Source organism: Myiozetetes cayanensis, unplaced genomic scaffold (genome assembly GCF_022539395.1).
Source record: "Myiozetetes cayanensis isolate MyiCay16 unplaced genomic scaffold, myiCay2020 scf1, whole genome shotgun sequence".
Classification (NCBI taxonomy): domain Eukaryota; kingdom Metazoa; phylum Chordata; class Aves; order Passeriformes; family Tyrannidae; genus Myiozetetes; species Myiozetetes cayanensis.
In genome coordinates this window covers 118,831,798-118,954,167 of record NW_026086604.1, presented here as the reverse complement: position 1 = coordinate 118,954,167, position 122,370 = coordinate 118,831,798, and the positions used below count along the sequence as shown (strand labels likewise).

The 122,370-nt window shown below is 39.2% G+C and overlaps 4 protein-coding genes and 1 long non-coding RNA gene across 8 annotated transcripts; 3 read left to right on the top strand and 2 right to left on the bottom strand.

Annotated features, from left to right (window-relative positions):
• Positions 1-752: 752 nt before the first annotated feature.
• Positions 753-26,143, bottom strand: TRA2A (transformer 2 alpha homolog). 2 transcript variants are annotated; one of them, XM_050329591.1, is made up of 8 exons: positions 25,883-26,143; positions 16,825-16,958; positions 15,282-15,447; positions 11,635-11,823; positions 3,290-3,405; positions 2,662-2,769; positions 1,897-1,964; positions 753-1,731 (listed from the first exon to the last, which is right to left on the bottom strand). In XM_050329591.1, the coding sequence occupies exons 1-8, from the start codon at positions 25,916-25,918 to the stop codon at positions 1,721-1,723; spliced, it is 828 nt and encodes a 275-aa protein (XP_050185548.1). In that variant the 5' UTR covers positions 25,919-26,143; the 3' UTR covers positions 753-1,720. The 2 variants fall into 2 exon arrangements, with proteins under 2 accessions (XP_050185548.1, XP_050185556.1); XM_050329599.1 differs by having other exon boundaries at positions 16,825-17,549; positions 25,883-26,053.
• Positions 26,144-29,722: 3,579 nt separating this feature from the next.
• Positions 29,723-32,820, bottom strand: LOC126647473 (uncharacterized). The gene is made up of 2 exons (XR_007630614.1): positions 30,055-32,820; positions 29,723-30,021 (listed from the first exon to the last, which is right to left on the bottom strand). It is a non-coding gene; the product is annotated as an uncharacterized LOC126647473 (long non-coding RNA).
• Positions 32,821-33,245: 425 nt separating this feature from the next.
• CCDC126 (coiled-coil domain containing 126) lies at positions 33,246-47,559 on the top strand. 3 transcript variants are annotated; one of them, XM_050329633.1, is made up of 4 exons: positions 33,246-33,500; positions 44,154-44,287; positions 44,915-45,318; positions 45,966-47,559. In XM_050329633.1, the coding sequence occupies exons 3-4, from the start codon at positions 45,081-45,083 to the stop codon at positions 46,145-46,147; spliced, it is 420 nt and encodes a 139-aa protein (XP_050185590.1). In that variant the 5' UTR covers positions 33,246-33,500; positions 44,154-44,287; positions 44,915-45,080; the 3' UTR covers positions 46,148-47,559. The 3 variants fall into 3 exon arrangements, with proteins under 3 accessions (XP_050185590.1, XP_050185599.1, XP_050185581.1); XM_050329642.1 differs by lacking the exon at positions 33,246-33,500 and adding an exon at positions 42,706-42,858; XM_050329624.1 differs by lacking the exon at positions 33,246-33,500 and adding an exon at positions 42,917-43,593.
• A 6,377-nt stretch (positions 47,560-53,936) lies between these two features.
• On the top strand, positions 53,937-63,194 carry FAM221A (family with sequence similarity 221 member A). The gene is made up of 7 exons (XM_050329580.1): positions 53,937-54,099; positions 55,633-55,806; positions 56,269-56,459; positions 58,565-58,771; positions 59,587-59,697; positions 60,404-60,492; positions 62,206-63,194. Exons 1-7 carry the CDS (start codon positions 54,044-54,046, stop codon positions 62,266-62,268), a joined length of 891 nt encoding a protein of 296 aa, XP_050185537.1. The 5' UTR covers positions 53,937-54,043; the 3' UTR covers positions 62,269-63,194.
• Positions 63,195-66,863: 3,669 nt separating this feature from the next.
• On the top strand, positions 66,864-100,092 carry STK31 (serine/threonine kinase 31; the record flags this gene model as incomplete). Its single annotated transcript, XM_050334047.1, is given in 22 exon segments — positions 66,864-66,916; positions 68,290-68,389; positions 68,749-68,801; positions 69,337-69,373; positions 69,375-69,449; positions 70,906-71,053; positions 71,056-71,099; positions 72,975-73,142; positions 74,280-74,283; positions 75,118-75,224; positions 76,057-76,215; positions 84,639-84,729; positions 84,732-84,760; positions 87,991-88,046; positions 88,048-88,080; positions 88,082-88,163; positions 91,333-91,379; positions 92,032-92,148; positions 92,616-92,748; positions 96,045-96,140; positions 99,908-99,956; positions 99,959-100,092. Coding segments are annotated over 22 exon segments (1,815 nt in total), but the record flags the coding sequence as incomplete, so codon positions are not given.
• Positions 100,093-122,370: the final 22,278 nt, after the last annotated feature.

Below are 122,370 nucleotides of genomic sequence, written 5' to 3'. Positions count from 1 at the left end.
TCTTGTGGATGGGTGTCACACCGGCTAACCATGTTTTGAAAGAACAAAACCAAAATGAAATATATCAACAGTTCTGTATCTTGAGATATCGACACTTTGGTTTACAGAGAACATTTTTAACATTTCCTAATTTGTTTGGATCACAAATAAATACCAGTAAAATCATTAGAGCTGGAAGATTTAACTTCAGTGTTTCTGATATTTAAGTTTAGAACTCTTTTTGTCATCCATTTCTCCTGGTATATTCTATCAAGCTTTTAAAATAGCTGGATGTGTGCTAGCATGTTTCTTTTAATTACTTGTTATTAGTTCCTGGCATTGACACTCAGGAATAAATTAACATAATTATATTTCACACACTTAAACTCTTAAAATCTTGACCAACTCTTTTGGGACATTCCCTGACAGTCAGGATGAAATTTTGCCATGAGGGTTCTGTGGTCCTGTTCCTTTTGCTGTGCCAACAGACATTCAACCAGCCACTTGCCAGAAATCTAAACAAAGTCAATAGTGTTTCTCTCCTTCAACCACCTCTGCACAACTCCAGCAAGTGTCAAGGATGGCACAGGAGAAAGCTGGACAACCCACTCTGCTTAGCCATGCCATATAACCGCAACCTGATTCTCAGGGAAGACAAAACTCCTGAGATGACAGATAAACGCTGACTTTATTATCCATACAGCAGTATCAAGTCTTGTTTAACCTATATTCCAAGGTGACAAAATGCAGAACAAAAGACAAGAAACCATATATCAGTGGACTTAACTTTTACTGGGGAGGAAAAAAGGTTTACATGTAGTTGTAGGTTTTTCCATCCATATTTTCAAAACTCCAAAATGGACTCAAAACAAAACTTTATCAATCATTATTACAATACCAAAAAGTCAGTAATATTTTTTTAATGAACAGCAAATTATACAACTAATTGCTATGTTCAATAAATATTTTTTCTCCTGCACCAATTAAGGGGAAATATCCAACCAAGTACAGTGAAAACCCCAGGATTTTAACAGTTTTAACTTCATTTGTTATCCACTGTGTAGCAATCCAGAAACTTTTTTCTATAAAACAAAGCCTTAATTTTTAAGTGTACAAGGATCTATTCTCCCAGTCAGTCAAGTACCAAATTTTTCTCTAGCTCAAATAGTCTACTCTCAAAGCAACTACCCGACCAAAAAAAAAAAAAAAAAAAAAATTTCCTCTGGTTCATGACTATCTAAGCAAATTTCTCATTACAGAAAAGGCTCAAAGTCATTACTTGTTTATCAAAGTAATAGGTAAACATTTTAACAGAAAGATTAACAAGTTACTTGGAAATGCAGGTTTATGTTAAAGTATCCGAGTGTGTATAATACATGACATGCATGCTTTAAAAATATCAATGCTCTCTTCTGATTAGTCAGGAGTCCAACTGTTTTAAAAACTAAATAGGAATGACTTCCAAAATGTATCAGCACTTTGGGTTCTCTATTTCATTTCGCTCAAGATGTTTTACTACACAAAAACTACAACAATTACAATATTTAAGAGTATTACAATAAGGAGGGATGGAAAATAGAAATACTTCAACTGAAAATATGTATATTCTAAATGAACCAAAGACTTGTGAAAGAGCTGGAAAGAGGACAAGAAAGGGAGGATGGAAGGGAAAGCAGTAGGAAGCTAAAGATCTGAACTTTGTATTTAAAAATCAAGTCCTCAACTGGAACTCTTCTGACCTTCAGTAACGCCCTGGAAAAAACAAAAGATGACAATTACTATACACTTAATGGTACACACATCAGGCTTACTGTGCCCAGCTTTTTAGGCTTCACATTCAGAATTTCCATTGATCAATTCATATAACAACAGTGTTTATGACAGCCAGATTCTATTTATTCACTTGCATTTACTTACTTGGACTATAGGAACGGGATCTTGATCGTGATCGGTATCGACTATAGTAAGGCGATGGTGATCGTCTCCTTTAAAGGAAATTAAAAAAGAAACCAAACAACATCCATTATGAAAGAAGCCTTATTCACATCACTTCTACAGAACAGAACCATTTCCTTAGCACTGAAAGACTTGGCTTGTGTGAATGATTTCTGCTTTATTTGGCTGTGGCTTACAGTTATTTAACAAATGCTTTTATATTTCTCTATTTGAAGTATTTAAAACTGTAAGATATTCCCAGACAAAGAATTTAATAAATTCTCACTAGCCTTGCAAACACATGAAGTGCTTTTCCAGATGCCTACAATTCCTGTTGAACAACATTCCCTGAAACCAGATAACTTTCAAGACAGCAAGACGGTTATGAAATGTCAAGCATTAAAAATCCCATCTACAAATAATCCCTTTTTAAACAGCAGCGTGTATCAGCTGTTCCTGGTTCTATAAACAGCATGGAAAAATGAGTTCCCTTTCTATCTGTCCACTTGATTCATGGAGTACATGCTCAACCTCCTTCAGGTAGCAAAATCAGCCCCCCTGCCCAACTGAATAACCAAATTACTTAAAGACTGAAGAGGATGACTGCCTTAATCCCACAAAACCCAAAGGAATGAGGCTCTAACACCTTACAGGTATGTATGCAGAACATTGCTACATTTTTCTGTCATCTAACTTTTCAGTTTTCCCAACAAATCCTCTGTTCCTACAGAAATAAAGGTTAAGTACCTGTATCTGTAGTCATATTCTTCATATCTGTCATATCCTCTGTCATAGCCCCTATCATAATATGAGTCCCGGCGACGACCAGCTCCACCGCCACCACCTCCTCCACTGCTATTAGGGAAAAGGCAAAAAAACTCCCTTTAGATATCTACTCTTCATCTTGATTTAAATTATTTAAAAGCTTTTTTAAAGTGATCTTGTAGCCAATCAGATACTTAACACTATTGTCATGAAACAATATACAAATTAAACATTTAAATAAAAACACCTTAAAAACAAACAAACAAAAAACCAAACAAAACCACAAAAAAATCCAACCATGAGGAATTTAAGTCTAATTCCCATCAAAATCAAAGGAAAATGGCAATCTAATATTTCAGTAGGCTCAGGGTGCATTAACTGATCATGCTGCATATTATTTTTATAAAAAAACCTGAAGGACTTTGTTTTAAAAGATACAATAAATCACAGTAGGATTTAACAGTGTATGCGAACCACAGTAACACATTCTTTGTATTAGTAACTTTGTGATAAAATCGAACTGGCAAAACTCTAAATTTTTTTAAAAAGTATCTGTATCTCTATTTCATCAACCAGATTCCAGCATTCAGTTTAAATCCATCAAACTTACTGTGTTGGCCTGCCCATGTAGATGCCTGGGGTGGGTGTATGTGCTCTCTTGGTGATCGAGTAATCCACCCGAATCCTCCTGCCATCCAGCTCCATTCCATTTGCATGCTCCATCGCCTACAGGAGAGACAAGCAACAGGGACGTGAAATCTGCAACCTACTGGTAAATATGGAAGGCTACGTACAAACACATTATTTTCTATCAGAAAAACAAGCCCTGAACTTGTTTTGTTTAGACTGGTTACTAGTGCCCCACTGTGGCGGATGCCTTATCTCTTGTCCCCTGGCCTGTTTGCCGGCCGTGTTACAGGACCGCACTGGGGTGCTGGACTAACGTGACACTCAATCCCTTCTTAAGAGAGCACAGTGCTAACTACTAACACAGTCACTTTCCCTAGACTTTGTCTCTACCCATCAGGAAGGTAAACTGAAAGTCAAAACAGCTTTTTTCTAAAAACTGCACTTTTCCTACCGCCGCCTCTGACCCAGAGGGGACGGGTGGATTCAAAAGCTGTGCGTAACAGTGGCTTCCTGTAGGGTGCATATGGCCGGATTACTGCTAGTCGGCTGCCATTTCATGCTCTCCCAGCCTCCTGCCATCTCCCTTACAAGGACCTACTTCAGCAGAGCTTAGTAAAATGGCGGGTTCAGCCTACATGGATACCTAATTACAACCTTCCTCCCCACTCCCTCTCACAATAGCAGCTCGCTAAAGCGATACACAGAAGGGTCTGCGCTAGAGAAGCCTGTGCCTTCAGACCCGCCCGCAGCCCCTGCACACACTCACTCCTGGGTGTTCTGGCCTGATTCTCCACTCTTTGAGAGTCAATACAATGGCCTTTCACAAACTCAAATCATGAAAATAAGTTTTTCAGAGGAGCACAGCATACTTTTGAGAATTATATTTACGCAACAGTAACTTAAAGCACCAAGCCCCCCAAACCCTACAACAATTAATTTAACCGTTAATGCTGGACTTAGAAGGATTTTTAAAAATTTGCTTTTCAAATTTTAGTCGTTTTTATTAGCTGCTCCAGGATCTCTGAAATACTAGTACACACCACTTACTTCTTGATGCTAACCATAGCATTTAGTCCAATACATATTATTTTCACTTCTCATGTGTGGAAAAGAGACTCTGTTACAATTTTGAGTTAAAGAACATGACTACTTTGCTATTTTGTATCTGAAAAAAAACAACACCCAACCTCAAAATATGAAGGTATCTCTAAACAGAGCTGTTTTTTCTTTTTTTTTTTTTAATGAAGTAACTCTTCAGAAATTTAATTATGTGTCACTTTAACAAGAACCTTACTGAACTTATATACAAGTTATGGAGGGGATAAAAAAACCTGACACCCACATGATTTAACTGATGTACCCAAACTGGAAGTGACTTAAGCACCACTAATCTATTTAACTACACTGAGTTTGTATTTTAATAATACTGTTTGTATCTATACTATATCGCCACCTAGTGAGTTCTGTTCCATACAATACTACAACTACATTTAGCCAACTGCAAGGCACAGCAAAGAGTATTTCAAGTCTTTTAACATAGACTCAGGTGTGTTTGGTGATTAAAACATGCTCCTCAGCTTTACCTGCCTAGCCTCGACACGAATTTTATTAGAAGTCCCATTCCACAAGGATGAACTAAACTAAAATAAATCTATGTACACATCCTAAGAAAGTCTGCATGTACAAATAAAAAATGAAGGCTGCAAACACCTGGCTGAAAAATTAACTCCATGATGAAAAGCATCCTTCTGGAAATGCAGCAATACACAAGCTAACTTGTAAGAAATTTTCTGGTCACAGAATTTTTTAAGTCCAATGAACAACTTGCAAAATAATAAGCTTAGCTAACAAGAAGCCACCTCAAATACAGAACATCTGGCATATGTCTTATTTAGTGAAACCAACAAACACCTCTCCAAGAGGAAGATTTCTTTGACAGAGGAAGCAGTACAGGGAAGAGCAACATACCAGCAAGGAAGATGAAGAGTTAATTTTGAGAGTTGATTGTTTGTTTTAGAATTACCAGGAAACACCTTACATTTCAATGGATGAAGATTAGTCCATAGTTAGCAGTCTGCATGGAACTCCCAAAACGCTGGTCATAATGTCTCTTGTCCTACCCAATATTAAAACTTTAATTTTCTCAGGGTTCAGCAGCTGTCAGGACTAACTGCCAACTAAAAATATTAAAATAAACAAAATCTTTGATATACAAACATAACAAAGCCTTTTACAGTTCTGACTGCATTCCACAAACGCAGAAAAGCCAAAACCTACAATAAGCCATTATAAATCCAACAATAATGAATAGTATGGATCACTCACATTCAGTCATCAGCAAAAGGAAATTCCTTCCAAAGATGTTGCCAAATTTTCTGTAGCACTCCTAAAGTGCATATCTCAGGTATTTGACACAAAGTACTTAAGCTGACATTATTAGGTAAGGACTGCTGCAATGTGACCAAAAGCCCTATCTGAATAGCTGGGTTCAGGTAAGTGATACAACAGTATTTATTCTGTAAGAAGGCTGTAAAAATATATCGATGATTTTAATTACTGGCATTTCTGTGCTTTACAGGAAGTAAGAGTTTACATTAATATTTTGGATTTTACAGTTTTATTTCGTGTCTATTCAAAAGAAGTTTTAGTTTGCTTTTCTTGCTGTTTGTGGATATGCATGACTGCCCTGTTGAGAACATGGAAGTGTCAAAGGAGAAAAACTGCACGCTCTCCCTAACAATACAGAAGACATTCTCAAATACTATTTAAGACCATCAAGTGAAACTTTTTAAAAAGAAAAATCAAATTATAGTGGGGTTTAAGGCACACAATACCCTCTTAGGAATCTTTAACTGTCAACAATCCATTTTTATTAGAACCTGGATTCCTTTCCAATCTGAATGTTGTTAAAAATACTCGCATGGCTTTTGCAAGAGCATTCCTATAAACATGCACTATTAGTTCTGGTAGCAAATTTTATGAAAAAAAATTATTTTGTAGGCCAGAATACGCATCTATATGTTTGCCGTCAGAAAACAGAGAATTAGTATTGGGAATGACACAGGTAATAATTCAATCTTAGACTGTAGTTTCAAACATTTACACTTTTAAACTTTCAGCAGACTATCCATAATAACAAAACTTATTATCTGTAAGGTGTTAGTTTGACAAAATGAGCAGTTCCCAAACTACAGCATCACGGTCTCTTGTGGCTCAAAACAGTTAGAAAGAAAGCATTACCAATGATTTCAATTTTGTTTGATACTTTAATTATAGTCTGTGATGTTATCTAAAGGCATTAGCATTCACATCAAGTAAAGTAAGTTTGTAAACACTTAAGTATATGCATGAACTTACACAGGTGACTAGTATTAGTTAAACAATCAAGAATCCACCAAAAAAAATATAATCTTTCAGTCTGGATAATGCCACAAAGAGCAGCTTGGACATAGAAACAACAGGGGGAAATTTCTGCAACCTGTACCTGTGGTCAGTGGGGGAAGGGAGGAAAAAGGGAGAAGGGAAGGAGAGAACCCAACTTGGCAGAGCTGATGTCACAGTCACTTTACACTACACATGGGGAGTTCAAAATAAAATTTCTATCATACAGAGGATCATGGAATCTTCATTTCAACTGAGTTTAACTACTCTGAATTACTTCAATAACTTGACATCACTACAAAGTTCGCAACATACAGACTGAATACACTTCAACAGTCAAACAAGCAAAGCAATTCATGCTGTGACGTATTTTGAAAGTATTTTCACAATTTAAAATAACTATACAAGATACTGTCCTTTTCTTTTTTCCTGTGGGTTTGGGGGTTTCCTGTTTGTTTCATAGTTTTTGTTGTTGGTGGTTTGTTTTTGTTTGTTTTGTTTACTGGAAGTCCTTTCTTTACTATTTTAATACCACTGATAAAAACAGAATCTCCTCTATATCACAGGTACAGAAAGGGATGAAAGACTCGACAGACTAGGTTTTCCCCCCAGTATACCGAACACTAGTTCAGGTCTGGATTTAACAAGGACAACTGAAAGGAAATTCTGAGGGGGGAAAAATCTCATGGGATGAAAAAAATAAGGAAACCTCAGCTTTTTACACTTGCTGCAAACTGCCAAGCTGAATTCGAGTGTCCATTTCAACTTTGAAGAACAGCCCATTTACATTCTCAAGTCTGAGATCCAGAACTCTAACTTTTTGATTCCAAACATTTGAGACCTTCTCGTGTTCTTTTCTGGTTTATCACGGGTCCTTTTTGATACCACAAACAACACTTACTGTATTTCTTTAACAAACTGTGGGAGTTTTGTTCAATAATGATGGTTTTCAGCTGGTCTGCTTCCACCACAGATTAAATGTTTTGCAAATCAAAGTGATAAACCCTGTTATTATTCTGGTCTTTGGCAACTGAATTATGTTAATAGTTTGTCTTGATTGCTAATGAACACTACTTCAGAAAGCAGTTCTGAAACATGGTCAACACTGAGGAACACATAACCAGCACCAGAAATCAGAACAGCTGCTGTAGCTGATGCTTCTCAGATGAGTTCCTCCTACAGACAGTACATTCACTGTAGCCTCAGTTTAAACAACTAACACTTCTTATTCTGAGTTAGTGAAGAGTTGGTTAGCAGCATATGGAATCTCTGGTAACTGTAGTAAGAATCATGTCCCTAGAACAGCCAGCACTTTTCACTCACAATCTTCTCAACTTACTGTTAACCCTGACACAATACAATCCCCCCCCGTAACTTTTATTTTTTTCTCATCCTATACATAGAATTTTGTGATCCTCTAACACAGGAAGAAAATCCTAACGTGATGGGCAGGTGAATATCCTCTATACTACAGTGAAAATACTGCAAACCAACATTACAACGCTGGCTCCATGCCAGCATTGCCAATACTGAGAACTACGTAATAAAGATTTTGAGAAGTAAGTCTTCTGCAAATTATTTACAGATCTTGCCCTTTGCACAACTTTGCACACACAGTTCTGAAGACCTGGTAGTAAGAGTGGACAATGTAAGTAAGATGCTGCAGCACCCAAGGCAAAAAAGCATACCAAATAGTACTTATATATTTTTCAAAAAAGTAAAACGTAACTTCATAAAAAATGAAATCCACTACACCCAAAACAGAGAATAACCCTTTTCCTAAAAAAAAAGAGCTAGCTAATAACATAAGTTTTTCAAATAGGGTTTGAACAAGCTCACAGGCAAGAACATTGGCACAGCAAAAACTCAGGTTTTCTAGACAACCATCAGACATCCATCAGATGTTTTATAGACATCTATCAGTCCTCAACACTTCTTGTCTGCTATCACACTTTGAACTAAGGGCAGTGTCTGCAAGCACCTTCAGAACCTAACAATCCAGTCACGTGCTATCTTGCAAACACCAGACCATTGCAACAAGAGACATTCCATGGAAAAAGAACCTTCTGTCTCATCAATAAAGTTTCATCTCAACCTCAGCAGAGCTTCAAACAGAAGAGAAGAGATTCAACAAGAAATCTCCTGGATTGGGCACACGCATTGAAAACATCTTTCCCCATTCTGTTAAAGTGGAATGACTAAGGCTAATGCGATACTCTGAGAGCTGCTCTATCTAGGAGTTATCTAAAACTGAGCCTCTGCTCCTCTGTATAATCAAGATGATCATAAATCGCTAACAACAAGGCTGCTATGGTGTTGTAATCTGAAGTTCTGAAATTTTAAAAGAGTTACAGTAAAAATAAATTTTAAAACTGCCCCTTTTGTGTTTTTAGGACACTGTGAAGTATCCATTTAAGAAATGCTATTTTAACATCGTCTTTGGATTTTCAACACATAGAGCTAGGCAACAACTCAAAAAGTTTTTACTACCATATGGAACTACAAACTGTACCACCTGGTTTCAGAATCTTGACCCACAGCAACATTTTAACCACTTCAATAACTGATCCCGTCTGTAAAAGTAACCAGGAATGACAAAGATCCTGAGGGATTTCAGCTGCAACAGAATCCATGTATAATTGACACTGACCTATCTTAAAACAAATTACGGAAGTTTAAATGTAACTATAGACAAGTAATTTGGTGCCAAATTTTAGTATTACCAGTGCTTCAGAGCATGTCTGCTGAGAGGCTTCCCTGTGTTAGCTCTCCTAAAGGACAATAGTGAAGATTATGAAAAATCCCAATTTCGCTGTAAAGGTCTGCTCTCATTAATCCATGTATCTTTAAAAGGGTTGGAATTTAGTTTGACATCTCATCCCTTTATTATGATATTTAGGGTGTTGGGGAATTTGGTTTGGGTTTTGTTATTGTTTTTGGTTGGTTAGATTTTTCTAATTATTATTTTTAAGACAAAGTTATTTACTCAAAACAAAAGTAATTCAAGTGTCATTGCCTTTATGCATACTCAGCTTTTCAGACTTGATCTATCTTCCATACAGAGAACTGCTTCATGTTCTTCAGAGTTCTACTACAGGGGCTGTCACAGAGTTTCACACCTGTAACAACCTTACATCTATATATCTGCTCTTTTTCTACACCAGCTGCCACTTACTGCCATCTTCAAATCTGTCCTCAAGGTCCATGAAATAAGTCAAATAAACAAGTTTTTCTGCTGTCCTTTTGCCAAAGTATTTCAGTTATCTGAGCTCCAAATGTTGGGAGACTTTGCATCTTTTCCCCCTCTTCAGTAGGCACTAGACCACTGGGGAAAAAATTTGGTTTAATTACATTCCAAACTATTTCAGTTTCTGCTTAAGGTGCTAATCTTTTTCTGTACTTCTGAATTCAAATAACATCCCATGTTTTTTTTTCTTTGCATTCCAGTTTTGTAGCATCTGCCAAAACAGCTTTATACTGAACAAATTACTTCATGCTATTTACACGGAACATTTTAAGAAATGCATGGTGTCATGCATGACCATTGCCCGTGGCAACCAGGAAAAAAACCTACTTCTAAAGATGTATGAAGCTGTACAACTGACAAGACTGGCACACAAATCTGACAAGAAATACTCTGCAAGTATTTTGGACTTTAAATAGTCTACAAAACAGTCACTTTTTAAAAATCCCACCGAACTCACAAAGCAAAGAAATAACAGGCTAGAAGTTAGAATTGAGTAGGCCATTAAAGATGGATGGAGATATACAGCTATCCAACCCTATTAACCTCTCTCTTAACCTTCCAAGTGAAAGTGTCAAAATACAGAAGGGACACTAAAGTTTTGTGTCCTTTTACTCACCCCCATAACCTGCAACAACCACACATATATACATCTACATCTACTCTTCCTATAAACTGATTTTCAGTTGGATCATACCAGAAATCAAAGGCAAGAACTGAGTATACTTCAATCAATTCACATAACATGCTTTTTTTTTCATTAAAATAACATCAACTAGCATCAGTGTTCTCATTTTTCAGCTCCTGATAGAAGGTTCCACAGCTGTCATGCTCCCTCCCTCCCTGTGATGCTAAGTGATTTATTAGAGTCCTATTAAACTTATCGAATAGAAACAGAATCAAACAGTAAATCTGAAACATCTGCCCAAGCCTATTAATCCATAAACAAGATGAAGTCTGTGACTCAGTTTGCCTGAAAGAAAGAGATAATCCCCCAATGCAGGCTTAGACACTTTTTTTTTTAGGGTATGTCTTTACTTTTAATAGCAATTTTATCTACAAATTTCAGTAAATGTGGTAAGGTTCACAGTCTCATCACAGGGGTGAAAAATGTACTACTTATTGCAGCGAGTCAAAATATATAGGCTGTTGTTCTTATTCTTTGATTCCTTCCTTAGAGATCCATTATACTAACAACTCAGTGTAATTGTAAATAGCCATCTGTACAACCAGCAAAGACATTGACTGTAGCACATTTCAAGACAAACCCCATTATTTTTCAAATGCACGATGACATGCTTTTAGAGAAGAAAATGCAAAGAGAATCTCCAGAATTGATACAGAAGACTACTTTCAAAAGTTAACTTTCAAAATGTTTCAAAAATACTGCAGATACAGAAGTTTCACAAAGATTTATTTTCATTTTAAAGTTGCAGACTAAAATCAAAATCCAATGTTCACTGAAGATTCAATTCAACCAGTTCCTACTTAAAATCTGCCCAAACATCAGAATACTGAACTAAAATGCTTGATTTGTTTATAAGTGTCACGTTGCTTGAACAAAGTATTTTAAATTAATCTCACTATGAGAACCTGCTAGTGAATACACCCTCAAAAACGTGGGGCTTTTTTAAATGAAGAATTCATGATGACAATGCATAAAGAGCACACCTGTAAAAAGTAATGAAACATCAATGTACCTCTTTAGAATCGTCAATTCTCTCAAAATAAACAAAAGCAAATCCTCTTGATCGTCCAGTCCGTTGATCATAAACCACATTGACACCAGTCAAAGGTCCGTAACGGGAGAAGACTTCACGCAAATCTCTCTCAGTGGTATACAAACTGAGACCAAACACTCCAAGACAGGTATTGGGATCTGGATTAGCCTGGTAAGACAAATGTTCAACTCCAATTAAATTTATATTCAAAAAGTTATATATACTCATATAAAAATTTACCAATTATAAAAAAATATTCTGAAGAAAACTAAACATACATTATTACAAAGCTTAACACGTGGTTGTAGGATATTTTCAAAAAGGCAATTACTTTCAACGGTTTTTATTTCAGAAAAAAGACCCAGGCAAACTCGTCTTGTTGGTGAAAAACTCAGTTCATAACAATTAAGCATTCTAATTACAGAGAAGCTATAGAATAACAAGAACCCATTTTATTAGTATTTCATACTCAAAACTGCCAACAGGTTGCAGATACAACATACAAATCTGTGCTAAGAACAGGTCTGCCAGCCTGAACTCCCACCTTCAGCCTTTCTGCATGGTCATCCCTGGTACTAAAGAGTGCCCACTGCCTTCCAGCTGCACACACTAAATGCACTTGAGTTCCTAAGAACAGACAACTGAATTATAATTTAGCTTCTACCAAAACTTCCTCCCCCTCAACATTTCCTATCCAACTACACTGAAAGTCAATATTTACATTTGAAAGTTTATTTTCCCACTTATAAACTGGATGGAAGTCACCTGGTTCTTTCATCTAGAGAAAAACTCTAATCCAAAAGAATGCATCCTTTTCTAGAGCAAAACTCAACTCTTTAACGTGATGTGGGATACTTAAAATTTATTTCATTTCTACTAAAAAAAGTCAAATATATAATTGTACAAGGTAAATTTTCTCCTTTATGTTTCTCTACATACAGAAGTTAAAGTTTCTCTACATGTCACAGAGTTCATCTAATGCCAATTCCACCATAAGATTACTTTAATCAAAATTAAGCACTTTTTTCACTTAAGCTTCTGGCACCTATAACACTAGATGCAGCAATTTAAAACAATAGCAACAAGCACAGGGATTTCATGTTTCTGCCAAAATAACAGCTGGAAGTTGACACACCTGAAATCTGTATTTCAGTTTCAAATTTTCAAAGCCACCAATGCACAGTAATTTATGCCCCAGAGCTTGCCTTTCAGCCTGATTCAAAGAGTAACAGGTTTAGATCTTCTACCATGTTCTTTTCAGCGCTTTTGTTCAGGAATCTATTGTGAAAATAAGATGCCCAAGCTACTCATGTATTTGAAGTTCCTTTCTTTCCATTTGTCAAAGTACAAACTTATGTTTAAGACGTGAATACTCTGCAATTCCTTATTATAGTTGAAGAGCACACCAAAACCTGGCAGTTTGTAATTTGGAAGTTTTAATTATACAGGTTTGGATAGACTGAAACACGGAATAAAAATATATCTGATAACTCAGTTGCATTGGCAGCTATACTGATTTTTTTACTGAACTCTTGGGAGTCTAATGAAATCTGTCTTTTAAATCATTGTTTGAGGAATTCTCTCCACACAGTCCATACCTTTTGCCCCTTTTTTTAACAGCTCCCTTTCCCTTAAACTCAACCTATTACCTTTTCTGAGACAAGAGAAGTACTGAGATCAGTCTGTACAGCCTAAGCTACAACTGATGGCTACATCACCACCGGAAGGACTAAACTGACTGTGGAGGACTAAAAGGCAGCTTTTGTATTAGCTTTTTGTACTGCCTCCCATCAACACAGTACACAAGCTCCCTCTCTACAAGATCAGAAGAAAATTGCTATCAATTTTCCTGGCATCTTTAGGACCTTGCTATTTAGGGGATTCCAAATCTGACTGACCTGAGTTTCATTTTGACACTACTAGAACTAGTCCTTAGAATTAATGTGAAATTCACTGTGAAAACAATTTTAGTGTTCCACAAAGTCATTTCCAAGGCAGAAAGACTTCTTCACAGAGCAAAACATCCTAGTATTTCCTAAAGTAGTAAAGCAGATTCTTCTACCTTTCACCAGAAGAACTGCTAACCCATTTGAAGTTCAGTTACTTCTGCCAATTTTTAAAGACATTAACGTAATATTTACTACGTTGTGATTAGAGGCTGGCAACACTCCACAAAAAGCTTAACTATGAATGCAACTTTACAACAGCTTAAGCCACTTGTATGTTAACACTGGTGGAGTCTTGCCCTTTTCCACACGCTTTTGCCTTCTCCCTCACATTGGTATCACCTGCTCCTGGCGATACGCTTCCTATGGGTAAGCCTGCAAAGAAACTATATGCTTTTTGACAAAATGAATAAAAAATCTGGAGACCAAATCAGATTAAAACTAAAAGGATCAGAAAAGTACCACTGCCCTCAACAAGGAAAACACTGAGCTGTGTTTCACAGCACTCATTTAGAACAGCCTGAAGTAATGGGAAACCAGAAACTACAGATTAGACAAGAAACTGCTGAAGTGGAGGGCTGTGAAGAAGATTAGGGGACTGGAGCACCTCTTATAAAGAAAGGCTCAGAGAGTTGGGCCTGTTTAGCCTGGAGATGACTGAGAGGGGATCTTAACACATACAAATATCTCAAGGGCAGGTGTCACAAAGACAGGGTCAGACTCTTTTCAGTGGTGCCCAGCAACGGGACAAGGGGCAACGGCCACAAACCGAAACATGGGAAGTTCCACCTGAATATGAAGAAAAATTTCTTTGAGGGTGACTGAGTACTAGATCATGCTGACCAGAGAGGCTGCAGAGTCTCCTAATCTGGAGACAGTCAAAACCCACTCAAATGTGATTCTGTGCAACCTGCTCTAGGTAAATCTGCTTTAGCAGATGGGTCAGACAAGATGATTTCCAGAGGACCTCCCCAAGCCCAACCATTCTGTGATTACAAAGGATGCTGGGAGAAATTTCTCCACAATGACATAAGATCAGTATCTTAAATTTTGGTTCCTCCAGCACACAGAGACACTTCTCATTTATATTTTGAGAAGCTTACTCTCTGTTTTCATAAATGTAAATTTTTCTAGTTTTTTAAGATTTATATATTACCTAATAGCACAGGTTAAATACTTCAAGTTAAACCAAATTAAATAATCAGAGGTATAAAATCACAAGCAACTTTCAACATAATATGCTTTATGCTATAAGCAAATAAACACTTTGGAATTTCCTTCTTTGGATCCTCTAGTCAATCTTATCTAGTCAATACTTTCAGGTTGCAAGCACACACAGAGAAGGTCTTATTTTTGTGAGGGGTATATGTACTTGGAACTGTAAGTAAAAAAAGTCAGAAGGGTTCAATTTCTAGAGTTGACGGAAGCAGATGTCACTATATCTGTACATACTGACTTGCAACGGAATGTTTTCCAACAAATTTCTACAACTTCCCTGCCAGTCACAGGCCCAAGAAGTAAGTGCCTAGCTGTAAGGACAGAGACTGTTCCACACATACCCTCCACTACCACCCAATTCCCAGATCCTCCAGTGACAAGCCAGCAGGTCAAACTCAGCCTGCAGGTAACCTCGATAAGCAGCAATTGTTTTGATACTCAGCCTTGATGAACATGACATACTCTGCTGCCAGTGTGCCTTCTCCTGTTGGACATAGGAGAATGACTACGGCTCCTTCGACGACGGTACTCTGGAGTGTATGATCTGCTTCGAGAACGTCTCCTATGGGAATGAGAATGGGATCTGGAACGAGTGTAACGTCTGTGCGAGTGTCTTCTGGACCTGGATCTTCAACAAAAAGAAAGCCTTTAGTTAGGTCACATGCACATAATGTGTTGAACTATAAGCCTTACATTTCCTAGACAAAAATCTGTCTTTAAGAGGTTCTCTACAATTGAAATCATTAAGCTTCTTCTACCTTGCACAGACCTCTAACAATCTGCTTGGTAGCACCATTTTTAACTCTGTCAGAGTACTTCTGGCATACACTAAGAATTATATTTTGGGCATTTCAAAGTTTAAAATTTTATCAGCTTGGCTGCTTATGTAACTAATATTTGCATAATGATACAGAAGCCAGATATGCCACATTGTAAAGTACTGTTTTGACTGAAAAACAAAGATCTGGCAGTGCTATAGTGCCACAATATCTACAAATGAAGTTCACCTAGGCATCAAAATTACTCTAGACCAAGAAATCCTAAACACTTGTTTAACTCCTCAAGCATTTCTTTGCACACATCTTGCCAACAATAAGCTTTTAAACAGGTAGTTATCTGACTAAACACTGCAATAACAGGAACTATAACATTAGCCTGAACTGGGAATTCAGAGCACAGCAAGTCTTTTTCAGCTGCCCTGGTGTGAAGCATATAAAGAAGATGTGTTACCGATCTCTCCCAAAAACTGGGGAGGAGGAACAACAACACTACGCAATTCCTCTTCCCCTTGCAGAGTTACAAATGCTGTTTTCTGGTTTCTCTCTTCGTTGATGAGAGAAAGATATATCTCTTCTGTTCCACAAAAGTTCTGTCACAACTGAGAGCTATAAAGCTTTACCTCTACACACACAGACTTGGAGTAGAAAAGGGCAGAGAAATCACTGAAAAATGAATTTAATTCTTAGAACTCTCATAAATCAAGAACCTTTTCACAACCAATTTAAGATGTAGTTTTTGATTATGTTTTTAAAGCCTTCAATGAAGGAATGTCAAGAACATCCCCAACAAGTGTTTTCCAGTATTTCCAGCAGAGAGTCTACTCTTTTGTTATCTAATTCTGACTACCTTTGCTACAGTTTCTCACTGAACTTCTTTTTTCCCCTAAAAGAAAGGTCCACACAAGAATTCCCCCACAAAAGATTATGGGGGGAGGCGGCACGACCTTTACAGAATTGAGATGTAATCCCTTCTGAATTAAGATGCAACCCCCTCTCTCTTTTGGAAGAGACAAATCTACAAATTTTAGTTCCTTCTACTTACAGCATTTTCTCTGTTCATACCCATGAAATCTTTCCCCAACTTCATCCATCTAAGAGCAGCACAAACATGCAAATTAACATAAACCCAGAAGCTTTATAATATTTACAACTGGGGAAAAGAAATCTCAATCTACCAAAAGAACACCAGTAACACTGACTGGACACAAATAATTTTCTGGACATACCTTGATTTTGATCTTGACCTCGAATGCGATTCAGAATGTTTGGAAGCCCTCGATGGACTGCGAGATCCTGACCTGCTCTCCGATTTTACACGAGCAGGACTCCCAGCTGGAGATTTTGACTGGGAGCGAGACTCCTAACAAAAAAGACAGTATTAAAAATGGTATTGGTTGCATAAATGCCTAACTCCTAACATTTTAAGTACAGTAATTCTATTATATTGATTGCTCCTGAAAAACAAATGGTTAGGCAATACCCTCCAAAACAAATTTCATTTTGCTAACCCACTGTTAATATTGTATTCTTTCCTCAAATAGGTCCCTGCTTGAACCAGATCACCAATTCTCTATTAACTAAGTAATCATGCAAATTCATCTACAACTTGATCATACAGACACTGGAACATAAACCATACATTTACTTAACCTAGGACCCATTCATTCTTCCAGATTCTTTTAATTCTACTTCACTCTTGCTTTCTACTTTTCTTCATTCTTCATTGAGTTTTTCATTTTTCATACTTCGTGTATTCTTCCCCAATTCAAACAATTCATTATAGCCTTAAAAAAATATTCAAGTGCTTCTATCTGACCAATCTTCTGTTCAATTTTTTCCCCCATTCAATTTTAATTTTCTGATCTTTAATACTTTTCATTAGCCTTCTTTTATCTTGATTTATCTTCCACATTCTTGGAAAAAACTCTTCAATTTCTTCACGAACATTAACCTTAATGGAAAAAGAACATTTAGTATATTTAAGCACGTGGGGATTATAAAACTCTGCTGGAGTTCAGATGTTATCTATCAAATTGAAAAGCCAGCAGGTAAAGTGCAAGAAACTATTTTATAAAACAACTTTTTTAAAAAAATATCTTTAAAACTGTATAAGTGTCTACGTTCTAACAATGAGCTTACTGAGTTCTCAGTGTTTTACTGTATTTGCAAAGCTACCCTCCTCCCCTCAGATTTTTTTGGTAAGATACATAGATACACTAAAAACTAATTAGCACAAATATACTGAAGTATTGATATCATTGATTCCCCCCCCTAAAATAATAGTTATGTACTTCTCAATATTGAATATCCCAAATTTTACTCCTACAGATTACTAAGACACTATCAGTTCAACAGAATGGCCCAAGATTTCCAGTCAAAACCTATCTATGTAAATACTTACTTGCATAATAAATGCACATAGGTATAAGCAACATAAATTATTATTCTTCCTACTTTTTCTTCCTCATTGTTATCCTGTTTTCCTTACATAATCCATATAAACTAAGATGCAGAATAATATAATTAAAGCAATCCAATAAAAGTAAAGACAGGAGGTTTTTTTTCTTGCATGGTTAAGGCACACAAGAGAAAAACTAGGAAAACAAGCAAACAAAGAGCAGGTTAGGATTTCCTCACATTTTATAGTGCACAGCATCTCTACAGAGCTTAGCTACAAAATCCCCTACAGAATAGTATGCTATATATAAAAATCTGTAAATTCACAAAAGCGTGCAAAATGCTTAATGAAAAAACGCATAGCAAGTTCCCCTCCCATAGGTCTTACATTTCATGTTTATCTGCATTATTTCTCATCCTGCCTGTCCTCACAGTGTTTTTCTCAATTTATTTCTTACTCTACCTATGTCCAGATTTGCATTTTCTTTTGCAGTTCAAATTCTTCAGAACTTTGGACTGAAATTCTTTTCAAAGGATGCTGTCCTCATATTTCAAGACAATAAATCCACCAGAAATGGAACCTGAGAGACTCCCTAGTAACAAGTATTACAGCCACACTACCATTCCCTTTGACCTCAATGAAAAGGACAAGACACACACGGAGAATGTCACCTATTGGGATGACAGGCCTGCCAAACTTCAACAGTCAAGGCCAAATTCAGTGTTTGCCTGTGACAGGTGGACCATATAATCAGGTCTGCATAACAGTTATTAAGATGCCTTATTAAGATGGCTATCTGTGAAGCTAATTACATTACTTTCTCTGAAAAAACTATGTACCTGCACTGAAATATTACAAAATTTTATTTAGTATTTTTACATTTGAAAGCCACTGTTCACGATAATTTTGTTTTAGAACCAGTAACACGATTTTTCATCATCTCTCCTCTGTTTTTGCCTTCTTCAATGTTTAGCAACTTCCTAAATTCTTTCCTTTATACCTCATCCCTTGCAACAACTGCCAACTTCTCCGGGAATTATTTCTACTTCCCTCCCTAGTAAAAGTGATCAGCAATATAGAAAACCATTCAAAGTGACATCGTATTTACAAAATACCCTTTAATAAAAAGCCTCCTCAGATGCCCCTTCTTCATGAGGATATTGCACTGTCCATACTTTTTACATTTGAAAGATCAATTCTTGAACAAGAACTCTGGAAGCCTGAACAAAAGCAACCCATTGGCCCCCACCTCATTCCCCAGACACTGCACAGCCTAGAAGGGTTGGGAGGTGCTAAAAATACTACATAATGTGAAAGTCAGCTTAGTGTTCTTAACTAATCAACTGAAGCACCTGAGAATTACCATCTACAGAGTTTTTTTTACTATCAGTTATGTCAGAAAATCTGTATTAAACTGCCAAAACCAAATATTACATAATTTCATGTAGGTCAAGTCCTTTTGGAATTAAGACCCTTAGGGGCTGCACTAAGATACAACTTCAAAACTGGAGTGACAGAAGCAACAGCCTAAATTCCTACATATTTCAAGCTTCCTCAACCAAATAACTGTAGATGTAAATTGCAGCTGAAATAACCTGATAGCAGTTGCACACTGTGCCTGTCATTGGCAAGCAATTACATCTCATCTTCTGATGTAACATAGATCACCTAGTTATACCTCCTACAAAGCTTCAAAAGGAGACAAAGGGAATCACAGTAACCTGCAAGAGTTTAAGGACTTAAGGATGATGCTGAAAAAGTACCTAATAAGATTTATATCAGAAAGACTACAAGCAGGGATTAAGAGATTCAGAGTTCCAAGGAGTTTCAAAGGAAGATTTTAAAGAATTTTCTTCCTCTACTTCCTACTATAATGAAACAATTAGCAAGCTGTATCTTAACCTATACCAATCCAACTGTTCTTCATGAACAATTTATATCCACTCTGCAATATGAATGACAAAAATATTTAACATTTATCTTAAACATGAGAAAACAGACGCCTCTCCTATCCAAAGCACTTAAATCTCTCAATTCTGTACTAGTCCTTAATCAACCTATACATCTGGATCTTAGCTCCATCATTACCACAGAAACTAAATACTGCACTCTGGATCCTCAGCACTTTCTTATCTTTCTGCTCTGAAGATCCTCAGTCATTTAAGGGTCAGATGACTGACTGGCCACTGTCATCACATCAAATTATCTAGATCTTCTGTCACTACTGCTTGCAAGAAAAGAAGCAATAGTTAACTTTGTAATATCTGTCAGATCAGACTTCCCTTTCAAAACAAATGCTACATCCCCCCCAACCCAAAAGCCAACCACACAAAACCCAAAAAGCCCTAACAAAACAAAAAAACCAATCTCTCACCTAAACTAATAACTACAGAAAAAAATCCAAATCAGTTGAAACAGGGTGCTTCTTCAGAATCAGATAAACACCAAGAAATGGGACTAATCATTCACCAAGAATTGAAACTTGGAGCCAAAGAAGTTATTGTAGACAAACAAAAAAATCAAAGGTCTACAGCTTCAGTTACTGATAAGATGAGCAGCCAGAAGCATTTAAAGAGAGCACTGAAGAGGTATTGTTACTCCTTGCTACCTCCTCTCTTCCCAGAAATAATAACAAATGAAGTGGTAAGGATCTCTCCCCATTACCTCATGATCACATAAAACCAGTCACTGAAGAACTATCAACAACTTTAGATGATCCACCTGAGCAAGACATCAGCCATGTCCATGTACTTCATCCACACTGGTACAGCTGTTTAACTGTAATGTTCTGTCTAATGTAAGTTCTGTCTATCACTTACCTTCCTTGCATCCTTCAAAATAAATCCTACTTTCCAATATAATTACTATTTTAAAAGCATTTACAACACTTTCACACAGAGTAGAATTGCAGAAGTCTTTCAGTATTCTTTCAATTTTCACTTACCAAATATGACAAAGACCATGGGGAGGAGTGGAGGGGGAACACAACAAAAACCCAAAATAACAGCCTGCTCCTGTCCCCCATGAAAAACCCCAAGCAAACAAACAAAACCCCCCCGAAAAACTAAAACCTATTCTTTTACACTACTCTTGTGTCCTGAACCTCTCTCATGCCTTACCTCAACTCACACCTCATCATTTCAGAGCATGACTGAGAAGTATCAACATTCAGTGCAAGATGCTAAATAAAAAGAACAAAATAAGTTTAAACTAGAATTTTTCCAACAAAGCATGGAAAATTAAATGGAAAGAAAAAAAATCATGAAATCACACAGAAATTTCAGATGAAATTCATTTGGCCCTCTTAAGAGGAAATACACAGGGGGTGAAAAAAGGACAGAACAACAAGCAGTCTAGTAATACCACTAAGCCAGTAGAATGATAGTTCAGACTTTCCAAAAATCTCACTAAAAAATCCTACCGAAACTAAAAAAAGCCCACAAATGAAGTCAATCTCTAAAAGGACAGAAAAATATTAGAAAAAAAGAAACAGGAATTTAGCAGCAGCCTACATTCCCTAGATCAAACTGTCAAGTTAGTGACATCTCACTTATGAGAAAGGACAAGATGGCATTTTAAACAGTTTTGACAGCCATCTAACAACTTTCCCTGAAATTTAAAAGAGAAGTTAAATCATTTTTGCTTCGTACTATGTCCTGTTACTCTATAATAAAAACAAAACTGATCCCTTAAGTAGCTATTCTTCTATAAATATTGTAACAGTATACACAATAAACTTCTGTATAAAAAGCAACTCATAAGTTGTGCTACCTTGAAGACATGTATATTTTAAAAGTTATCAACATAAGTAAACTTTATGCATTTCTCAATGTTCCCTTTATGAAAAGTGTGAGGGGGAAAAAATTCAGCAATAAACTTTTTGAAATTACAAGTTGGTCTTATCACTGAGGCTGGAAAATACACCTCTTCAGGGAGGCTTCTGTAGTCACTCCTTTACCACACATGGAAGATGGTAAAAATAATTTGTTTTCAAAAAGAGCAGTCTTCCCAGCTGACATGGTCCAGAATAACCTAGAATTTATTAAGCTTGATTAAAACAAAAAAAAAAATTAAAAGAAAAATAAAACCCTGACTTTCAGAAAAACTCTCGTTTCCCACACTGGTCATTGGACACCACAGGGTGATCACAGCACTCTCCAAGTGAACACAGAACCCCTGAGCATAAGCACACATTGTGCCCGTGTTTCAAAAGGTATGGAAAGCAATACGCCTTCCTTTGCACAGAGGTGGCAGACTGCCACTTCAGGAGAGGTGGAATACAACAGTTAAACAAGCCCGATCCCTGTATCGGGGTTTTTTTGTTTGTTTGTTTGTTTGTTTTTGGTGCTCAAAGTTGATCAGTTAGGCAATTCCACAAGTAGTTAAGTATTTTGCATACAAGCTTCATGAAGAAATATAAGGCACTTTCACAGCTAAACTAACCCAAAAGCTGCTCGCACACCTATGGATTATGCATACTTCCTTCAACAAGATGGCTGACAGGCAGAATCATACTTTTCTTGGAGCGCTTTATTAGATTTTACTATTTAGCTCACTAACATTCTGCACAGAGCAGGGAGCCATCTCATTAGAAGGAAGGAAGAGAACCAATACAGAGTTATAAAATGGGAGTTCTACATTTGTTCTGATTAAAAAGTATTATCTATTTAGACAAACATACTGGTAGAAAACTACTAAACCTTTAAGATTACAGAAGTCAAGCATTATCAGAAGCTAAAAAAAACCCCCTATATTCAAGTTTCATGTGGAGCTACTTAAATGCAGATTTGTTTAGACTCCCTCTTGTTCACTGCTCTGGGAAACATCTTAAGTTGTACCACAGAACAAACACTGAATAAACAACATCCTATCTAAAATAATTACAAATATGAAAGGAAATAAGAGTTGCCTGCCACTTGACAACAACAAAAGAAAAAAAAAAAAAGTGTCATTTGTCTAACCTCCTCACCAAAAGCATTCAATGGTGATAAAATACTTTAACTTTTCCAAAACCAAGTAACTGGATAAGAAGCACAACTTAAAATCTTTTTTTAGTCTTAATGTCCATAAACTTAGCTCTAGCACACTCACTATATTTTTAATTCTTCTGTCAATTTCTTTCCATTAAATCACCATGCTTGAGGAGGGGGATTTCTTCTGTTCAACCAGCCAAATTCTTAATAGAGAACTTGTTTAAGTTGAAACAAAATGATACAAAAACAGAGTAGATGTTAATATGAGCACATTTGATTAACATTTGCTTAAAAAAAGAATTCAATAAAGAAATGAGTGAGCTCGAGAAGGATAAAAAGCTCTACAACGATTCTACCCAATACTTTAGAAATGAAAGTTCTTAAATAGTGCAAATTAAGCAATTTCATTGACAAGTTACTTCCATAATTATTCACAATTTCCTGTTCAGATAGTAACATTACGATTTTAAAATAATAAATTAGAGGCAAAGCACTGTATCTTAATGCTGACAAAATAAGCTTTTAAAAAAACTCCTGATCATACTCAACTTTCTTTGAAGTGTTTTGGGACAATATGCACCTACACAGGTAAAACATAAAAGGGCATAAAATAAATTTAAAAAGCTCCCTTACTCCTTTGGCATTTAGTTTTTTAAAAGTACATCACACTAGCCAGTACTTAAGTGTAAGAGGGGGTGGAAGAACTGAAAGGGTACTTAGAACTCTTATTTTGCCAATTTCCAGGAAAACGGGTTCTTTACAAACTTTTTTCGGGTTTCTGCAGTTCTTTCTCCCAGTGAAATTTATTTGCTTTAATCTCAGTTTCCCGTACCTGCATGGAACAAACTGAAGCACCAGGATAGTCAGTGCATGATAGAGTCCTATCCAAATGGGAACAGTAGACTAAACACTACAGCCTCAAAGTTGCACATGGCTAATTTTATGCCTGTGGACACTTTCAGTGGAAATGAAATTTAAAACGTTACTCTGAGATGAAATTTCTTATTTCAAGTATTTTAGTAGCATTACAACAAAAAAGTATTACTGAAGGAAAAAAAAAATGCTTACAAAGCTACTTCAGTAGAAGCACAACTCCCCCAAACTACAAACTATCCAAGTACTTGCCATTATGTTCAATTATAATAAATACCAATAGACAAGACACTGGCACATGCCAGACCAACTGAAAAATCTCAGTGTTATGGAGCAAAAAGAGAAGTTTTCCAAATGAAGACTTGACACAGTCAGCAGCTCTTTCCAACAGATAAATTTTCCACCACAAAAAAAAATTCCACCCTCCCCCCCCAAAAAAAACCCCCACCCTAATAAACAGCAGTCACAGAAACTGCTACATAGGACTTCTCAAACTTTGAGAACTCTGAAAACATTATTTTACGTCTACCTTTGGCAGGAGGCAGTGTGCAAAGATACTGAAAGCACAAAGCTGGAACAAACAACAGATCCAACAAGGAACCCAAAATAAATGTTCTGGATATTAACCTAATATAATTATTTCCTAACAATAACCCCCAACGGGAATACAGACAAGAAAATAAGTCTTAAAAATATAAATATTGAATGCAAAATGGGAGAGTGAAGTAATAATAAAAACAAACCAACCCCCCAAACAAACAAACAACAACAAAAACAACAACAAACCCCAAACAACTCCCCCAGTCAAGCATAGCCGTTGCTCAACTTTCTGAGACTCAGTTGTTTCCCCCCTTCAGAGATCAGTTTATTTACCTGAACAGATCTTAGCTATACAGGCCCTTTCGTCCAAGCAATCAACATAAGAACAGGGTTCACCTCACCCGAAGAAGCAGTAGCATTCATTGCACGCCCATCTAAAGAACTTTCACCCTAAGGATTTTTTTTTTTAATCTAACACCACAAAACCGGCAACAATTCTCATGTAAAAATAATTATTGGAATGTGACATTATTCTTCTAAAATTTCACTGCTTGTTTCTCCAGACAGTAACTACATATAACTGAAAAGCTACTGTCATTGATTCATCAGAAAGAGTCACCAAGAGGATGCCCGGGTGTTCCTCTAAAGAATCAAAACACACACACACAAAAAATCTCTGCAAATTTCTTTGAAAAAGTATATGGTGATGGAGGAGGACTGAGCACACGTTTCATTCCCGTTTCAAGCACTTTCTAATTCCTGCTTGCCTCGATCATGCCCAAGAAAACCCCTCAAAACCACTGAAAAAAGAATGGACCTGTCACATGTGTACATGAAAACCCGCAGCCATCGGAGGAAAAAGACACAGGCCTAACGAGGTTACAAAGCCACAGCAGCTCCTGCGAAGCCCTTCAGCTGTGCGATCGATGAGTTTCACTGCTTTAACAGCGACGGCCGGACCTCCCCGATGACCGGAGGTGGCCCGGCCCGGGGCCGCTCCTGCAGCCAGGAGGAGCAGCGCACCTCGCACAAAGGGACGCGGGGTCCCTCCTCTTTCGGGCGGGAGGAGGCCTCGGCTGCCCGGCCGCGGCCCGGGAAGCGGGGACGGGCAGGGCAGCGACCTGAGGGCCCGGCGGGCGACAGGGCGGCCGGAGATCGCGGGAGGGAAACAGCAGAGCGGGCAGAAACCCCGGGGGTACAGCAGCGTCGTTCTTACAGAAACAACCTGCGCTGGCGGGCGGGGGCTGACCCGCAGCACCGGGGCCCGCACCCCAGCGAGGCGAAGGGACAAGGCAGCGTTTCGGAGAAACGCGGGAAGCGAAGGGGAACGCGGGCCGTCGCCCACGGCCCAGGCGAACCTCTGGTGCCTGAAGGAGCCATTTTAGAGCCAAGCTGCGCTGCCCCCATCCCTGCCGGGCCGGAGGACGCCGAGCGCCCCCACCCCCCGCCCCCGGGCCCGGCTCCCCCCTCAGCACGGCCCGCGCAGGGGCGGCCACTCACCCTCCCCTCGAAGTTGTTCTCCTCCACGTCGCTCATGTCGGCAGAATCCTGGCCACGGGGCTGGGGCGAACAGGGGGACGCTAGTCCCGATTAGCAGCAGCAGCAGCACCTACGGCCGCTGTTATCGCCGCCGTCACCGCTATTGCCGCTATTACCGCCACCGCCTCCCGCCCGCGCCTCCCGCACCGCCGCAAAATGGCGCCGCCGCGGCCGCTCCGGCTGCGCCCGGCACCGCGCGCGGGGCGGGGCCGCGCCCGCCCCTCACAAAGGCGGGGAGCGCGCTGCGGGGGGACCCGCCGCGCATGCGCGAGCCTGCCGCCGCGGGAGCGCGCCCGCACGCTGCCCTCACCACTTTACCCCCCCCCCCGCCCCTCTTCCCAGCCCCGCTTGGGGAGCGGGTGTTGCTGCGAAATGGGGAACGCCTGAAAAAGCTTTTCCTAAGGAAGGATGTTCTTTGCTGTTTAATTTTGGTGTGCTTTCAAGCCTAATCGACATCAAAGGGGATGTAATCCGTGAAACAGGTAGGCAGCTAACAAGCGAACTCTTTAAGTGGTGTCCACGTGTTGGAAAGCTAAATTACCTGTCGGTGGAATTGCGTTGTTAAGGCTTAGGGCTCGACGCGTTTGAATGATCTCAGGGGAGGTTAACAAAACCGAAGAGAAGGAGGCCCACTGATAGTGAACCCAAAGAATGTAGAATTTACGGGCTATAGGGGCATTGGACAGAACTCCCAGGGTAAGAAAGAAACTAATGAAGACAACTCAGCAACTGTGCTGATTTCACCTCTGACTGGGTATAAGGTAATTCCAGCAGGGGAAGATCGTGACCACCGACTCACAGACCCCTGACCCCCGAAACCCACTGACCCAAAAGAAGAGAAAGACAAAACATGTGAGCTAGTTAGCACGAGAAGTGAGAGATCATTAACCAACATAAGATAGAATATTAGTTAAAAAGAGAGCTAGGTAACTTGTAGCCAGTGAACATTGATGCCTTCACTTGCTAAAATGTATAAATAGGGAAAAGTTTCGGTAGTCATGCTGGCTTTGTGGATTTGCCACCAAGCACCACTTTCTGTGCAGAACTGTAAATGCATCTAATACCTCAACTCTGTGGGTTGGTTTCTTGCACACCAGGTAAAAGAACCTGTTTGGGACCACATGGGGACTGCCCCGCACCCCTCCCACGTAAAGGTCACCTCCTCTTTTGTAGAGGTGCTGCTACTGCATGCTGTGAGAATACTCAGCCTTGCTCCTTGTCTCCTTATCTTTGCTCACTTCTCACAGGACATTCTTTGCGGTTCTACTCTTGCACTGCAGGCAAGAACATTACTGTGAGAGTGTTTATGAAGGCATGTGAATGCGTTTGAGTCTGCGTTATCAGGGGTTTTTTAAGTTATGGCAAGTGAATATTTACTATGCAAGGCTGGAGGACTGATTTTGTTGTACACATGTGGAGGTGAAGTCATGTGATCCCATCTTGAGTGTTTCTAGGAAACAAAGGCCTAGATTTTCACTTGCAATCTTGAAAACTGCCTTTTAAGCACTATTTTACTGAAGGGTTTATCCTTTCTGCTCAGTCACCTCTGAGAGGTTTCTCTGTTATTAAATCCTGTGCGGTTTTGGTGCTTCCTCCTCCAGCGTACACCAATAATTACGGCAGCTTGTACCTTGCAGGAACTGAGACTGACTGGTAGTTCCTTTGGTCAGAAAATTTCCAAAGATGATAAAACAGCTAAACTTGCTCTGTCAGCGCTGGAAACCCAGGTGAAGATGCATGGTCAGCAGCTGCAGATTGCTCTTCCCAGACTCTTGCTAGTAGTGATAGCAGAAAGGTGAGCCACTGTTCCTGCCCTAGCTCTGCATCTTTCCTATGCTTCTTCAGGGGCAGGAGCTTCCCTTTGTGGTTGAGAAGCTGTTCTGTGCAAATTCCTGTGCTGACTGAGGCTGGTTATCTTCAGTTCACCACCATTTGTACCCAAAAGGGGTGAGCAGCCTACCTGTATGCTCATGAGAATATTTCCAAAAAGTAATGAGGCACTCAGAGGGTGATTCAAAGGCAGGAGGTGGTTCCCTGGAAATCAAACACCTTTGCTACATGAAGCTCACTCCTCTATGGCTATAGACAATGGCACTGTTTACAGCACTGGTTGCTTCTCCAGCCTGTGGCACTGGGTTTCCAACAGGTGCTGTGTTCAGTAGAGGCCACATTAACACTGGTAACCAGTGGCCAACACAGCTCAAGGTTCTAACAAGCCTTGGCAGGCACTCTTCTTTACAGAAATGGCTAATATTTCTTCCTTCCTTGACCATAAATGATATTGATAATTTCTTGCTTCTATTGCAAATGGAAGGCTAGAACTGTACCTGCCAGCTCTTCCTCTTTTTCCTTGGTGACTCAGAAGCAGATGATCAATTAAAGAGTAAATCAGCTCTCAATGGTGAAGAAGGCAGTATGGGGGTGTACTAGTTACAGGGCCTGGGACCAGTTTATCACTATATGGGTATAACCAAAACTCTGTATTCTACAACCCTGTCTGTCATTTCTGATGGACTGTTAATAAATGGATTGTTTGCAGCAGCTGCCTAGGGCACAAGCTGGGTGTTAAAGAAACCCTTTGAGGCAGGGGAGCGTTCTTTTGTTTTCACACTGATTACTCAGCTGTGATGACTCCCCTCCGGAAAGGCATTAACACCTTCATACCCAGCCTGAGGGGACATCTCTGCTAATGGGCAACAACGCACTGGCATAATAGGCAGCTGCAACGACCTAGACCATCAAAGATTCCAAAAATATCCCACGACTCACAGAGCTAAATAACCCATTGTGAAACTCCCCTCCCTGGGGGAGGTACTGGGCGTTCCCACCTGAAATGGAGCATATATAAAACTTTGGGGTTTAGGACTTCTGGTACCACTTGTGATCCAGAGGAGAACCGGAACTTCAAAAGGACTGTGACTGCCACTCTTGACAAGACTGTGATCATCACTCAGGTCAACAGGGTTTCCTTTCCTTTTACTTTGCACCCATTGGGGGCCACGTGGTGCTCAGCACAGAGGCTAATGAACACCATCCTACTCTTGTCCCAGGGTACTGGGTTATGCATCTGTCTTTGGAGGGGTTGAACCCAGGGTTTGTTTTTTTCTGTATCATTATATTTATTGTAATCTTTTTAGTAAATTGTAACTCTGACTTATAATCTCTCTTGAGTTGGGTTCATTTTTCCCACTGGTTTACTTTTAAACCAGCATACCTCCTTGTAACTGAGGTTTGCAAAATACTTAATTTTGGCTAAAAATTTCTTTCATGTCACTTACTTCAAAAGTTTCAGTCAGCTCCTCAGCCAGCTCTTATTTAATTACAATTAAATTGTAATTTTCATTCCTAGGATGCTGACCTGAATTTTAGCCTTTGCTGATGTCTCACTTTTCAAAAGACATTCTGAATCCATGTCATAATCTGTCTTTTACACCAACTCTATTCCATTCAGCTCCAGTAGATAGATTTGTTCATCTCCCTTTTCAAGTGTAACTTTATTAGTAAAGTATTTATTCTACTCCAAAAACACTTACTGTTCTGGCATTATCTGATTCTGATCCTGTCTGATGTTGCCTATATTCTAACTCCAGGAACAGAAGGGAATAAGTATGAAAGTCATGCTTAAATTCTGAGATGAAAATGCTAATCAATCTTCTACCATAGGATGGATCACTGGAAAAGCAGAATATGAAGGAATGCACTGAAAATACATAGTGCTCCCACTAAAAACAAACAAACAAACACAAAACAACCATGCAGGGGACGGATGGAAAGGTCAGGAGAATATAGGACAGGAAGATAGGACAGGAAGATACTTTTTATTAACCTATACATGTGTAAGATCTAATTACAGTACACATTGTGATTCCAGTTACTGAGAGTTAGGCTAGTACTAATGCAGGCATTCAAGATGTTTGCATTATTCCAGCAGAATTTTTTTGTTCCTGTCATCCTAAAATGTTCTGGCAATATAAAGTAAAAATGACAGTTACTGATACAAATACCTATTTTTAAAAATTCTAATTAAGCTTATATTTTACATTGAAAACTACAAGCTGTCTTCACAATTTTTTCCATAAGCCTTCTGCCTTTATTGTTCCCTACAATAACTTCACCATAGTTTCCTGGAGTACAGAGACAATAATTATTTGATATTACATTTCAGATATCACTACTTATTACTCAGTAAGACTGCAAAGTTGATCTGCATCTTTGGGAGCCTCTCTACTAAATAGGAGATGGTTTAAACACAGAAGACAGCTAGAGATGACCTAAAGGATACACTAACATGACATAACTACAGTTACTTCAGGCATACCTTTATGGAGGTTTTTCAAGCAATATTAATACTGTTGTAATATACTGCTAGCTTTAATGCAGTAGTGAGTATACAGTATTCAAAGTTTGGGGAAAAAATGCATTTTAAGGGGAAAGATAGGCCCAGATCAAGCCCATTCCCTAAAATGAAAGGGTATAAACAACTAGGAAGGGATCAGGAAGAGGGAAAAATAGGATTGGCAGTAAGGCATGTATAAGGTTGCATATATTCCTATCTGCATATACAGATTAGAGGATTAATTGGTTAAGTAAGAAGGCAGAAGGTACACTAATCACAGAGCATACTGATTAGTGTGCTGTTCACTAGCCATTACCATTCAGCAGTTTAAACATATATTATGAGAGGAAATTCTTAATACATATTTAAAAAGGACAGAGCGATAGCTATGCAAATTAATGTCAGAAGAACAGTCTACAGAAAATGAATGGCATGAGAGGAATGAAATAATATTGCAGCTTCCACCTATTTTTTTTTTTTTTTAATTGTGAAAAATAATACAGAACACTGCAATATATCAAGTTTTCACTACTGCAGTCCTGGGCTCTTATCTGTCCCTTGAAATGGTGCCAAGAATATTTTTACCCACAAATATAAGGACCATACAAACACTGTTAAGTTTTGATTTTCATACGTCACTAAGGAGAAACACAGTGCTCGATATTGTTTTGTCGTACAGTTTTTAACGCACAGATAAGGGGAAAAAGTATCACGTGATATTGTGAGATGCATGTTCGTGAAAGAGGACCAGATACATGAGGCCTTTAGGCAATAGGAATGAAGACTGTTATTAATAGTTGAGAGTTCCTGTCCACAGAGGGTATATTAATAGTGGAGACAGTTTTCGTAATATAATTTTATGACCTTCACAAGGAAATTTTCCTGTTATTACACTATTGACAGGTTTCCCTTTCTCTCCCTAGTAAAATCTAAATACCATGTAAATTATATTTGCAAAGATATTACAGCTGTTCACTGCGCATCTGTGAATATACAGGATTAATCACTGAGCAAACAATATAGTAATAAATGGTGGTAAATAGCTGCAGTGTATTTGTAATGTGAAGTCCATTTCAGACCATCTGGTTTTGATTTTTGTTAATAGGAAATCTTCTTGAGAAAATACCTGCAGAGACTGATGAAGTGATTCTGCTTTAGAAAATGCTTCTAGCAACAATATTGTTGGTGCTGCACGATATATAGTCAAACTGTTCACTCAGAAGCTTACTTATCAAATAATTTAGTTTTTATTCTTTTTGTTTGTCCTCACTTAACATTGTACAATTTGGAAAAATACTTTTGTCTGTGGGATGGATTGCATAATCAAGCAAATATATAATTCCTTTAATGTAGCCTATTCTGAATTCTCTGTGGGAATACAGCCTTCTATTCAGTTCCATGATTGCCTAATTTTCTCAAATTTGAATTAATTCTAAGGTGAACACCAATGTTTTCCAGACAAACAAGAAAAAAAACAACAACAACCAACTTTAGCAAAACACGTTTCCCAAGATTCTGAAATAAGTTACTACGAGCTGGTTGATGTAAGAAAAATTTTATATGCAACTGATTCACCAGCTGACATGGTACTACCTGCCAACAGTTTTGTCTGTTTATTCAGGTCTGGGCTACTGACCACTCTGATGTATTGATATCCCTTCTTCTAGAACAGCAACAGATTTAAAGGCTGATTTTTCCTCCATCTAACCTGTGAAGAACATAAAGGTTGGAAACCGAGGAAAAGCCAGGTAGCCCCTGATGCCCACTGGAAGAGAGGGAAGGCTGCAGAGGGAAAGTGCAGGTGTTGGGGTACTGGTGGGGAGGTGGAGCGTGGAGCGGAGGTGAGATCAGCAAAGTGCTGGGACAACATGGGCTGTAACTGTGTTTATTTTACAGGGGATGCAAAACTGCAAACAGAACTTTCACCTACACGTGCCTGTAACATCTATACCTTGTCTGGGTAGGGACAATCCTAAGTGATTCATCCTAGGGTGAACAACAGATACTCCTGAATGCTATCAACTCTGCAGCTGTTTAATGTGACCTTGTATTCTTTGCTGTGCCCTTATGTTCACCTTTGCTTAACTGATACCAGCTTCCTTTAAGCACCACCTTGCAGGAAGAGCCTGAGGTAACTCACTGGCGCAGTCACGCACCCACAATGGATTTTATTTATGCAAATATTGTGGTGGGAGTTTATAGACCACCCCAGATGCAAACAGTCACAGAATCACAGAATAGTTAGGGTTGGAAGTGACCTCAGGAGTTCATCTAGTCCAACACCCCTGCCAAGGCAGGGGCAGCTGGAGCAGGTGATGCAGGAATGCATCCAGGTCTAGGTTTAGAATGTCTCCAGAGAGAGAGGCTCCATGACCTCTCTGTGTGGTTTGTTCCAATGCCACCCTCAATGTAAAGAAGTTGTTCCTCACATTGAGGTGAAACTTCTCATGTTTTAGATTATGGCCATTGCTCCTTGTCCTGTCACAGGGCACTGGAAAGAGTCCGGCAACATCCCCCTGGCACCTGCCTTTGAGATATTTATATGCATTAACGAGATCCCCTCTCAGTCTTCTCTAGACTAAACAGGCCCAGCTGCTACAGCCTCTCCTCCTAAGCCAGACGCCGGTCCAGCCCGCGCCGCTGCGAGTTGCAGCACCCTGGCGCACGGACGAGGGCAAATTCCCGGCACCATCCCGAGGGAGGGCGCCCGTTCCCGAGGCGGCCGCGCTGCCCCCTCACGCCGCCAGGGGGCGGCAGCGGCCCCGCGCGGCGGGCGCGGGGGACGGGGCAGGGGGCGGAGCTTCGCGCGGCGCGGCGCGGGCGGAAGCGGCGCGTGCGGGCGCGGAGGTATCGCGGTGCGGCCGCGGGGGGCGCTGCGCCGGGAGCGGGGCCGGGAGCCGGGACACGGACCGGGACAGCAGCGGGACAGCCGAGCCTGGGGACGGGCAGGGGGGCTGGCGGCGGTGCGGGAGGGCGGCGGCGGAGGAGGCCCGGCAGTCCGTGTGTGCCCGGGGAAAGGAGGGTGGCTTCAGATCGGTGCGTGAGCAGGATGGCGCAGCGCGGCTGCGGCTGCCGGGCGCGCCCGCACCGCGCCTGAGCGCCCGCGCCGCGCCGCCCCTCCTCCGGGAGCTGCCCTGCTGTGGGGCAGGTTTGTCCTCCTCCTGGCTACCTTCCCGCCGCGGGTCGGTCCCAGCGCCGGTGTTGCGGTGTCCCTGCGGGCCCCGGCGGCGGGGCTCGGGAGCGGTGAGTTGTGCGGTGATCCGGGCATCCCTCCGGCCGGAGAGCCGCGTCCCAGGGCTGTGATGCAGTGTCCTTGGAGGGGGAGGAAGTGGTGGAGGAAACACGGGTTGCCTGGTTTCCTTCACCGTTTGCAGTGGTCTTCCCGTCCTAAACTGTGACTGCAGTGACTCTGCAAGATCTCGTACAGTAAGGACACAACTTCTAAAGAGGCAGAGCTTGATTACAGTGATGAGGTGGAACTTGGGGAAAAATAATACTTAATTCGTGTTTAAGCAAAGGCAGTATCCTTAATAATGTTAGGTTATGTGATCTTCGGGCAATAACAAGTCTGCATACAAACAACGGGTAAACGTTTCACTGAAATTGGTCTCTTCGGTACTACCAAATAAATAGGAAGAAGCAGTATTGAAGGAAAGCTGCAAGGTTTGAAACACTCAGTTTTAGGAGATTATAACATATGAAACTTCCTGACAGCAAGAGTTGTGGGATGCTTCCTGCTTACAATATAATAAAATTGCTTTTCAGTGTAACATCTGATGATGTTTTAACTGCACTTTAAATTTTACCATTAAGTATATTTTTGTAAATGTTTATAACGTACTATTACGTCTGCCTTATTTCTGTACTCTGTTCATCATTCATTATTAATAAACTTTCTTTACAGTTCCCTAACCTAACATGGTAGCATTCTGTAAATCCTCTTTTATGTGTCTTGTCATCTAAAAGATACTGACAGCTAGAGTGCGGTGTAATTTCTGTGTTTGTGTGCCACAAAACAAGCAGAGAGAATTTTTGTTCTGTGCTGTGACGTGGAATTTCCTTAGAGCAGTTCAGATAGGGTTAACCAGATCTTTTTTGTTGCTGTTGTTTTGGGATTTTTTGTTTGTTATTTTGCCTCCTGGGTTGGCTCATTGGTGTGTGTGAGGGTGTTTTTTCCCTGTGAAAAGTGAGCTTTGTAGGAATTGTGTCTTTTTTAAAGAGCCTTCAGAATATGGATGTGCTGAACATCATAGTTAAGCATGCATGTGATTTGTTCCAATTGTAATGTGGAGTTTATTTTGGAGCACATGTAATGAATTGCTGTTTCACTCTGGTGAGAATACCAAAGAAAGGAGACAATACAAAGATGATATTAGATTGTGAATAGCATCTTGCTCTAGTGTCACAAGTGGAGTGATTGCAGTTTTATACCAAATATGGAAATTTATTGTTATCTTTGTTCCCGGTCTTGCTGGAGATGCCCGTGTGTATAAAGCCGAAATGATTCTGGCCTCTTTTTGTTATTTTATATGTTAAAATATATAGCTGTTTAATAATTCACTTCAGGTACTTGAGAGCTCCAGAGAATTAAACAATTGTGCTGGAATTCCTTTGTTCTAGCAAATATATCTTTTTCCTAAAGCTTTGACAATTGGAAATAAAGCTACTTCCTTTTTTTAAAAAAACCCAACCTTTTGTATTCTCTACTTTTAGAGACTCCTTTTGCCTGTTATCTCCTTGAAGGAGGCATTGGTGTTAGCTAATCCCATACTGTGGTTTAGCTGTGGGATTGGATGTCATTTAACTGCTAAAAGTAAGATATTTCCCCTGGAGTTCATGATGACTTGTACGTTTTCCAAGAATAGTAAAAGGCACTTAGTTCTTGCATCTTGCCCAGACTGTAAGTAGGATAAATGCATGCTGTCAGCTTAAATTGTCAGCTGTGTAGTCAACCATATCTGAAGACTAGTAAGTGTCAAAAATAGCTGTTTTCCAGTAGCTGTCAAAAATCTGTGAGGCTCAGTCATTCAAGTGAATGTGTTTTGTCCTCGTACAAGTTTACTGCTAAAATGTACTTTATATGGTACTTGCTATTTGACAACTTCTTTCACCTGTAATTGAAACCTGTGCCATTAAATGGGCAGGGTTTCCTCAACTGAACATTATTAATAGTCTCATATTTTCTTTTGTGATTGTCAACTTTACAAAAAAATATGTATATTAGCATTTGCCTATGTAGTTTAAAAGATTAATTTTGGATTGCTCAGAACTGAATCAGTACTTTGCCTACATAAAACAGGTCCTGGACTAGAGGCCTAGACAAGAGGACTTAAAAGTTATTCCACTGAAATTGGTTTCTTCACCAATATTGAAGAAATAAGAGGCTACCATGAGATAAATAATCCAGTTAAATTTTTGGGTACCTTCTACTTAGTTTTAAGAACAGAATAATTTGCAGTACACACCAATGTAGTGTTATGGTTAACTAATGTCTGTCAAAACCCTATGCTAAGATGAACTGACAAGTCAATCTAGAAATAATAAAAGATGTAAAAGAAAAGGATTTATCTGTCTTTAACATTTCCTCCAGTGTTAATTTTTCTAAAATCTTCAACTGGATCAGTCTCCTGGGAAGGAGTGTGAATCCAAAGCCTTGTCTGTTTTGCAGTTTTGCCATAGAAACATAATTTTGATAGACAAATCCATACACAATTTGAATTCTACAGGTTTCTTGAAAGAAAACTAGGCAAGGTAAATTATTCTCTCACCTGTGATAAAAGTATTTTTTTGTTGCCGTTCTACAGGAATTGTGTTTGTGTGGATGCTTCACTGTGTGTCCATGTATGAGCAGTGGCAGTCACTCCCCCACTGCAGCTGTCACTTTGTTAGTTGTCTCCCCCTTTCCCTTCCCCTCCCCTCTTAGTTCTCTTTAATGACACCCGCCTTCCTTTTAGGTCTCTTTAGAATGCTCAGTGAAAATCACTCTCTTATCTGTAGCCTACATTCATCATCCTGCAGGCTTGGCTCTCTGTAAAACTAGTTAAAATTAGCTAAACATTATCATCTCAGAAGGAAGTTAAGAAGTCCCAGGGGCTTTGGAAAGAGTGATAAAAAGACAGCTGTGAAATTTCACAACGGAGTGGAGGTACTAGTTAGGAGTTTGCAGGGGAGGACTTGTCATAGCCTAATGTTCAACTGCAATTAAAAAATTGTGACAATTTTACTGGGAAATGAGAGACCAAGAAGGTGCCTTATGCTCTGTCATAACTGACTCTTAGTAGTGAGGGTCCTACTGTGACCTGAAAGGCAGCAATATAGCATAAAGAGAAAATAAAGTGTCCTGGGGGAAAAGAAGCTGAAATATCTTTTTGCTTTTGCCCCCAAGAAGCTAATGCAGAGATATAGACACATTTTGGGGCCCAGATGGACCCAGTGGGAGGAAGGGAACTTCAGCAAATATAACATACTGTCTCTATTGATATCTGCTTGCCTTAATTTTCTTCACAAACCTTGCCAAGTCATTTCCCCTCTCAAAATCTTGAATCTTGGCTGACTGCCCACAGGCAAGGAACAAAGAATTTCTGTTTTTAAATGGTTGGTTTATTTTAAAAGCATGCATTGACAGTAGTAGGCAAAAGAAAGGAGGGAGGAGCTGATACTCTAAGAAACCAAAAAGTACTTGAGCAGACTCCTTAGACATAATGCAAAATAAACCCAATGCAAATAGGACAACATGAATTCAAAATAGAAAAAGTCACCAGTATTTCTAAAATACTGACATACAAAAGGTAATCTACTGTTTCGGCTCTCAGACAATTTTATACCAGAGCCACTGTTAGCTTGTTGTGTGGGTTTTCAAGTCTAAAGCAATATGTTTTTGCTTTTAACTTGAAGTTCATCTACAAAACAAATTGTGTGCTGTTCTTAGAAGCCTGTAGGAGGTAAAACTGTTTCTGGTTTCAGATATGTCTGAGGTTGTCCCAGCAGCCCGTCAGTAGCAACACTATGTGTCTGCTTGGTGAGCTGTGACTTTTGTTGGCTGCATTGAGAGACAGGGACTTCCTGGAGCACACGAGGAGATTTTCTTATTTCTTTGTTGCAGCACTGTCAAATAGGTATTCTTGCTAGTTACCCATTTTTGCTATTCCCTTAAACCTCCCATCTCCTGTGATTTCGTTTGGAACATCCATTAAAGGTATTCCCCAAAAGACAACAATAAGGCAAAAGGATAAATTTTACTTTTTATCAGTTTTCCCTGGTAGTTGCAAGTCTGTGGCATGCAGAAGCAGGGAATGAAGAAACACACGCTGTTGGAGAAGGTATAAAGATAGATGTCCTGGAAAAGACACAAAGGCAGACTCCTTTGGCAGCACACTCCAAAAGTGGTACAGAACTGCTAAAACCTGCAGCCCAGCAACCATCACAGTGATAAGGCAGCCCTTTTTTTTATTCCGGAAATGTGCCTTTGTACCTACTCTTACTGTGTAGTGCTGATTCTTCCTCTTGAGCCTAGCAGGTACTAATATAAATTGTCTCTTCTATCAACTGTTCTGTGATGCAGTCTGGAAAGACCCTCAAGTTTCGGCAGCACACAGGAACAGCATTTTGCTGGGCTCTGTTGTGTCAGGCATTGCTGAGGTTTCGTCAGGAGAGTATCCTCTTTTCCCTCTCTGCTTTGACATTTTTCTGTTGACCAAGTTTTACATCAACAAATAATAGGAGTACTTAACATGCTGAGTGAGAGCTGATTTTGTCAAAAGACAGCTCAAACATGTTTCACTTGTCTGGGGACAGGCATTGCTGTTAATTGTTTCTTCTTGCTCTTTTGTGGTGCAATACAGCTCAGTGAACCTCAGTGATTAATGAACCTGGGCAGTGTTGGTCTGCAAAAGTCTCCAGTACGGATGTGCCAGTTCAGGACAGTGGTTTTAATGGCATCCTCTCTAGAACTAATGTGCCCTTAAAAATATGAGGAATGTGATTCTTCCTTGTGCACCAATTTTAAATATGAATGACGTAGGTACAATGATTTATTAAATGATGTTTGTGCTATGTGTGGGAACAGAGAACTGTAGTTTCTGTGTATTACCAGGAATCAGGGTGTTGTTTTACAATAAACACTTAAGTTGAGAACCTGTTTGTCAGCTGCACTTCATGCAGATTTTTCTTCTACTGCCGAACCAACAGCCGTCTAACACTGCAAATCACCAGAAAGGAAACATCATTTTTGGCATTCCAAAAAGTCTCAACACATAAGCTCCTGGGCTTCTAGGTGCTTATTTCCTTGTTCCAGTCTTCTGGGATTAATTGGCCAGTAAATACATTCTATGCTTTTTTTGTGTGTGTAAGTCTTCTTTAGACTTCCCATTCTTCTTTAGACTTCTTTAGACTTCCCATTTTCATTGCTGCACAGGAACTCTGCTGTTAGTTTTCCAAATAACATGGAACCAACCTGTCTGCTCTCAGAATGGTCAGTGCGATTGTTACCAGTCAACTGAGTGATGCTCAAAATTTTCTGTTGGAAAATCAGGCAACAAAATACTTTGGAGTTCCCAGAGGTTAATGGGCCAGCGCAAGCACACTCTCAGTATATGCAAAAAAAAAAAAAAAAAAAAGTAGAATAGAATTTGGTTATTGGCGGCAAGAACACGGATCCATCATGACAACCAATATGATTAAGCAATGAATTGTTTATTAAGACACACAGCACACATTTTATACATTTTTGTACCATCGACGGTGCAGGGTTAAAGTCTGGGAATTGGATAACTCAGTCTGTCCACGAGTCCGTGTCTCATGTTCATTGGACAAGATGCAGGTTCGATGTTTTTGCACCTGGATACCACCTCCCACCGTAGGTTCTCATAACATGGAATAGTTGTTGATTGTAAACTAATTCTATTCTCATGGGAAGTCTGTTCAAGCTAACTATAAACTAATTCCATTCTCATGGGAAGTTAGCCTAAGTTTACAACTGCCAACTGTAAACCAAGTGTTCTTCCCATGGGAAGCCTGAGGCTTCTGTCACAGCTGGTAATATGGGTTGTTCACCAGGCCTCCATTTTCCTGCAAATACTCCACATTTGGTAGAACTAAGGAATTTTTTTTCTAGTGTTCTGTAATGCCCTGTGATTTTTGTCTTCCTGGAATGTTCATTGGCGGTGAGGTATCATCCTATCTATTTACAGCACAGCTTATTGTTTACTGATACAGTACCCTTTCTGTACCCAGGGATGTTTATTACCATGAATTTAATAGTAATTTCTTGCATAAATGTAATTTTAGTATGTTAATTTTAAATCATTATTAATTTCATAAATGTTTTGTGTTCCCATTGAGATTTTAATAAATTCTAATTTTGTACTGTACAATTATTTTATAGTAATTATTAATGTCAGCTTTTATTTGTACTGTCCTAATTTCTGTCTGCTGCTTGTTCTATTACAAGATTTTTTTCCTCTTCCTCTGTAGTTGGATGCACTCTCCTACAACTGACTTTTTTTTTTTTTTAAATCTCTATCTTGATAAATCACGTCTTGTGTTTATACAGTTAATAATAATAACTGGTCGCAAAGCCAGACTTGCTCTTGAATTCACAGTGTCATGTTGTTGTTCATGATAATTTGGCAGTGAGGAACAGATAAATATTATGGTACTAAGTAATACACTGAGTAAAATTCGCATTTTTCAAGCCTACTTTCTTAGTATATTAGTTCATTAGAGACCTGTCTAGGTCTCCAGAGTATCACTGAAGAACTATTGCCTCGGTAGTTGGCATTCTATCTTTCAAAATATGTAACCAAAGAGGTGACTTTTTTGGACTGGATGCTAACAATAATACTTTCACTGCATTTTTCTCGGCTTTATCCTTAAAAGTATTTTTGATCTTTGAATGAAGTGAGATTTTCAGGCTTCAGTTTTCTGGATTCTTTACATCGTGTTGACTCTGTTTTGTTAGTTTTTTTGCTAAAGCTGCTTATTCATAACAACCAAAAATACCTGTTGTACCAACTGCTTTCTTTTTCTCTTACAAATAATTTTCTTCATCTGCCCTGTACATTTTTCAAAACTAGAAAGTACACACCATCGCTGCAGGATAGGTTGAAATTTACCCTGCTGAGTTGTTTAGGGAGACTGGAGTTTCTCAGATTATAAAAATGATGACTAAAGAAAGACCAAACTAGCAGAACTGACAGTGCTGTAAGGTGTGTTGTAACCTTTTAAGGATTTGGGTATGCCTTGTTTTCCTGATAACCTGAAATTGTTTCAGAGGACATATGAGGCATTCCTTTGCCTTACAGTCTATTCATTTCTGTGTGGTACATTAATATATTCCCTGGGTCTTTCTGGAAATAAGTAAAGCAGAATCTGAGGAAGACTTTGCAACAAAATTCAAGGAGGATGTTTTGTAAGTATGGACTGGTTCCTGTGGAGAAGAGTCAGCATTCAAACTGAAGTCTGATGCTACTGTTTAGTTAAGTAGCATCTAGTAGGTACTAGAATGTTGCTTTATTATGGAACATATAATAGATTTTTCCATTGCTTTTTCTTTTGCCTTTGTTCATTTTATTTCATGCACTCTGTAATATAATTTGTATATGACTGATATTGAAATACAGCTCACAGGATAGAGCGATTTTATTTTGGAGGGAATGAGTGCCTTACTTCATTGCTTTCATTGCTAGTATTGTGATACCAGTGGACAAAGTTGAATCCACATTGGTAGGTTTTGGCAATACATTTCTGAGACAACTAACTGTGGCAACAGTGAAGAAAACCAGACTCTTTATATGTGTGTGAAAGGCAAACTTAGTGTCAAATCGTCATTCAGAAATTGGTGTTAACTCCAGGTTCTAATGGTGCCTCTGGCCTGGGTTTGTAGTTTTCAGAATAATTTAGATATGCATGCTGATTTTAAAGAACTTTGGAAAATTGCCACTTTAATCCGTCACTTCAGGCTGCTTATTGAAAGGATTATCTGAAAGATATTCTCTTCTTCATGGATTTTTGGATTGCCATTTTGCTTGCACAGTCAGCTCAGAGGTTTTGTTTGATTTGGGTTTGTTTGTTTGAATTTTTTGTTTTGTTTTGGGTTTGTTAGTTTGGGGTCTTGTTTCTTTTCTTTCCCTCCTCAGATTTTCAAATTTTGTCCTGGTTGTACTCCTTTATCGTCATAGTTGTCTTCCTTTTGTCTCAGTCTCCATGGTTAGGGATGGTAGGAATTCCAACAAGGCGTAGCTCTGAGGCACCCTTTTTCGCTGTTGCTCTCTGCAGTCCTTTGACTGCCTTTGCCATAAAAGCCGCTCAGCTGTGGTTGGGAGAGTAGTGAGCCTGTGTTCCTATCTGGGATAAGTCAGTGCGAAGAAGGAAGTCTCGACTTCCCTTTTCCCCTGCTCAAGGAGTGGTGGTTAAGAAGGATTTGAGAGAACGAGGGAGAAGAAAGATGACAAGAGGCAATGTTTCTTCTTACATGTGTGCTGTTATCTCATGGGATACTACCTCTGAACTACTGAAAACAGAGGTCCATTCTGAGGACAGGGTTTGTTTTAAACTGTAATGTTCAGGTAGAAAAGTGCTGACCCTTCAGGGCAACAAGAAGTAAAAGAATATTCCAGTCCATTCGTCTTACTTGTTGTGCTCTTTTCTTCCTAATATGTACACCTGCTGCTCCAATACTCTTTTTTTTTTCCTACTTTGAAATCATGTGGGTATAAGCTTACTTTTATTTTTTTGTTGCTTCATACTGTGTAATCTTGTAAGGGTTGTGCATGGAGTGTGTTAGGGGTCACTAGAAGTGTGTGCTTCAGGGGGAAAGAGAAGACCAGATCTCACAGAACTTCGAAATTACAGTGGGATTCATTATGGGGGAACGGCCTTTAAAAATGCTTAGGAAAAGTACAGATGCCTTCATTTTGGTACACCTTGCTCCCAGTTCCTTTGCCCAGGGTCAGTATTTGGGTATTATGCCATTTTCCCAGCAGGTTGAGTCCTTGATTTCCGTTGATTTCAGTAGTTTTTGTGCACTGTGAATCAAATACACAAGGCAAAGGCCCAACCTGCAATTACTGCTGCTTCTTGGCAGGAGTTTATTCAATCTGTTCCTCTTGGCTAGACCTCTTATCCTGGCTTTGTGGTCTTATTTACGTTGTGGTGGCAGAATTATTTCCACTCCAAAGCGCTGTAGTGATATTGTCTAAATGCTTCAGGACGAGATATGGCTAGGGATCTGTGGAGAGCTGAACTTAATTTAAATTTTGCAAGAACTATGTTATTTTCAGTCTTTATTACTATTATTATTATTTTGATTAATAGAATTCTTGGAATGAGAGTGGAAACTTGTGTTCTCTTCTTGGGAAATACTGTTTAGTCTTCTGAGCCATCATGTGAATGCCCTACTCCTGGACCTCATATGTAAATATTTTCCATCATATTTGATACTGTAGATTATGTAGATGCATAATGATGTGGGTGCAGTTTATGCTTTAAAGTCTGAGTGCAGAGCCATGGATTTGGCAGAGAGCTAGGGAAAAGTGCGTGTTTAGGGAGGATCTGTTTCAGGAAATCTTAAACCACACAATTCCAAATATTCATGCTGTAGAATGTAAGTTTTATTGTTTTCTCTCTTATTTTTTTGTACTTAAGACAAATTTTTCTCTTAAAACTGTTTTTTGGGGGATAAGCATGTTCCTTGGAGAAAGTACATCCCACTGAATTTACAGTGGGAATTCAAATCATTGTTTGTTGGCTGTCTGTCCATGTGCATGGTCGTATCCCACAGTGGAGGTGAAGTGAGCTATTCCTCATTCAGTGATTTATGATTGTCACTTGCACTAGTGCACCCAACAGTAAAAGTAAGGGTTTATATACTGTCACTTCCTATAGGGCATTTTACACGCAGGAGCTTGTTACTTTACAGCAGCTTTGGTGTCAAAGTCCTAATGTTGCCCCTGCCTGGGGTTAATAATTTTCAGAATAGTTCAGATACACATGTTGATTTTAGAGCACTTCAAAAATTTGCCACTTGAATCAGGCACGTTGGTCTGCCTGTTGAGAGGATTATCCGAATAGTGAAGGTGAGGGGTAAGCGACAAGCCCTGCTGGCAGTGACACTTGTGTTTGCAGCAGACCGTGGTGTGTTGGCATAAGGCTGCTTGAATGAGTCAGTGGAGGAGATGAAAAATGCTTTGGAGGCGGAGCTGTTTAGAGGAGAGCTCAGCAGCATGAGGAGTTCAGTCTCAATATTCTGATAAAAACAGAGACCTAAGTACCACTATAGAAAGTGTGGTGAGGAGCTCTATTCAATGTGTAACTTCAGTCTAAAAAGTGCTCATGACAGGTAATACATAGGGGAAGAACAGGGAGTAACAGGGAAAAACATAACTATTATGTAAAATGAGTAGCCTTATCCAGACTATGTTAAATGGTAGAAACTGTCATTCAAGAAAGTATTAAATAATTGGAGTCGTTTCAGAGATGGGTAAAAAATGAGAAAGGTATATGCATGTAAAGAGACTGAAAAGGTGGGATGTGTTTGAGGAGTAAAAATTAAGAAGAGAACGGTGCATATGTAAATACATGTGCATGTACATATATGATGAATCTGGACCATCTGCTGTCACTGTCTTATAACAGAAGAAGAGAGAAATATTGAGTGAGATTCTTACCAAGTTTTCTTTTAAAACTGTGTTGTAGTCAGTTACTGGGCATTTAAATGTATGCATTTATAGTAAAATGGAAATGAATTCTCTGTTCTTCCCTAACAATTGCTTCAAGTTAGGTTTAAAAATGTATTTTAAACACATGTGGCTTGAATCCCTCAACTTCAACCACTCCACGAGAAAATGAAGGTCTGTTCACTTTGTTTTGTTTAAATCTTTTTTTTTTCCCCTGTTGCAGAGCTCCCTGAAGATGTGTGGCTCATACTGCTTCAAACTGTCTGGACATTTGTTGTTCAACTGCTGAAGCTTTCCTACCACTTATTTCTCTCTTGAAGTCTTAAATCTATTGAGGGATCAGATTTGGCTGCTATGGTAAGACATTTTTTCAAGTTGTAGTAAAATGCTAAATGTGGGTGCAATATGCCAGTTTATTTTGGTTTTATTTCTTTGTTCAGTAGCAAAACACCAAAACAAACAAAAACTCTTAATGGTGTACAAAACCAGAAGAGGAGACTTTGAACTAACTAACCAGCCAAGAAATTTTATGCTACGTGTTTTCTTTTTAATCTTGCCCTGGGCTTTTAAGTGAAAAATAAGAATCATGTGAATCATTCTACAAGATCTTTTTCTTGTGTGTAGATGTATGTATATAACTCATCAAAATGTTGTCTATGAATGCTTTACAAGTCTCTTCTAGATACTGCATTTTGTGTAAAACACGTATGTGGGTTTAACGGTAGTTTAAATTACAGTATTTAAAATACTTAAGGTGATTCATAGAAGTTTTAATTTTTGGAGAATAAAAACTGGTAAAAATAGGAGAAGGAAACACTGTAAATAACAGGTGAGATAGAAAGATGATTGAACCTCTAAGTAGATAAAAATCCACAATTGTTTGCTAGATGATGATATAGTACTCTATTTAGGAACTGATACTTGTTCTTGATCTCAACAACTGCAGCAATTTTGAATAACCAGGTGATACTTTACAAATTTCAGGAATCAAGACCAACTAAAACATGAGGAGATGTATTCGAGATGATCCAGCCAGAAGATTTTTCACTTCATGGAAATCTTATTTTTGTTTAATATGTAATATAATTTGACAAAGCCAAATTCAGTTACTTTTCTTGAAATTAAGACACGCCTGTGGCCTTCATCAGAAATGTTTCTAACATTTTCAAGAAAAAATATGTCCCAGAAACTGAGTATGTTTTTACTAGTTTTTGGAATCATCTGGGGTTTGATGTTGCTACGCTACACTTTTCAGTATCCAAGACGCCAAAGCAGTGCTGAGTTGCGTGGACAGATATTAGATCTCAGCAGAAGATATGTCAAAGCACTGGCAGAAGAAAATAAAAATTTAATGAATGGTGGCGGTGGAGCATCTATGGCAGGATACGGTAAGAGGAAAAAAGCTATACTAGTTATCTGAATATCTTCTTTTTTAAATGAAAGCTGTAAAGTTACATTTTTTCTCTTTCAAAGTAGTACACACTGCTCTTAAATAGAAAAAAATCTTGTTTTTCAATCAGCAAACGCATAAATGGATAGATTCATCCTCCTCCCCCACTTTGTAGCTTAAATAATAAGGGATAAGATACCGTGTCATGCAGTTTTTCTATGGGCTAGATCTGTTATTTAGGGAAAACTATTAAATACCTTTTTATGTTGGAAAGTATTTAAATATATTATGTTGTTGTCTAAGGCTAAGAGGTGTTATAGCTGTGTGTTCTAGTACTGTTGGCTGAATGAATTTTGAAATACTGCCTCTGAACAGTCACTTCTAATGCTCCAACCAGTGATTTTGTTCTTACACTCAAATATTTAATTGGCTGCTTCACAGTTCCCTATTATGGTGGTATAAAGTAACAAAGAAATGGTATTAAAGAAAAATCAAGCAGCTATACTTGTATATCAATTTGCATTCCTTTCCAAAGCATACAGTAGGGAGGATAGCAAGTCTTAAGATGTGAATATGTTGAAATAGCAGTTCTTTTCCACACATAGTAAGTAACAGTCTCTATTTTGTTTTTTCCATTATCTTCAGCTGATCTTAAGAGAACAATTGCTGTTCTTCTGGATGACATCTTACAACGCCTGGTGAAATTGGAAAACAAGGTCGATTACATTGTTGTGAATGGCTCAGCAACAAATACCACTAATGGAACTAGCCATCAGGCACCAGTAACTTCAAATAAACGTGTAAAACCAGCCAGCAACATTAGATAGCAAACAGGGCCGCTTTGCGTTGCTACATCTGCAACGGGTAATATTTAAGATAAGCTTTTTATATCTGGCTAAGGCAAAGCAGTAGTTGACTCTAAAAGAAGCATAAACTATTCTATTATACAATGTGCTGGATCTGTGTAGGCCTAACATATGTGCTTAGGTTCTCAAAGCATTGTTTCATTGCCTTTGAGCAGTACTTCTGAAGTGATCTTTGTTGTCTTTAAAGATATTTTGATATCATGATTTGATGTAGTATGCCATTGGATAATAAAACTATGTGGAAAGCAATGGGGAACTTATAGGTAGGTTTATAAATATATTTATTTAAGTATGAATATAACATATCTTTTGGATAGGTGAGAAGCGTTGTAGCTTATTAATTTTTTGTGATCTGCATTTAAACCGAGGTAACTGAAGAAAATGCGTTGTTAAGCAGATATTAGAAAATGTGTATACTTAAAATATTTTGTTACTTAATTACTAAACAATGTTAAATTGAGGATAGCATTGGTGGTAATATTTTAAAATTGTGACCCAAAGAATGTCTTTATTTGCACTATCTGTCAGAATAGTTAAAGCGAATTTACTGTATATTTAAGAAAAGTAATTATAATAGGAGAATATTCTAGGTAGTAACACTGTCCAGGTTTATCTTTGTGCCAGAGTAAGGGCAGTTAGATTGTCAAAAGCAAATCATAATCTGTGATATCTTAGATCATTGTTTCTTACAAAGATATTTAAGTGTATGTATTTTGTAATTGCAGATGAAATTATTTAAGTGACGGAAATAAGTTTCGGATATGCAAATACAGTTTATTTTTATTCATTGCTGTTTGTTTTAACAATTTAATACCTTGCAATTTGTGATGAGTATAGCACACAATCTCCCTGAATTGCTTTCTTGATCAGAAGGAAAATCAGTGAAGGGAAACAAGGCATCTCTGCATTTAACAGAGTTGTATATACTAAGGTTGTCTAGTCACAGAGTATTTGAGAGGTAAGGTGATATTTGCCTTATGTCCAAGTCTTACAGCAAAGTGAAATGCATGCAGCATGGATGCACTGTATTTCAAAATGTTCCTGAAGTCATATTTAAGTGCCAATGAACCTGTTTTTTAAAATGTAGTGAATGTTTGGTGGGGACAGAGGATGTGTTCAGGGACTTTTGCCAGAAGTGTCCTGTGAGTGGGGTTTTGGGGGTGGGTAAAACCAGAAGTGCTGGATGATATACCATCCAAAGTTATGTGTTTTTTCTTTTCTTCTGTTTCCGTGCTGATATTCTTGATGGTTATAAAAGAAAATACACTTGCAACCTTCATTAGTATCCAGAGGATTTTTTTGGTCACAGTGTGTGTAAACGTGTACTCACTTCAATGCAGAAAGAGAAATAAATTTTTAATTGTACTTGTAAATGTTCCTGTTGTTCTTTTTTTATTATTATTATTTTTGCTACATGTGCTCTATCTGTTTCTGGATTGGAAAGCTGTGCGTCTCTGATAGTAGCCTATCTGGTATTCTTCCTTCCCAGTCACTGAGTTCTTCTGCTCTTTAAATTCTAATGCGCTGAAACTTTCCTCAGGTTAGAGCTGCAGGAAGAAAGAATTGAAAAAAAAATAACTAGTTTCCATCTGTAATGGTTAAGACTTTGCTCTTTAACCTAGGAGTAAAGAAGATAGGTGCTTAACTTCTTTTGAGTGTGCAATTCTCTAATGACAATGTGAAGATAAGTTTTTATATCTATCTGTCTGTCTCTATCTATCTATCTGTCTATCTCTGATTTTATTTCCCAGATACTTGACTAGTACCAACCAGAACCTTGTTCTTGTGTGCGTATACAAAACTGACTTTTTTTTCTTGTAAGGGTACATGAAACAAAGTTATTGAGGATTGTTAAATGAGCATAAAAAAACTTGCAAGGTGAGTATTTATCACTGTGTGCACAGGCAGGTTATTTTATGCAGGGATTTTGGAGACTGATATATGCAGTCATGGTAATTTATGGTGCCATTAGCAAATAGTTGATTTTTTTTCAGGTTTCAGTAGCACAATGGCTCATGGGAATTAGCTTGTACTTGACAAATACATAGAGAAAACTGTGAACTACCTCTGTTCTATGGCACAGAAGTTCCATTCGTGAATATAGTTGAAAGAACTGTTTGCCAAGGAGCGAGTTAAAAATGGTCTAGTAGCATCCTACTTCTCGTTTTGCCTGAAACCAGCATTATTAGGGGTTGATACAGCATTACATCACTGTCCATGATATATCTCGCCCCTCTTTTTGTGCCTAGTCTTGTTGTGTGCTGTATCAGCCATGCCATGCCTCTGACTTGAGTTCTCCCTTCACCAGCTACCTAGCACACTTCCATGGCTTCTGTGCTCCAGCAGTGCAGAGGACAGAAGCTGAGCTTTATCCTTTTTTTGCTCAGATGACAACACTTTTCAGAATAGGAAAACCAGGAAAAGAAAGGCAAGGAAGGGATAAAGGGGGCAGGTCTCGACTGCCTTTCCTATTAACAACAGTAGCAAGAATACATCTGCATGTTCTGGCCTGCAGCCTCCTTTGTAGGACATGTGAGAGGTGTGGCAGCCTTGTAGTGACAGGAGGTTGTGTAGAGAACCTGAGGGCTTGGGTGAAAAAGAAGCAAGAGAAAGCCTACAACGTACCCCAGGTCCAAAATTCTTGATAGTTTCACAGGATTTGGTTGTGTTGCCAAATGTATGTAATTTGTTTTTCCTGAGAAATATTTAAGTAGTGTTTCTGCTGTGCTGCAGTTTTAATGATGCAGCTGTGCATTTCCCATTTCAGACAACATCACAATCCCCACCAAAGTGACCTGCTTCAATTTTTTGTAATACGGAATCTTCTTAAAGCTGGTTGGTTCTTAGGCTGGATTGGGTTTGGTGGGGTTTTTTTTCCCCCTTTTCTTTGGAGGGCAGGGGACATATAACACCTTATATAAAGAACTGCTGATTTGAAGGGACGGGGAAGTGTTTTGGCCTTGAAATCTTTCGGTAAATTATGATTTTAAATTTTCCCAGCTGTAATTTGCCTCCTGAGTGTTTATCAGCTGATTTCACCAGGTAATTGTCAGTACTTCTGTGCCTGTGAATTATTGCTTAACATAGGTAGCAAAAAATGTTCAAGATCCACTCCCAAACAAAAGTTCTAATGAAGAAAAATGGAAAGAAAAGAGTATATATTGATTGCTGTCTAAACAGACAGTTCTTTTTGTTGCTTTCTTCATCTAAATAAATAATTTTGGAATTTCACCATATAAACTGTAACATAATTAGGATGTCCAAGCATTGTCTAACAATTATTTGGGAACAAGAAGTTTATTTAGAAAAATGATTACATAAAATTTAACATTACAGTTTATCGTGTTTTCTTAAAATCCTTTTAACTCCTAAAAACACTCAAATTCATTGAATAAACTAAATGTCTTGAACATTCTTACTTAATTGGTGTAGTATTTTTAAAGGTGATGTAGAGTCTCATTTGATATCTTTAACAATTAATCCAAAGATTACCCTCCTTACCTGATGCCCTTTCATGAGTTCGTACTTTACAAAACAAAGCAGTCTGCTATCTGTGGGGTTCAATTTAACGTATCTGATAGTGTGCTGCCTTCAAAGGCAAGAGTGAAATGGGAGACTTCCCTTTAGAGTAGCTAAATAAGTGAATTAGGCTTTTTTTATATTTTTCATGTGGAAAAGATGTTTACTGAATTGGTACTTCACTAACCTCAGTTTGTCAGGAATGATGCACATAGGCATTTGTATCTGTTTGAAAATAATCATTTAGGTTATTAAAATTAAGACCAAGTTAAAAAAAAACGTTATGTTCATAGAATCACCTCTCTTAAACACTGATGGCATCACATGCTGCTGAATTATCTTATCTCTAAGTGATCTTAATTACTACAAATTTCCCAACTATGTTTGTCAATACCTCCAGCAAAAACCTTTCATTATTAATTGGCCTGTACTTGTACATGAGCTTCCATATTCCCTGTGACATTCATCAACTTATTCTGTCTGTAGATGTCTAATCATGTTCTGTTTTTCTCATAGTGAAACTGAAGAGAAACATGCTGTCATTTTTAAATACTGTAAATTAGGATTAATAATACAAAACCTAATTTTTATTTTAGCATAACGTATGGTCATGGTTAGAAGTTTATAAAAGTAAGTACAGCTTTGATTTGCCTTCAAGTATATCAGAATATTGGTTACAAATATGGATGGAGGGAACAATTTAATGGAAATTGTTTATGTTATTCTTTTTGCCACTTTAATTCTCATTTCCAGAAGAGTTGATTAGATAGTCATTGACCAGATCCATAGAAACAGAATGACTTACTACTACTTCAAAATAATGACTTGAGGTCCAAAATATTAAAACAGTTTTTTTCTAAATTATTTATTCTTGCATTAATAAAGTGGCTATCTTCAATTTGCATAGGTATTTCACTGAGAATATTTTTAAGCACTTGTCAAACTTGTAAGGATTTCAAAAAATTTAAAGGGTCACACATTTTATTGTTAACAGAGGGTGTTGAGAGAGACTGTCAACACCCCATGCAGCATTAAGCTGTTGCCTTTGCTGTGTAGGCAGTACCTTAGGTCTCACAGAACTGTACTATAAGTAAGTGTCCATATGTTCAACCCACTTTGATGTGTTCAGAGATCTTGGGCCAGCAGCATCCATATGCTACATCACAACCACAGGAGGTAAAACATGCCATCTGGATTCCTGTTCTTTTTACTTACCTTGTGTCATGGCTTCTTCATGGGAGCAGAAAGCCTTTTTTTTTTTCTTCCTTGCTACTCAAAATTATTTGGTAGTTTAGCATGAAAAATCTGGTTTGACTCAGTCTTTAATGAATTGTATTTTGGATGTCTATTAACAATCTCTTAGAAGAGATGAGAGATGGGAGAGGCTTTTCTGAGTCCAAAATGTACTCCTATACTCATGCTATGACAGTAAAACAGTGAGTGTTTGAAATACCTTTATTAGCAAAGAACTCCATTTCTCAATGACAAAGTCTTTCACCTTTCATACCTGTTCCCAAGTAAGTCTATGGATCCAGATATTTGATTCAAGCAGATCTTGAGTGGGGTCTCTCAAATGGTAGGTAGGTAGTAAGACCTGGATGCTAATAAGCTGAACACTGTCTGTATTGCATAAAAAACTTGCTGTGATCAAATCCAGAAATAAATCTTCAATTTCTGTGAAAGGAGGTAGTTCACAGGACAGATGCCTCACCAAAAAATGACTTATTTCCTGCTCTGGATAAGTTCTCACTGACTGTTCACAGGTAATCTGATGCTAAAGTGCAATACAGACTAACATTTGGAGCCCTCACTGGAAGCTGCCTTACTCAGAAACCTGGCTCTGCTCTCCAAACCCAAACTATATTTCAGAGCACTGTTTTTAACAAAGATCTTGCACAGATGAGGCACATCAACCCATGCCATAGGAGCTCTGCTCATTCTGTGTGAACCAAGCTTGCCAGAGCTCTTTCCACCCCTTCCCCCCTTTATTGGCAATGCTGGGATCTTTGGCACCAGCAAAATGTGCATACAGATAAGGTATCTCAAAGATCTTCAGTTTTGTGCAGGTCCTGTGCAGCAGTGTGTTACTTTTTATGTTAAAACTCCCTGTCTGCAGAGCTTCTTGTCCTGCCTTCAAGGTCCCCTTTCCCCCATTTGTTTCTTTCTCAAAGTTATGGTCAGAGGAGGAATTTTCCCTGGAGAAATAATCCTGATTTTTTTTGGTGGGATTTTATTTTCCTCTATTAGCTTACTTGAAGATACATTGACTGCAGTGAGGACTTGCTCCCATATAATTTCTGCCTTTAAAAGTGCTCAGATCGCAGTGTGACAGAAAGTGTGTGTTGCTTTGCAGTGCTGTCTCCTCTGCTGAAATTTCTTATACATGTGGCATAGCCACAGGACAAATGCCCAGACCATATGCCCTGTCACCTTATTTGGATACTGCTGGACACCCGAGAGTGTCCCTGTTGTTTCATCTCTCTCTGGGGGATGTTTTGGCAAAACACTGCCATCGTCCTGGTGACATTCCTCTTCACCTTCTGCTTCATTGCTTGTGGCTCGTCCAGTTCAAAACAATCTGGAGACTTCCCTGAATTGCTCTACCTTTTTATTGCCAGGCAAGTGTCATTGTATGGAATGGAAAAAGCCTCTTCTTGTGGGTCTCAATTTGACAGTCTGAGGGTTTGCGGCTCGTGCTAGCAGGCAGACCACAATTTAAATACCAATAAAGCTCAGATAAAGAAAACATATTACATCTTTTCCTCATATATTTGGTCACTTTGTGGCCAGGGTGTTTGTAGCAAGGCGAAGCAGTAATTTACACGGATAGAGCAGTACCTGAAAGAGCAGTCTGTGGTGTATTCACTACAGCCCTCAAACACATCAGAGGAGTTGCTCCAATGTGGTGGCATTGCTTGTGCCACATGGAGAGGAAGTGGGAATTGGAAGTTGCCTAGATCTAAAAACCATCTTTGGTTAGCAGAGTTTCCCAAAATTAGCCTCCTGTTGTCTTGAACTATGAAAAAAATACACATTTTGCAATGGAACATATATTTATTTTATAATGGAAGAGTGACGGGGAATCAGTGACCAACCCAAAATACCTGTCACCTGCTCACCAGGAATGTGGTGGTCTAAATAGCAGCAGCAGCTGAGGACAACGCGAGTGCAGAGCAGGTGCCGTGAGGGCTTGCATGGACACAATGTGCTGCATGGCTGGTGGCACCCGTGATTGTAGATGCCTTTCTGAGGCACCTCAGGTGCACGGATCTGCACACACACATCTGTGGATATGCATGTACCTGTGCCCCGGCACTGCCACTCAGGGAGGGTGTCCATCCGGAGAGGTGTGGGGGATGACTGCCATTCCTGGGGGCTGTGTGCACCATGTATATATATAGCCTGTCCTTGATATCAAACCCCTCAAGATTTGAACTGCTCAAGATTTGAATCAAACTTTGCAATTTTTTGTTTGTTTGTTTGTTTGTTAATCAGTAGCTGTAGCTAGACAGTTATGATTAAGCAATTGCATTGTGAATGTTGTATGTTTGGTGAATCTTTTGTTTTAAGGAAAAGAGAAGACAATCCCAAGATGAATGGGTCGTCTGGACAAGAGCCACCAGTAGTGAAGTCAGCAGAACTGAGCAGTAATTCCAGGAAAGGTAATTCTGCCAGTGGGCGATCGTGACCACCTACTCAAAACAGACCCCAGATTGAAATGGAGAGAACTGCACCTGCAGACTAATTCTCATGAGAAGCGAGAGATGTAATTAGCAAATAGGGTTTTGAGTGTTAATAGACAAGTTATGTAACTTGTAACCAATGCGTGCTGATGCCCTTGTTGAAGTGTATAAACAGTGTAAAGTCTTGATGACCGGTGAGCCTTTTGGGGGTTACCGCCTAGCTCCCTCCGTTGCGCAAGCGGGCTCGCCGTGCCCGTGTAGGCGGCGCACACCCCGCACTTCCACGCACGTTTCTCAGCAACCGGTGCGGTGCGTGCTGCGGGCGACCCGCCTGCCCTGCCCTCCCGCCTGCCCCCTGGCCTGCCTCCCGCCTGCCCTGCCCTCCTGCCTGCCCCCCGGCCTGCCCTGCCCTCCCGCCTGCCCCTCGGCCTGCCTCCCGCCTGCCCTGCCCTCCCGCCTGCCCTCCCGCCTGCATCCCACCTGCCTCCCGCTTGCCCTCCCGCCTGCCCTGCCCTCCCGCCTGCCCTGCCCTCCCGCCTGCCCTCCCGCCTGCCCTCCCGCCTGTCCTGCCCTCCCGCCTGCCCTCCCGCCTGCCGCGCTCCGTGCGCGGGCGGCGCCCGGCGCTCCCGGCGCCCTGACGGCGGCTGGGCCGGTCATGGAGCGGCTGCAGGTGGAGCCGGAGGCCCTGGAAGAGTACGCGGAGTACCGGCGGTGAGGGCACAGGGGCGGCGCGGTGGGGGTCGCTGGGGCGGGTGCCGGCGGCAGCGGTGCCGCATCCCCCGTGTCCGGCCCGCGGCCCGGGATTCCTCCCGAAGAGATGCTCGCGCTCGCCTCCCGCCCTCCTGAATCCGCTGCTTCGGGTTCTGTGGCGGCTGCGTTGGGTCACATCCACCGCCCGCCGTTCAGTGTCGCAGCCGGAGGTGCCGTGGGTGGTGTGCCTTGGTGCGGGCATAGCGTAAACCTTGTATCAGCAGCGAAGGAACGCGTCGTTCATCGCATCCAGGCCCTCCCGGCAGCGTGTCTGTGTGATGTGCTGTGAGAGGCCATATGGGATAGCAGGGAGGTTGGAACTACGTGATCTTTTATGTCCCTTCCACTCAAGCCATTCTGTGCTAATCTGACAGCTGTATTGCTCTTTCAGAAAACACGGACTTCCGTGCATCATGAGTTCTAGTTTTGCACTCTATAAACCCCTCATACTACTTTGCGTGTCTTTGCTAATCTCGTCAGCACTCCTCTCGAAAGGCTGAGCAAAAATAAACGTGAACACAGTCATTGTGCTGAAATGCAATCTCAGCTTAGGAAAACCTTCAGTAAAACACGAGAGGAAGGCACAGTAGTATTTCTTATATAAGACATAGAGTGATTCAGTGGGCGTTGGCAGGGTTGATGTGCAAATCTCAGCAATATGTTGGCACATTATTCTGGTGCTGTACAGTACTGGCAATGCACAAATCCACAGAATATTTGACACATTCAGTGTGTTTTAGCGCACCCAACAAATAATAACTGAAATATTTACAGACATTAATAAACTAACTTCCAGCATAAGTAAGTGTTGCAATTAAGTCTTAAGTGTATTTTACAGGTTTTGCTTACAGTCATCAATTGTTTCTATAAATGCAGAATGTGGAGCCAGATATTCAATGACCTTGAATTTGAACATAGTGATAGCTTAAGCAAGTGGGCCTGTCTGAGTTGTGGGATACAGCTACAGAAACTATCATAGCCTTCTTGCAAGTTGTCTTCTAACTTGGATGTGTTGTTTGTTACTTTGATGGCAGTTTTGTTTTCCTTCTTGCAGTTACTCTGAAATTAGATTAGATCACTTGATACAAACAAGTCTGCAGTACAGTTAGGTGTAAATGGGTGAAGTGACTTACCAGAGATCATTCAAGAAGTCTGAGGCAGAGCTGGCTGGTTACATGACCCTTGATACTCATTGCTTTTTCTGCCATATGAAAAGGAGTGCTTTGCAGTTGCCTTTATTTTTTCCTTTTGTCTTACAAAACTGTTTTTCAGTCTGTCAGAGCAATTTTTTCAAAAGAGCATTATTCACAAAATTTCTCTAAAGATCAGTTATAGTTCTGTTAAATGTATATCACTAGAACAGTATTATGAAACACAAGATTTTCTTTTGCATTTACAGCAAAAGTACTGTTATATGTTATTTGAAAAATATCTGGAGAAATCTACTTTTATTGTCTTCATATCCTTATGGTTCTTTTTATAACATGTTTACAGAATTGTAGGTGATGATGATGGAGGAAAACTCTTTACTCCTGAGGAATATGAGGAGTACAAAAGAAAAGTACTACCCATTAGGTTACAGAACAGGTTGTATGTGAGCTGGAGATCACCAACTGGCATGGACTGTAAGCTTGTGGGACCAGAGACGCTGTGCTTTTGTACACACCGGTAGGTAGCTTTTCTTTTTTCATAGCACTGTATTTTTAAAAATAAGGAAAATGTGAAGTATTTCCAGATGCATTACAGTACCATATAAGCAATTTAATTTAAGGCCTGAGGGTTGAGAAAATAAGGTTTTAGATAGTAAGAACTGTTCTTAAGTCTAAATCTCAATAAATTTTTGAGACCAAAATGGATTTACAGTCTTCAATAAATTCAGCTTTAAGGCATGAGTTATTGTAGATTGTATTGATTCTCATACTGGTGTCAAAATGAAACATAAAGATCTGTGATATTTATGTAATAAATAGTTGTAAAAGCAGTTGATATTGTGCATTTCATTAAAAACCAACAGTAATATAATTAAGGATACTTAAAAACCAAATTTGTGAAGTAAATTATAAGCCTCTCAGTTACTTTCCTGATAAATACTAACAAAGTTATGAAAGCTATTATTTTTACCCATTTTAGGTATAAACAACACAAAACGGACTATGAAGTACTTCCGAAAGAGCGTCCTATTTGTGTGCCTTGTAGAGTGAGAGGTTGTCCGTGCCAGTCCTACCACTATGTCCCTCTGAATGGCACACAGCCCATCCGTTGTAGATGCAAACACTTTGCTGATCAGCACAGTGCAGCACCTGGATTTCCATGTAACTCTTGTAAGTTACGGATGGGTTGCAGCATTTTTTGCTAGGGAACTCATCAGGAACAGCGAGTTAGGGATCTGTATTCGTTCCTGGGTATGAGGTATAGCTGTACTTGTCGCTGATGTGTATTGTGATCCTCAAAGAAGGATGAGAAGCGGGAAGGAAGACATCACTTTTTGCAGGAGGGTTTAGAACAAGGAGCTTGGTTTCCCCAAGTCCTGTGAAGGAGCGTAAGTTTCCAAATGGTTCGGTTAGGTGCTTATGGAGACAGATGCCTGAAGTCAGGCAGTGTGAAAGCACCGCACTTGCAGTTTGTCACTTCCACCTGCACACACATGACTTTTCTACCTGAACTTTGTAGTTTGAGGGAGAGAAGGGTTGATCTCCATTCCTCTGTTGCCTAGTTGAATATAATGTTAATGAACCTTTTCTCAACTCCTTAGGAAGTAGCGCTGTGTTCCCAAATAATACTGTTGTTAGTGCTCTAACAAAGCAGTCCCTGAGCATAGAGATTGTGGGTCCAGAAATGCAAATGGGAATGGAGTTTCAAGGAAGAGCTTTGAGAAGGGATTAAGAGGAAGCTTTTTGCTTCAGTTGTTTGAGGTTAATGTTATGAAACAGCAGTAGTTATTAACCACATAAAATAAATAATGCACAAAGATGTTCTAGTTTGAAACCTCAAATTATGTAAGCCGAAGATTTTTTTGCTAGAGTTTTGTTGTTAAATTTCTTTCATAAAATGTCTCTATTTTGTACAGAAAAAAACTGTAAACAGCTTTTACTGTTTGGGAATCATATCCCACAGAACAAACCATAAAATACTTATATGACAGCCTTTCAAAACTTTAAGTAATGCGAGAATCTTAAATGTGCAATTGGACAATTCAGACTGAATCCATAGAACACAGTGTTTTCAATAATAATTTATATTATGCACTTTTTTTAGTGTTTCTCAAAAATACTGGACACTTCTGAGAGATTCACAGATGTCACAGAGAAGTACCAAGATTTGCTTCTGTTTTGGACTTATGTTGTTTTAATGTAATGGCATTAGTCTAGTTCAGTGTTGATCAATCCAGTGTGATAGATAAATTACAATTGAAAATACTGCTGTTGCACTTTATGTGTCATATACACTGCATTCTGTGTCCAAACACAGAATACAGAGCTCTGGTACCAAGGAGTGCACAAAGTTATATGAAAAAGCCTTTAACATTCTCAAGAATATGATCCTTGAGCCTATTATGCAAGACTTAAAAAAATCTTTCTTGGTGCTCTACAAAACGAACTGTGAGTTGGAAGCAGACTAATTTGTATAATGAAATATTTGCAAAGTCAGTTCCTCAATTTCTTGATCACATTGTTGCTGCAGTGGGGCTTTGATGACAGTTTTATCCCCGAGTTTAGGGCAGATAGGTCACTTCACTCCAGTCCGTTTCTGAATATCACATGACATTTGTATAACTATTTCAGTTACATCCTATGACTATATAAGGTTAAAAACCCCTGTGAAAGTCAGTCTAACAGTACTTTTGTGTAGAACCCATTTTGCTGTTACCACAGCCTCTGTTTACTACTGAGATACTTTTGCTAATTTAAAACGACATTTAAATTGAGATTTATATAATAAATTGTGATGTGAAGTTTTTTTGGCCATTCAACACTGTCATGTGCCGTACAACTTTGAAGGCAATACTGCCAAAATGCTGCCAGGTTGTCATCTTTACCTAGTGTCAGAATTTCTTATCCTTTTGTTCTTTGTCAGTGGATAGAGGGGAGTGTTGTTAATGGCAATGGACACAAGTTGCAACATAGGAAATATAGTTAGATATCAGAAAAGAAATGTCTGATCCAGCATTGGTCCAGGCTGCTCAGAGAGGTGGAATCACCATCCTCAGAGGTACTTGAAACTTGACTGAATGAGACCTTGTGACTGGATGGGCTCTATGATCTAATCTCCACAGTCATCCTTTATGTTTATACGATTTTTTGATATAGCTGGATGCTTTTGTAGTGAAGGAACTCTATTTTTTTACAAGGATCAGTTTAGGGAAATCATGTTGTCAGCAATGAGGTATAAATTCCGTTATCATCTCACTCCTTTATCTTTTTATTAGGTTCCAAGTGTTCAGGCTTTCATAGTTGCTTTACGTGTGCATGTGGTCAGCCAGCGTACGCTCATGAAACGGTTGTGGAAACCAAAGAGGAGCGCTTAGCCCAAGGAAAGCCTGTGGGGCAGGATGTTCCTTATGCTGCTATGGGAGGACTGACTGGTTTCAGTTCACTAGCAGAAGGCTACATGAGACTCGATGACAGTGGAATAGGTAAGTGTGGCTGACCTGAGGTGAAGTTTTAGTTCTCCGCCTACGTAGTTTTGAAAAGTACTAAATCAAAATAGATTTTCAAAGTTTGAAGGCAAACTGGATCAATAGGAGTACGAAGGCAGACAGATTTTTTTTTTCCAGCAGTGTTTTGGTGTGACGAGATCACTGTGACCATGTTGTCCAACCTCCTGTAGTGAATTGATAAATTAACTCTTTAAATACCAGTTCTGGTGTTCAGCCCAGTTTCTTTTGGTTGAAATGCAGCATATCTTTTAGAAAGAACTGTAGCTTCTCTTTTTCTCTTAATACTTCCACATTATATTTATGTTAATCCTTTAGCCTAAATGTGCCCAGGAATTTCTTGGTTATATATTTACAGCATTTTTGTTTTCAAACTCAAAGGTTAATAGCTGTTCAGCCTAAAAAACCAGAGGTAATTCATAAAACAGACATGTTAGTCTTGGTACTTCTGGTATTCTGTGGTTTTGTGCCATTTAATAATGGACACATTTTGTCCTGAAATACCGTTTTATCTATAATTGTCATATATTCATTGTTTCTTTTTAAAATTCTGATCTGGTTTCCTGGGTTTGTCAGAAGTTTAGAAACTATGGTATTGCCATAGTAACTAAAGAAACAAAGCTTTCCATTTCTTTCTAAGCCAGCCTTATAATGCTTTTGTTAACTCAAGTTTATGAGGACTGCACTGAGAATTGTAGATATGAATCTGTAGCTTTGTTTTGACCCCGTCATGTATGTCAGAAATCTATCTCATGAAGTTAATTATTGTTTCCATTTGACTTTTTTTCTAACAGGTGCCCCTTCTGCTGAACTTTTAGAAGCTCCCATTACCAGCATGGATCATCCATTTCTAAAAGCATTTCAGGGGCCTTCTAGTTCCACTCAAACCATCTCACAGAGAGCAGGTGATGTATAAGTAGGATAATACTGTTATACAAAAAGAATATAATATAAAATTAAATTATTTTATTAATTAATTGAAGTATGGTTTGGGCTAAAATAAAAGTTAAACATTGAATATTGAAGCCTTGTTATGTGAAAAGTTAGTACAACATTCATGTATTTGAAATGCTTAGAATAACTGTTTTCTTAATGCTTGTTATTTTTGCTCATGATGTAGTTTTTACCTTAAATGATTTTCTCCTAGGATTTGTTATCTTCCTCATTAATGGTGTCACGTATTCATTGGGTCAGTTTTTAAAATTTTTAATTCCTACTAGAAGCTCATCACATCTGAACGGGTTTCACATATTCAGCATAATCCTGTGAAACTGCCTTCTGCCAGAAAGTCTTTTCTAGATGGAGTTATAGATCAGTTGTGCCTACTTTATGTGCTTTGTTTAGTATAAAAATTTAGCAATTACTATAACTGTTGAACTTCTCCAAGACAGTTTATAATAGCTGCTAGCCTAGATTAAAGAGGTTTCTGTTTGATCCCAACTGATGTGTTTTGTACTTGCCTGTAAAGATGAGTTCTCATTAAACATGTATTTTGCCAAATGTAAAACATAACTAATGGAATAACAAATATCCTTAATGAAAGAGTTATATTTTTTGTTGTTGTTTTTTTTGTTTGTTTGGGGGTTTGTTTTGTTTTGTTTTGTTTTTCAGGTAGTTCAAGTGCTACAGGGCAAATTTCTTATGGAAAACCTTCAGAAGAAGATGACATGGCTTACTTTGAAAAACGTTATCAAGAACGGGCAAGTTACTACATTTGTTGCCTAATTTAAATACACTTTCACAAGAGGATGTCGAAAAAAGATACATGTGTGATTTAAGTAGCATATGAATGTGTTCTATAGTTCCTTCTCTTGTTCCTGTAAGCACTAGCTTCTTAACATAATGTTTTAAATACAGTTAAGACCTATTACAGGATTTCAGAGGTCAGTCATGTGGGATGCCATTTACCTTAACTGGGCAGATTTTAATTGAATTAACCCTCCATTACAGAAAACCAAAATATTTTACTATGTGACAAAAAGAAACAACAGAGCAGACTCACAGAAAGTCCCCTGTGACATTTAGGACGGTGTGTTTGTTATGTCATTTATAAAATTCATGGTGTTTTTGTTTTTAACGAATGTCTGAATAAGTTAGGCTAAATCTGGTCTGTCTTTCTTAGATGATCTGTGTCACTCCCTTAGAGGTGTCTCTTCCACCCCAGTGACTATCTTAAATTTAAATTCCTGGTGGTATAGATTGCTTACATGCTTAAATACCTATTCTTTCCCCACATTAGCTCCTTAACTCCGCCATCTCAGCTGAAGTGTGTATTGACTGTTTATGAATTCTTTTGTAAGGCGGTGTTGTGTAATGAACTTTTAAAATCGAAAGCTGTTATGCTTGGTGCTTGCAACAAGGTGTTTGTTAAGGAGAAAGCTGTTCTAGCTTTGTGAAATGTTAAATAGTTTTCCTTATTTTGGAAATCATCACAAAATATGGTCAAAAGTATTATAATAATTAATAGAAAACATGTTACTATCAAATCCAAATTCCTCCTCCCCAATTTTATTGTATTTGCAAAAGGTAGTAGGAATTTCAGCTACAAACTTCAAGCCTCCAAATAAGGAAAAATGTTTTAAAATCAGCTCCTGTGTAGACCAACAGGATTGCTTAGCAGTGAGTTCATTTGTAGGGACATCCAGATGAGGAATGAGGCTTGACTTCCTTTCGACGTTATTTTATGAGGGGGAAAAAGCATGTTAATTTATTTTTTTCTTGCATTTTTGTTAGCAGTGTGATATCTACTATCAGATGCAAAAGTCCATGCATTCTTTTTATGTAATTACTCTAAATATAATTTCATTCACTAATATAACAATACTTGAGAACAACAGATATATTAGTTTGGATTAATAGTCTTACTACAAAACGGCAGAGTTAAATGTATATGTGTTGTTGAATCATACCATGCTGTAGGAGCCTACTGTGTAGAAAAAATCTCACGAGAGGAAGTCGTGAGCTTGTGGGTCAGTGAGGAGACACCGAGATGGAGGTTTAGCGTCTATCTCTGCACCATTCCTTTGTGACTTTGTGCATGCTGTTTCATCTAACTGTATCTGTTAGACACCTGTAATAAAGCTGCTTTACCTTTCACTGACACAAAGACAAACCCATGAACATTTGTGAGGCACACTGGCCTTGAGGGATACGTAAATACCTAGATTGCCATTATCAGAAATAAGGCAGCCCTGGTTTGAGTTGGGGAGGAACAGGAGAGCTATGAAAGTGCTCCTTTGTCCTATGGTGGAAACATAAGCAATGCTAGGTTGGGCTAATAATGCTCTGTAGCTCTCTTCACTGCATGTATCACTCCAGTAAATTTGTGGCTGCATGTAGCAATTTAATATTGCATTGTTAGCTGACTTGCAAATTAGTTCTTTGACCACTGTTGATGTTTTTTCTTGTTACAGCTGAAAATGGAGAAAGCTGCTAAACGGAGAGGGAAAAGCCCAGTGCCATCAAAGAAGCCATGAGATTAATAAATAAATAAATATTTATTATTTGGCACACTGCTCAGCATTGCATTGAGTATTTTTCTCTGTGCCTACCTGCATACTTGTGTTTATTGATTTATTTATTCTGTTTTGTTATTTTGCTGAACTTAATTTTTAATTTTCTTGTTATAATAAAATTGGTTTTTTAATCAATGTGTTTCTAATCTCCAGAACTGTTACACAGATATTTCTTTGAGAACGGAAAATCATATTTAGAGAGTTGCAGAACTGTTATTTAAGGTCTGAGAGAATAATCATGTATTTAAATATTAGGTTGTCAAAGGACAAAGAAAATATATGTTTTACTCTTAGACTTTTATAACTTATTTTCTTTATTTGTAGAGCCCTTTGAATTCATCTTGTTCACGGAGTTTTACTTGTTAAGATTTGTTTTGTTAATACTGACATTTTAATATGTCCTTTAAATTTTTTTCCCTTTCTGTTGGTTTCATTGCCTTTACATAAAATTCAAACATACCCTTCTTCTCTCACATTTCTCTAGGCTCTGTTCTTGCCATCATATAAATATTTTTTTACATGTGGTGTTCTGTACACTTGTAAATCCATTTCCACACTTATGAGCTACTTGAAGGGATCTTGCTTGTATACTTTATCCCAGATTTCTCTGGTGGTACCATTCTCCCAGTTCTGCTTGTCTGTTACTGTCCATAACAACTATTACACTAAACTTCTGAAAACCTTAAGTGTAAATGGATCTGTTATTTATTGCGTGTAAATAAATAACTGTATAGTGTTTGATACAAACTTATTTATCCAGCAGAATCATCATGTCTAATCCAACACAGACTGAGGAGATGTGCTTTTGTATTCTTTGTCCATATGCACAGCTGCGGCAGCCTATGTTGTATTAAAGGTAGTGGACAGGAAAATACAAAATTTGGTGACTTGGTGTGATGGTTTAATTCTGTGAAGCGACACAGCAAGAATTGGTACAGAATAACTGGCAGAGGGTGCAGCTTAGGAGATAAAAGCAGAGCCTGAGCTAACTTATTCTCCTTTGAAAACAGAGTGATGTAAGTCAATCTGTCCTTAAAAATACTTGAAGATGTCTCTTGGACTGGAGACTGTACATATGGTATGTATGTACTGAGACTTTACAACAAGAACTGGGAGAAGCTTGCAAAGCTTTATTTCCCATCGGACAAAAAACCTCTATGTGCCTGACTGGCAAAGGAAAAGAGGTGAGTTTGAAGGCATTTAGTGCAGGACAACTTGGGTTTTTTTCAGGTGTCAGCTGTGGTAGGGAAGGAGAGTTCTTAGGAGTGCATGTAGGTCATACAGTGAGTGATGGAGACAGCTGGAATCTGAGTGAGATGGGAGTGGAAGGCTCAGTTGCTGAAATTCAAAGATTTAGGAGGGTCATTTGCCTTAATTGCTACCTATACAGCTGTTACTGCAGATGTGGATTGGACAGGCTAATCTGTTACTTTAGTTTAAATGCATAATACATCAAAGAGTCTAATTAATTATAAAAGTTATGAAAGTACCTTTTCTGTTAAATTTTATACAGGTACATGCTACTTTATCCTAATAAGTGAAAATACTAATTTGAGCTCCCTCTTCTGGCCCTGGCAGGCAATCTGTTCTACATATCCTCTGCTTGGCCTTGTGAGTAAATGGAGATTTCACAATGGAATCACAATGGAAAAAACCCAAATATAAATAACACTGGTTAAAAAAAAAAAAAAAAAGGTAACTGAAAATACAGAAAAAAAATTTCAGTTTTGAGAGAGATTATCACAAACTTAATAGCAGAAGTTTATTCTAGTTTTGTATATATCCCCGTGACTATACCCACTAGGGAATGCAGTTCTGGAAATGTTTGTGTGTGTTTCAGGGATGAGCTTTCTCACAGAGAAATATTTTTAAAGGTAGAAGTTTTAATAGTTGCAATAAATTTGTATTTTGCATTCGCTTTTATACTGATAAGTCTTAGGAAATAATGTATTGTGCTTTTTTGCCATTATAAGTTGAAAATATTTGTCAGTTTTAAATGTTAGCTCTGCCAAATTCAGTCCTACTAAGCTGTATTTTTATCATCATGAACTAGTTTTGTTAAAATAATTTTAAAAAATTTTTTTCTGTGCTTAAATTTATTTAATATTTGCACTTAAATCATATGATAACATTCTTACATTTATTTTATGGTATTAGTTGTTGGAAAACATGTTGGATCATAAAAATATCAACTGCATTTAAATATTGCTTAGGAGTTCTGACCACTTTTCACTCATGTTGATGATGTCCAAGGAACTCAGTTTCCTTACTATAGGGCATACTTTCAGCTTCTTGGTATTCACATAATACTTTTTTTTCTGGAATTTTATTTATATCTATACATGAAAAACCAAGCACAATATATCTCAATACTGCTGGCTGTGAAAAATAAACACGGATGTCATGTCTTAAGTGAAAATTGAATTTATCCTAAAAAAATAAATGTGTAGGATCAAAACTACAACCTCTAGTTCTGTTGAAAAATCTCTTCATACACCTATTACAAAATTATTTTTTTTAATAATATAAAAGCAGAGACCAAATGCTAGTGTGTTTGCCATTAACAGTTGTCATTAAATAAAGAGCTCATTTTAACTGGTACTTGTTGATGGTTTGTTTTCCCGAGAGCAGCCATGAACTTTGAACAAAGTGTCATAGAACAGATAAGTTACAATTCGTGTGTATGATTTATTGGTGGGTTTATATCAGTCTTTCAGCTAGACACATTAACGCTTTCTGACCCTGATCCAAGGAATCAGGCGTGAGGGAAAGGGTTTGTTGTCACACACACGAGTGCTCTAAAGTGTTAAAGCCTAATTGTATAGGTCTTGGGCAAAGCTTAAGCATGTCTCATTTTTAAAATAGCTGGCACTCAAATCAATATTTTGTCATTATTATCACACTCCTAGAGTGTAGAATAGCATTTTTTCACTAGTTTTAGTCATCCTGTGAAGAGGCTTAGATGTACCTTGGCTATTTGTGAGAGTGGACACGGGTCAGTGATCCTAAGTGGAGGGCAAGGATCTCATTCCCATCTTGTGTGTTTCTGATGCTAAATATAAACCATGTCTGTCTGTCTCAGGTTTGGGAGGAAGGGGAATGTGACGTGTGAATTCACAACCAGTAACAGCACCCGTGCAGATTTACTTTGTCAAGCTATCAGTGTCTTTACAGCATGTGTGTATTAAACGATTGGTGGTCTTGTGGCTGTATGTCCCTGGAGCCTCTCTCTAGAAGTGGTCTGTAGCCATGTGACCTAAGAAAAAAAGAGACAACTTTGCGGGTAGTGATAGTATTTTTTCTTAGCACAAAAGTAGTTGAAAACAAAACCGAAGTTTTTCCAGTCTAAAAGACCTTGCACAGGTGTACCTGTTGTCGGGTGTTTTTTGGGTAACTAAATATACTACTTTTGCCTGGAAGCCTACTCTTTTTTTATTTAGCATTTGTCTTCTCCTGGAGTGAATCATTCCTTGCTTCACACTGGTTTTACATTCACTGTCTGGCATAGCTGGGCACTAATCCCACGGGTTCTTTCCTCTCTAGGGAAGGTCCCAGTCTCAACCATAACATGTTGCCTACGAAAATCTGTGTCATGGGCAGAATGGGAGCTTCAAACAATGTTTATTAAAGAAGCCTTCCTGCTGAGTCACAAGGTACAGCAAGGACCACTTGCTTTCTGAACTCCTGCTCAGGAGTCTAGTTGGGTCTGGATCCAATCTTAGCCCCAGACTTGCTCAACGTTCTATGTCTAAACAATCATACAGATGTAACTGAACTTTTGTACAACTTTATCCTGCAGAATTAAGGATGGCAAACCAGATACATTTATATATATAAAAAATATTTATTATGATAAGGATTAGACTAATATATCCTAATCAGAATTATTTAGTATATAGAAGCTGTAACTACTAGGATAGTACAGTGCAGTATTTTGAAGCAATATTGAATCAGTTATATTACAGCTAGCAAAGACAATTATTAAGTAGAGATTGATGCTATTCACCCATACCAACAACTGTGGGGAAATCTCATTTGCTCAGCCTCACTCAAGGGAGTAATCTCCACATGCACTTCAAAAAGGGATATGTTAGAAGACCCTGCTATTAGAAAGTGGGACTGGGCTTGACTGTCAGTCAGTGAGTGATTGAATGTCAGTAAGATGTCTCCAGGACAGCTGTATCAGCTCAGCGTAAGTTCTCAATAGTATCACCTGTTTGTTCCTTTATCAGGCACTTTATCAGCTCTGCCACACCTCATCTTCAGAATGTTTAACTTTGCGGATGATGAATCAGACTCATCAACAGATTTCAGAATCCTTTGTCACAAATAGAGACACTGAGTATGACAAAGGTGAAGTGGGGTGTTTTTTGAAACAAACAAGTACACAATCCTATGCTTGAGGAAAATGTATTTTTTTCTTTCCCTCAATATCACAGAATTACAGAATAGTTTGTGTTTGAAGGGCTCTTAAAGATTATCTAGTTCTAAACCCCCGTCATGAGCAAGGACACTTTTCACTAGACTGTGTTGCTCAAAGCCCCATCCAACCTGGCCTTGAACATGTTGTGGGCTGCCATGTTGAAGAAGCTGTAACATTTTGGGTGCAGGTTAATTCAGAAAACTATTTGATTTTAGTTGAGATGTTTAATCTTATCTCCTCCCCCTCAGCAAGTTTCTGTATAAGTGAGAATAATCGATAGCATTTGATGTTGGAAAAAGAAAAATAATTTAATTTAGATTTCAGAATTGCAAGTATTATTATTCCCTTTTAAAGGGAAGTTTTAAACAGTTATTCTTTTCTGAAGCGTCAAAAAGAATTTTCATCCAGTGAACGCATGATGACTGAGAATATGTTGGACAAATAAGTTTGTAGCTACACTTTCTTGAATACTTGGTAGTTCAAAAAAAAAAAATGACTAAAATACTTGCTATTGACTAACAAATGCTGTAGGAGGCAGTTGGAATCTTGATGAGGGTGGATCTCCTACCCAAAAAGTGTCAATTTTTGTGTAGATGGGGAGAGCGAGAAAAACTAAAAAACCCCAAACAATTAATAGTTTTCTTCGATGGGAGAGTGCAGCAGGGAGAGGGGAAAATCCAGAAGGAGTTCCACAGCTTACCTTTCCTGTTTGGTCTGCAGGCTAATCGGTGTGTGCATATTGGTCAACATCCATGTAGCTTTGAGCCAGTTGGTGGAGGTAATGCTCCTTGTCATGTTCCAAGTAGGAATTTGGGAAGAGGGACCAAACTTTACTCATTCTGTTTATGGAATAGCTTTTTCTAATAAAGGGGTTTTTATATGTAATAGTCATACTTAATTCTCCTCCTGGCGTTCTGAAACTCAGTTGCAGTGTTTTTTTAATATTGTAAGGTACAAAAGCTAGGAGTGTGCTTCTATGGTTAACTAAATGTTTGGTTGCACGAGTGTTTTCTTTCCATCTCTGAGCTCTGGATGCTTTCTTTTGAGTTATGAGTAGAATGGTGTCTATTGAAAGCCATGTTACTGGAATTGACCTAGTTTTACAGTGTTTCAGGTAAGTTGTAAGTGGAAGAACTCTTCTCCTCTCAGCCAAACCAAAACCCAAGTCTGCATGTAAAGAGAACGCGGGGTATGGAAGAGCTGTTGTCTCCTTTTATTAAGGAGCGAAAGAAAACAGAAACCACATGAATACTAACATTTGTGAGGATTGGTAAGTAAGATCTGCAGACAGCTAGCTGGTAATTAAACTGTTAAAATTGTTCTTTGCAAACTATTTCTCTGGGGTACATTACCTGCCCAGATCTGTTTCATTAATTCTTGGAAGAAATTGAGAGCAGGCTTGCAAGTGTACCTAAAATCATGAAGACTGAAAGATTAAGGTGGGGCATTACTTGTCTCAACAGCTGTGTGACTGTTTTGATTTAATTTTTGGCTGTTATAAGCCATCAAGTATCTATTAAAAATGACAGTTAATAACTTTTACGCTCTCTCCACACTTTGAATGTCAGTAGATGTAATGACCTCTTGAAAATATGTTGTGTGCTGACTGAAGCTTGTCCTTGGATTAATGCAGTTTTTGGCAAACCTGATTTTAGTAAGGTAAGTAGTTTTTGTATAGGTGAAGAGCTTGTTGTTTTGTTTTTTTTTTTCCCCACCTGGATATAAAAGCTTTAATTCTATTCAACCACTGTTTAAGGTATTTTCTTTATCTTTGATTATGCTGTGGGCTCTATTCGCTACGTTCTTTTTAAGAACTATTGGCTCTCCTAAAGAAAACACTTATTTTGTGTGAGCAAGTTTTGCTGGGCTTCACACTTCAGTAAAATTATAGAAACACTGTTCTTTTTTTTTTTTTAAACACTCATTAAATACTACAATAAGGTAATATACAGAATGCTGAATTGTGTTTCTTTGTCCACTGTACATTATGCTTTTTCTTTCACAATGCTTTATTTCAGAGAAGTCGTTCTTTACTCCATCTCAAGAAGAGTGAAAGATCTTTTAAAAATCTGTAATGTTGAATGTACTGGATAAAGTACTCTTGAGAAGATAACCAGGACATATTTAGTAGCAGTTCTATGACAGACATCCAAAGGGTAATGACAGGTTTTGGGTCTGATGGAAATTACCTCAGAGAGTTGCTCATCAGCATTATGAGACTGATACAGAGGGCCAGTAGTTCCTATTTAAAATGGTCATTTCTAGACAGGCTGTTTGGCATGGAAACATTAGATTACATATCTGGCCATAAAAAGCCTTTAGAGAAAATAATTGCCAGCAGAGATCTGTTTTGTTACTTAAGGTTTTGTCACTAAGCTTTTAGGCAGGTGCCAGCGTAAGAGATTTCTCTAACTCAGTTCCTTTCTCTGAAGTGTATTTTGGCTCAGTACAGAAGATTCTGATCTCTTCAGCATGCTTATATTCTAGTAGTTGTCAGTGCACATTCCTGTAGGAGGTTTTCATAACCTCTGCTGATTTATATTTTATCTTATTATGCAGTGTCAGGTGTTGTGCACTGACTGTGGAAAACCTTAAATTCCAAATAGACTGAACACAGTTAAAATTCCACCAAACTTGCAATGTTTGCAGTGTTGGTGAGAAGTACAGACTCTGGGCACTGCAGAGACCAGCTGATCAGAACTTAAACATGTGTGACCAGGTGAGTAACAGATTTTATTTTATTTAGATTACTTGACCTGAAGCAGATGCTGCCAAATACCAGCAGAGTGTTCCCAGGAGGAGTCCTCTGTTTAACTGTGAAGGTAGGGCATGCTGGGAAGGACTGTCTGATCTGTTGCTGTGAACCTACTCTAGAAATTAAATGGTTTTGTCAAAAATGGTTCAGATTGTGCTGGGGAGGTGATTTTTAGAGTGCGCTTTTGCCATCTTCAGAGCCTCAAGTCTATTTTTGTCTGACCCAAGCTCTCTTTCTGGTACTAAGGAAACAAAGTACCTCTGTTTCTTTCCCTTCAGAGGAAAAGCACACCTCCCTTGGTCACAGAACCTGTGATAAATTCACTTACATCTGTGAGCTGCTTGAATGCCTGGGTACTATGCAAACTTTTGGTCAAGAGAAAAAATAGCAGGTGGGAGTAGGAACCCTGTTGTGCCTGGCCAGCACTGAACATGCAAGTCTCAGGAGACGATGGCAACAGGACTGGTAAGTTTTACTAGTGGTGGTCTCATTTTCTGGGACACCTTTAACAGTCATAGCCTGCCACTTCAAGGATTGTCACTGGCGCTGCCTGTGCTTCACTAGCCAGTGGCTTGGGAGCAGATGTTGCCGGAGGAGGAGGAAGCAGGAAGCATCTGTCCAGCTTGCCTCATCTATCATAGAGATTCCAAGAACCCTTGTGCATGGCCTCATCCCCGTGGTCCTATTGACATTACTAAATGTGATTTCTTAAGACAGATAAAAATCTCTGTTGTGAATTCCTTGAGGTTTTTTTTTCTTTTTTCTTTTTCTTTTTTTTTTTTTTTTTAATAGTAGTTCTTATTGTTCGAGCTAAAGCTTTATTTGCTTGCTCTGTGTAGCTTTCCTGACTCTACAACTTCCATTCTTAATTTTTAACAAAACCATCTGGTTTTCAGAAGTGGTGGGGAAATAAGAAGAAAACCCTGTCAATAAAAGGTAACTTTCTTGCAGATGTCTTGCAAAGAGCTTGAATACATTCCCCAGTCTTTCAAAAGTGTTTGTCTTTGGTGAAACTGGTGTCTACCAATTATGGCATTTCCCAATTTCTGCATGAATAGTTTGATTAAAGCAGATTTATAAAAGAACTGGATAACCCAGTTGCCAACTTCTATTGAGAGTCGATGGGACTTTGGACTTCTGTCAGTTATGATACAGAATTCTTCAAGGCTGAACATTGAGGGAGAGCTGTTGATGTTGAAGTCCAGTCTGATGTTGACAGTGATTAGGTCAGGTACAGTTGTAGTTATACAGATAATAACATTTTTTCAGAATAAATGTGTTGAACATAAGATTTACCTGTGCAGCTATTTGAGTTTTGTTTTTAAAGATGCCACCTTTTGCTCAGAAGACAAATGGTGGATTTCAGCTTAAGGTTTTCAGAGTGTCCAGTATACAACTTCATGATATCTTTATTTTAGAGGGGAAGAAGTTTTTGAGCAGCCCAGTTTTTGAAAAAGAAATAAAAATATATCACAAAGCCAAGCATAAAGATGGTACCATTTTTGCCCAGGCAGAATACAAAAAAATAGGTACTGGAGAAGAGGTGGTCAAGGCAGGGCTTGCTAAAAATACACATCTCCAGGAAACACTAAAGATGAGGGGGAAAAAATAGCTGTCACACAAAACTAACATTGAAAGGTAAAAGTTTCAGTTCTACAGTGGGTAAACAGGTCTGATCAAACACTGTACAGCACCCCAAGAGGACACCCTGACTGAGGAGCTACCAGCTCAGGGAATCAGAATTTTACTGGAAATCATACATTTGGCCCAAAGCAAGCCAGTGGAATGTCATAGGGCACCTGGTGTGAATGATCTGATTAGCTCAGTTTCTCGGATGGTGGTATATCAGAAGATGGAAGTGGATGTCTAAAATACAAATTTAAATTCTTCTCTTTTCAGCATCAGGCAGTACTGGTACTCGATGGAAAGGAAATACATGTGTGTACATGTGCATGCTATGGTGGTGGGAATTAGGACATTATTCTGTAGAAAACTATGCATTAATAGTATTGTTGGTTGGAGAGCTTGCTCTTCCTTGTTTGATTTTGAGAGACAGACAGTTCTGATGTATCTTAATGCAAGATTTTGAAAAGAAGGAAGGCATAGCAGCTTGTAAGCAGAAGAAAAGGTGCCAGAAAGCTTAGCTGAAAGTGAAGGTTGCAGGACACTGCAGGCATCTAAGCAGATTTTGCAGTGATAGCCAATGCAGGGCTGCTTGTTTTAGTATCTGTGTAATTTCCATAGGCTTGTCCTTGAGCCTTTTTGGAGCTATCCCCTCCTTATTTATCTCTATTAAAAACTCACTGGAGAAATATATGGATTGTAAAAGTACATTTACCTAGCAGGACAGACATATTACGGTGATTTATTTGTGTGGGAATGTAAGAATGTGTGCTTATAAGAAATAAAGCCAGCAATCACAGTTTGAAGTAAGCTTTAGGGGATAACGGTTTGTCTGCAACTTGTAATTACATTGACAAGAGGTGGTGGTAAGTTGGCAGATACAGTTGTTGTCAGAAATCTTTTTAAAGAGACTTGTCCCGCAGTTGCTAGGATTGCCATGGCAACGGGCTGCTGAGGAAAATGTTTGTGGGTGGGAAAAATGTTACTTGGCATACAGAAAGTTGAGGTGGTGTAAGAAGTATAATGTTCTCCCAAAAAACTTCTTTAGAATTTGCCAAGTGTTCCATAATATGATCTTCTTGAACATTTTAAAGAATCACCTGAGGGCATGCCCTCCCACATGCCATCACAGTATCAAAGCCTGTTTTTCAGTTAGATCATTTAGGCAGGTCTGTGTTGTTAACATATACTAGCATGAACTGAAGCATTCTTCAAAATATTCCAACTTCATAGTAAAATGCCTCGTCCTGAATTATATTGATACCCTGATCTGCCCTGTTTTTTGAGCTACAGATATGCTGTGAATCTGATTTTAAAAAAGGAAGAGGGCTTTTTTTCATTTTGGCACACAGTGTTGAGGCACGTTTGTGTATAAAGTTGTCCTGACTGGCCTGAGCGGGAGCCAGTCAGGAGATTCTCTATTCCATTTCTGTATATTTTGTACATCACAGGCATTTTTGGGGTGGTATGCCTCAGAAGGAAACAAGCTGGGATGTAACCAAAGCCGTGCAGGTGAGGATGGAGTTGATGTGTGATCTAGTGGAGCTTTGGTGGTGTACAGTACTGTCACAATACTCAGAGACAGATGGCTTTACATCACTCTTCTTTGTTACAAAAACGCCTTTTAGGGTATAGATCCCAACATTAACCCTAAAGTGCTTTGGCTTATTTATTGGATAGGAGATCTGAGTTACAATGGACTTTGACTTTTGTGGGTTTGTATTGTAAGTGCGTATTGTAAGTGTGTTGTTAAATGCTTTTTGGATGGAAAAGACTTTTCAGTTAGTGATGGGGAAAACATACAAAGGGCTGTTTGCAAATTATGTGATTTAAAAAAATTAATTCCTCTTAATTAATTTTTAAAAGGAAAATATTCTAGCTTCCACCTCAGTGCCAGACAACAGCTTGGGACAAATAAAATCAGATCAGAAGCTGTCTGAAGAGAAACAAACTCTCAGAAGGAGGAATATAAATCTCTTGCAGAGGCAGAAGGAACTAGAACTGAAGGTTCAAGAGCTGAAATGTGAACTTCAGGTACATGGAAACGTAAAGTAGATACTTCTCATTGCGAGTGTTTCTGACAATGCTTCTGTCTTATGGTTTCATCATACTGCAGTTCAGCTCTGAACTGTTCTTTGGAATAGAGAAGGATTAAACTGGTTGAGTGAAGGCTGTGTTGCCCTGGTGCAGGGAGATGCTGGCAATAGGTGTTAGCACAGGTTTTTCAGTCCAGGTTAGACCTGAGCTCCCCTTGGTCTATATGCTGGCTTGCCACCACACTTGATGAAACTCCTGGTTTGTATGAAGGTTTTCAGGTTAATCACTTGGTGATTAAAATCATGCTTTGTGTGTAAGGGTGTGATCTTTGCCTTTCTTTTTGCTTTGTTTTTTCCTCACTTAGAGGGAAAAACAGTTTTTTCTGTCTTGGGCTGAAAATTTATAAGCATCACAGAGTCATAACAGATGTGGAATTTTAGAACTGCATAAAAATGTGTATTTCCTTAATTGCTGCTTAATAGAAAGGATGCTTTTGTTTCTCTCCAGGGGAGATTCCTAGCATTATAAGAGAAGCAAAATACTTAGTTACTGATAGGCTTGAGAAGGCTGTGAATGGTGATAAACGGCAGAAGTATGAAGAGATTGTGTGAAAAAATTCATGTTTGCATGAATTCGGAAAAACGTTGTTCAAATTCTTATCCCTACAGATATGGAAGGAAAATCCGCCATTTTGTAAATCCTTTTGACATCCCCAAACCCCAAACTTGCACCCAGCTGTTTCTTTTTCTTGCAGACTAAAACTAGTCATAACCAGCTTTGTTACTTGGTTAACTTTTCCTAGAACATCAATTTTCTACATAACTTGTCATTGCACAGATTCTGCATCCACTGAAGATATGATGTTTGTTTCTATGCAAACTAAATTAATAAGCAACAGAATACATGATTGCAGCTAAGAAAAGCCATTTAAATGCAAGAAAATCCTAGAAGCATTTCTTACATATAGTACGATGATTTTTAAAAAACACTCTGTTTCCTACAAATTTTAATTTCTATTTTGTGCTGATTGCAAGTAAACTATTTTAAAAGAAAAGGTTGTGGATATTCTTTTAAGTGAGACAATATTTCCTCCCTGCTAAAAACACTATGGTAGGCAATGATTTATTTGAGAAGGGTGGTGTGTGGTGGTGGTGGCTTTGAGGGGTACTTCAAAAAACACCCTGCCCTCATAAGACTTTGAATGCATATCTGGAAATACAAAACTATTTATATCTCTATATGTTTTTGGTTTGTTCATTTGTTGGCATTTCTGTTCATTTTGTTTTGGTTTTTTTTTTTTTTTTAATATCATGTAAATGAGTCCAAAAGGCTAAAAACATTTACAGTCTGCATTTCATTACCTAAACTGGAGTTTATAAAAGCATCTCTGTGGAATCAGAGCAGGAGTTTTCAAATTTAGGTTGCCCCTGGAGGAATGTAGTCTGATGTGGTGCTTGCGCTTCTTTTGGGGTCAAGAATATTCCTTATTTTTTCTTAAGGATACTCCTTGTAGGAAGGTCAGGCTGGTTGTAAGTAAAATGAAGGTTTTCCTGCACTATTTAGAGTTGTGGCTGTGATGGGAGTGAGGAGTTTAAAGAGTCTCTGGACTTGATTTCCCTGAATTAATGAGTAGGCATTTTTCCAGAAGGGAAGCAAAAAATTCCATGTTGTCTGAAGACTTGCTAGTAAATATGGAGTAATTGAAGAAATCCACTACTGAAACTAGAGGAAGGAAATTAACTATTAAGCTCTATGAAGCTAATAATAAAATTATTCTCATCAGTTTGTATGCCTTTCTAGGCTTTTTGTTAGTGTTTTGAGGAGGGCCAACTCTGTGTATGTTTATCTCTAGTTTTCAAAAGTCTAAATTGTGGTCTGCGTGTTGGTAGCCTTGGCTGACTGTTGTGACTTTTGATCTATCTTTCCCTCACTTTGCTGAAACACTGCTTCAAAAATGATAAATAATTCATAGAGAAGGAATCATCTAAGAAAACGGAAAGCTTTGAACAACGTACTTACATTGGAATGAAAAAAAGAAGTTTGGCTGCTGGGGTGAAGGCACTGAAAAAAGTTAGGTATGTATTTTTTTTCCTAAAACAATACTATTAATCATTGCCTTGCTTATCTCTTGAAGCCATGCATGCTTTTTTGTTTCCCAAAAGTTTTGTTTTCTTAATTTTCTAAGAAAAATGCAGTATTCTATGCAGAGGGGAGTATTTTCCAAAGGTAAGGCTGAAACCTGGGTGTTTTAGGAGCTAACACTGGAATTTGCATGATCTGTTTCTCAGTGTTTATCAGATAACTTTGATTCACTTCTACCCTTTTACCATCACTGTAGCAAGAAGAGTTTTCAATTCCGTCTTCCAGGAGATTGCTAATTAGTAAATTGTTAGAAGTGACTGGGTAGTCAGAGCTCCTTGGGTATCTCTATTGCTACCCAATGGCTTTGGGTAGCCCAAATTACCTTTCTACTTTTAAAGAAGTGACAAAAGTGCAATGGGAAGAAGACTTGAAACAGACTTGAAATAGCAGTGACCATCATCTCCTTTGAGAAGGAATGTGTGAATTGGTACACGTGTTTGTGGAAGATGAGTTAAAAAAATATACCAAGGGAGGAAATAGAACCAAAGGAAAATTAGGAGCAGGAGGGAATTCTCATGTAGAGTCTTGTCAATACTGAGGTATAATGAAGGTATTCTTGATCCTTCCTCGAAAAAAGAATAAAATAAAAAAAAAATTAAGAGCTGAATGAGACAAATAGTGTTACTTTTTGAAAGAAACTAGGCTATTAACATGACAAGTGGTATCTCAAAATCTATATGTTCAAGGGGTCAGAATAATGTTAACTTTTAAACTGCCTGAGTTGAGAAAAAAAATCCTGGTAAAATGTTGTTTCTTCCTTATAACTTAGGCATATAAAAAGAACAGTCATTTTGGGGAGCAGCTCTCACAAGCCATAAAAATGGTTGCAGATGTTTCTCTCACTGTTCTGTGTTCCTTGGAAAAGTTGTAGAAGGTTTGGATAGAATATGACTTGGCTTAAAAGAGGATTCGATTATGCAGAAATGTGGTAGGTTGAAATTATTTTTTTCTCAGAAGCTATCATTTGGCAGCTACTGACAGAGTATTTTAGTTTTGTAAGTGTAGCTGGACAGCATGAGCACAGCACAGAAACATTTCTCCTTTGCTAGATGACATTGAAGGCTTTGCTACATTTGCCACAACTGATGTACTTGTGGCAGGTTTTTTTTGTTTTTGCTATGTGTGTATTAAACATAGACTTTCTGACACCCTTGATTTTACAAAGAAATATACGGAAATCAGAACATGGTAGCTTAGTGGGTTCTGTGCTGTAATAGAAAGCACTTCGGCTCTGCAGCTGCGTTGCCTGTCTTCAAATGAAACCTCCTGTTGTAGCAGCATGTCACTACTTGGTGTGTGCTTCCCTCCTGTGGAGAGCACAGGGGGAGCGGTGTGGAGATGCGGTGCTATAGGAAGATGGATTTGTGCAGGGGAAAGCTGCCATCTAGTGCAACTTCTCTGGAGCCACAGATCTGAAGGAGCCTGCGTGGGTGTGCAGGCTTGGCTGTGTTGATAAGGACGGGTATGTGCTGCTTTTGGGAACGGGAAGTGTCCTCGGTCTGTGGCAGGATTTGTGGTAAGGCAGGGAAGGGATGGTAGTCGTGCATCTAGGAGAATGTGTTGTGGCTATTTTCAGGTATAACTTAAACCGTTTTAAACGTGTTTGCTTACGAAGCTTTGTTGTGTTATACTGAATTTAGCAGCTTGTGAAATGGAATAGGAAACACTGAGCCATGAGGGGAACCAAAGTAAGTTCTGGTTTTGTTGCTTGTGCATGGAAAACATCTAGAGCATGGCATACATTTGATTCCTGTTGGTGAAAAGAAATTCCTTTGTTTGCTAAAACACAGGTCAAATGTTTAAACTTGACCACATTGAGATAAGTGTGAATAAGCAGATGAAATTTTAATGTTGCATCCTGTATAGGGGAGTAGCGTTAGAAGAACAGCCAGGTTGTGAGTTACCCAGGAGGCAGGGCTGCTCAGGGACCCCCTTGCACAAGCTTTCCTTGTACAAATTCCTCGTGTAATGATTCCACGTGAGATAGTAGCAGTTTCAGTTTTCTGGAGATTACATGAGACTGTAGGAAGAGATACATTTCCAGAAGAATTTGTAATGGGAAGTTAGAACTCGTTTCACTAGGACAGCTTTCTGCCTAAGGTGGTGGCTCTTTCTCAAAGGCAGTTTCAATGCTCCCCCTCCTCCCTCCTGCACAACAAGAGAAGTTCTCAGCCTTGCTCTCTGGTATGCAGAGAGATAACATGTTTGTAGACGCCTACATGGCCTCCTTGGGCCAGAGAGAGAGTGAGGGAAGAGAGAGAGAAGATACAAAAAGCCTTGGAGGATGAGGGGCTTTGCCTTTTGATCTAGAGCCTGATGTGTGCACGATTTTTAAAAAGTCGTCCTTGCATGTGAAATAAACCTCTTTATTTTAATCCTTCCACTGCCTTGGCATTCTTGGGAAGAATACCTGTGTATCCTTACAGGATGATTGAGCTCAGTGGGGTCCATAAGTCCTTTTGAACAACAGCCCATAAGTAAAGCAAAGGCATCTTAGAACTTGTTTTCAGCCCATTGGCCAGTTTTGCTTTGACTCAGTTGAGATGGAGATTGAGGAAAAGAAAACTTTTAATGTGGACCAAAGTTAGGATGGATGCAGATTCTGTGGTGTGACTACATAGTCTCAAAGGTATTTATTTAATAGAGGAGATGATTTCTTTGGTGCCATTCTGGTGACAGAGTGTGTATGAGGTATTTTGGGCTTGTGGTTTTGTTTTGGTTTTGTGTTTCCAACGCCAGCAAGCAGCATTCTTCCATGACAAACATAATGAAAAACTGTTTCATTCTTGAAGACTATTTGAGTGATGGACCAATTTCTTGGAATATGTTTGACGATCTGGACATTGTTACCCATTTCATTTGTGAATGGCTAACAATGAAGTCATGTCTGCATGATGAGCTGTAGTGTGTTACACTGCCAAAATACTCAAAATACTGCTGAAAGGAGCTTACAGCACTTTACTGCTTCTGGTAGCTCCACAAGTATTTGTGTAGCCCTCTTGTTTTGTGTGATCAATGCGTGGCCTCACGTGTGGCTTAAAAACTATTTTTGTTCAGAAATCAACCCCCTCCACACCCCTCCAGGCTCCTCCACCCATTCTGATATTATTCCTGGTTGCCTAAGAGAAGATGCAAAGGAATGGTGGCATGAAATCTTATAACTTTCCAAGAACATGCTGCTGTAAAAAAAAATTCCTGCTGTCTGAAGTGGGGAAGTTGTCATAGCAGTGTCACAAATATTTTAAGTCAGGAAAATTAAAGAAGACAGGACTTCTGCAGGATGTCAGGTATCCCCCAGAGTGCCCAAGTGCTGCATGAGGTATGCAAGTGGGAATGTTTGGAAGTGTGGAGCTCTTGGAAGAATTAATGTAGTTTTCAAGATTAATAAGTAGCAGCTGGAAGCAGGACATCTTAAGGGTCTTGTGGAGTTTGTTTTAAGTATTTTGAAGTCTTTGGCAAGTGAAGGATACAGAACAAGAGTTTTGTTGGCATCATGCTAGTCTTGCAATGCCACACAAATTACAGAATCACAGAATATGCCGAGTTAGAAAGCACCCACAAGGATCACCGAGTCCAACCCTCAGCCCTGCACAGGAGCATCCCCAAGAGTCACACCACATGCCTGAAAGTATCGACCGAATGCTTCTTGAACTCTGTCAGGCTTGGTGCTGTGACCACTTTCCTGAGGAGCCTGTTCCAGCACCAACCATGCTCTGGATGAAGAATCTGTTGCTAATATCCAACCTAAATGTGCCCTGACACAACTTCAGGCCATTCCCTCAGGTCCTGTCAGTGCTCACCACAGAGAAGAGATCAGAGCCTGCACCACCTCTTCCACTCACAAAGAAGTTTTAAACTGCAATGAGGTCTCCCCTGAGTCTCCTCTTCCCCAAGCTGAACAGACCAAGTACCCTTAGCTGCTCTTCATATGGCTTCCCTTCAAGGCCCTTCACCATCTTCATTGCCCTTCTTTGGATGCTGTCTAAGAGCTAAATATCTTTCTTATATTGCAGTGAAAAAACCTGCCACAATATTCAAGGTAAGGCCCCATCAGTGCAGAGCAGACTGGGGCAATCCCTCTCCTTGATCGGCTGGCGATGCTTTGTCTGATCCCCCCATGACACGGTTGGCCCTCCTGGCTGCCAGGGCACTGCTGACTCAGATTCAACTTGCTGTTGACCAGGACTCTCAGGTCCCTTTCCATAGCACTGCTTTCCAACATCTAATTTCCCAATCTGTACATACATCTGGGGTTGGCCCATCCCAGGAGCAGAATCTGGCACTTTCCCTTGATGAACTTCATATGTTGGTAATTGCCCAGTCCTCTAATTTGTTGAGGTCTCTCTGCAGGGCCTCCCTGCCTTTGAGGGAGTCAACAGCTCCTCCCAGTTTTGTGCCATCTGCAAACTTGCTTAATATTCCTTCCAGTCCTGCTTCCAAGTAATTTATGAAGATGTTAAAGAGCACAGGGCCAAGGATGGAGCCCTGTGGAACCCCACTAGTGACAGGTCACCAGTCCTGTTGCCAGACCCCATTCACTGTTACCCTCTGTGCTCGACCCATGAGCCAAGTGCTCACCCACCACATGGTGTGTGCTGGACAGTTTGTTTGGAAGGATCCTGTCAGAGGCTGTATCAAAAGCTTTATGAAATCCAAAAAGATGACATCAACTGGCTTCCCCTGATCAACTAGGTGGGTTACCTTGTCATAAAAGGAAATCAGGTTTGATAAGCAGGACTTTCCTCTCATGAAGCTGTGCTGGCTGTGACCGATGACTCTGTTGTCTTTCAGGTGTTTTTCAATGCCTCCCAGAAAAATCTTCTCCGTAGCTTGAATTGAGATTGACAGGCCTGTGGTTTCCGCAGTCCTCCTTCTTGAATAGTGGGACCTTTGCCAACTTCTTGTCATCTGGGACCTCTCCAGATTCCCAAGACTGCTCAAAAATCATTGAGAGAGGTTTTGCAATGACATCAGTTAGCTCTTTGAGGATTCTTGGATGAATCCCATCAGACCTCATAGATTTGTAGGGATCCAGCTGGAACTGCAGATCCCACAAAATCTCAGGTTCGACTGGGAACTGATAATTCTCACAGTCATGGTCCTCCAGCTGAGGGCATTGACATTTCCTTGGTCCATCATCTCTGTTGAAGGCAGAAGCAAAGAATGTGTTAAACACCTCTACCTTTGTCTGTCCCTGTTTGTGAGGTGACCATCCTCATCCTGTAATGGGCTGATGATATTTCTATGCTGCCTATTGCCATTAATGTGTTTGAAAAAACTCTTTGTATTGTCCCCACATTTCTGGCAGCTTCAACTCCAGCTGAGCTTTGGCCACACAAATTTTCTCCCTACAGTGGCAATCAGCATCTCTGAACTCCTCCTGTGTCACTTGACCTTGCTTACAACTGGGCATACACCTTCTTTTTTGCGTTATTTACGAGGAAAGATTCCTGTTCAGCCAAGCTGACCTTCTGCATTGTCTGCTGGATTTCTGACATTTGGGAATTGCCTGCCCTTAAGAGTTCATGTTTGACCGGCACTGATGGGCGCCAGCACCTGCACAAACATTTGCACAGGGGACCTTACTTACCAATTCCCTGAGCAGCCTGGAGTCTGCTTTCTTCATATCCAGAGCTGAGGTGTTGCTGGAACTTTTCCTCCTGTCAACAGAGATTTTAAAGTTGATGGCTTCATGGTTGCTGTGGCCAAGATGTCCACCAATCTCCACTTCTCTCGTGAGATCCACTCTGATGACAAGCTGCAGATCAAGGAAAGCATCTCTCCAAGTTGGCTCCCTTATGACCTAAAGTTGTCATCCAGGTTTTTAGGAATCTACTGGCCCAGTTTGTACCAGCTGTGTGATGCTCTCAGTTAATTTCTGGCAAACTGAAGTCCCCTGTAAGGACAAGGGCAGTTGACCTGGAAGTTTCCCTTAGTCCTTAGTTCTTCAAAGAATAATTTATCAGCACCATAATCCTGGCTGAGAGGTCTATAGCAGACTTCCACGATGACATCCACATTATTTGTTTGCCCCTTGATTATTACCCAGAGGCTGTCAACTGTACCAGTGCCAACTGTGAGCTCCATACATTCTAACCCTTCTATTATATACAGTGCCCCCCTCCACCTCTCCTGTCCTGCCTGTCCCTACAATGCGCAGTGTAGTGACTTAATTTTTTATTTTGCTGAGAGTAATTTTGATTTTTAAGGATCTATTTTCTCTACTGTACCATGCCACAGAGTCTTGGCTACTGTGTTTTCAAATACAAGAAATGTCCCAGATGCACACAGTAAATGGTGTGCTTGTTAGCCTGCCTGTCATACCTGCTTAATTTATACTGACTGTAGGTTGGCTAGCAGACATTTTTCATAGTGCAACTAAGAGTGATGATGTCACTGACTTAATTTCCTGCTCAGTTAAAATGTGTAAATCCAGTGTACAGGAAGTCCAGTGAACCCAAACAGATGGATGAAATAGCTGGATTTTAAACTAAAGCAAACTGTTTAATTCTGCTCAATCTGTCAACCTAGCTGTCAAAATTGCCTTTACAAAGTTAAATCTTGCTGTTCAGTTGCCTAAGCAATGTGCTCCTCCTTTAACTTCCCTGAAATGCTGTGTCCTCTCTCACTGTCACAAGGCTCATTTGGAAGTGAACATCTTATCTTGGTTTGGGGAAATGTAATACATCTCAAACAGCCATCCTGGGTGTGAGTAAACACAATAAAGTTTGAGTGCAGAGTAAGTGGCATTATTTCAGTTTTCATTGTCTGTGCATTTGTAGTTGGTTTATGCTGGTTTAACTGTGTCTCTCCTAGATACTGTCCCAAAAATGAAGATGGGCGACTGGAACATTTTTTCTTTATAAGGTATTTATGGAAATGCTTAAAATACATTCCAAACTAATAATAGAATTTTATGTAAATTCTGTGTCCAAAGAGGAATGTAGTGGTGATGATCACTTTACCAGCTCTCCTACCGAAATATTACGGAAAGGATTGCATCTTTACAGATGAAAAAACAGGGGTAATTAGAAGTTCCCCTGACTGCAGCGTAAGTAAGTACTCATAGTGATAGGGTGTAATATACAAGCTGACTTCTCAGACACTGTAGTTAGTGTTGCATGGATGTGTCGTTTAATTTGTGATGTCAATTTTGAAACTTACTGGAGACTGTAGTGTACATATTCATCTTTTTCTTTTTTGCTGGGAAACATGAAAAATAATCATGCTAATGTATAAAAAAGGGGAACTCTTCATTGCTCATTAAAAAAAAAGTAGAGGTTGCTGGGGTAATTTGAACAATTTAAGGATGGATGTTGATGCCAGACCTACCTTTAGCTATTCCATATACTGCAAAGTAGTAACTTACACTAAAGGGAGCCAAAAACTGCTGTTGTGGACTTTCATTAGCATTGCTATATTTACAAGAAACAAGACGGTGAGCCAGACTGGAAGTTGGTATTACCAAGTCTGATGGTTGGTTGTGTGGTGTTGTTTGTGCAGTTGTTTGTGTGGTGGGTTTTGTTGTTGTGTTTTTTTTTTTTTAATGAACTAAATTTTTAATTTGAGAAGCCTTTAGTCTGTTTTAAAGGAATTTAATTGTAATGTTTGCTACTGTGAAGAGCTTGCATCGTTGTAAAGCAGACTATTAAAAAATACTGCTCGTGTACTTAATGCTCTGTGAAGTTATCTAATGGGCATTATCTAAGCCAAGAAGTGTCCCATGTACACAGGTTGGAAGGAGATTTGTCCTGTGGCTCCTGAGCCATCTGTTGAGCTCCTTGATTGTCATTTAGTCGTGTGTAGACTGTTAGATTTTCTCTAGTGCTTTAACTGGTATTAACTGGAGTTTGGTTGCCTGGTTGAATCTTCTGCTACATTAAGTCTCAATTGCTCCAGTTTTTGAAGTAATATTCTGTAGAAGTCTTGGAAAGTGTTCTTTATGACGAGGGGTCATTATTTTTTATGCAGCATGTTACAGAATTGGTTTACAAACTACCTCTTGCCTTTTGCAGGAAAAACAGCAGGAATTCTCCAGCGATGCCCAAAAGTGCAAGAGTGCCTATTAAATCTTTTCTATTGTTGTTGTTTCATGTTTTTAAGTGCTAAAGCAATACATTCTGTTCACCCTCTGTAGTACAATTAAATCTACTGATTTTTATTATCCAGCCTAATAATGCGTGGCTGAATTACAGCAACTGTTCAATTGCTAATCTGTTCTTAAAGCAGTGTGTGCTACAACTTGGGGGTTTATTTTCAGTTGGAGCTTCTCCATCTTTCAATTTCCAGCCACTGGATCTCATTCTGCCCTCGTCTGTTACAGGTAAAAGATCTCTAGTCTATGGTGGATACTTAAAAATTGCTGATTAAGTCCATTTCTAAGATTTCACTAAGTAAACTGAATTTAAGACCACATTTGAACCTGTGTTTGTGTATACATATTGATATTACAGATACATACATATTACAGATACATTTATATGATATATTTCTCCACACCAGACTTTCCAAAGTTTTTAAGCAGCATGTGTGTGATAGGGAAGATAACACACATCAGGACACCATGTTATAGCTATTTCAATGATTTTATTTTTTTTTAATTTATTTTTGGAAATGGATGTAGAAGGAAATAGCAAACCTTTACAGCAGGTTCATAAAGCTGGAGCTTGGTCTTCCATGTTCCTGTGTGTTTTCATATTTCTATGGGCATGTTGAGTTAAATCACTGTGAAAAGAATATTGCAACAAGCTTCCAAGTATGAATTTTTAATTTCTTTCACCCATTTCAAAAGGTTTGGTTTTGATAAGTCTGATAGGTACCTTGTCTGTTAGGAACATGGGATTCCTCTCCTATTAACATACTTAATCCTGCCAGTCATTCAAGGGAAGCTCTGGGGTTTTTTCTAGAAAATTTTCTTTAGTTTAATAATCTTTCTGCAGATAATCAGTAGGGAATTCACAGGTCACCTGCCTTTCCTACTAAAAGGCAAGGATTTTTTTCATTCTAGAGCATTCTTTTCCAGTATGAAATCATTTGCAGTCTGACGCTGTGGATGTAATTTTGGATGTATGGAAGTGTGGATAATCCAAATTCTAATTTCTGTAATTCAATCAAAAACTACAGGACAACCAGGACATTTTACATTTTCAGTGGCAGTTAAGATTCCCACTGTTATCAACAGTCATGCAGGAACTATTTCTTTAGTTGTCTGATCATGTAGTCATATCTTTACACTGTGAAAAGTGCTGTATTTGTGCCAGGTAGTCATACCATACGAGTGGAAGTTAAAAAAATTAGCTTTTTCACTCATTTTTGGGTGAGAGTTGCTGACTTGCTTTTCTTTCTGCATAGGATGAAAGAGATGAATTGATTATTGAGCAAGACGAGGTGCAGCAGAACTTGTATTCAGCAGTGAAAGAATTAATTTTGGAAGTGGATCAACTGCCCCCTCTGAGCCTTCAAGAGTGTTTCAGGTAAGGAGATTGCTCTGATCAGTAGAGATTCTGAAACACCGAGAACCTGTGGAGGGTGTTTGTTCAGTGTTAAACATTTTATAGTTGGATACTTTGACAGCAGCAGATGAAGTTTTAGGTAAAACTTCCAAGGTAAGTTGTTCATCTGACTCCTGTAATACTTAATTTACTTGTGATCTTGGTCTCCTAGATGTTATGTTTCTAGAGGGAAATTATTATCTAGATCCTGGATTTAGGAAACAGCTTTTGCTTTATGGTACTGTGTTTGGTGATTAACAAGACTTCACAGAGCACAGAATATTTAGTAGAAGATGGCTGTTAATGAGAGAAGCTACAATTAAAACATCAATGCAGTTATCCTGTAAATTGTGGTAGTGTGTTGTGTGATTGGATTATATGCTTTCCTACCAAGAGTCTCTTTCTCTTTCAGACAACCCAAAACCACAAAGTAAGGACGTAGATAGAGAAATAGGCTCTGTAGAGGCAGTAAGGACTTTTGAAGAGGACTTTGCCAACAGAGATGTTACTGGACTTTGTTATTAGAAATAATTTATTTTCTTCTTTTTAACATCAGAAATATTACTTGCCTTAATTTTGACTGTGCAAATGTGTGGGGAGAGGCAAAAAAGATTGTTGGTATTTGGGCAGCTTGTCTGCATGAGTTCCAGAGATTTATTCATCCACACATATATGAGATTGAATTCTTATGAATAATCGCCAAGATTGCACTCTGCACATAAGTTTGTATAAGGCTGGAGCAGCATTCATAAATTGAAGCATTTAAATTTTCATGGAATTACTCAATTTCCAATGGAATTAGTTTTCAATGCCATTAAAAAATGTTTCATACTCTTTTCTTTTTTTTTTTTTTTTTTAATAGCCTGATGTACAGATTGGTATCTAACTGGAAAAAGTTAGTGCATAGGTAGCATTTCATACCTTTTTATCACTGGAGACACTGTGAGAGTCCTGCTCCTTCAGATAGAAGAAAGTTATGGTGTGTTATTTATACGTTTTTTTCTGTTTTGTGATTGGTTTGGGGATATTTGTGTGAGTGTTTAAAGGCTATGCTGTGTGAATCCACTAGGTGGTAGGCATCAAGCATCTTCTGCATAATTGTACAGAAGTGAAGTTTTAAGAGTGTTTTGAAAATGTTTGAAGGGGTACTGAAATGTTGAGCTTTAGCTTAACTGTGTTGATGGTCCTCTCTTATGTTAGGAGCTGGAAGACCAAAATAGTTTTCCCATGTAGGGAAAGTGAAATAAGTGTTTACCAAATATTAGTGAGAACCTTGTTTGCAATTTTATAGAGCTGAAGTGGTCATGCTGTGCTGTCCTAGAGAAAGGAGTATTTTTCCAGTGTCTCTCAGAGGAGAATTTTGGGAGCTAATGCCCCTCTCACTGAGGCTGTGCATTGCAAACTCTCTTCTTCTTCAGACATCTCTTCTGAATTGTGTTTTATACCTTCTGGTGAGAATTGTTGTTGGCCAGTTCAAACAGCTTCAGCCACAGCTGGGTTCAGCTGTCTAGGACTGAAATAACTGGTTGATAAGTTCCATGCTTTCCAAGTGACAATACTGCATTGCTTGAGAGGAAAGCCGAGAGCGTGGATATACGCAGAAATCACCCTAAAGCAAACTGGGGTGTGAGCTGAACAGCTGTTATCTATCTGAAAGCAAGTTTCCTTTGCCTCATGGATAGCGTGTAGTAGCTTGTTCTGCTCCCTTTGAATCACCATGCTTAGAAATAGTGGCTGGGACAAGTGCACGTAGGCCACTGAGACCTCTTCATATGGCAGTTTGTTGTCCTTCTGGAAACTGCTTCTGTATCCCTATGCTGATGAAGTTCCTAGTGTTTTACAGAAATGTGTTTATGGTATGAAAAATAAATGGGGTGAAATAGGACCTAACTTATAGGATTCTTTCCTTGAAGACAGCCCGATGGAATACATGCAGATACTGTCCTGGTGAGACTAGTGCTATGATTTTTGTAAACAGAGTGTGATATTGGATATGAAATGTTAGTGAGCACTTTTCTCTGCTCTATTACCCACTTTTGCTTGCTGTTAAATTGGTTGATTTTTTTTCCTCCTTGCTTCAGACTGTTCCATTTGAACCCGGCTTTTACCTTGCTGTGCCATTTTTCTGTCTGTGTGTATCCTGGTGTACTGAATCCCATCTACTCAGAAAAATGCGAGAAAATCCTGTTGTGCACTTGAATGATTTCAATAGCCTCCATAAATTTAGCACAGACCTTTTCCTGGTATTTGCTTGTAGAAAAGCAGATTTGTACAAAGCTCATGTCACTTGGCTCAGTTGAAAATTGCTGTTTAAACAGTCTATTATACTGAATGAATGTTGTTCATTGTAGTAGCTATTGTTATGAAAGTGGTTGTGTAATTTTTATAAAATGCTGTTCAGTGGAGGGTTGGGGTTTTTTTGTTTTGTTTTGGGGTATTTTTGATTGCTGTATTTAGTTAATTATAACGTGAGGAAATTCTTATTCTTTTGGCCCCAGTCTGAATTTTTGCTATAGTGTGTCTATAGTGCCAGGGTTGGTTGCAGGATAGTCATGTGTAGTCCTACAAAATTGGTTAAAGTCACTTCCTGACCTTCTCAGTACCTGCAGCCCTCAGCAAGGGGAGGCCACTGCTGCCCCTTTCCAGCCTGTGCTGTCAGTCGTTTTTTTTTGGTGTTCCATTTGGTTGCTCAAGGGTCTAAAAGGCTCCTGACAGTGACTTTAAATTCAGAAGCATTCCTTGGCTGCTCACCTTGTTTCTTAGTAAAAATTCACTTTGTTTTCTGAAGCTGAGCAGCTCTATAAGGAGCATTATAAATTGAACCCCATTTTGTTCTTTATCCTGATGAGTGTGACTTTAAAGTCCACAGCGAAGAAGTAACTAGAATATAAATGACTTCTTATGAGCTGTTAAGCTTTTTATAGTGCCTTTTTCAAGAAAAAAAAAATCAAACTTAATGATCTCTGTGTGAGATCCTTTTCTGCATTGCATTTTCTGGTAGACATACTGGCACTTGATCTCAAAGGAAAGTGGAATGTAAAATATACTTCACTGGATATAGAAAGAGACCTTCATAGTAAAAATAATTTTATACCAGCAGATAGTGCTAATTTTTTTTGTATGGTAAATATCTTGATTTTTGTAGGTAATACGTGGTCACAGAATTCACCTTGTTTGTAAAACTGTTCCTGCTGGATTTACTTGACATACAGAAGCTGACAGCTTCTCTGGAGATGATGTATGGTCAAGAATCTGAAGTGTATGACTCAAGAGGTATTTCAACAGTTCTTTGAGTGGAAGAGTGTTAAATAAATTTAATTGCATCAGAAATAATATGGACACAACTCTGCAAATTCTTGCTGACCGGTTCAGTGACATCTTTAAGGTACCATGAACAGTCAATCTTTCTTGTTGGTGAAAATGATGAAGTATGACACTGTCTAACTGAGGTAGTGAGGAGCAGGCAGTAGGGATAACTCCTTATGGTAGGGAGATGGTGCACATGAACAGTGGCTCTAAACGAAAGTGCCTCAATACAGAGGGAAAGGTAATGCACTGAGGAATAAAATGTTGCTTTACCTTTACTCTTGGTGTGGTGAGCTGGAGTTTATACAAAAGATGTCCTTTAGAAGAAAGTAAAGACGTCAATACTTTCATGGAAGTATAACTTTGGGTGTGCTTTTCTATCTGTTCACTGTATGACTGAAATGCTTTAATTAGTCCTTTCAGGAGGCCTTTGCACAGAAAGACTTCAGATTTTAAAAGGTTCTAGTTCATAAATGCTGCTGAAGGTGGAGATGAGAGATTGGCTGCAAAGAAACAGCCAGTCTGACTGGATGCGATGTAGGTACATAATAATAATGGCCAGTCTTCGCGAGCGAAGATCCAGGGAAGGTCTTTACACCTTCCAGCCTGCGCATTGGATTTTTTAGGTGAGACACAGTGTGCGCGGAACTGAGCCCACCCTTTAATCCTAAGGTTCATCTGCCGGGGCCAAGCGAGCTTGGACGGTGGCAGTGAGGTCCTCAGGACGTAGGTGGGTTGCCTTTAAGGGCTAACGAGCTCCATCTGCCCGGGAGTGTAGGATGTAGGTACAGCCTGCTGACAAATATGCAATAGATTTTTTTTTTCCTCATTAAAATGTTGAGTCTGGAGAATTTGTGCAAACAAGTTGTCTACTGTTCTGCAATACCAGTCTGATGCTCTGTATCTCTCACTCTGAGTTGTAGGAGGTTTGGAGCATTGAAGCTGGGTGTGGGTTATTTCTCATAAAAGGAGATGGGTGGTGCCACGGTGCCAGTGAATCACTATCCATTGAGTTCTGCTTATAAAGAAAATACAAAGCAGGAAAGTAACTGTGACTTTCCTGTCTCTATGCTTGATATCTATGTTTTTGCTCAGTTTAGGACTCTTAATCTTCCTGGAAGGACTGTCAGCTTCTCTCTCTCCATTCTTGCAGGCTCAGCTTCTCTGATCTCTTTGTCATGCTTGCATGTAAATGTTCTCAGTTTGTGTCAACATAACCTTCCTGACCACATGAATTGTACGTAATGCACAAGGGTTGTGCCCTTTCGTAGTGAGTAAGTTTTCTGCTCTTTGATTTCATTGTACCCAGAGCATTTACTGTGGCCAGATGCTGTTATGAGTATCAGTGTTCTTTGACCAGATGATAAATGATGTTCAGCAGCAGCGTAGACTTAGTGCATGTCACGTGGAATAGCATGTTAATGAATATAATTACTTACAGATGTTTATAATCATGTCAACTATTAGAGGGGGCAAACAAACCTGCAGGTGGGTTTCTGTGATTGCTATTTGGTACGCATGAAAGCGGCTCAAGTTTGTTAGTACAGCGATGAACTTTGGTTTACCTATTTCAAATCTGAACTTTTCTGCAAACACTTCAGAGGTAGAGGAAATGTACAGACTTTTGGTATGGGTTGGTAAAGCACTGGTAGATAGGCCAAGAAAGAAATTTTCATTTATCCTTCTTAATCACTTTGACTTTTGATATGCAATTTTTCTGTTGCAATTTAAGTTCTACCTCCTTTAAAAAAGAAATAAGTGAGCAATCATGTAAAGGAAATATTTCTTTGAAGTGTTTCCCTTCTCTTTATTTTAAATAGATACTCATTTTCCTCTCTTTCTGAATCCAAATTGATCTACTGTAGCATCTGTGAGAATATATACAATAGGAAATGGGTCAATGACAGAAAAGGAAATTTTCAGAGCCTGTAGGACTCCAGTATACAACTCCAGGCTTTTGGGAGCAACATTGTTTGAACCTGAACTGTTAAAGTGTTTGTTTGTTTGTTTGGTTGTTTTAGCTCCATTAAGATTAAAAAAATAAAATCCTTTCATAGGATTTAGTGGAATACACAAGCTTGATGGGTAAATAAACCAGGTGGGATTTGCAGGTTTTTGTTATGACTGGTATCTTGCATGTTAAATACAGGACCATATTTTTAATTCTGCTTGCCAGTGTAATATCTCTTCTTCTGCAGATATGAGCAGCAAAACTTTGCTAAATATAACAGTCAGTGTAATTATAAGCTGATCTTACTGATTTTTCTCTGACACCTTCTGCACCTTATATCTTGAAGCAAAGTTATTTCTACTTTTATGAAAGCACTTATGGTTTCCTGGTGAAATCTTTAACCTTATTTCACACTTGATAAACTGTGAAATAGATCCCAGGATGTGTCTTTATCTCAGGCTGTACCATATAGGAATGGAAATCTCATGTACCACTGTGTGGGCAGCACATGTTGATTTTTTTGACAAGAAACTCAATGGGAGGATTTGGATTCTTCTTCTTTGGTTTCAATTCTGATAAAAAGCAAAATGAGATTAGGAAAATAAAACCCAGTCAAGGCAAGAACCAACTTTATTTCTGCCTAGTGAATCTTAACTCTGTTAGTTCTAGAAATTGTTATATTACTCAAGCATGAGGTGAGGTCTGACACAAGTCCTGATTAGATTTCCAGTAGTGCTAACTCTTTGCATTTCTTACTTGGTTTTGCTGTCTGCTTGCTACCTTCTTATTTTCAGTTGGAAGGCTGATTGTTTCTTTCTGCTCTTTGAAGTGTTGTAACCTGATGTTAGAAGCATTTTCTGATTTAGAGGAAGTGGTTGGTAGTGCAGATTAAATTCTCAAAAAGTTTGAGTTGGCTGTTTCTGAAAAACTGGATATAGAATTATATGTAACTTCTAATTATGCCAGCTCTGTCATGACTTTTATAAATTTTACGCATCTTTGATTTCAGTTTAAAACTTTCCTTAATGTATAAGACAAGATATTTGCTACAAGGCAGCATTTTTTTGGTTTTTTTTGGTGGAAACGTAATAGAGAGCTGCTTGGGTTGCTCCCCAGAGACAAAAGAATGTATTTTCCAGGCAACAGGCAGAAAAGACAGCTTTGTGTTACAAGATCTTAGCTGTATGTACAACTGGCTTAAATAAGAAATACTGGGAGAGCTAGTTCTTCCCTCTCTATATGCAGAGAAGCTTTCTTTGAGCTTTACCGAGTTTTGGTGCTTGTGTTGAAAATACAGGTGAAAATTCCGATTAAAATGATGGGATTGCCTCTCTGGGTGAATGTGTATGGATAAACTTACTTTTTCCAGTCTTAAGAGATTGTCAGTTTTTCATTACTTTCATTTTACATGGGGTAAGTGTTCTTGCCTCACTGATAATCTTTGTCTGTGATGGTGCTAGCCTTTTTCTCAGTTATTTATATTTTCTGATAAACATTTTCTCCATTCTCTTTTGCTGATGCTGAGATACTTTCGTTGTCTCTGCAATGAGAGTCCCTTGCTGTGCAGGAGAATGGTCACGTCAGTGAAAGTTGCATCTGTCCTTTGATGTAGCAACATATTAACAACAAACCAGTAGTTTAGTCTGCTTGTGACTACTCTTGGTGATAGAACCAGTGACTGTCATTGGTTGCATGTTCTAATGCTCCATATCTATTTAACTGTGGTGTCCTCAAAAGAATTCTTTTATAGCACGTGGAATGTGAAATTGGACTTCTGTGTAGAAGTGCTAATCAGTTTTATTCTATTGAAACTCTTGGATGAACTCTTAAACTTGCTAACTTCCCTTTTAAAACCTCCATAAGAAGAGAGAAAAGTCTGATAAATTATGTTTTCCATTAACAATGGAACTTCTCAGTAAAGGTTTTACATCTTAAATGTTGGTATGTATAAATGAAGAATGACTCTCAATATTTAATCTCCCTTTATGTAATTCAGTCATGAAGCAGAGAAAGGAATAATTATAAATACTTACAATAAAGTTATGAATAAAGTTCATCATGAGCAAAGTATGATCACTGTCATACAAAACAGATACTTGGCCAGTGCTGAGGTGTGTTTATGCCTTATCTATTTCTATGACACTGATCTCTACAGGTAACCCTTTCTGACACAATTACTTTTTCATAAATGCCTCTATCTTTTATGAGAAAATTCTAGGGGTATATTGATGATGAGAGGTAGGTTGGGTTTAAGCTTCAGATTTCCACTGCTACATTACCTTAGCCAATGCTTCATTTCAGTTAAATACAAAGATACTTCCTTAAAAAATAAAGCAGTGGAAGCTGGAATCTCTGGATTCATGACAAATCAGTAGTATGTGACTTAAGGGGATTGAGCTCTAAGTAGAATGTTGGTTTTCCAGAAGATTGTTAGTGTAATGAAAATGCAACACAGTAAACTCCCTCTTCTCTGGGGAAAGACCCTGAAAAGCTAAATTCGAATAGGCTCCAGGCAGTTGGACTAAAGCATATCAAAATAGAAAGCTTTAACTTTTCCTGATTTTTGTCTTTTCTTCCTAGTCCAAAACAGCAGGCAGAGGAATGACTGAATAGAACACCTGATATTAAAAACTTATTATCAGTCAAGAAAATTGTGAAAAGCTTAAAGGCCAAAATAAGGTGGAAGCTGGTTGAAAAGAACAACTTTGAGGAAGTATGAAAATGTTAAAGTGTTGGTATTTTTGTCTATTGTTTTTCAGATTGATTTAGAAACATTAATTTAGTCTATTCCAAGTAAGTGGTAACTACATCAAACGGTTTTCTGAATTCAGTTTTGTCTTTAAATGTGGAAGTTTCACAGCCCTGAGGTCAAGTTTGAACGGCATAAAAACCAAAAAACCCCAACCAACCAAGCAACGAAAAAAGAAAAAAAAAGTTACTACGTAGTAATTTTTCTGTTTCAGTCCCCAGCCATGGCACCGTGCTTTTAACTTATTCCCTCTGGTGACAGGTGTTGTTCACAGCATGATAAGTTTTGTCCAACTCTTTTTACTGTGGTGGTTGTGAATTACTTTAACTTTTAACTTTGTTGATAGTGTGTATGCCTCCCCTTTTTTGACAGAAGTCAATGTCCCAGTTTTCAGGGTTCCCCATTACCCCTCAGAGAAGTCTAAAGAATTTAAACATTGCTTCAGCTTCACTGGTAATATTCACTTCAGCTTCACTGCTGTTTGTTTGATCATGCATTAATTATTCTGATGATGCTTAAGGGAAAAAGGAACCTGCACGTGTACCTCGAACATTGTAAAGGGGCAGTAAGCTCCCAAGAGGGATTTAAAATGAGATACACTAATGAAACCTATTGGGAAAAAGATTCTTGAATAATGAGGCGACATGAAAAATGTACCTGCTTATGAGAGAAAAAAGTGAATGAATTATAGAACCTGGTGTTGCTCGTAGATGAATGATGTTGCTATTATGGTTATTGGTGATCAGCTAATTAAAAGAAAAAAAACAGCCTTTTGATTTGGGAAACAAGTTGGCAAAGGGCTAGAACATTTGGTGTGTCACATAAATGAAGGGAACACCTTTCTCAGTGATTAGGTTTTAGGGGATCCTCTTGGGTTTCCAGGAAGGAGACTGAGGAAAATATGTGTTTGAGAATATGTTCAGTTTCTGAATTGTGATACAGAAGCTGGTTCTTAATCCTGATATAGTAGATTACTGTTGCATGGTATGATAGCAGAGTCAGAATTACACACAAACTTTGCTATTCCTAATCCTGATGATTATAATGAATTTGAAATGACATCAAAAAACTTCCACTTAACATAAAATTAAATTCCAACTGTTGTAGATGGGGAACCTTACAAATTTTGGACAGCTGAATTTTCTGAAAGGTCAGACTCATTACAGATGATGCAATTGGGAAAATTACAAGAGCTGAGGAAGACTGTCCTTCTCTTCAGTCCTTCCTGCAGGTATGGGCTGTGCTGAAATAAGCAGCTTGCCTCATAGAACAGGAAAGTTTCACCCATGGTTCACAGCCTGGGTCCAGTGTGTGCCTTCTCTGTAATGGTGTCAGTAATGCTCAGGGCTTGTACCTTCTGTGTGATCACAAGTGGAGCTGGTAACTGATGTTACCAGGGACTATTGGCAATCTGCAAACTACTCTTCTCCAGTCTGTCTATAGCTGGTGCTGGCTGCTACCATGGAAGAGGATAGAAACATGGTGTATAGCCCTTATTTTGACAGTAGACAATTCTAAAATATGCTGGAAACCAGGAGTGGGGAAGCAATTAGTTCCAGGTAAAGAGCAGAAAGGCAGAGAAGAAAAAATAGGAAAGCTGGCAGAAATAAAATAATATTCAAATTTAAATAAAATTCAAAATAGTGCTGAATGTCTTTATATATTTGTAAGTATTTTTTCTTACCTGAGTGGTTTTACAATTTGTATTCTTTGTTGCCTTATGAGCTTTAATAGTTTCTTAGTGTGTGGTATGCCAGGGAAGAGAAAGCAGCACTTTCCTTTATTAGGTGGTATGTTGGACAGCATCTCCTCCATGCCCTTATTGTTTTCTGTCACTCTGTTGCTGCCTCCCCAACTCAGGCTGGCAGTGCCATGTGTTCTCAATGGGAAAAGTTCAAAGCTCCCAAACTTGAAAAGCCACAAGCTACCCAGCAAGTGCTTATGTTCCCATGCAGTGATTTTGCACGAGCAGTTAATAGACTGGAACTGGTTCACTGAGTATCAGCTGGAGCTCCAGGTATATGGGGGTCTTCCTGGGAAATACTGGCAGTTCTTTCATCTGCACAGGAATGGCTTCAGTAATGCCCTCTGTGCTGCATTTTAAAAACACTTCCTAATAGTGCAAGTTGAGCGGTAGCCACTGTCAATTACCTGGGTTGAGAAGATGAAGCTGATTCATATACAAGTCACTTTTCATTATGCTTTATTCCCAATTTAGGAAACTGTTGCTTAAATTAAGTAATTTTTCTACTCGGATGAATAAGTGATGAAATAGATGAGCTAAAGTGTAGCTGGAAGTTGTAGATGTTTATAATTTATTAACATTGTAGGATTTAGTTAGAACACTTCTATTACCATTATTCAGATCTTCATCTGTTCTAAAGGGTTTTGTAAGTAGAAGTGAGAGCAAAAAAAATCAAAAAAGCAAAAAAAAAAAAACCCAACCAAACAGAAACCCCCAAAGAAATAAAGACTGAAACAAATGACTGATTCTGCTTGAATCCCGGACTATCTGGGATGCAGCACAATTGGCACTCTGAAGGCTCATCCAAATTTGCCAGCTGAATTTCAGATTGCCCCGCATGTAGCTATTCTTCAGCTCAGCCTTGGTCTTGCATCACCTTTGATGGAAAATTCTAGCTCAAGTGTTAGTATCACATTCAGCAGTTGCCAGTTTCATGCTAGGCATCTGAAATTGTGTTCTCCCTCATTGAGCAGCAGTGACACTTCAAAAATGGAGACAGTGATTTTTCTGAGTTCTCTGCTGATCTGTGTCCTGAGAGCCCAGCACTGACAAAACACATGCTTCCTTTTGCTGTCTGTGTAATTGTTCAGAGGGGAGGGATTTTCAGCTTAACCTGCTGGCAGTGTCTGGAAAGTGCTGTACTCATACAGGCTTCTGTGCAACAGTAAAGACTGGGGGGATTATTCTTGGTTTATGGGTACAGAGTTCACATTTGTCTGTTAGAGTGCACTTACCCCTCAACATTTCTTAAAGAGGATCATGTAATTAAACACATAACTTGGGCATGTACTTTTGAGTCATATTTTTAAATGTCTGTTTCTTTTGACCTCTAAAAGTTTCTTCTGATACTGTTTTTTCCCTCTTGTTTCTGTGTAAGGGGAAACTTGAGCACCTTGCATGTTTTACCCTACTTTAAAATTAGAAAAGTCTTTGCCTGTCATTTTATTGTAGTAATCCATTTTCATTTGAAACCTGATGAATCTCCTTGACTGATGTTTGATTTTCCTAACTAAAGGGGAAAAACCCACCAGTGTTATTACAGCTTTGCATTCAAAACCAGGAGTTTGGCATATAAGAAGATGGAACACCTGAGGTAGATGTGGTTGCCATGGTATGTCAATTGTCAGATGAGGAAGATAAGACTGCTCTTGCTTAGAAGTTGCTGATCAAATTTTAAAGTCAAATATTTCATTTTAAGTGCTGGGTTGAGAAATGTTCTTAATTGACTATTTGCATAATTCTGGATAGAATGCAGAAATAAAATGATGACTGAGAAGGTAGAAAACCCCCAAGTTTTCTTAATATTTATCTCAGACCTCAGAAGGAGCAACTTCTTCACCATTAGCTGAATGACACCAATATACAGACTTGGGGAATAAGTCATTGAGATTCAGCCTCAAAGAAGGTGTTTGAATTAGAAATCTATTTTTGTCTGAAGTGAGGAAGTTGACTTTGTTCATCTGTCTTACTACATAATGACTGCACAGTGCTTGAGCATTAATAAAACCACCAAATTCCATTTTAATCACTTAAATGCAGTTGAAGAACTGTACTGTGCCCCTTTATTCTTTGGATGAGGTTTCTTTTTTGTGAAACAAGTTTTCCTATACCTCTGAAACAAATCCACATATATAAGTGAACCCTGTATAATACAAATTTGTGTCGCTGTTTTCATTCTTTCTACTCTAAATACTGTTATTCTCTGTCTACCTTATGCTAGCAACTATTTTCCCCTTGAACTCTGTTTTCAGACTCTTTTTTTTGAAGCTTATCCTATTCCAGTGTCCCAGTGACTATTTGAGATTAAGATCTGTGCACCTTCATGCTTCACAACTTGGCTCTCCAACTCTGAAGCTGATCTTTCACGAACTTATCTTTCTCTTGGTTAAGCACTCAATTTTATATCCTCATCTCTGGGCATCCTTTACTTGAGTGCTTGTATTTCCTTGGGTTTATTTTCTTGTGTAACTGTCATTCTCATAATCTTTCAGTCTTCTGGCCAGGAATTAAGACCAAATAATAAATCCCTCTTTCTTGGTAACTTGGGTATTGATGATTTGCCAGCTTTACAGAGATGACTGTTTAAGATGGAGTTGAATTACTGGAGTTGTGTTCATTACGAGCTTAGTGTAACCTGTTTACTGTCTTTAGGTTAAGAAACTGTCATGATACAGCACCAGACTAACACAGCTATAATGGCTCCAGCGTCCTGGCAGGGTAGTTTGTGTATCACTGTGTAACACAGTACTGCAAATAATCTTGCTTTATTAGATGACTCCTCTACAGTATGTCTTTTAACAACTTCACTTTGACAGTGTTCTCCAGTGCTGAAAACATTACTGATAACGCACAGGACTGTCTACCAAATACTTCTGCAAAATTGTTTCCAATGGGACACTACCATGGAAAATAGAAAAATAAAACATGCAGCATTTGAACAGGGAGGTGATCCTGTAGCTGTCTATCTTGAAGCTCATTACCGTTGCCTGATTTTTTTTTTTTAATTAAAAATTAAGTGAATCTCATGAAACACACAATACTATAGGAAAGAAGATTCAGTACTTCATTACTGAACATTAGGGCCAGCTAGGGGGTCTTAAATGTATTTCACAAAATTTGTACAGAGCCATCTGCCCAGTGCAGCATTCAGGATTAAGCATAATAATCCTTAGATACTAAAACTCCCCAACTTTCTTTCATGTTTAAGGGAAACTTAATTGTTCAAGGAATTAGGAGAGATTTCTTGGGACATTAAAACTAGTTGGTTCACTTCTGTTTTCCATAAAATTTGTGCTGTGATAATGCTTTACAAACAAAGTCTGAAGGATACAAATCAAAGTTTAAATGGCCGGTTTCAGGGTATTATATTTCTGTGTTCTTCTGTAGAGCAAACAGCTGCTTTTGTTTCAAGAACAATTAATTTAGCTGGTATTATTTTTAGCAGGAATAAATTAATTTTACAGCTTTTAATAAGAGCTAATTTCTTTTTTTTCCTGATGAAAAGAAGTAGCACTGGATTTTTACTTTGTTTTAAAGGATTCATCCTGCATGCGTGTGCATGCACGTGCCTCACCACTGAAGTCCACCAGTAAGCAATCTGTGTTGCCTACAGTGCTCAGGAATACAGATGAGGGTTTTACTAAGAAATGTAGTACTAATAAATATCTTTCAGCTGTTTCTTGGGGAATCTTTTAGACCTCTGGCTGTTAATCCTTGTCCCAGTTCTTGGGGAAAATCTATTTTGCTTTAAAGTGCTTTATCTATAATCAGCTTATTCAGAATTAATCTCCGTGCCCATCTGTAGGCTCTTGACAGACCATAATTTCCCTTCCATCTCAATCTCGTGCCCAGAGGAATTGCACACTTGCAACCAGTAAAATTTTTGTTGTTTTCAACAAATGCAAAACTGCCACAGGAAAATAACATAAAGCTTTAAAACAGGGATATTAATGTTAGGTAACTGTTGAGGAAAGGCAATGTTTAGTGAAAAGGTCTTGCAGCCACTCATTTAACTATGTCAGCCTTCAACGTTCAGTGTGTTAAAAAAAAAAGGAAGTAAGATCAAACAAAATGAAATGGAGTAAACAAGATGAAATGTTGTCCTACAGCAGTATTCCTTGCGGAATCAATTTTCAGTTTCCTCAGTGTGAGAAGGTGATATTTATTGTTGATAGACATTTGACAGTATCTTGAAATGCAAATACACAAGTACAAAGCTTTTCAAGCTCTTCAAGTGCTCAGATTTTCCTCACTTTATTTTACAGAGGAAGTATGTCGTCATTCTTCACTCCTGTATTTCATTGCACATCCCCTTAACTAGAGATTTTCCTTTGAGTATTTAAAATATTTTACAGAAACTGAACAACTCTTTATGCCTGCCAGATCAACAGTTTTCAGATCCCATCTTTTAACCCAGATTTCAGATTATTTGGGGAGTGACTAATTCTCCAGAGTCACTCTGATAGTTAGTGAAAGAATTAGCAATTGCTTGTTTCTGTCTTCGAGTTTTTGACTAATTGTGTACATTCCTTTGCATCACAGTGATTCTTCTGTCTGGGTGAAAGAGGGATAGGTGAGAGGTGTACAGGTCTCTTATGCCTTGCTGTTAATATTGACCCTGGTCAGAGGAGTTGCTGGCTTGGAGACTGTGAACAAGCAAGCCTTCCTATGGAAAGATTCTGTTCCAGTTGAGGTTTAGTAATCTAGATGTCTAGATCAGAATGTGAGATTGTCTTTCTTGTAGTCCTTTTGTCCAAATCCATTGTGTTCTCTTTCTTCCCCAACAGCTCATGCTTATGCGTATGTGTAGCAGCTGTGGATTTGTGTTGTGTCTATGGAGTCTAGTGCTGTTAATGTGCTAAGTATTTAGGCGTGTAATCCCTTCTGATAAATCCAAAGAGCCTAAGTGTAAGTGATGGGTAAATAGCAGAATAGCTGCTGTTGACTTAGAGCCCAGTACTTTGGTTTTCTTTTCCCCCTGTGCTCCGGTAGAGAGATGAAACAATATGACAAAAATTAAAAGATGAAGTTATAGAAGGTGAATGGCACCTGTTTTGTTCCTTCTCAGTAGAAAGACCGGTTTGAGCATTTCTGTAATTTATAGTGGCTCAGTGAATTTATAATTCAAAATTTCAAAACCTCATGCTTTCTGTGAAATCTACTGGCACCAGGTTGACAGACCTAGCGCTGAACATTTGATTGTATTTTGTTGCTAATGAGCATTATGACTGTCAGTGCTGCTGTCTGTTGGGAGTGTTATGGCACATCTTGTGAAGGCTTTGAGCCCTAAGCACTTAGAAGATGTGTTCATTAAATGCTTGGTTTTAATTTGTAATCGAGTTTGTTTTGCTTACTGATTAAATCCTTCTCCCTCTATAGGATGATAAAGTTAAATCTCTTCTCTTGAATTTGTTCTGCTGTAACAGACTGATCCTGAGCAGGTGCTGAGGAACGATTGCTTCCTTGCAGTTGATGCAATTCCAGTTTCACTGCAACCAGGTGAAGAGTATGAGCCACGTGAAAAACATGATTATGAGAAAACAGATGAGGAAAAAAAAAAGTGATTAACTGAGGAGAATGGAGCAAACTCTGCTTAACAGATGAGAAACTTTTCCATCAGGTGTTTGATTGAGACTTGTGGTTTTGTTTGGTTTTGAAATCATTGGCCTGATCTTAAATCTCAAAATATAGAAGGTTAGGTAGGTGCAATCATGTTTTGTGATTATACAGTCTTCACTGTGTTTTATTTTAAGTACATTTTATTCTAATTAAGTGTTTGGGGAGATAAGTATGATGTTAGTGATTGTATTCTTAGTTTGTCAGCCTTTTTCTCTGTGTAGGCTTTAAATTTACAGAGATTAGTCTTGTTAGATGCCAGAGATCTTTAAGATGAAGCTTTAGTGAGTTGGTTTTGTACCCAGTTTTCCATCCCTCTTCATGCTCGGATTCCAGTTAACATATTCTTCTTAAAGATGCTCTAGGGTATTACTTTTTTTGCTGGAGTTTTGTTATTATTGCATAGACAAGTTGTTCCCACAGCAGCTGCCTTCAGGATTTAAGGAAAAAACCCAATGAAATGCTTTGAGAACTGGTGAAAGAAATGGTGAGCACCCTTCCTCTTTTATGTCTTTCTGCCTTTGAAAAATGGAATTGGCTTTCTAGAGAGCAGTCATCCTTCTAGTTGCTACTTTGCAGTGCTGATGCCAACCAAAATACTATACACACACATTAACAAAGACTACTGCTTATTTGCTCAACATCACTAAGTGTATATGTCATCTGTTCTCAAATGTTGTTTGCGGTAGCTATAAAGGTGTGATTTTCATGACCAGGTTTGTTCACCTCCAACATTTTGTTGTTGTTACTATTGAAAGAGTTTTGTCAGCTCTTAAACAACAATTTCCTGTAAAGATAATCATTATGAAAGTTTTCAATGCTCCTCAGAAAGAAACAGGTCAGAATGCACAGTGTTGCTGTAGCAGTATATTCAGCCTCTGGGTGTTGCTCTTGGACAGCGCTGTTGGCGTACTAGGATTTTGCAGAGGAGTTACTGACGCTGCTTGTTGTCGGATGAAGAATATAAAAATGCAGTATGTAATAGGTAAGAAGCAGCACCAGGGGAACTGGAGAGTCCTCAGGTGCAATAATACAGTCCACAGTGGGTAGAAGACACCACCTTGGCAGACTCACCTCTGATATTAGACTTGGTTTTCTATCCTTGAACAAATTAGGTTTCTTCTATGAAATAGCATGTAGGATGTTTCATCCTCTTTTCATTAAATATAATTATTTTTTGAGTTTTGTAATGTGTCTATAACTAATGCTAATAAAACTTTTGTTAAAGGTATTTTTATATAGAACTTTTAGTAAATATTTTCATTACAGAAGTCACACAGGAATAATTCCTTGTCAGTGAATATGAACATTTTAAAAGTTTTGTGGAATGCTTTCCAAATACTGATTTCGGTCTTTCACTATTAATAAAATGTTAACTTTAATTTTAATTAATGTTAAACACTGAAGAGAGGTTAGAAGACTAACCTGAGGGTTTGTATCATGCTGTGTAACTTATGTTAGAATAAATTTTTGCCCAGTTTTCCTGCTCCAGAGTCTGTGCAACCTAGAGTGTACTTATAGCCCCAAATTGTTAACCTTCTTGGTTTTTCTGAAACCAGAATTCTCTGTGTATGCTTGATTAAAAAAAAAAAAATTGCAGACCCTTCAAAATCTCTTCACAGCTGTAAGTAATATGAAACCTTTTGTTATGTATGAGCCTTTTCCATTTAAATTAAATGCTGATTACAGTTTTAGTGTCACTAGTTCTGTTTGTTTCTACTTTGACATTTTCTATGGTAATTTTGTCGCTCTGGCTTTCTTTTCATTTCTTCCTTGCCAGGGGCCTTAAGAAAATAGGTTGGTTGAGGGTCATGTTATCAAAGCTGAATACTAATCTGTGGTAATGGACTGCCTGCTGTGTAGTTCAAGACACATCTCTTTCAACTGCAACTGCATCTCTTCTGGCTAGAAGGTGGATACTAGGAGGATAGAGAGGGGAGGTTGAAATGATCCTGTAAGAACCATCTGCCTCCTTCTTCACTCACTGCTTCTTCTAAGAAACCCAAAGGAAACTTGCCTCACTCTTCCTTGGTATCAGCATTCTGCAGCTTTGAGCAGTGTCCTTGTAGAGACCAGGATGGTGAGGGGCCTGTCAGGAGGGAAGCAAGGCATTCTGTTGTTGTCATGGGCCCCAGACACTCACGTCTTCTTATGGCCTTTCATGGCAAACCAGCAGTTCCAGCTCCAGGTGCTGACAGCTTTCTTTCACGAGGACTGTTACCTTCATTACTTGTTTTTAGATTTGTGTTCTCTCTGCACTCACCTTGGTGTTCCCCAGTTGTGACTTGGTATCAGTCTTGGCTTTTGCTCACGATGTCATACCCAAGTCGGCTACTACCACTGCCTTCTAGGCTGTAGATTTGGTAACAAAGTCACCTAAGAGGAAATGCTCTCTTCAGGCACCTGCAAGCACTTCCTCTGCCTCTACCTAACCTAGCCCGCAGACCTGGTATAAGGCTGGATTTCTTTGGCAAAAGGAGATCTTTCAGCAGGTTGGGAGAACATCAGCATTTCTTATCTCCATGGTTTGGGTTGAGCTGGGGCAACTACTCCTCTAGTTCTGAATGCTGCATCTCCGGTCAGTTCTGGAGACTCCTGCTGTTCTGTTCACTGCCTCCTAATCTTCATGCTTACCCTAACATCCATAATAATATTACTACATCTTTCCAAGTTTTTGCTGCTCACTCCTTTAGTATTTAACAGCAGTGCCTGTGTAGTTTTGAGAAGGGTTGGGGTGGGTGTGGTATTTTGTACTTCAAAGCCGTGCTCTTCTAGTACAGAGTTCTACTTATCAGCACTCACTAGTATTTTAACAATTTTTACCTGCAAGTTTGTATAACCTGCAGATTAAATTATATTCCTTCATGGGTGACTGCCTCAAGAACTTCCCTAAATGAACAAAGATTGATTTCATTTGCAGTCACTTCATTTCCTCAGTTTATAAGGAAACAGATTTCAAATCAGGAGTCAAGTAATGTTGATGACTTTCTAGACCACGGTGGATGTTTGAGGGCCAGATCTTCATTCATATAATTTAAAACCCTGGTGACAACTTTCCTCAGATTTCTGGGTGCGTACTGACAGGCACTAAGATAATGCACCATGCCACAGCTCCTGCAGTAGTTGTCTTGGAAAGTGTTTTTCCCAGCTGACACACTGTAGCTAAATAGACCAAAAACAATTGTCAAATTGTCCTAAATCTGTTGTTATGACACATAGAGCACATAGTTTCAGGTGCTGGATATTTGGGTTTTAGCAGCTTTAGATTCAGGGACTGCAATGCATCAAGATCACAATATGTGGAAGCCTAAATTAAACCGCTTGAATTGGATTTGTCTAAAATATATTTTAGAATACTTTTTGACTAGCATCTTTTTGTTAAAACTGTATGTTGTTAATACATGGAGAGGAACAAGATTTGACCTGCTGTGTGAAGATGTGATGATTTGTATTTTTTACCTGCTGTGTTACAGGTAGCCATTAGCCTATGGGTGAGACCCCCTTCCACTTGCTGCATAGCAGAGATGGGAAAGCTTACCAAAACTCCCTGACACACCTTCCTTTGCTGTGAACTTCCATCTATTCAACTTTCCTGCAACCTTAACAATTCGTAGCATAGTCAAGCAGACTGCATCTGTTCTGTCTCATTTGACCAGCCCAGTGTGGACTAGAGGTTTCTGGTATTCTGAATATGGTATTGCAGGTTTAATCTGTCAGCTTAGCAGCTCTCTGACTTCTTTATCATCTCCTTTTCCAACTCCATGACCTGGTGTTTTGGCAAAACCCAGAGCTGTACCACCTGGCATCAATATACTGGGTACTGGCAGATTTGATGAATCTGGAGAAAGAGTCCTTGTTTGAAATGAAGGAAGAGGGTGCGTATTTGAGGCTTTAAGATGCAAGAGTTATATTCCTTTAGATGACTCAAAGCAGATTCTGCCCATGCCAGGTCTGCCTTTGGTTTTGTCTTTGGTTTTGTCTTCTTCCAGATGTGGCCTAGGACACCTGTGCTGTAAAAGTGCATGTTGCAGCCTCATGATTAGTACACGGTTACACATACTTAGTTCCAGGGCTGAGGAAACTCCAGCACTTACCAAGCACTCCATGCCTTGCTGCAGCTTGTCTTTCTAACTAACTTCTTGAGAACTTTTCTTCTTTCGCTCTGGTAATAAAGTTTCTTTGTTGCTCTCAAAGACAATCTCTTGTGGTGTCACCAGAACCTGAAAATCTGTGAAATGCAAGTTCTTAATAGTGTTGCCTCGTGTACCCTCTGGTAGATGAAGTTATTGTCTGCTCCTCCAGTCTTGCCCTGCCAAGGCAACAGTAGAAGTAGACACAGGAACAATTCTAGAAGGAGAAAAAGAGTTATGTACCCAGTAGACAGTCTTGAAATTTTGTAGAAGGATTTTTAAGTGGTAATTAGCACGCTTCAAATTTTTATGCAGTGTTTGTGTAACTGTGGTAAATTGCAAGCCATGCAAGTCCTACTGGCTGAAATACTGAACAAACACACAAGAAGACTTGTGCAGCAAAAAAGTCACATGCAATGTGAATGTGTATGGCCAGCACAGCTCAGAGGATTTCTTTGTGTGCAAGTATTTCAGTTTACAGGATCGATGTAGTCTCCCTCAGGAGAGAAACTAGGAGAATTCCTTTGGAGCATATAGATTGAAGATGCTTTAGTCCAACTACTGTGGTGAAAGCTGGGTCAGTACTCCAGAGGAAAAGCCCACTGACCTCCATCTCAGGAGGTGAAGGCCACTGGAATTGGAAGATATTTAAAAACTTCTTTTTTTTTTTTTTTTTTTTTTTTTTTTTCCCCTCCTAGAACTTTGGTTAAAGTTGAAATCTGCTGTTGGGAAATGCAGCTCTGTTCCGTAAGCATCTTCTCTTCCTTCTACTTTAAGATACTGTCAAAATGGTAATTTCACAAAAGCAATGCCAACCTCTCTTTGATGGCTGGTTGTGACTTGCAAGAGCAATTAAGGTCACAGTTTCCAGTGCATCCCATGAAGGAAAGACATATCTCAAAGTTGTTGTGGTTGGACAACAGTATGTTTACATTAATGGCTTTTTCCTAATACTCCTTTGAAATATTTTGTTAACTAGAGCCTGAATTCGTGTCATTACAGTGATGTATCTGCAAAGATGTTAAGTTTTTGGGACGGCTTTTGCTCTTGGGGCCTTATAGTTCAGTCACTGTGACTTGACAACCTTTGTATTTCGGTACTTAATCCCTTATGTTCTCTCTACAAATATCACTGTTGTAGAGGGTGGGAATGGTTTGGTGCAGGTGTTCTCTTGGAGACACTGTTATTTCTTTCATGGTGTCATTGCAAGTAACATGACTGCTAATGTGCTTAAACTTGTGAGACTGATCATTTGGGTACGTTGTAGTGATTTGTCACAGAGTGGCCTGTTCCCCTCCAACTTAACAGGCTTCTAGCCTTGTCTGCATGTGTGCTGCAGATTGTCCCAGAGTTTTACTAGGGAAGAGGTAATCTTTAAAGGTAGTATCAAAAACCTCACTCTTCTTTATAGCCTATTCCTACTGCTGTAGACAGAGAGGGTGTGGGGAACTCAGGGAGTCCACTGGATACCAGTGACTTTGTTTTAGCACACCTCTTTGTCCTTCCTGGGTATTTCTGTTTCAGTGAAAGTCTCTCTAAAAAAAAATGACAAGTTTTGATAAGAAGCTTAAGTAACATGCACCGAAACTTGCTCTAAGCAGTGCATCTGAAGAGTACTTGATAGTGTCTGTACTGTCTCTACTATTTTAAAGCATGGGTGGCAGTATTAGTTCCTCTTGGTCCTAACTCTACCAGAAGCTATCCTTTTAGTCCTTTGCAAGAACACAGTGTCAGGAAACAACCTATTAGTGCTGTTAGACAAGCCAAAATGCTGAACTTGGTTTACTGAATACTCAATATATGGAAAACTTTCTAGTCAGAGCATGCTGACAGACCAGCGTGTAGTGTTAATATCTTAATATTATGCCTCAGAGCATTTAAAAAGTTAAATTTTTGATATTTTTGTTTGCTCTTTGGCTCAAAATCATGATTTTTTATCTTTTAAAAGTTCCATTTATGACTGTTATTTAATTGATGGTAACTACAAATTATATTGCAAAGCAGTAAATAAAAGAAATGCAAGTAGTATAATTTGAAACATGGTAATCTTAGTAGCCTGAGTCATGAATTTCATCATTCGCTGCAGTTAGTATCATTTTATGATTCATAAGCCTATTCATTTCTTTTTTTAGAGTGCCATCAGATAAATACCTCCACAGTAAGGTGTCAGAATGGAGGTTTGATTGTTCCTACGTATACGTAGTAAATCTGTCCCTCTGACCTCTTAAATCTGCAAAACAACTTCCTGTGCTTCAGTGGAGCAGTAGCTTATTAAGGCATTCCGATTATCAAATGACCACTACCTCAACCTAAAATTTGCACTTTGTTCAAATTGTTCTGAAATGCATTTGTTCATTTACTGAAGGTGACCTACCACCATGGATCAGTGCACAGACACTTACAGAGCAATCCCAGGCTGACTTAAGCCGGAAGCAATCAGCATTTGCTTAATGTTAAGTCAGTGCTACTACAAAAGTACGGTCAAGCCCTTGAATGGTTGATGTCTCTAATTTAATTAGAGAAAATGTACTCTTTCCATTACGTTATGTGGGTTCACTTTCAATTTAAAATCCTCAAGCCGTGTGATTTGTTTTGGAATGCCCCTCTTTCTAGGTGCCATACCAGCCATAGTACCTACCACCCACTTAACTTTATTTTGAAATTTGAAAAGCCCTACAGGAAGGATCAATTTTTATATGGATAGGTAGGTAGAGATACATTATTAAATCAGAACTTGCATTAATTCAGGAGAATGAATGTGCTCCAGTAATGTTTATGGCTTTTTCAGAAATCAGTATGGTGAGGAGAAACAAGTTATGAGCATATAAATATATGACCAGCATCTTTGAACCCATGGTCATTCATTATAAAATCAGTATCCTCAGTTCACAGAATCACAGAATGGGTGAGGTTGGAGGGAACCACAGTGGGTCATCTGATCCAACCTCCCTGCTCAAGCAGGGTCATTCCAGAGCTCATTGCACATCATTGCATTCAGGTGGTTCTTGAATATCTCCAGGGAAGAAGACTCCACAACCTCTCTGGGCAACTTGTTCCCGTGCATGGTCACCCGCACAGTAAAGAAGCTCTTCCTCATGTTCAGGTGGAACTTCCTGTGCATCAGTTTCTGCCCGTTGCCTCTTGTCCTGTTGGTCAACACCACTGAGAAGAGCCTGGCTTCATCCTCTTGACACCCTTCCTGCCAGATGCTTATAGACATTGGTATATAAATAGGCTTAGGTAAATGTCCTGCCAAGGTAAATGCCATACAAGCTTGAAGTGCTGGGGTATTGGCTCAAAGCAGCATCTTGGCAAGGTAACAATATAATCATAGTGTGCCACTAAGAGACAGTGCTTTTCACTGACCCAAACCTCGCTTTTATAAAATGCTTTCGGGTTCCCCTGCCATATGTACATCCACTGTTAAGGATGGATGTATATATATATTTATAGTATATCCTGTACTTGTATGCATACCTGTATGCATTTGTATTTAGATTCCTCTGGGAATTCTGCTTCCCAGTTTTCATCTAATTCACCTACATCTCTTTTCTGTAGGGCTCTGTGAAAAGTGGTTCAACTGTGCCATTAGGAAAGGTATGTTAATTCTGGAATGATCAATCAATTGTCAGCCACTCTGTAATATCTGTGGGGTTTTTTCATTGTTTTTATAAGTCTTATTATGAGAACTCACTTCCATATGTATAAGTTGCTGTACAAGATTGGGTCACTTCTAAAGAATATGGAAAATCACATATTTTGACCATTCACTGATTATGATAGTAGCCTCAGAAATAGGGTAAGTCAGCTTTATCAAGTTGAGTGCCAAGCAGCTTCAGCATAAATCTACTGGAGAAGACAGGGTTTTTTTGAGACTTGAGTCATCTCAGATGACCTCTTTGCTATGATCTCTTTTTTCAGTAAAATAATGGGGAAACTCTTTTCTTGGCCAAGGTACATTTTCTAGATTTGGACATCGTACATCAAGGAAGAACAAAAGCTCATCAGAGACAGTTCAGAGAGAAACATAAGGCAGTCGAATACCTACAAACCTGGATCTATGGGTAAGAAAAAAGACTTGGGTAAAGAGTGGAGGTTTTTAATTCTTCAAAGAGGTAAACCCCTAGAACAGAGATGAAATACGGAGTTGTTGTTCCTGCTTCTACCCTTTGGGGATTAAAAGATTGAGTTTTACAGCAAAGGAAGTTAAAGTTAGATAGGCATCAAACTGAGAGTAGGTTTAGATTAGATATTAGGAAGAAATTCTTTACTGTGAGGGTGGTGAAGCACTGGAACAGGTTGCCCAGAGAAGTTGTGGATGTCCCATCCCTGGGAGTGTTCAAGACCAGGTTGGATGGGGCTCTGAGCAATCTAGTCTGGTGAAAGGCAGGGGGCTTTGGAACTAGATGATCTTTAAGATCCTTTCTGACCCAAACCATTTTATGATATTAGGGGAAAAAACTCCATTGTAACTCAGCTTAATTAAATTCTGCAATGTATGGCTTAGGGAGGCTTGAAACCTCCAGTACTGAGATAAGCAAGTATCTCCAGTAGTGAAATAAGGTAACTGTCTGGCAGGAATGACACAGGTATGTGTAATTACTATGGGGTGGAAGATGGGCTGGATAACTCTTTTTCTGTTCTACTTGGCTCTGCCTTTTGTATTTTTTTTTTTTTAATGTATCACTTTGCCTTAAGCCATCACTATTAGTTAGGTTTATTTCAGCAAGAAAAAAATCTGTGAACTCAAGACTACCTTGAAGTGGGTAAAGTAAAAGGAAGAAACCTGTGTCATAAATGCTCTTTTGCAGAGGGTAGGGAAAGGAGACCTAGGTTAACTGCATGTAATTGAGATGTGTCAACCCCAGGAAACATAAAAAGTGGCTGGCATTTTTCCTTTATTGGAATCTGCACAAAAGTTGCTCTGTACCAAAGGCAATCTGACATTTGCAGAGACCTGCAGAACGCAAATTAATAGGTTCTACTTTCAAGGATGACATCAACAAAAGGCTTTATAAATTTTAAAGTTTTGTTCAGTACATTTCTAAATAATGTAAAAAATTTTTTCATCTATTTTATGCAAAGACCTGTTGCCCTTAGCTGGCTGTGAAATACATTGCTCCAAGCAGCAACTGCCTTTAGTGGCCAGAATGTTAGGAGTATATGATTAGTAAGATACTGAGCTTTGTTTGGATACAAGGCTGAAAACACCCACAGATGTCTCATCCTACTGGAAAACATTCTATTTAGAGTATACTGTTTATATGTCTTGCATGGAGGAAGATTTGTGTAGTGGGTTTCTGTGGCTGGGTTTTTGTAGCAGGGGGGGCTACAGGGGTGGTTTCTGTTAGAAGCTGTCAGAAGATTCCTCTGTCCGGTGGAGCCAATGCCAGCTGGCTCCAGGATGGACTTCCTGCCAGCGGCCAAGGCCAAGCCAAGCAGGAGTGATAGTAACACCTCTGTGATAACATATTTAAGAACAGAAGATTGTTACATAGAAAGAATTCCAGCCAGGGAACAGCAGAGTGAGAACATGGGAACAGCAATGCAGACACTGAGGTCAGTGCAGAAGGAGGGGCAGGAGGTGCTCCAGGAGCCAGAGCTGTGGCCCTGCAGCCCATGGGGGACCATCGGCGTGCAGAGACCCCCCTGCAGCCCGTGGAGGAGCCCATGCTGGAGCAGGTGGATGCATGAAGGAGGCTGCGACCCCGTGGGAGGCCCAAGATGGAGCAGGGTCCTGCTGGAGACCTGCAGCCTGTTGAGAGGGAAGCCCACACTGGAGCAGGTTCTTCCCAGGCAGGGCTTGTGACCCCTGTGGGGGACCCACACTGGTACAGCTCATTCATGAAGGACTGCACCCCATGGAGGAGTGACCCATGGGACAGCAGTTTGGGAAGAACTGCTGCCCGAGGGATGGACTCACACCAGAGAGGTCCATCAAGGACTGTCTCCCATGGGAGGGACCCCACGGGAGCAGGGGAAGGACTCCTCTCCCTGAGCAGCGGCAGAAACAACAACTGACTGTAACCCCCATTCCCCATCCCCCTGCACCACTGAGGGGAGGAGGGAGAACATGGAAGAAAGGAGGATTGGGGGGAAGGTGTTTTTAAGACTATTTTATTTCTCACTCTTTGTCTTTTATCCTGTTAGTAATAAATTTAAGTTTTATCCTGTCAGTAATAAATTTAAGTACTATTCCTGCTTTGAGTCTGTTTTGCCCATGAAGGTAATCAGTAACTGACCTCTCCCAGCTCTTATCTCAACTCATGAATCCTCAGCTGTTTTTTTTTCCTCTCCACTGTCCAGTTGCAGAGGGAGAGGGAGAGAGGGGCTTTAGGGGGTACCTGGCATCTGGCCAGGGTCAACCCACTACAGCTTGCCAGATACCACACTGCCCACTGGTGAATTGTCACCGGGCTGGGCGGGGAGCTGCATTTACATATCAGTATTCTTATGGGACACAACTGCCTCCCGAATATCTGCTTCAAAATGGGACTGACTTTGTCCTTTGAGAGGGGTTACAAAATTTTATAGGCTGTTTTTATACCTCTTATTTTTTTTACAAATAATACCTGACTTTGAAAACAGGGTCTCTTTCTATACAGGTCATAATCTGCTGTTGATTTCCCTCTGCTGTGCTTGTTTGGCATATCTGCTGCAAAGGTAGTTACGATGATCTAGTCATAGCTGACTTCAGCCAGAGAAACAAGCGACAGAAGGAGGGGAACTTCTGAGAAATACACCTCCTGCTTTTGTTCAGCTGTCCCTGGTAGGAGTAATATTAATAATAATAATACACAAGTATGATGCAAGCAGACTTGTTTTTTAAAGGGAGCGATGTGCTGAGCATTCCAGAAGAGAATGTTTTCGACCATTAGCTCATACTGAATTTTTGCTATTAGCCTGTTTATCAGGAAACCTGAAGATCAAAGGTTGAGGGGGAATCCTGATCGAGGAGAAGGTAAAGAAACCCACCTCACTCTTTGCAGGGGTTAAATTGTGTAAATAGGCACCAAAATCTCCCTTCTCTCACAGTTCATTTGTTGAGGCAGTCTTGGCAATGAGTATTTTTCTGTTCACTGCACCCATGCAATCAGGGTAGCATTTATCTTGGAAGAGTTTTCAGTCATCTGATATGACCTAAAAAATTCTTCTGAGTTTATTTAGAGTATGCACCACTGGTCTAAATCCACCATAGGCAGTGTACTCAAGGTATAAACTAATCCATCCCAGCTCTCTGTTCCTGAATGTGCAGAGTTTTCTCATCAGAGAGATTTTACATCAAGAATGCACTTAAGTGTATGTCTAAATGCTCTGTTGAGTGTAAGTGGATTGGATCAGGTGTTTTTAGAGGTTTGAACTGGGACCAGTGTCAATGCTTCCCTTGCTGTGTAATCAAAGCTTTGCAACTCCTGTGTGATGAAGAGATCTAATGCCTAGCTAGGTCATGTTCTTCTGCTTTTTACATCAACATGTTGATCTATGAACATGTAAATTTGATTGAGGATTAAGGTACTGGGGGTGTTCAGAGTTCTGCACAGGAATGGAATGCATATTTTGTTGCAGACCCAGAGTGGAACAGTATGGATGAAAGCATATGTGTTTTCTTTTGAGCTACAGCATTAACATATATATGGCTCCTGTAGTAATTCCCAAATTACATATGCACAAGAAAGACTATGATTTCCTGGAAAAAATTAAGATCAGTTTCTCCTGATTCAACTTTTCCAGATGGCAAAGCCTTTACAATTTTTTCTATAACAACTGTGTAAAATGCCTATTGGAAACTGTATTTGTAGTTGTTGATTTTTCATGAAGGAGGAAGGGTTTGCATCCTCATACCTCCTCGAAGTACTGCTATGTAAAATAAGTGCAAAATTCTGGGGTGATGATTAAAAAACTCGTGTGTGTGTATGTGTTTGCATCCACTTCTTTTTTGTGCTGTGACTCAACTTGGTTCCTCTTCTCCAGGAGTCACTAAGTATTACAGCAAAGCCTGTTTGCATCCAAGGTCTTTGTCTCCTAACTCTGCTGCTGACAAAGGTACTAGCAAGACACTTAAATGTATCTAATCTAAAAGCTGACATTTGAATTTAATATTCCTCTAAATGATGTGAACAACTTTGGGCATGCCACAGCAGACCTCACAACTGTCACACTGTGTGAATAGATAGATATATGATGTACAGATGTTATGAAAAGAGAAAAAAAAAAAAGTTTGGGATGAATTCATTTAGTCTGTGTATCTGTTTATGTGCTTACTCTCCCTGACTTTGATGTCACTTGCCTGTTTGAATATTAGGCTGATATTAGGAAAAAACTTTTCACAGAGAGAGTAATCAGACATTGGAATGGGCTGCCCAGGGAAGTGGTGGATTCACCATCCCTGGAGGTTTTTAAGATGAGACTGGATGTGGCACTGAGGGCCATGGTCTAGCAACCACGGCAATGTTGGATCAAGGGTTGGACTTGATCTCGGAGGTCTTCTCCAACCTGTTTGATTCTATGACTTAGAAGCAGTACATCACAGAGTCACAGGGTGGGTGAGGTTGGAAGGGGCAGCGGGAGACCATCTAGTCCTGCCTCCTGTCCAAAGCAGGATCACTTACAGCAGGCTGCTCAGGACCATGCTTGACTGGGCATTGAATATCTCCAAAGATGTAGGTTGTAAACATCTCCAAGTAGTTTGTTCCAGTATTTGACAAGCTTGACAATAAAAAAGTTTTTTTCTTATGTTTAAATGGAATTTCTTGTATTTCAGTTTGTGCCCTGTGCATCCTTTCATTGGGCACCACTGAGAATAGTCTGGTTCAGTTTTCTTTACACCTTCTCATCATCAGATATTTATACTCTCTGATCACCCCTGAGCCTTCTGGTTTTCAGGCTGAGTTCTCCACCTCTCCTCGTGTGGCAAATACCCTGGTCCATGTAGCATCTTCATGAATCTTTGTTGTGCTTTCTCCAGTATGTCCATGTCCCTTTTGTACTTTTAAGGCCAGAACTGGACTTTGTCCTCTAGAGGACTCAGCAGTGCAGAGGAATTGGGAGGATCAGCTGTGTCTACCTGCTGGTGATCGGCTCAGGCAGGTGCTTCTCCTCCTGCCCTAATCAAGGGAAGATTCCTAATGAGATGTCTTGGATGAGGTGTTTGAACGTACTGCTGTGCACCTGCAGAGCTGAGTGGATTTGCAAGCACTTTGTACATGTGCATAATCTTGGTAACTGATGGGGAAAGTTTGAATCTGAAAATACCTGGTGTAGTTAAATTGAAAGAGCAATCTTTTGCCACTTGAATGGCAAAGTATTTCTGAGGTGATCAGCTGCATTGCAAGCACATTCAGCAGCTGAGTGGGGGGTCATGGTGATTAGGCGGTGTTTTCCTGATCCAGGGAAACCCCAGGCAAGCACAGGGTCCCATCAGGTGCTGGCAGCTTGCACAAGCCTTCCTTTCTATCATAAATTGCCTCTTAGAGGTTTCATCTCTCTGTCTGAAATGCTAACAAGGTCATGCATGCTAATATAATTACTGAGGTCTGACACATAAAAACAAACAAAACACCCCACAACAGTGCAGTGCTTGTGCTCCTGCTCTCCACAGCTGGCTGGTGGATAGCAGGAACAGGGTCTGGCTCATACAGATTGAGGGCCTTGCCTAAAGTGAGGCATCACTAGCGTTTCTGTGATAAGCACCCTTCTTTGGTGCCTAATGTGTAATTTCATATTCTGAAGAACACCACATCCTTGGAGGGCAGATGGGCAGTAGGGGGAGGGTGAAATGACCCAGGAGACTTGGTACTAGGCAAGAATCCTTTCTGCCCTTTTACTGCCTGCTAAGTCCCACTAAGTACTGAATCAAGTGTTCAGGTATGGTTTTGCTGAGGACTAAGCAAGCCTGTTTTCCAGCAGATAAGGAAAGGGACAGGCCTTGAGTGTTTCTCTCCAGCATGAATTCTGCCTAGGAGCTACTGCAAAGGGGAAAGTGTGGTCTCCTGTTGTGATCACTGAGAGACAAAGCAAAATCTCAGGCCTTGTGGTTGGTGTTTGAAATGGTGAACCAAAGCCTTGATGTTCTTATTCTCTTCCACGTGCCATCAGTGGTGCAGATGTTTCTCATGGCAATCTTTTGCTGGGACTAATCAGTATTGGTTAGAAGGCCAAATTTAGAAATGCTTGAGATGTTGGTAATCAGACTTCTATGCTGAAATTGCTTTGAAAGCGGGAAAGAAATGAGAGCTGACTCCTGTTAAAGCAGCTGTCCTTGAAAGAAGCCATTTGAATATTTGTATAGATCTCTTGGCTAAGAGTGTGCTTCAAGTAACTGATACTTATTAACCTTCCTACTATGAAGAAATATAGGTATTTTTGAGTCTAATATTTTACTATTTTTTAAAAATATGTTTTTTGTTCTATGTGGGTCAATCAAACTCACTGACAGATCAGTCATCTCATGACACTTTAATTGTTCCTCTTTCATTATGAAAATAAAGAACTCTGTGCAAAGTCTCCTTCTATGAAGAAGGGTGCATACATGTAATTATAGGATGCTTTTGGTGTTAAAAAAAAAAAAGAAATTAAATGAGTAATACATTTTGCTGGTTGAACTGACAGCTGTAAGCTTTTATCCCTGCCTTGTACTAATGAATAAATCATCTTATTACATAAAATTACATTCTAATTGCTCCCATGTCAGTCTATTTCAGGTTAGGCCTAGGCAGTAAGGTTTCCTTGGTACCTGGGTTTTCCCTTTCTGCTTCACTGCTGAGCAGTCATATTTTCAAGTACCTGGGAATGATCTTGGAGAGGAAAAAATGACAGAAGACAAAAGCCAAAGGGAGAGAAGGACAAGAGAGAATATGAAGGGGACAAGGAATGTATGTAGGAGACACATGAAATATCTGAAGGAGCTGTTGAATGGAAGAGCTAAATTAAAAACTAGAAACTTAGAAAAACTGGTGGGATGTGAGTGGGAAGAGAGGGAAGATGAGTCAAAACTACGGCAAACGTTTTTGTGTTAGGCCTTGTGCGGAGCAGCGTGTGGGAGTTCTTGGTGTTGGCTAAACAGCCACGGCCGTTTTGTGTGACAGGAGGTTTTCCTTGAGCTCTGACAAGTTGTTATCATCTAAGTTTGCCATTTCCTCATTTAAAATGTTACCTGGAAAACATTAATTAGTAATTTAATACTGTAGAGTAAAGAGTGAAGGGATGTATCCCCCCACCCCTTGCCATCATCAAGTCAAACGATTGATTCTCAGGTAAGAGAAAAAGGCAATTTCGGTGTTTCCAAATTAACTGTAACTAAATGACTTGGAACTCATCCTTCAACTACCAACAGGCAGTATCAGCTCTCGTATATCGATTTTTCTTAGGCTGATTAGGAAAAGGACTGAGAACAAGTAAGATTCCCTTGAACAAAAACAAGCGCACCTGTGTGGAAATGATGCACCTTTAATTAATTAGGTTTAATAACTAATTTAATTGAAATTTCCTGTGGTGAATAATGTGGTTGGAAATGATGGTGCAGCTCCTAAATAACTGATGTCATCTTTTACAAAAGGGAAAAAAGTCAGACTTTTTGTTGCCCTTCTAATATGTGTTAAAGTGACATCTAGAATTTTTGCTCTTGTTTGCTTTCATATTCTGAAATTATCTTGTGTACCCTTGTGGTTTTTTATAAAACAACAGAGTACTACTAGAATCATTCATTATAAGCAAAAGAATTTGATTAACTGAGGTAGGGAGATTCTTTGTTTTAAGACTGTTTAAGTTCTCTTTTGTAGATTGTCTAGAAAATATATTTTCCTTAAAATCCTAGCAAACGGAAGAAAAGCTGTCAATGCTAAATGTTTAGAACCCTATTTCCTACCTGGTATTTCTGGGTTGTTTTGGAGTAAAGATGTAATATTTTCAACATTCCTAAATTTTGTTAACAAAAATGCTAAACAAAAAGAAGTCTTATAGTAAGCAAAACAAACCCTTTGGCCCCCCTTTCCAGTGCACGAAAGTGAAAGAGAGAATTTCTTGCTTTTTTTGTTTGCTGAGTCTCTGACTTAGATGATCCATATTACCGTAACTTGTTCCAAGAAAAAGAGTCTCTTTGTAGAGGCTGCACAAGGAGTGTGTGGAATCCTTGTTTTTATTCTAGGTTTGAGTGTGGAAACACACTGGCAATCATTTGGTTTTGTGGGGAGGAATGAATAGGGAGTTCAGTGTTTGTTTCAGCACTGTGAGGCAAGAACAACCCAAACAGTTGAATAGAAGTAATTCCATTTCTTGATTACTTTTTGTGTATGAACGCAGGCAAACTGTGTTTAGCATAGACCTAAACAGAGAAGTCTGTTACAGTTCCAAACCCTTATGTTCTATCAAGTTTTCCCCTTCAGTTTAATTGTCACCATGGACATTACTTTGAAGGAGCGTTTTGATTTCTGGGGATTGCTATTAAGGCTTGCTTTTGATTAAGTGTCTTTCAGATAAAGTGGTTTTAATTTTCTTTTCTATTTCCCTTTGCCAGTTTTCTCCATCCTGGTACTTGAGGTACCTCCTGCTACCCGTTGCCAATGACGTGTTGAACTCTTCCAGGTGACAGGACTGCTTGGTGCCTGTTCTAAAGCTGTGAGATTTCCAGGGAGAGGTCGAAACTGTTCGCTCATGAGAGTATTTAACACCAGTGTCCATGCATCTTCTGGCAGTTGCTCTGTGCAGTTGGATTTAAGGACTCATTTACAATGACTTCCCACACAGTCCTCTGGGAGTTTAAGCAGTAGGAGGACTTCATGAATGGGCATTAATTACCATGGGAAATGGAGTAGGTGCACTGAAACGACACTGGTGCCAAGTCCTTTTAACAAATGAAGAAAGAGTGGCAGACTATGATATTACAGGCTGCAGATTCTGACCTGTTATTTGGGTCTTTGGCCAAAACAACTGAGAACAACGTGTGATTAATCAGCAAAGAATATTTTAAACCTTTAAAAGGAGGAGGAAAAAAAATTAGATTGAAAATGTCTGGAAACAGAGATTAAAACCAGAGAAATGACATGTGTGACTCTTGGGAAGGTCCTGTGCAGTGCCAGGAGTTGAACTTGATGATCCTTGTGGGTCCCTTCTAACTAAATAATGGCATATTCTGTGATTCTGTGGAATGAGCTGTGAAAGAACAATATGCACAGAACAGTGAGAATGGGTTAAATCAGTAAGAAAGACTGTATGGTCAGTGTAAAACTGTTCAGGTTCCTGTGTAGGCAGTATCTAAGGAACTGAACACAATGGGAGAAAAGTGTTTATGGTAGACTGTAAGAAAAAGCAGTGTAGAGGCTGTTTTGAGGGAATTTAGATGGTTAAACATGAGATGGTAGGTTTGGATGGACAGTGGTGCTGAAGAAATGTCTCTGTGACTTCTCCAGGCTCTGAAAGAGGGGGCAGCAGGCACTGGTTGTGCATGGGTAGAATCAGCAGAGAGAGACAGGATGCTGAAGATCTGCAGATCCTTAACATCACATGAAGCACCACATAAATAGCAGCAGAGGCATGTGCTGTGGGCAAAGATCTATTTCAGGAAGCAGTGGTATGATAGTTAGTTTTTGGAATACCAAGCTTATTTCTATACAACATCTAGTGAGAAGTGTGTCTAAACACTAGGTTTGCAAACACAACACTCATGGGATGTCTAAACTATTGTGATCACTTTTGCCATGTGAAATGAAGGTGAATGGAATGCAGAATAGAGGGAAGAAGGGAAATCTCAGATTAGAAGCCACGTGTGTGAAGACAGACCTGTGAACACCATCTTCATGGTGCTTGTCAGTAAAAGCTTGCCATGACTTAAGAAGAATTTGTTCGTAGGTGCTGAAAAAGCAACTAATTTGAGGTAGAATCAAACACATTTTTCCAAGGAAAAATAAAAAAATATATTTTCCCATGAGCCTTCTTTTTTTTTTTTTCCTTTTCTCTTTTCTTCCTTCTTTTCTCTTTTCTCTTCCTTCCTCCCCTTTCTTTCTTTCTTCCTCCCCTTTCTTTCTTTCTTCCTCCTCTTTCTTTCTTTTTTCTTTCTTTCTTTCTTTCTTTCTTCTTTCTTTCTTTCTTTCTTTCTTTCTTTCTTTCTTTCTTTCTTTCTTTCTTTCTTTCTTTCTTTCTTTCTTTCTTTCTTTCTTTCTTTCTTTCTTTCTTTCTTTCTTTCTCTCTTTCTCTCTTTCTCTCTTTCTTTCTTTCTTTTTTCCTTTCTTTTTCCCTTTCTTTCTTTTTGTTAGTTTCTTGAAGCTGGTAAAGCTTAAATGGCAGAAGGAGCTGATTCACATGTTATCCATAAATAAGAAAGTCTGCTCTGCTGAGCTGGCAGTGCTATTAATGCCAAATACTTAGGTTAGGTCTGCCCTCCACTTTTCCTGTTGTTTTCCAAAGAGTGTCTCTTAGGCATTTGAGATTTACCAGCACCACTTGTTAGTAATCTTCAGGCTTTGGGTATTTTTTGCTGTCCTGTATACTTGATTGAAGGTCAGGTCTGAGTGAGAGCTCTTATTGATTTCAAAAGTGCTTAGTAGAGATTGTAAGGTTTTTTCCCTCTGTACTAATGCTTTTCCCATTATAAGTCGATGGAAGCACATGCCCAGCCTGTAGTGTGAGCAGACCTAATCTTGGGCTGTCTTAGCAGGACAGAGTAAACACAAAGCCAGTAGCAACACTGAGACCTTGGTGACTATTGAACAGGAGGTGGCTTGAGGTGCATGAAAACTGCTGCCATGATAACACAAATGAAGGGGAAAACCAGACCTATGTAGTTAATGAAATGGAAAAATAGGTAGCAAGGGGAACAGAGATGAATTGGTAGGACCTTGTTTAAGCACTTCTAAGAAACAAGCTGCTGGGTCCAGTGTCAGTGGGGCATGCATTAAACAGACTGAGTGGGAAGTTAATATCAGAGGAGATGGGTGTTGCTGAGAAGAGCGCAGTGTGTTCTTTGTCTTACAGTTCATTGGAAGGACCATGGGTTTACTTTTTCTGGAGATACTTTTTCTCAGAAAAGGAACTGTAAAGTCCTATGATTGTCAGATCAGGTATACCAACAATTGCTGCTATAAACAAAAGGTAAGGTAGTCAGATCACCAGGGAGTTTTGCTAATATAATCAACCAAAAAAAGCTGCTTAATTAATGGTCTGTGCATTTCAGTTACTTATACTGAGAGCTTCAGTAAATACAAAATTTGTAAATTAATTTCTATTAAGAGTTCCTAGCTCATTAAATGAATAACACCCCAGGAGATGCTTTTTGTACAGCTCACCTGTGTAACAGGCTGGAACACAGAGAAATTGCTGTTACAGACCAGCAGCTGTTGGGGTTTGAGTGAAGTGTGTCCCCTACAGCCTCCTGGGAGAAAACAGTCTACAGCTGTAAAACTTAATTTGGGGTGGGAAACTAATAAATGCATATTAAAAGGTTTTGCTGTTTGTTTTACTTTCTTTGGATGCTGTGATAGTCATGTTTTGTTTTCCAAAGCTGCAGTCATACAGTCTGTGTGATAAAATTGAGCATATAATGATTTTGCAGTATTTCACTGTTTTATGACCTCATGTTATCTGTTTGCTCCCTGCTCTCTGCTGCTGTTTTATGGATTTTCATATTCTCTCTTGTTGTCCTGTGAAGAGAAGTACACACAAGGGCAGGAGCCTACACTAGCAACAGTGGGTTTGTGCGTAATTTCATAACCCCAGACAGCACCACGCTCTTCCTGTTTTACGGGCTGTTCATGTGCAATGGGTCTTGTGTGTCACTGGGGCCAGTGGGAACCAGCTGTCATCCTGCACAGACATGAGGGAGATGAGTCCTCAAGAAGATCTTGAGTCCCCTGACCATCATGCAGATAGTCAGGGCCTGTCTCAACAAGCAGCAGTGATGTTCTTTGAATGTGTGCCCACATGGCACATGCTGGCTTGCGTGCTGGTGCTAGTGGCAGCAGCACAGTTCCTGACTGGGCACACATGCAGAAGGCACATTGCTGTTCCTGCAGTGTTTGTATATTGTATTAAAGTATCTGGTGTCCTGTGGTGGTATCTATACTGCCAGTTCATAGTGCTGATTTTTATGTGTTACCTTGACATAATCACAGCAGCAGGGTTGAATACCTGGGGAGACTGCAGGCTGTAAACTCCTGGAGCTGGGAAGGCACAGAAAGATGGCCAGCCAAGGTGTGAATAACTGTAGTGCTTATGAGTGTGAGCAGCCTTATCAGTTGGGTGGACACAGTACTTCCCTGGGTGGGCCCTAGGGCTTATCTTGATTCACAGAGATCAGCCTTCCAGAGCATTTGCCCAGGCTTCTACTGAAGGCTGAGCTTCAAAAGGCTCTCTCTTAGAGACTTTGGCTCTTCCTCAGGGTTTTACTTCCCGCTGTCAGGGGCTGCAAGTAGTTTTTTTTGTCCTGTTGCTTTTCTGCTGGTGGGTGCATCTCATGAACATGGTCTCCAATGCCCTTTTAAAGCTTCTGCTACTTAAGGGTGCTGAAAAGTGAAAGTGAAGGACAAATGGGATGGATGCTTAATGCAGTGGGGCAAGATGGAAGTAAGGGAGATAGCAGAGGGAAACAGATAGGAAGAAAGATGGCAGGTAAATCTAATTCATTGCCTTCATTTCAGGTTTTCCTGGTTCTCTCTTGCTGAGTCTGGGCAGTTTTGGGTCAGGGTTGTAGCTGAAACAATATTCATAATGTTTCCCTGGATTTAGTTTGTTTCATGAACTTAAAAAAAAAAAAAAATCATGGCTGAGGCAAAATAATTGAGTCCAAATCTGTATTGGGACCTGGAATCTCATCCCTTGATTGTGATGCCTGTTGTGAAGCCACCCATGTCACCCAGAGGAGTCCCACGATTGATGTGTTGCTCTTTCTGAAATAGCATGTAGATGTGTATTCTTCTTTACAAAGCCAAACTGAAATCTAGGCCCTCCTTTCCCCCTCCGTGCCTAGGATGGGCATGCCTGTCCCCACTGCTTTATAATCGTGGTTTGTATATGTACCCTGACAGCCATTTTAGTGCTTTCTTCTTTCTTTATTTATTAACACAAGCTCAGTTAGTTGTGTTTCGTCCCCTCCAGGCATTTCTGAGACTTGGCACTCTTATACATCTTGCTGCATCCCCTGTCTTTTTTGTTTTGTATTTGTACTTTTTCTTGTACTTCCTAGAAACCTACTCATATGTTGACATAGCATCCAAGCAAACGTGCCCTACAGTTCCCCAGTAAGAGGCATTGTAATTAATTCCAAAGACCTTCCACTGAAAGAAACCTTTGCTTTCCTCTGAACAGTGAGAGCTGCTCAATTATACTGTAAAGCTGCATGTGGGCCCAGGCAGACAGACCACCTCCCCCTCCCCCCCAGCACTTTCTGAAGGCCTGCTGTATTGTCATCTGACAGAGTCACTCATTTCCAGATAATTGGCTTTTTAAAGGGCATCTATAGGACCCAAATAACTCCTGGCATACTGTTTGTACCATTGACCTGCCAGGTTAGCAAAGGTTAGACTTAATTGCCTCATTTATGGCTAATGCATTCCAGTTTTGCTGTTGCTGTTTCGCTGAGGATAATTGCTCAGACCTGCATTTTTTTTTTTTTCTGAAATCTTGATGAATAAAAACAAAAGTCCTGCTTTGCAAATAGAGATGTTGCTTTTATCGGGAGAGACAGAGGTCATGTAAAATCCGTATGTTAAGGAAGTGACCACATATGTGGGTGAGAGGTTGTTCGGGTGAGCCTTGCTCAGCCCTTTGACAGCTCAGATTTCCCACTGCGCTCCATCGTCAAATCTCTTTGTGTGGTGCAGCTTACTGCAACAGAAAACAATTTCCAGGTGAATTGTGTCCAGCCCCACTCTTCTCAGGCCTGTCCAACAGAGCACATGCTCTGTGGACACAGGGGTGGTGTAAGGACACTCTGCAAATGCAGCTCCCCCAGTCACAGCCTGTGCCTGGACATCCCCGGGTGGATGAAGGCTGGTGCTGAAACAAGAGGAGACACAGGTCACTTTCTGGGCTGGTCTGGGGTATAAACACAGCACTACTCTTGTGTGTTCTGCAGAATTAATCCTGATGTTTCTACAGATACATTTTGTC

Bases quoted from the DNA above. Each gene is read 5' to 3' on its own strand.
- FAM221A (XM_050329580.1), top strand. From the start codon at position 54,044: ATGGAGCGGCTGCAGGTGGAGCCGGAGGCCCTGGAAGAGTACGCGGAG. The intron at 54,100-55,632 runs GTGAGGGCACAG...ACATGTTTACAG, and splicing joins GAGTACGCGGAGTACCGGCG to AATTGTAGGTGATGATGATG. The intron at 59,698-60,403 runs GTGATGTATAAG...TTTGTTTTTCAG, and splicing joins AACCATCTCACAGAGAGCAG to GTAGTTCAAGTGCTACAGGG.
- TRA2A (XM_050329591.1), bottom strand. From the start codon at position 25,918: ATGAGCGACGTGGAGGAGAACAACTTCGAGGGGAGG. The intron at 16,959-25,882 runs GTGAGTGGCCGC...CTTTTTTGTTAG, and splicing joins AGAACAACTTCGAGGGGAGG to GAGTCTCGCTCCCAGTCAAA. The intron at 1,965-2,661 runs GTACTTAACCTT...TTTCCTTTAAAG, and splicing joins GAATATGACTACAGATACAG to GAGACGATCACCATCGCCTT.
- CCDC126 (XM_050329633.1), top strand. From the start codon at position 45,081: ATGTTTCTAACATTTTCAAGAAAAAATATGTCCCAGAAACTGAGTATG. The intron at 45,319-45,965 runs GTAAGAGGAAAA...CATTATCTTCAG, and splicing joins AGCATCTATGGCAGGATACG to CTGATCTTAAGAGAACAATT.